The following is a 144179-nucleotide window of genomic DNA, read 5'->3' as shown; positions in this document are numbered from 1 at the left end:
ACTCCTAAAATTTTCCATGATTAAAGGGTAGCCACTCAATGACTAGTCGCTTAATATGGTCCCTTTGTTATGAAAAATAAACAGGAAATAATTAAAGATATTGAAAACTATCAGTGTTCCAAAAATAGATTTGAAAGAGCTCTTAGCTGATGTGTTAATCTTGTTGATATTCCGCATTGAAAAATTAATCATAAGAAGGTTAAATAATAATTATGGCAATCTTTATAATAAATTATATAAATAATTTTTATATTTAATAAATTTGTTTTAAAATGTAATTTTCAGAAAGTTTGTTGTAAAAATTTAAGATTCTTGAAAATTTTATGGAATGATAATAATAACCATCTTATAATAAATTATATAGATAATTTTTATATTTAATAAAATTGTTTAAAAATGTAATTTTTAAAAAGTTAATTGTAAATTTTTTTATAAAATGATAATGGTTGAATTAAAAAATACTAAGATTGTAATTTATATTTAATTAATGCAAAAATTTAATTACAATATTAATATTAATTTAATTTCAAAATTATAACTAAGTTAAATATCAAGTTAATATATAAGACCTTCCAACAAAAAGCCTATTTCAACATGATTATGTAAATATTTAAATTTACGAGGCCTATTTCAACATGATTATGTAAATATTTAAATATTTAAATTTACGAATCTTTATGTTTTATTAAATAATATTAAATTTGAATTTATTTTAATCATTAAAATAAAATATTATTCCAATAATTATTATAATTTAATTTTAAATTTTATGTCATTTTAACTAAATAAACTAAATATTATATGCATATAGTTTATGTATAAAAATAAAACAGTGACATGCTACCAAGTGGCTCTTGTTGTTATTATTATTGTTATTTATATTTCTATAATCCTTAATCATGTTTAATATTATTTCTAAAACTTTTGGTGTGGCTTCACCATTTATCATGAGGGACACATAACTGATAAGAAAATAGTATTCAAGCGGTTATAAAGGGAAGAAACAATTATTTGAATGTTGATATGAAAGTTAATCACTAAATAGAGAAAAAAATTGGATTTCACAAATATTGATAATGTGATTAAAAAAAATTAAGATGACCAAATATCTAGAAAGGGAATTCAGCTCAAATAAAATGAGGATGATTAAACAAGCAGTCGAAATTATTATTGTTGTCGTTTTTTTTTAAACCAATTAAAATTGATGATAATAATAATAATAATAAGCCTATGTAAATAATAACATTATTATTATGTATACAAAATATTATAATTATTATGGATAAAGATAAGGGACGTTAGTGACTGACCAAGAGTGGGGAACTAAATTAAAAGTGGGGGGCGGAAAAATCTAGGAATAAGGAAGAATATTCAAAATAAAGTAAAGTATATTCTAATTTATTAATGATATATTAATAAGACATGATAAAGGCAGGGAAATCAATGAGCACAGGTAAAAAAAAAAAAAAATTAAGATCAAAGAGGGATGACAAAGTTTGAGAAATCAATAAGCCACATGAAAGGGAAAGTCGAAAAAGATAATATCAAGGAAGGGGAAGGGAGGTAGGGGAGCTTGTACAAGAGGTTCAATCAAACAGAGGGAAGAGGAAAAGATCATATAAAGGGAAAAGTAGAGGGGTTTGAATACTGGAGGAAGGAAGAAACAAGATGATTATCAAAGAACGATCAATTAAGTGAAAAGACAGTGGATAAAGGGTTTCCAAGAGTCAATGAGTATATAGCCATCTTACCTATTGAAGTTGTCAGGGTCTTTTTCAATCTCTAGGGCTTCCAGAATAAGACAGGTTGACTAGAGAGGAGTCAGGGCCAAGATTTTTGTTTGGTCAAAGTTGATGAGGTGTTTGGTTTTGAAGGAGTGATCAATTAGGGATGAATTCAAGACCCGGTTATGGTTCATGTCAAAAATGTGCTCCTTCAACTAAGCTTTAAGGGACCTACCAATTTGGCCAATATAAGACTTGCCACAAGAACGAGTTTTCTACACTCCAGGACCAAGCATTAGATCCAGTTTATCTTTAGGAGATCTAAATAATTGTTTTAGGGTTTTGCAAGGTTTAAATAAGGTTTTAATGTTATTTTCTGCTAAGAATATTAAGATGTTATTAATGGTACCTTTTATGTAAGGAATGGAAATGAGGGCCCTAATAGGGAGCAGAGGGCCTTTGGGGTGGTGAGAGTAGGTAGCACTAAAGTATTTGTTGATTTGAGATGAGGAGTAGTCATTCTTGAAAAAGGTGTTAGTTAGGTGAGCTCTTTCTTTGGTTAGAAATTGTGGAGCAAAATTTTTGATCAATCTATCTAATAGGGTTTCAAGGACGACAAACTTCTAAGTAGGGTGATGATGAGAGTTGGCATGGAGATAACAGTCGACGTGAGTTTTCTTTTGATACACTTTCAAGGAGAGGAACAAAAAAAAAGACGAGTAACTATCGTCAACAAATTGATACCAACACCTTGGAGATTAATTCTAAGGCTTCAAGAACAAGGATTTTAGTGAAGAGTGAGACAAATTCAAATCTTACCAAGATGTCATTAGGTTCAAGACGAATGGTGTTGGCCTTTTTAATGAATTGGGAGGAATATTTATTGAAATAATCAGTGGTGGGAGAGAGAGAGAGAGAGAATTATTAAAAAAAACTAATTTAACATATTTAAAAAGTTTTCAAAATATTTTTAAATATATATGTATGATAACAATGATGATTATTTTTTATTAAAATCAAAATTGTAAAGTCCCAGGGGGGTAGCTCAATTGGAGATGACCGTGAAAATGAAGTGTTAGGTGTGAGGAGCTTTGAGATTCAAATCCCCCCAATAACTTGTGCTTGCAGAATGGGCATATGTAGGCACCTAAAAGTTATAGTCGTAGCAGTTGAAATTGACCTCGTGTCACACGATTACAAGATCAACCCAGTTGTCGATTCCTCTAGATACAAAAAAAAATAGAAATGGTAAGACAATACTCATAATTATTTAGCGTTTTATTTATACACTCGAAAAACATTAAGAGAAGTGTTCCAATATCATCATAGTTTTTATCAAAGGTCAAGAATGTTCATAGTGTGACAAATATTTTGAATGTTGAATTTAACGTGAGTATACATTGGACAATCTAAGCAAAATTGTTTTTGTTCTTCAACCCTCTTAGTGTCATGAAGGTGATAGACTCTTTCATCCTATGCTGTTTTGGAAATTGTCCAGTGCCTAGTCTCACTATAAATCTCATGAGAATTTGTTCTTATTTTAACTATGTTTATTTTCTTCTTTACATTAGTCGAGGCAAAGAGATATTTTTTATTTTTGAGACCTGGGTTGATCACCTCCTTATAATATCTTGGTTTCGTTTTTCCCTCGAACTCTTTATCGCCACACAATTTCTCCTTGAATTTTGATGTAATATATTTTTTATATTATCCTTATTCTGCCAAATGATCTCCTAATTTATCCCTCAATTATATAGCCAAGACTCAACAGCATTAGGGTCATCCTCGCTTTAGTCGAAAGTAATGGTTTTGGCTAGAGATAGAAGAAATTTTACAAAGCCTCTTATATTCCATGTTGTTTAACATCATCTTGTACATAAGATGCCTAGTCATAACCATGCTTTGGATTGGAGAAAGACTTTCTTCAACTAGGAGGATAAGATAGAGTGTATTTTGTTTAATCTTGAAATTGTAAGATATAATTTCTTTTGGATCAATTCTATCTTCCTCTGCGACTCTCTAAAAATACTACAACCCTAAACCTCACATCCATATAAAATAATGGATGAGACAGAATGCTCAAAGAGGAGTTTTTGTTTATCCCATATCTAAATATATGTTGAATTACAATTATTTTAAAGCCCATGATAAGTTTTCCATCCTACATTTATCCCTTTCTCAATCCTTTAATTCTATTTGAGCATGTGATGGATATCAATTCCAAGATATCTGTATGAAGGAACTTCCTCCAAGCTATTTTTGTCATATAAGAAAGCCTCATATGTGATCATTTAGAATTTAATTATTAGGACTTCTATATTGTCAGTATTAACACTCATACCCATCTTAGAACAAAACTCTTAAAGGATTCCTAGTTGCTTTCCAAGATCATAATGAATCCTTCGCAGTTGAACAATATCATAAACATAAGGGAAAAGAATTATGACTATACTAGTGAGTGTGAGTCTAGCACAACCTACATCTTCCAAACATTCTTCTAGCTTATCAATGGATATGCCAAAAGGGGTAGGGGACAAGGGAAACCCTTGCTTGTCTCTAATATTGCAATTAATTCTTTTTGATCAACCCTTAGTTTCCCTAAACTTGGAAATAACATTCTCAAACAACCTTGTTAAAGCCACCCTCAATTTGAGAGGAGCCATTATCTCTTCCAACCTCTTCCATAGTTTTGTCTTAAGAACGATATCAAAAGCTTTTCCAATGTCAACAAAACAACATAAGGGATTAGTTATATTACTGCAACACTTCCATTAGGGGAATTTTGAGGTCTAAAATGGGCCTCCTAAGAAAAATTCACAACCAAAATAAACTTTATAAGAACCAGTAGGATTCAAGATGATGATGTCAACCATTGGGGATGATTCACCATTTTTGGAGTAAAAAAGTAAAAAGATTAAAAAATAATAAAATAAAAAAACTACTTTTTCAACTCGTATTTTCAATTTATCTCCCTAATTTTTTACTCAAATTTCGAGCAGAAGTACTCATTGGATGTAAAATTTAATTCCTCATCCAAAGAGTTCCCATGTTGCATACTTTTGATGGACCCTACTACACGACGTCTTTTTATGTATTTCTCATTTTTCATGTAGCAAGGTCCCTCGAAACTATGCAACATGGATATTCCTTGGATGAGGAATCAATTTATGCATCCCACTCGAAATTTGAGTAAACCCATAGGGAGATAAGATGAAAATATGAGTTGAAAAACTATTTTTTCCTTTTTTCCCTATAAAATTTGAGGATGTAATATAATCTTATTTTATTATTTCCACTATTATTTTACAATTTCCTTAGGAGGCCCATTCTAGACCTCAAAACTCCCCTAATGACAATGAATCTGTTGACGGTGCTGGCCCCACCAACATTCAGGGGATCTCCCCGGTATGAAGTCCCAACTACACCTCACATCGTTTGGTATAGGAGTCCCATCCAGTATAAAGGCCTAGTTGCCATATACTTAGAGATATGCCTTGGCTCTAGTTGTCAACACATGAGAGCGTTGTGCTGGTATCTTCAAAAAGCAAGGTAAGTGTGCTTGGTGAGTGCGTAATGTAACTTGTGTCTCGTTTCTCTTACTGCAAAAGGGGGTAATAAAGTGAGCCTCTAAGTGAGAGGTAATAGTACCACCCATGAAGATACACACGCGAACCGGAAAGGTCTGTCCGACATCTAGTGAAATACTCCACAGTGGATGCGGCAGTCATTAAAACCAAAGTGCAAGGGGCAATATGTACACCACCCAGCAAAGTAGTCCACATGGATGTGACGGTTGTTAAAACCAAAGTGAAGGGAACAACACGTACACCACCCAGTAGAGTAGTCCACATGGATGTGATGGTTATTATAACCAGAAAACAAAGATGGTCTGTCGAGTATCCCGTGGAGTAGTCCATAAGGATGTGACAACAGTGATAACCAATACACAAAGGTGGTATGTCTAGTATCCCGCGGAGTAGTCCACAGGGATGAGACAACGGTGATAACCAATACAACACATTCCCAACAATGTAAGTACTAAAACAACCGAAGTAGTTCAACTATCTTAGTACAGGTGAAACAAACATGCATTACAAATGCCAAAATAATAGTCTTACAAACATCTACAAAACATGCATGAAAATATGTTGGCCTTAACAGGCTTTTGAATTAAGCAAAAGTCCCAAGACACATTTGTACACCATACATCACTAGTCCCAGTAGTGGGACATTAGAGCCACTCCTTGCTCCTTAAAGAACTGATTATTTACTCTCAAGGCTATGTGGGAGGAGCCAAGGTGAAAAGTCCTTACTCATACAATGGGAGGGGTATATATAGCCAAGGGTGATGCTTGACCCTTGTGACTCTTGGACTACCCTCATGACCGTTGAACTTCCTATGACTTTTCAACTGACATGACTCTTCAACTTCTTTTGTGCGTCTGTTGGACTTTCACATTACATTACATTCAATTGCAATAGTTATGGCCCATAGTGGTGATGTGGCCTTGACAACTCATGAAACAACTTGACACAACACTGCTAACATGTATTGGCCGGTTGTGGTGTCCATGTCAAGTTTTTGTGCTACTAAGTAATGGATGTACTCTCGGGTGTGCTTTGTCTTCTCCTCTACATGACTTGATGTTGCAGGGTCTTCAATGGTCTTGGTCTTGCAAGACGATTGTATGCATGTGTTCTCTTTGCTTGCTCTTGGATGTGCTTCTCTCGACCGTCCGATTGTAAGTAAGTATTCCAACGTGTGCACTCCTTCTTCATCCTGTTCATTGTCTCACCATGGTCCATCAGTGTAAATGTTCCTGCAATTCACTCATGGCAGGACGAAATCAAATCCAAAACCTCCTAGTCTAAGATCCATGCATTGTCTTCCGTTTTCTAAGCCCAGGACATATGACAGGCCGGGAAGAGGGCCCAGTAACTACGCAATGCGCAGTTCCAAGTGACAGGGAGGTGGACTCGTCACTGAGACTGCAAAAAGCTCAGCTCATGCTTGGTTGAGGAACTTCAGGGCACAGTCTTCACTGTCAGGGAAAATTGTGCAAAGGTCACTGGGAGACAGGATTGTGCAATTTAGGACACCAGTGACAGCTGCAAGGTGGGACCCTGAGGGACACCTCCACATAGTTTCCAGAGGGAAGACAAGGAAATACAACAGAGAGACCAGAGAACAGTTCTACACAATTTGTGACAGTGACGAGACCCGGCTGAGGGAGGTCAATAGGAGGACACCTCTGCGCAGTTTCTGGGAGCAGTGTAGGCTTAGGTCTCTATGCAATGTGGGGTTCCAGCAATCAAGAAGGAGAGTTGCTGACTGATCTTGTGAAGTGCGCAATCTAGGTCGGCCCTTGAGGCAGTTTCTGCGCAGTTCTGGGAAGGAAGACAAGCTACTCACTTCTGGGATTGCATAGTGAAACTGACCTGGAGGACAACCTAAAGAACTACACAGTTCCAAGCAGCATATCAACACCACTGAGGGATGAGACTGCGCAGTACAGCTCAGTCGAGGTTTGATGGAGTAGGGTTGTTTAGTCAGAGAGATTTTCAAGAAAATGGCTAAGTGTGAGAGGCAAGTGAACTTGTGAGAACTTCAACATTGTGATCACACACTCAACATACTTCGACAACATGACAACAATGACCACTAGGACAACATATCAAATCATGACCCTCTATGACACTGCCTAGTGTTGAAGCGACAAGTGCGACACTTTGGATAGATCTTTGGATATCCATGACGACACTTGCGCGACAATGCTTACAACTTTGTGTATGAGAGTGATGGGTGTTCACATGGTTAGGACAACTTGTATACACAAAGACCAACCTTCATGGTCACCAAAACGGTTCACAAACATGACATATCAACCAGACATGTCAAAAGATGGCAATTGATCCAATAGGCAAAAGGGGGAAAGAAACGTAGAGGAAACATATGGAATAACTTTCAGTGCTTGCAACCATGCATGTGATTCCTTCAAGCTATACTAAGAGGGGTATTTCAAAAGATGTGCTTCGTTTTCCATACCTACCCTCCAAAAGGTTGTGCATCAAACAGAGTCTTCATGTGGTCTCGATCTTCTATCATACCTTAGGTTCCTTGGTCTACTTATCTTCTTCCTCTGCTCCTTGAGAGACCTCTAGCATGACATCCTTCTTGTGATCATTGAGAGACACATTTGCGCAGTTTCAGTGGACAGTGACTGCTGTGGGATGAGGCCCTAGAAGGACACATCTACACATTTTTAGGATGCAAGGCAGACGAAGAAGCTGGGGGACAAACTGCGCAGTTTTAGGATAAAAGGCATTGTTGCGAGATGAGGTCCTGGGAGGAAACCTCCCCGAAGTTTCAGGATGCAAGGAAAACAGGATAGTTGAGGGAAAAAACTGTACAGTTTCTAGAAATAGTGGGTTTCGGCTGAGGGAAGGACACTGGGGGAAACCCACTACGCAATTTTGAATGCTAAGGGAGGTTGCGCTTTCTACGCATTGTGCACTTGGTGTGTGAGATGAGTGTGAAACATGTCTATGCAGTGAGGACAACCCATTCTCATAAAACTTTCCTCTTGAAGCAAAACAAGCATTCCCTTTGCATGGCGAGCAATAATCCCCTGCCCAAAGATGACACATGCTATAGAAAGATAAAAGCATGAATGACTCTTAAGACCAAAGAGGGAATCTTGAGATCATCAGCTTACCAAATAAGTGACTAAGGAACGATCGATCACAAGATCCACAATACGCTCTGAAATTTGAGTACAGGCCAAAATTTTGGAGGGTGTTGCAGTCGCTACAACAGAACCTGAGAGTGGTAAGGTGATCCATTTTTTAATGGTATCTCCCAACCCATCTTGGACTTTAGACTTTATCTCTTTTATCATGGCTTTCTAGCCATAAGATAATCTTGTTTTCCAAAATAATTCGATACAATTTAGCTAAAATGGGGTCCTATAATTAGAGGGAATGCTTTTGTCCCCACTATTAAAGATAAGTACATTAAGGCTCTATGTCCAAGGCTAGGAAAGCCTTACTTCACTACCAAATTGAAGATCTTGTGTATCTGAGGAATGAGGATAGGCCCTCCTAGTTAAACATCTCAGCCTGGTATCCTTTAATGTCATTACCCTTTTCAGTTGTGAACTAATTAACCCCAAAATGAATGTCTTCCAAAGAAAATATTCCATCTTCTATAAGGGCATTCAAAACAGTGTCCATGGCATGAGGGGATTCACAGAGATTTTAAGGTAAGAATTGTTGAACCATTGTTTTGACCCATTTTAATGGTTGATAAGTAACTATTTTGATATCAATATTCCATTATAGTATTCCCATCTAACCCTAATATCCCCCAAACTCATAGCGTTAGACCCTATTCCTTTGACAACATATTCAAGGTAAATAAGTTCTTTATTTGTCAATTTCCTAAGTTTTTTATAAGGTTAATAGGAAGATGATAGGGTGACTTTGCTAATGAAGAAATAATAACTTTTCTTGTATCATTGAAACAATTAAAACCTATGATTAGCACTTATGTGTGGGGCCCAGTCACATGGGGCATAAGGCAAGCCCTCGATCAATTTGGAAAGATTTAGATCATGGTCATCCTGCTTGTGAAGGTTCAGCCCAACTGTTTCGATGCGGCCAAGGATGTTTCACTATTCATGGAGATCAAGATCTAGACTTTAACCACCATAGATGAATATCAAAGCTCTTGATCCAAGTTTTACTTATAAATATGTATGAGTAATTATTTCTAAGAAAACAATGTAGCAATATCGCTCTTTGATCCTTGAGATCAGATAGGTCGACCTTATCTACAACTACAAATTTTCTTTATAACCACTATATTGAATCTTGTAATAGTTAGTTTGAGGATATGTTGTCGTCGTGTTAGATTTTGTAAACAAGATATGTATTGACTCCTTATCATTATCATTAAAACTTTGTTATGGCTTGGATATAAGCATTGTAGCTATTGTAATCTCTTTGTTGGTTAATGGAAACTTCATTTTGATTTTTGGTGCAACTTAATAGCATGTTTGTAACCTAGTAGCTCACCAACCTGAACTTGCAAGGGCCCACCAATCCAGACTGGCAAGAGCTTGTGTATCCTTATTTCATTTCAACTTGGTTTCCTATCATTTTATGACAAGATCTCGCTAGTTCTAGTTCATATTAAGTATTTTCTTGTAACAGGAATTTATCTCTATAGTACTTAATATTTTTAATCATTGCTTGAATATAGTAACCTTGTTTGAATGATTAATGATCTTGTGACTCTAGCATAGAATAAGCATTTCTGCAATAACAACCCTATATATACATTTACACAATACTTAGTAATTGTTATTGAGTTTGGATGATTAATAATCTTGTGATTTGGTTTGAATAATAGAAACCCTCATTGAAGACTATGATTGTTTGCAATATTATTACTCAAGGATTAACATAAAGGGACAGAGGACTATGCCCTCTCTTTCCTTTTTGTTATATTTCAAACATCCTTCTTTACTTCAAATTTAGCATAGTTATCTTAACCATTTACATAGTGTACTTTTATCTCTGATTGATAGCATACTAGAGGTTTTGATATGGCTTTTATCTACCCTGGTTTTTGTTTTATGCATTAGTGTTATTCTACATAGTGCATGCTTATTCACACACACATCTATTTGTGTATCAACCTTATTTTTCAACAGCATGTATTGACCATATTTTGAATGCCTCAACCTTTATCCATAAATGAATTGGAATTCCTCCATGATATCTAATTGTATTTGTTGAAGTATTGAAGGTTTGTTGAAGTATAAAAGGGGTTATTCTTGATTTGAATGGTTGAAGGATTATAGAAAGCACCATTTCATTGTAGCAACCCCCTTGCAAGCATAGTAAACTATATTGTTACATAGTGGTTTCTTGCATGAACACTGAGTCACATTGATATACAAGGATTCATTGCATAAATATATTAATGCACACTGATTGTTCCATACAAAATACAATATATTGCACAATGGGTTTATTGAACAAATATTGAGTTATATTGTGGTCCATTGCATACATAGTGAGTTACATCAGTCCATAGTGAATTCAGTTTGCATATGTGGTGAAGCTATAGTGAATACCTTCAAGATGTGAATGGTTCCTTTATGAAAGATAGTTAGGGATTCACTTTCTTATTGAAGTTTTTGCACATTAGGTTATTGCATCCTTCAACTAATGGAAATCTATATTACACTTTAGCCTTTTATTCACTAGACAAATAAGTTTATGATTTGATTGACTACATTTCTATTGAACATGTTTGGATGCATAAGAATAGGAGTACTTTGAAGTTGGAAAGTGGTTTTACTTTACATTGTTGAGAGCCTTGTCTTCAAAGGAAACAAACCAGTCACAATACAAATAGGGAAAAAACTATTACCAACACCAGTACTAAATATGCTTTGAACATTGTCTCTCAACAACAGTGGTGAGGTTGACCTAGATGAAGAAAGGCCTTAAGCATTATTAGAATTTCTGATGTGATTGAATGTGTAGGCATCTAGAGGCAAAACCTTGGTAGAGACACCTTTGCACGGAGATAGTGTTTCTAGGTGCAACAGTGCAAATCCCCCCATGACTTTGCTCATTGTCTATATATTTACATAGAGTAGACACTTGTTGCTCCTCTAGTGGATCTTCTCTTAGGTCTATTGCATCTATACAGGGTTTTAATAGTCCTATAACAGTAAGATAAAGCCCAGTTTCAGTGGCAACTTGGGTAGTATGTTTCCTTTTAGGATAAATCTCATTTTACTCTTCCTCCATACATTGCCCTTTTTCTTGGAGAGCATGAACACTGATCATACATAGTGAAAGATTGTTCTTAGGGTTTGAAGTGTGAAATCAAAACATAGAGGGATTGCTTCAGAGCAATCCATTTTGCTTGAGTGTTCCAGTTTGATTTACAACAATAGACATTTGGTTTGAGAAGCTTGTAGGGTAGTCTTAGCCTTAGGTTACCAGTTCTAGATTTATATCCTTTACGTGCACTCATCATGTCCAATAGTTCATGAGTTCTATGAACTGGTTTGACAAGGGACACTTTGATTGTTTATTAAATTGTCCAAACATTTTGGTGTCATTGTCGATGAACTATTGCAAGGTAAACAACCAAAAATTATTCTTTTTATTTGTTTGTTTTCTCAATCATTGTTTAGATTGGTTTAGGGAAGACAGTAAGACGAAAATACGCCTACATTTCAGAAATATTGAACAAGGTCTTAGCCTGTTGCATCCACTTTAGTGGGTCATTCCAAACCCTATCTGACATGTGCTTGACTAATGGTAAGACCTAGGGATAGTAAAATTTGGTTCATTAAGATTGAAATTCCATCTAATTTGTTTAGTGATAGCAAAAATCCACCTACTAACCCAACTAAATGGTACGCAGGTAGTAATCAAAGGGAGAAAATCCCTATACCTGAATTGATTGCTAAATTTGAGTGTCCACACTCTGAAACTACTCTTGAAAAGGGAAAAGGAAGGGTTGAAAATAGTAAGGTTGACCTAGTATTGAAACAAGATATCAATCATGAACTTATTAACAAGTTCTTTAAGACACCTCAAAATGTGGTGATATCACACATTGAGAAACCCATTGTGGAGGACATACCATAAATATCTATTAAAGATAATTAAAATGATCCCCTTAACCCAATCACTGAGCCAAAATTCTCACCAAGATTGTTTGAGTTTATATTATTTGGTGACATGGAGGACAAAGAGCATAGAGTTGAAGGTGAAAATAGAGATGAGGAAGAAGCTACTTTTGGGTTTCCCATATTAGATCAGGCACTGAATGTCACTATGAAAAACATACCTCCATAAGTCTTACCCAATTTCATAGGTATGGCTATAGATGATCCAAATGCTTTCCTTTTTGAGTTTGACATTCTATGTTGAAGTTATAATTATGTAGATGATGCTGAAACACTAAAATTGTTCCCTACCATGCTAAAAGACTCTTCCCTTAGATGATTTATGGGACTTGGAAAATCCACTATCAGATCTTAGTATCAAATGAAATCCATTTTCCAAAAAATGTGAAGACTATTGTAGGGCTAGAGATTCTCATAATGACATTTTCAAAAAGTAGCAGTGGCTAGATGACAATCCAAAGGATTTCATTGAGATATTTTTATACATTCTCCAAAAGGCTAGACCTAGAATCGGTAATGAGACTTGTAATATAATTTTTTGAAAGCATTATTAGAAGAATATGTAGATGGTCTTAACCTTATGGGTGCTAGTGATATATCTCAAATGCCATTTGCTAATATTTGTGATTTATGTAGGAAAAATTCAAGGAGCAAAGTTAAGACTGGTAAAGGCATAAGATATGTGTTTTCAAGGACAGTTAAACCTACCCCAAGGGGAATAACCAAAATGGAATCAAGTAACCTGCTAGAAGAATTTTAAATGAAGATCTGTGGGACTCTTAGTTCACGAGTGGATACACTAAAACTTAAGAAAAAATAAGAAGACAAAAATGGCATCATTACTATTTTTTGTCATTGGTGTAGAAAGAAGCATTATCCTAAGGATCTTCCACCAAAATATGTGTGGGTTTGTGGCATATGTGCAAATGATCATGATATCAAAAGTTTCCCCTTATTTCTAGGGCTTCGAGAAATTTATAAAGGAGGAAACTATTAGGTTGCACCATCACAAAGAAGGCCATGGCAACTAAGGATGCAAGATATGTCATAAGAAACTATTTTTCAATATCCTCCATTTTTTAATTCATTTTCTTAACAACCTAATATGAAAATGCCTTGGCAGCCTGCTTGGCCTCAACAACAAATGCAAACTCAACCATGACAGTAAAATTTGAGAGGAGATACCTGTGGGAATCCACCCTCACAACAAACTCCTATGCCGTATCCAACCTAACCCAAATATCCACAATATCCTCCACACTTACCACAACAATATCCACCCATGCAGTCACAAATAAGTGCACCTCAATTAGGGGTTCCTTGCCCGCCACAATTGACTGCGACACAAAATCCCCTGAGATCAACCCAATTTCCAGTTCAAACTATGCCTAACCCCAATAACAAGCCAATTCATCTTGTCCTTAATGCAAATTTTCAGACCTTTCCCACCTATTTGGTCACCCTAGTGCCAGTCCAAGACATCCATCTTAGGTCAAGGAAGGTCTTAAAACCAAAGTATTCTAGCATTGTCATTGAGGAAGAAATCAAGGAGGATCAGAGTCCTGATCAAACAACCAATGACAATCAGCATGACGAAATAATTACCCTTATCACAGATACATCCTCTACTTCACAATCATAGCAGCCTCAGGAAACAAAGCCTCAAAGCTATATTCCACATACAAAACAACCCAATCTTCTCCTTATCTGAAGAGACTAGTTATTGAAAAACATGTTTCCCAACCAGAATTCAATCTAGAAAAAGAGTTGTAAAATGTTTTTGTCAAGATTCCCTTGTTGCAAGCGATAAAATATATTCAAATATATGCCAAAACTATTAGGGAATTATGTATTAAGGAACCAGGAAGAAAACACAAGGAGCCTCTTACCATTCATGTGGTTGGATATTTAGCTGACTTAATGTCTAAAAAACTGTGCTGGAGAAATATGTGGACCTTGGAAATCTTGTGGTTATCATCTTCATCAACAATGTTTCTACGGCTAACACCCTAATCGATTTAGGGGTTTCCATCAATATTATGACCATCCCAACAATGGAAAATTACAGTTGCAAAAACTCCAACCCACTCCCATTATATTAGAACTTGTTGACAAATCTAAGGTTCAGTCCATGGGAGTCCTGGATGACGGCATTGTAACCTTGGATTCATGGGAGTATCCCATGGATTTCCTCGTAATTCGACCCAAGACAACCATGGACAATCACCCAATGATCCATGGGAGACAATGTCTAGCCAAAATTGATGCTTTTATTGGTTGTAGGTCTCGAGAAATGACCATATGGGATGGCCATGAAAAAAATGATTCTCTACCCACCAACCAAGTCCATAGCTAAAGAATTCCCTTGGGAGAGATATCCCTATGAGGAAGAGGAGATAATACACCCTCTATTAACTATTGAACAAACTAGAGAATTTAGAGAGCCCACAGAAGATAACATGTTGAATCAATTTATTTCCATAACCGAATACACTCATCGATTTGAATTTTCTTCTAATTTGATCATAGTTTGAGTGTTGAATTTTAGGAAAATTATAGTCCAACAATTCTTTGACCTACCCCTTATTAGCCATTAGTGAAGAGCTAGACTCTTACAACATCCCTATTGAAATAAGCCCTGGGAAAACTTTGAATATCAACTCCAATATTAATCAAACACAACAAGAACAATTGGTTCGAGTCCTAAAAGTGTAATGTGAGGCCTTTTCATGGGAATACCAAGACATGCATGACATTCCTCCTAGCAAATGTGTACTTCACATGTATTTCCAAGAGAATGTTAGGCCAGTTACATATTCCCAATGTAGAATGAACCCTGCCTTGAAGAATATTGTGAAATAAGAGCTATAAAAACTGCTAGATGCAAACTTCATATACCCCATATCCAAAACAAGTGGGTTTCTCCACTTGTTGTCGCACCCAAGAAATCTGGTAAAAGGAGAATTTGTATTGATTACAAAGAATTGAACAGGGCCACATTAAAATATTAATTCCCACTTCCATTGATCAATCAGGTACTCAACACCTTAGTAGGAAAATAAAACTTCTCTTTCTTAGATGATTTTAGTGGATACAATCAAATCCAAATCACACCAGAGGACCAATAAAAAACCACTTTTGCCTGTCCTTGGGGGACATTCACATATAGGGTTCTACCATTTGGGCTATGTAATGCCCCCACAACGTTCCAACCCGCAGTATTGGGAATCTTTTCTGACATGATCCATGAATGCGTTGAGATATGCATGGATGACTTTTCAGCCTATGGTAACACTTTCAAGGAAGTATTATATATCTTGAAAAAGTGTTAATCCATTGTAGAGAAGCTCATATTTCCATGAGTAATAAAAAATGTCAAATGTTGGTGATAGAAGGAATTGTCCTAGGGCACCATGTTTCTTTTCTAGGTATTAAAGTGGATCATACCAAAATCAAATTCATTTTGGATCTCCCAGTACTGTGATCTCAAAAGGAAGTAAGGAGCTCCCTCGACCATGTAGGCTACTATAGAAGGTTTGTGGAAAAATTTTCAAAGATAGTTGCACCCATGTATAAATTGTTAGCTAAATATATAGACTTGTTATGGGACTCACAATGCAAAAAACATTTTAACACTTTGAAAGTGAAAGTGTCTACAACACCAGTGTCAAGAGGACCAAACTAGTCCCTTCCTTTTCATATTTGTACAGATGCTTTAGACATGGCTCTGGGGGATGTTTTAGGACAAAAAGATAATGAGGCATCCTATGAATTTTATTTTGTTAGTAAGAACCTAGCACTAGTGAAAGTCAACTACATAATCACTGAGAAAAAAAGAAAATTAGTCGCTGTTTATGCTATAGATAAATTCTAGACATTATATCACATAGTATGAAGTTTTTATTCACACAGACCATTCAAACATTAAATTTCCAATGAATAAACCTGTTACTAATGGAAGAAATAAGAGATAGTTGTTGTTATTGCAAGAATTCAACTTTACCGTCGTGGATAGGCCTGGTAAAGAGAACTTAGTTGCAAATTTTCTTTCTCGAATTCACAATAATAATGAAAGTAGTCTTGTTATGATAGCTTCCCTAACAAACACTTGTTTGTTGTCTCTACTTACATTCCTTGGTTTGCAGACAATGCAAATTACTTGGCTATAAGGACATTGCCACAACATTTGTCCTCATGTGAAAAGTAGCAGATTGTGAAACTTAGCACCAATTACTCTTGGATAGATGGAGACATTTTTCACATCAGGCTTGATTTAATCATTAGAAGATGTGTACATGAAGATAAAATGTTCAACATCCTAAAATCATGTCATGATGGGCCATGCAAAGGCCCTTTTTCTTACAATAGAATCACATACAAAGTGCTCCATCAAGGGTACTATTGGACCACATTATTTAAAGATGCAAAGAAATATGTCAATAGTTGTGACAGTTGTCACTGAATGGAAAAGCTAAATTGAGCAGAAAAGATACCCTTGCATCCACAAGTGCTCATCAAATTTTTTGAAAGGCGGGCCTTAGACTTCGTGGGACCTATCTCTCCTGTGTTGCAGAAAAAATGGTACACTTTATTTTGCACAAATTACGCCACTAAATAGGTAGAAGCCAAGTCTTTATATCAAGCTAGTGAAACATCTATTATTGATTTTCTATTCGAGGACATTTCTACTCGTCTCAGAGTGCCTAAAGTAATACTAACAGATCATGGAACTCAATTCACGTTGAAGGCGATGTAGTGCCTCGTTCAACAGTACCAAATCAAGCATAGGAAGTCCTCACCTTATCATCTGTAGGAAAACAGGTAGGTTGAGTCAAAAAACAAAGTGTTGGAAGTTATCCTCACTAAAACTATGCAATGCATCACAAAGACTGGGCAGATAGACTTCTGGGGGCATTATGGGCCTATAGGATTGCTTGGAAAACAACTACAGGGTTTACACCCTATGAGTTGGTACACTTTATTTTGCACAAATTATGCCACTAAATAGGTAGAAGCCAAGTCTTTATATCAAGCTAGTGAAACATCTGTTATTGATTTTCTTTTCGAGGACATTTCTACTCGTTTCAGAGTGCCTAAAGTAATACTAATAGATCATGGAGCTCAATTCATGTTGAAGGCGATGTAGTGCCTCGTTCAACAGTACCAAATCAAGCATAGGAAGTCCTCACCTTATCATCTGTAGGAAAACAGGTAGGTTGAGTCAACAAACAAAGTGTTGGAAGCTATCCTCACTAAAACTGTGCAACGCATCACAAAGACTGGGCAAATAAACTTCTGGGGGCATTATGGGCCTATAGGATTGCTTGGAAAACAACTACAGGGTTTACACCCTATGAGTTGGTTTATGTTAAGCAAGTTATTTTCCTGATTTAGTTTGAAGTTAAGCTTTCAAGGTGGTTGTCCAATTGAGCTTGGACTTAGAAGAAGCTCAGAAATAAAGGATGACACAACTCAATCAACTAGATGACATTCATCAAAATGACATCCAATGCACAATTTTCATATGGGAGCAGCAAGCTAGGTGGAATGATAAGTTTATTAAGAAAAAGCATTTCAAACTTGGCAATTAGGTCCTTCTTTTTGACTCAAGGTTCAAGAATTTCAAGGGCAAGTTTATGACATGCTAGTTAGGGCCCTGTGAGATAGACATAGTTTTTATAATGGCTTGGTAAATATAAAAACAATAGATGAGCAGCAAATACCCTTCGTGGTAAATGGACATAGTCAGAGATTGTATCATAAGCCTCTTTCCAAGGAGAAATTTGTCCAAGAATATATTCAACAAGTTGAAATGGAGGTAGTCAACAAGGAGTCTTCTTCGCCCTCTCTAACCCTTGTCTGAATTTTCTTCCCATTTTCAATGGTTGTACATAAATAAAAATAATATATGTGTGTGTGTGTGTGTGTAATTATGAAAATTAGTATCCTTGGAATAACTATACTTGAGTTGGCTTGAAAAACAGCTTGTTTGTTGGCGAACTCATAATAAATTTGCAAACTTAGTTGTTGGTTTCATGAAGTGTTTTCTTCAAATTATTTGTTTTCATCTCATGTCAGATGATGTAGGATTCCTTAAGGCTTACCTTCTGGCAACGTTTCCTCCATTGACAGCAACACATTATCTGGAGTTTCAAACTTAGAGACCTTCTTGGTACCTAGGGACCTGCATACATCAATGGTATGGATTCTTGCTGGTAGAATTGGTGTTCCCTTAATGCCTCATGCTTATCGAATCCTATTGGACATTCAACATCAACTCATTCATTCATGGCCGACAAGATGTACTAGGGGCGCCTTGGCTCTCATTCACATCAATGATGAATAACCTCGCACTGGTTAACAACAATCACCATTCGCTGGCAATCCAATGATTCCCCAATATGTTCGACTTCAGCATATTTTTGCACACAGTATAGATTGTGCCACATGTTGGTTAGAAAGAAGAATCTTGGTTCATGGTTCTATCATCAACTTTGCATTTTTCAGTGTGAATAAAAGGGGGGAAGGCTACAAGGTAGTGAAAGTAGTTGGTCTATCTAAAAAAGAGGAAGAATCATATGGTATATCAGCGGTAGATATTTCCCTTATTACAGAGCTTGATGAACAAGTTGTTTCAATTGTTTATCCCATGTTTTATCGTCCCCACTTCAACTACTTTTCCATCCACCATTCAGTTTCCTTCATAACAATGGATCTTTTTGAGTAACAATTCAATCATGAACATTGTTATCATTTTCATTTTTGAAGTTTTCTATTATTTCCATGACTTTGAAGCACCATATAGGACAACTACATCATTCCCAAGTAGGTCAAGTGATCAAACAACACTTTTGGGCACATTTCAAGTAAAACTAACAAAATTTTGCATCCTACAACATTTTGGTAACTATACAAGGACCAGAACACTAAAATTGAAAATTTTAAAATCATGATCAAGCAGAGTTCAGATAGTTCCTTTCTTTCTCATCCAGAGCACCTGTATAGTCAAGCTACATCAACAACAAACTCTCAACCTATTTGAAGGCATGCTTAATGCAAGTTAAATTGATCCATGGTAATCTTTCGAGGTGAGGTGCCTTTAATTTACTCTTGATCTATCATGAACAAGGGATATTATTATTAAAAGAACTATACTTTGAGTATGTGATGCTCATACCCATACCATTCCTTCTTATATCCTAAGTTGCAATATTCTCCCCATACCTCTTCTTTATAAATTGTAACTCATACATCAACCTCATATTCATATGTAGTATCATGTTGTGTAAACATTTTGACTAGGTCAAAAAAAAACAGAATTAATAATTAAAATAAAATTGAGGTAAAATAGTTGATAATATAGCCTTGGCTTTAAGTTTTGACAACTCATGATTTTTCTCATGGTATATATATATATATATATATAGGTATTCTATTTGCCTAGATCCATTTTAACTTGAGATCTACCAAAAATTGATAGGGATTTTTTCACACTAAAAATTTACACTTCAAAAGATTTGATCCCTCTTGACTTTTGGTAAATTTGAAATTACAATAAATCTAAATATATATGATATATTTGATTGTATATTACATAATATAATTAATATCCACAAACTATTGAATAACATAAACATAATTAACCCTCACAACAAAACAATATATAATTAAAAAAAAAAAAATCATTAAAAAAAATATAACATAGTACGTGATTTAACATTAAACGAAAACTACATAAAAAATATTTCACATAAATTATTAATTAAAATCAAATTACATGAATTTAAGATATTCTATAGGATTATAAATTAAATTATAATTACATAAGTTAGATAAAACTCTAAAATTATTATTTTAAAAATCATTGTATAAATGCACTTCAAAAAAAATTTATAAATTAATTTTTTTAGATTATTTAAATTATAGTTTTAAAATATAAAAATATTATTTTCAATACACAATAAAATTGATGCTTTAAATAAATCAAACTATGTAATATGAAATATTAATATATAATTTCATCAAATTCCAAATTATTTGTATAATATAATAATATCTATTTTTAAGGTCAGAGCGAACCTAGATACCAAATTGGTGTATGAGAACCCCTTGTTTGTGGGACAAGGGACCCACCTTCGCGCAACGAACGATTTGACTACTAAGTTTACAAAGGCATACATACTCTACCCCCCTCTGGTTTTGACCCTGAGACCTCTTAGAAGGAAACACATGCTCCTTACAAGCACCAAAAATGTAATTTAGATATTTTGTGCGAAAAATAGAAAGTACTTCGAGTTTAATGACACTAGCCACAATCATGCACTTTTAATATCTTTCCCCGTCCTAAAAATTCTAAAAGTGATGTGTGGTTTGTTGGGTGAAATTTGAAGTCAAGGTTTAAATCACATTGAGTATATTGTTTTGCTATGGTGTGTGGTTTAAGGAGTAGACTCTTTCTAGCGTGAGTTTTGACCCTTGCCAAAATAGTAAGAAATTAATATATCTGGCTTGCAGGTTGTTAGATGTACTCTTAGTATTATAATGACAGCTATTAAAATTAATCTGAATCTTACTTAAATTAAGTCTGACAATTACCAGCACATTATTAAAAAAATAAAATATGTTTTTAGTTCCAATAGTTTTTAGAATATGTTCTTAATTCAAAAGATTAAGATTAAGACTTCGGTTTACTATCCCATCTACCCCGATCAAATAGTTGAAGGTATATCCCATTTACCCCGATTCTAAGTATTTGGTGGCATGCCCTAGCCTGTGGCTCAAGGAGTGCGCGACATATCTTGCTTGATGAAAAAAAAAAAGGTGTATAGTGCCACCTGCCACCGCGTTACCGTCCAAAAAATATCAACGAGCGCGCCTACGAAGCGAACATTTCAGAAGAACAGGTGGCATCGTGGAAAATGCCATTTTCAGTGCCGTAGCCTGTAACGAGCAGCTCTTTGTTGCTTACAGCTGGGATGATATCTATGTTAACTTTGCATCTAACCCGATGGGATCAGAGAGATCAGATTTCGATTGGAGACTAGGAACGCCGTGCCTGCCAATTGTGATTTTGTTGCCAGCCCAAATCTACCCCAACAGCCCAAATCTACCCCAATGAAAATAAAAAGGAGTGGTCTAACCAGGCGGAGGAAGAGGATTGCTCAGAGAGTTAAAAGTGATTGGAATCTACGTAAAAAAATTCGAAAAATTTTGTAGAGGCAATGTTTGAATTGTGTTTTTATGGTGGAAATTAATTCCACACTATCAAAAAAGTGTAGGACACCTAAAATTTTGAAGTTTAACAACTATAACTTGGATTTACAAAAATCTTTGTCAGATTTTCTCTAAATATAACTAAAATTTCAATAATTTTCCAGACAACTCTTCCACTTCCATAAACTACCCAAAATAAAAAAACTATTTCGATGGAAGACTCAGAACGCTGTGCCTGCCCATTGTGATTTTCTTACCAGAATCACTCTTGTTAATGTTTGGATAGTAGCTGCTTTGTAACGTCGATTCGCTGTTTAGAAACCCTAGATCGTCATGCCTAGGGTCTGGGAATATCTGGTTTCGCTATTTTGAAACCCTAAAAAAAACATCCAGTTTTGGGTTATGTATGATTTCATTTTCTTGCTGAACTTTCTGGAGTCTTTGCCATTATTGATTTCCTCCCCTTAATGTGGGGCGGCACATCGAAAAAAAAATAAAAAAAAAATTGGCCTTCTTACCTCTTGATCTTTCGGGCTGCTGAATCGTAAGTCTGGGCAGCTTCATCAACCAAATTTAAGGTACCAACCAAAAAACACCCGAAAAAGGCAATAGGTTGCTTTGGCTACGCCAGCATAAAGAAATGACTTCGGTGTAAACATTTCAACACGTTTCTTTTAATTCATTGTACTTTGATCTTTCGATCAGAAACTATACTTTCTGTTAATGCGATTCTTTCAGTATACCAGCGTTATCTTTATCCTGAAGTTTTTGGGAATATACTAAAATTTAATGCAATATAGTTTCTGTTAATGCGATTGTTTCAGTATATCAGGGTTATCTTTATCCTGAAGTTTTTGGGAATATACTAAAATTTAATGCAATATATTGGAGCGAGATCAATCAATTAACTTTAATTCTATTCATCAAATTTCAGAATCCAATTACATTTAATACAACCTACAATTAATTGAGAAGAATAATCAATGAAGCAGACGAAGTGCTTAGCTGTCCCTACTAAAGTTTTGATTATGAGTTGAGGTTTGACCATCATTCTCGAATTCATATTCCGAAGAGTAACCTCATTAGCTGCATTTGTTTTAAATTCTTTTGCCTCATGGTAGTTTCAGAATGGGATAAAGATACACCAAGATACAGGCTTCTCCAGTATTTTGGGATTCCATCGTTAGCAGATAAATAGCTCGGGTGAAGGCTATGTTAAGGGGAAATTACTGAAGATTTGGGGTTTTGGCCAAAGAAAATGAATACACTATGTCAATGCAAATTTCCTCGAAATTTGGGATTTTGGCAAAAGAAAATGAATATAATGGCACCAACTTTCTTTTGAAAAAGAAAATTTAAAAATATGGTCTAATTTTAGATTTGTGTGTCATCCTTGAACAGTGGCCATGTTAGTCTTCTCTGTACATTACAATTCCAATTTGAGAGAGATAATCTTCTCTGTATGTTCCAATGTTATCAGATATCTCTATAGATATATCTTTCGTGTTCACTTGATAAGATTTTAGTTTCTATGCACATTGGAGACGAGGTATTAGTCATTTTATGTCACTACCCTCAGGAAAAGGTATTGCGACCCCTAGAGCGATTTTCCTGGAAGCATTGATACTTCTAAGCCTTGGGCCTTTTTATTATAGTGCTTCTATCAACAATGGTCAGAGGAGTGGAGGAGGGTTAATCTTATATTACAGTTTCAAAGTCAAAATGACGTTGGGATTTGGGCAAATAATCAAACAAAAATTTTGGTTGCAAAAACTTGCTTTTGTTTGCCAAAAAAGGTGTTATATTTAGTTATACATATTTGGGGAATCAATGTTATCTATTAACTAGCTCAATAACACTAATGTTTACGAGAATATCTGAGACCAAGCTTATTAATGATATCTGAGACCAAGCTTATTAACGAAACTACATATTGTTTTCATGCTCACATATTTACGTGGAAAGAATCCTGCAACAGAGAGCTAGTAAAAAGAGGGTCTCCTTTTAGAAAAGAATCTGTGGGTTATAATTAAACAAATTAACGACCAGTCATATGAATACTTTCATCGTCCTCCCAGGGATCCAATACCGGCGCCATATGAAAACTGAGACTGTTTACACGTAGATCAACATATATTTCTTTTATATCTCTTTTGGCTTTGTTTATAGCTCTTGTTTTAGCTACCAGTGTTTAGTGTTTCGCTGACATTTATGGACAGTCCTGTTATTTTGTATGCATATGGACAGCTATGTATTTATCTGATATTTATTCTTATTACTTGCTCTCAACTGTGTAGCAATCAACTGGATTGGGATGGCCATGTATTTCTTTTGTTACTCTGTCAGTCCCCATTTTTTAGCTCAAGCATGGACAGATTAGTTTTTATGCTTTATTTTTTAATTTCACTAACAGTTTTTGGTGGTGGAGTATTTCTTTCTTTAGTAGCTTTTGTAAATGACAAAATATCCCCTCTATTTCATCAGTTTTATCTTCAAGCTAACTCTTAATGTAAAGTTACTTGATTAGAGTAATATATAAATACATTCTTGAAACGTATATGCAATATATAAATACAACATTTTAATATAAATGAAATTGCAATTTTTTTTCCCTTAAAATAAAGAAATAAAAATAAAAATAAAAATCGTGTTCACAGACCATACAATACTCTGAAACATAGCATCTGATCGAGAACCATTATAAAACATAATATTTATAAACAAGTACATGGTAGCTGCTGCTTTCTGTAAAATGGTTAATTGTATCATAAATAGAAAGATTTTCTACTGACATTGGGAACAGAACCATGAGGGTAGATTACTTTTGTGATTAGTCGCAACAGCTTTTCCTTGCCTATTGTAGAGCACATCAATCATCCGGATAAACTTCTGGGGATTGTCAACCATCCATATTCAGAGCTAACATCGCAACTTGCTACCTGTGATGATTTCGCAAAATCCCAAAATTTTATACTCAGAAACTGTACATACAAATATATACATGCTGCGTTACGTTGCTTGAAAACCAAAAAAGGGATTTCACTGATGGCAAGAAAACCAAAAGAGGGCATTCACTGATTGCAACAAATATGTGGTTTGCCATGGATATTAAATGAATTAGGGTTGTATATACTTACTCTGTATAACTGACCTACCAAAATCTAAACATAAATTTATACAACCCCACTCATTTCCCACTCATTTAATGTCCATTAACATTTTATTTTCAGCATCCACTTACCAGTATGGTGTCACGGTTGCGGATCACCCTGATCCTGAGTGCGCGGACTCCCTCCAAGCGCTTCATCCAACTCTGAAAAGAAAGAGCTTTGCTTACATTCAGAGGAAAACAGCTTCTCTGCTCAATCTTTACAAAACCCTTACCAAGATTCATTAATTCATAATCTCGTACCCTAATGAGTCAATAGATTTGGATTTTCCAAAAGAAGAAATAGAAGCCAAGAGTGCATAACATTAATTACCGATTTGGATTTGCTCAGAGTCCCTCGAACTCCCTGTGAAAGTTGCGACTAGGGAGGCCAACATTTTCTCCTTTACACCGCCACGCCTGGGCGGAAGGCTCAAAAAATTATTACTCCCAACCCGTAATTTCCCACACTTAGCAGTCGTTTCTTCTTTCTTCTCCATGTCCGCACCTGGTGAATGCTCAGAGACAAAGAGACCAGAGATCACAAATCGAGATCAAGCGCGACTGCTCTTTTATCAGCCAACGATTGATAATGGGACAGAAATGCAGGTTGACAGTGAAAGGGCCCTGCTGATATATATCTATATACATGTGCATTGTACAATTTTGTCGTGTACATAGAATTTTCATCATTGCAGTAGTGTGCCTTTTCGGTACATGCCTCTGTCGAAATAGCATATGGAAAAACCATTATTAAGTTTGTATAATGTAAATGAACCAAAATATTTTTTTATTTTAAAATTAAAATTATAAAATTATCACATTATCATCGAATCAAATTATTAAAAATTAAGAAAAATGAACTAATATAGGAACAAGTGTAATATATAATATTGCTATTTAGTACTTGTTTCAAATAAAAAAAATTAAAATTAATTTATTTAAATATAATTAAAAATTAATAAAATTTCTTTAACTTATTTTATACTAAAAAAATAATTAAATTAAATTAAATTAATAAAAATATTTACATTAAAAATAATTATATAAACTAAAATTAATATACTTTATATATTTTATATATGATAATAAGAAAAATATATATATATATATATAAGATAGTTAATGATTTACCATATTAAATATTAATTTATATATAAATAATAATATATTACAATAAATAAATTATATCAATGGATATTAAAAAAAATTATTAAATAAAACAAATAATTTTATATAGTATTATTATTATTATTATATAATATAATATAATATGTTATTAATATTTAAATTAATTTTAAATTAAATAATATTAAAACTAAAATATATTTAAAATTACATTTTTGTTGTTATCACTATGTTTGAATAAACACTTTGATTAGATTTATAGTGATATTTTTATTAGAGGTTAGATTTATTGTTTTTGAAACAATAAAGTTGTAATTTACAAAAGATATTTATATACTCAATCAAACACCAAACATCATTTAATAAAGAAAAAAACATTTTGGTTAGATTTCACTTTAAATTATGTTAATTTTCAAATCAAACCATAAGGTTAAATGTTAAAAACTATAATATATATATTATATAAACATGAATAAATATATTTATAATAATAATTATTAATATTATTTAATTTTAAAATTATGAAAATATGTAATCTAATTTAAATGTGAAAAAAATAAAATGATTAGCTCAATAAATATGAAATTAATTCAGAAATATAAATACGAATGTATTAAATTTGAGGTAAAGAAAAATGATTACCATGCATTGAAGGTTGAGGAAAGGGAGCTTTGAGAAAAGTAGAGAATTTAATGGAAAATGCTAAATATCATAAGTTAATATCAACATTAAATACTAAAATTTAAGTACTCAGAAATACTAAAAATACATCAAATTTAGAGCTAAAAAATAGAGATTACTGCACATTCAAGTTAAGAAAAGGAACCTTTGAGAAAAGTGGAGATTTAATTGGAAAATGTGAAAACTTTAAATAAATCAAATTTAATGCTTTCTTTATATAGAAGAATACAGAGTTTCTAAAATACAGTGGGCACCACGTCAAATATGAATCACTAGGTTGTCAATATAGAGCACATTCTTCCCTCTAGAGATCTGTTTGTTTATGTGGCATGAATGGAGGACATAATGGTACATATTATGGTATACTCCATTAATCCACGGTATAATTTAATAAGGGCTCTTGTATTAACTTATGGTATTGTCTAATAATAGTTTTAGCTAAATAAATATATTAGGCAAACAGAGAGTTTTTTAATTTTTAATTTTTTAATATATTTTTCCTCAATTCAATTTCCAAAGAAATACATCTTACAAAATGACCATTTTTTCTTTAATTTTTAAATATATATTTTTATTTAACAATTCCATTTAAAAAGCCAAAAAAATATGAGCCAATTAAAATTATAAAATTTACAAAAATAAAATAAAAATTGACGAAATCAAAGAACCATATAAACTGCCTTCCCCAAATATAATAATAAAAACTATATCCCCGATTAAAATACATCCATAATAGCAACTATCAACGTAATAATTATTTAAATAACAACTACCAGCGTAATAATTATTTAAATGAATAATCAAGAAGGAAAATTACCTCACAAATAACACCACGTAGATCAAAATTCACGTATGATCCTTTTCTAGGACCTAGAAGTCGGAAGTGCACATACAGTGGACGAATCTCTGAATCCATGTCATGTTGAAAATTTGTAGGGTGAATTTATACGTCAAATAAGATTCGTCAAATTAGATTATTGGTGGTGGTTATAAATTTAAATTATTTAGAAGTTATTGATATTTTTATGAAAAAAATACATAAATTATTAAATTATTAAAAAAATTGATTTAATATAATTAAAAAGTTTTTAAAATATTTATATGTATGGTTATGATGATTATTTTTATTCATAATTTTTAACATTTTATTTATATACTGGAAAAGTATGAAGAGAAGTATTACAATATTATTATAGTTTTGTTCAAATATTAAGAGAAAAATATTTTGACTTTTAAATTGATGTGAGTATAAGTTGGACAATCTAATGGAGTGCTTTTTTTCTTAAACTCATTTAGTTTCAGGTGATAGACTTTTTCATTCTATGGTGTTTTTGAAATTGGCCAAGAACAATGTAAACTTTGAAAGGTGAACTATAAACTCAAAATGGGAACTCTGGCCAAAAAACATGAAAAACAGTGCTAAAAACAAAAAGTGTGTATATTGGGACCATGGTATTTTTTTAGAGTCAATTTTCAACATTTTTAAAAAACGCCAATAAAACGGAATTTTTATATGCAAAAAAACCATTTGAAGAAAAAAACACAGACTAATGTTTTTGCTAAAATAACATTTTTCTTTCCTAAGTATAATTTTAACATGTTTTAGTAATGATGATAAAGATAAAATAATGGGATCGGAAACATATTAACATTCTATTAGTTTTCATCCATGTTGTCAAACATATAATAATATGACACTAAAGATCGCTAAAATTCTAATTGTTTTCAACCATAACATTAAAGATACAGAAAAAAATGAAAAAATTTCAACCATAAAATTAAAAAACCATGACATTATGAACAAATTACATGACTAAATTAATCAAAATGTCATTATTTGTAGATTGAATGAAACATACATTATATCTCTAATTTATTGTTGCATTGTAGATATTCTAAACAATAAAAATCATCATAATTAAAACATATAATCCAACAACATAGAAATGACTCATAACTTATGATTTAACACCATATGGAAATCAAAAAATTTATTTCAAGATACGATGCAAACATCAGTTATATAAACTATCTTAGACAATTATTCAAAACCACTCATATTTTCTTGCATACCATCAGAATTCACATCTTCATACGAATGACTGGATGCAAACGAAGATGTTCCATATTCTTCTCTTTCATCATCTAGTGCCCCATCTCAGTCCACATGCATGCCCCTCATTTCAAGTTTCCAAATTCTTTTGGATCTACCACTGGTTTCAGCAGACTCTCATCTCAACATTGTTCCTTCTGGTAACAACTTTTTTAGAATCTCTATCATCTTGAAGCGAAGAGTTCCTCTCTTTGTTAAATTGAAGTCATAAGCAAGTATGTCAACATCCTCCAATTTTAAAAGGTCTGAGCGGTGACAATTTATATTTGTACCCTTTATTTTCCTCTTTCCGCCAATCTTTTTATCAACTACGATCTCTGGCTTAAACACACCTTTCAATGGGTGTGTATTTGTGGCATACCAATGTACTTCAACACTTGTAACATCTTCATTTTCTGTAATGAGCTTTATAACCTTAGCAACCCATAATGGATAGCCATTGGGATCTCCATCTGCTAGCACTGCAATCATGCAACCTTCCTTAATATCTTGTACTGAACCCATGTAAAGGTCTTCCATGATTTCACGTTGTGCATGAGATCTTCTGGAACCAATATACATCTCTCTTTCCTCTGCCTATGAATAATTAATAATACCTTGAGATTGTTGTTGTTCAACAATGTTTCTTTCTTCATGTTCATTTGACACATTTTGTGGCCAAATAAATGGATTTTTCAAAGGTATATCTTCATTTGTTGTTTTTGAAATGACATCACTTTGATTATTGAAAAAGTACTCCCACCAAACTGAATCAACGATGTCAAAGTACTCATATGTATATCTAATAAATTTTTTAATTTCTTCTAAACAATCAAAATAATTTATATCTCTATTATGTCTACGTGCATTATGAACTTCAACAACTAATTGTAATAACAATATATTTGATGCAAATATTGGATGATCTAGAATGAACTTCAAAAATTCCAAACCTGGTGATGGTGCCCATTCTGCAGTAGTTGAATACTTCTTGCCCCATATTAGTATTTTCCCATCAATTTTTTTGATACAAAATTGATGTTGGAAGCTAATGTCATTAAGTTGTTCAATGCATTTCTCCTCACTATGAGATCCTAGAATAAACCTTAACATGTCAACAGTGTCTTCCAACACATCAAAAGTAGGCTCTAGCATGTATGATTTCTTAGTACATTCAATTAATGATGGTAAGCTCCCAACTTCCTTCCTCCTCAATGTGACTGACAAACCACTGAACATCTGATCAATATGGGCATGAGTGTGCCCAACAAGAAGGAAACCAACCTTTACCTTCTGAAAAATTCTCAATTCAACATGCATGTTTAGATATCCAACAACAATCTGATTTTTGTTTTCACGATAAGTGTTGTGCAATTGTAGATACAAAACTTCAGGAAGATTACCAGACCAATGAGAAAGAAAATCACGAGTTATGGTTATCGTCAGATTTGCATCATTATGAATATTTGGAGCTGTGAAGTACACCTTTGGCACCATTTTCCCATTGAAGACCATACAATCGACCAAGCGATACTGAATAAAAATTTCCTCCTGTAAATTTTGGGTGTGCGAACAAAATGTGGTAAAAGTGTTTTCTTATGGTTATCAAACCCAAATATTTATTTGGATTATCATAACACTTCTTTCTATGTTTGTGCAACTTTTTCCTTTCACTTGTTTGTTGTTCGTGATGCTCCTGAAGTTCTTTAACAATGGAATCTACACAACACAAAAGAAAGATTAAGAAATATGTTTTTTGACCCTTCACATTTATCCCTTTTTTATTTAATAGAAGCACATGTACTGCAAATCCCCATCCTTGTCTTCTTAGGAATATAGACATTTTTGAATTCTTTCTTTCATACCCTCACAAAATATTGATATGTAATAAATCGACCATGTCCCTCAGCGCTTTCTGCATATTTGTATAAGTTGTAGATTTCTCGTCTTGCGAAATTGTCTGAAATATGTATTGTCTCTCTATTTGGAATACATTCTCCATGCTTTGAAATTCATCCATGACATTGCAGTATTTGATAATGGCCCAAACTTTCGTTTATGACGTACTTTTGAATAAAATGTGGGATCATTTTCAAATTTTTCTTGGATTCTTGAGAGACGAAAATTACCCTTTGAATAAAACATTTTGAAAGCCTTTCTACAAATAAATAAAGACCCAATATGATAATCATAACCTGACAATGTAGATTGCATGCACCCCACTAAATATGAATTTTGCATGCTTTTATTCATTGACAAATATCTCTTCCTTTTCTCTAATGCAAACTTGAAATTCATATGTTTCAAGCAATCGTTTTGACAAAATTCACTTGAAATGAGAGCGCTGATAGAACTTATTCTCGCCAGATATTCTTCTATACCCCTTGTATAACTAGAATATCTTGCATTGATACGAAAAGGTCTGCTCCTACTCCTCGATACAATATTTCCTAGCAACATCTCCATCATTGGATCATCATTTGTATAAGCATTTTCATCATCATTCTGAGGAATGTTATCCTCACTATGATCATTTGTGCTTTTGAAATATTGACTTGGAGGATATTCTTCATATTCCCCTTCTTCAGTGCTACTATCATAGTCCTTAGAATTAGGACTAAATGGAAAATATGACTCTATGTTTATTGGATATTCTTCCTCATGTGCATTGTTAGTGTTGCTCTCATAGTCCATAGGATTAGGACTACGTCGAAAATGTGACTATTTACTTACTGAAAGTTTTACATCCCACCCTTTGTCACTGCTACTCTCATAGTCCTTAGGATTAGGACTAAGTGCTTCATCATGTCCTTCGTTACTACTGCTCTCATAGTCCTTAGGATTAGGACTAAGCGGAAACTGCGACTCTTTATTTATTTGAGAATATTCATCATGTTCTTTATTTATTTGAAAATATTCATAGGATTAGGACTAAGTGGACAGCGTGACACTCTATTCATTTGAAATTTTTCATCACTGCTGCTTTCATAGTCCATAGGATTAGGACTAAGTGGACACTAGGATACTCTATTCATTTGAAATTCTTCATCATGCCCTTTATCATTGTTGCTCTCATAGTCCATAGGATTATGACTAAATGGACATCGTGACACTTCATTCTTTTGAAATTCTTCATCATGTTCTTCATCATTATTGCTTTCATAATCCATAGGATTAGGACTAAGTGGACACTATGACACTCTATTCATTTGAAATTCTTCATCATGCTCTTCATCACTGTTGTTCTCATAGTCCATAGGATTAGGACTAAGTGGACACCGTGACACTCCATTCTTTTGAAATTCTTCATCATGCTCTTCATCACTGCTACTCTCATAGTCCATAGGATTAGGACTAAGTGGACACTGTGACACTCCATTCTTTTGAAATTCTTCATCATGCTCTTCATCACTGCTACTCTCATAGTCCATAGGATTAGGACTAAGTGGACATCGTGATACTCCATTCTTTTGAAATCTGTCATCATGATCTTCATCACTATTGCTCTCATAGTCCATAAGATTAGGACTAAGTGGACATCGTGACACTTCATTCTTTTGAAATTCTTCATCATGCTCTTCATCAGTGCTACTCTCATAGTCCTTAGGATTAGGACTAAGTGGAAGAATTGACTCTCTATTCACAGTGGAATAATTTCCGTTATATTCATCAATATGAATAGAGTTGTTATGCGACAAAAATGTTGATGCTTTACAAAGTGAAACTTCACTATCAGAAGAATCCATGCCTTTCAAACAGAGGAGGTTAAATGATATAAATGCAGACTCTCCTAATGATAATATATACCTTAAAGAATGAAAATTTCCCTCCAAAAATTTTCGCTAAAATTTTTCCCTTCAAAAACTTTGTTTCATGTATTTCCCTCCATAATTTTCTTCTACAATTTATCGAAACATTTTAACTAAATTTTTCTTATGAAATAAATCTTTTAAACTAAAATTGTAAACCAAATCTTTTACCTAAATTAATTTATTACTTAAACTATATAATATTTACTAGACAATTGAATGTTTTTTTTAATTTTTAGTATACTTTCTAAAACAAATTGATCTCACATTCACCGTGCTGTAAAACAATTCCATAATGTTCGCTTTATCATAGTTCCTTGTTTCGCTATAACAAAATTTACATCTTAAAATTTATAAAAACAATGTAATCCCACATTAACTGTACGGTAAAACAATTCTATAATTTCCGCTATATAATATATCTCATTATCACTATTCTTCACATCACATCAAGGTTTTTCGGTGTTCATTAAAAGACTTCGAGCGAATTTGTGGAGCGGCGACATTGCTATCAACAACATATTCAACGGAGGATTATCGCATTTGAAAGGTTAGTTGCTTTTTTTCCTGTGTTCAAATTTTAAAATTAAATAAGTCTAACGATATTTTTTATTTTTTTGTTACTTTACAAATTAAAAATTTCAATGATACAAATTTACCCACTACGTCTGAAGTGTGCGTGGTGGGCCCGTTCATTCTCCCGACGGCCAAACGAGCTCCTGGGGGAGGGGCGGGGGTTGGCTGCGCAGCACCCACCTCACCCCAGTGACCCAATGGCCTACTGCCACGGCCGGTCGTTGGGCCGCCAAGGGGGGCCCGCCCCTCGCCCCACCTTGGCGACCCAACAACCCGTCGTCGGGGTCGGGCGTGGGAGTTGGGTGCCAGGCCCCTCTCTCCACCCCAGCGATGCAATGGGCCACCGCCCCATGCCACCTGAGCGACCCAACGAATCGACTGACCGTTGGGTCGCCAAGGTGGGGCTAGGGGGATGGGGATGCGGAGAAGGGGCGGTCGTTGGGCCGCCAGAGTGGGGTAGGGGGTTGGCACCCTGCCCCTCGTGCCACCCCGGTAGGCCGATTTCCGGGGTAGAGTAGCAAAGGGCTGTATTTTTTTAATTTCTTATTTATTTTTAAATTTTTTTTAAATTGTTATGTTTTAAAAAATTAATTATCATTTATTGTTTTGTTTGTTAATTTAACCTATTGTTTTTTTTTAATTTATTGATTTATATATGTGTTTTTTTTGCAGGAAAATGGCATCAAAAAATATTTATGTGAATGTTTCTGGACCAAAGACGGTTAAAGGTGGATCCTCAAAAAACATTGTTGAACGAACCAAACCTGAGCTAATACCTACAAATCTTTCAAGTGTCTCAAACGATAAGAAGACGATTTCATACTGAAAGAAATCAAAAGAAATGAAACTTCCAGGAAATGTATGGTATGTGAAAGAAAGAGAAAGCGAAGATCTACAGATATATCTATATGTTGATATACCTAATGATAGTGGAATTTATGAGGTGTTGGGAAAGGTCATAAACATGTGTTCGGTACCAGACAATGAACTTGTTTATATACTTACAAAACCGGCCAAGTCACATGAAAGGATAAAATATCAATTTTTATATTCATTGTATGACACGGGAGAGGTATCTACAAAGTTGTGTAAATAAATTGTAAATAAGATGACACAAAATATCGTAAGTATTGTTATTTATATTTGTGTTTTGTGTTATTATAATTGTCTCATTATATTTTGATAACTTAGTTTTTATTGACATGTGATATTTTACTAGACAATTTTGTTGAAAGTGTTTCAATTATGTTGGGAGGCATTCATTTCATGAAGCATGATATTATGAATGTTGTTAGCAGTTTCTACTTAGTGTCAGAAGAAGATATGGCAAACAAGAAAAAGGTAGTAGTTCATGATGCTACAAAACTACATCCAAGGGATCAGAAAAAAATGCCTTTAGTGGATAAATCTAGCAAAGGTAGACAGGTTACTTTTGAAGATGAGGAAGTTGAAATTGACACTGAAGAATATGTTTTCGTTACTGAAGATGACATTAGAACTGATGTTAGAAAGGAGAATAGTTGTAAAAGACCAAAAGTAACAATGCCCAAGAATAAATCTATTCTAGTTAATGATGAGAATGTTATGAGGAAGAAAGGAAAGTTGAACATTCTCAAGTAGCCATTACCAACAATTAAGATCCTAGTGAAACTTCAAAAGAAATCAGAGAAATCATTACACCAGGAGCTGATTTAGGGGATGGAATTATTAAAACAAAACAAAATGCCATTCGACAGATCTTGACAAAGACCGACTTAATTGAGGGTGGTCGTACATTTCAACTTAATGTGAGACAAATTTATAAGGAAAGTGAATCTATAAGGCAAGTGAAGGACAATGTAAATATCAAATCAGAAAGCCACACCAACTGCATGTTCACAACTTGAAGGCATTTATGAGGTACAATCTATATGCTCATGTGGTTAATTATGTGCTTCTTGTTGATCCAGTTCAAGTTCCCAACAAAGAAGCATTTGATAAGTCAAAATGTTTTGAATTCAATTATTATGTGCTTGCGGGGAACCATTTTGTAGAAGCTCAAAGACAATTGATGGAGGAATATCCCAAATAACCCACGTTTTGAAACAATAAAATGTATCATTTTTGTTGGTTTATCAGATACAGAAGAAAAATTAGTGGCATGAGATCACAATTCCGATAATGAATATAGGATGTCTATGACTTTAATCCAAAGGGTTAGAGCTATTCATAGTGAGTTTGAAGAAAAATGTGGTGGGGATAAGTTAAATGTTACTGTAGATTTCCGAAAGGAATGTTGTATGGAAATAGGCTATCAAATTGAGGAGAAAATCAAATCAAAAGGCGACAGAGTAAATACGGATTTATTCAGAGGTATTGATAACATTTTCTAGTTGGAAGTTAGAACTAGAGAGATATGGGAATTGATTAATGATATTTTTATCATGTGGGAGAACATTGGCATTAAAAAACTAGAAGACCAAAAGGTCTAAACCATTGATATGTAGCAACAGTGAATCAGGTCCTGAAATGACGCAGCTTCCAGAAGATATGATTATCACACCTTAGAGAGCATTGCAATGAGTGAAGGATGAAAAACTTGTCAAAGCAATATTATCTCGTGTGAGGTCAGGGGAATTATCATTGGAGAAAATGTCTGAGTAATTTCAAAAGTAAGTTTGTTGAATTGTTTTTACTTATTTCTAGATTATAATTTTTGTTTAAATATAACATATTGTTCTTGGTAGTATTTGTTATACATATCATTAAATTAACTTTTTTTACTTTATCTATGTAATCACAAAGTTTACATGAAAATACAAGAACAATTGGTTAAATTGTTGAATGACGATAGTTGGGATGATGTTGTATGCAACTATCTAGATTCAATTTCTACATCAACACTAAAAAAAATTATCTTGTATTTAGAAAGGTATGTTGATTTATACATTCATTTTTATTCATCTGTATACTATTTTTAATTTATAACTTATACATATATTTGTTTATTTTATTAAAGATGAGGAAGGATGCAAATGGAGCACCATATAGTTTCAAAACCTTTATTGAAAAAATTAAGATCGAAAGACTGAAGAAGCAACGTCTTAGGAATGTTGAACTTGATCCAACTCTTACTCATTTCATTTGGAATGGGCTTGACACTATTCAATATCAAGTAATACAAGGCGACTGTGAAGACATTGCTAAACTCATACCTAAAAGGGATTATGCCCTAGTTATTGCAGATATTCCCCATGGTTTCAATATCCCAAACATTGACTATGATAGTGACCCTTATACTTATCAAGCTCTTAGTAAAGTGGTTGCGGGATTTCTAGAAGTCACATCATTTGTGACATTTCATTCACACACACAATTGACAATGTTATTGTCAAGCTTCAAGGGGAAAACAATCTCAAGGATGCAGCTTACATGGTAAGACGTTGAAAATGTATATTTCATTAATGTTAAAAAAATCATTTATGTCAAGTTAATTGAGCTTTTACTATTTCATGTTACAGGCATGTTGTACCTCTAAGATAATAGTGGTCAGCTATCAATGCCAGAGCATCTAACGTAATTGTTTTGGGGTTTTTGTTTTAGTTTGGAAGACCAATGAATAAAACAAATGTAACATTGTAATGATAAACCTCTTGAATAATATTAATCCCAAAGTAGAGGGATGCTATAAAACTTCACACAGTGATAAAAATTGAATAGTGGTGAGTAGAAAGAAAAAATTATATGATTATTATAATTTTCAGACAAAAAATTAAACAATCATAAGTATGAAAACCTCTGACCGATGTTCATAAAGTTCAAGAGAATATGCTTATGCTTACAACAAGATGCTAATGATTTATTGGTTCAGAGGGAATTAATTAAACAGACAGTTCATTAATCCATTCACTTTAATGATTATCACTTCAAAAGCTTATAGGAATAGATTGAGACACAATTATTCCTACCTAGGTATCTTTGTAAGACATAAGAATATGAAGAAAAGCATAATGTGTAACACTGGAAAAACTTACATCAAACACAAACTATGTAAAACTGAATTCAGAATCTTTTGCTTTGTATTAAGGGTCCAAAAAATCTAGTACATCAAATGTTTGCAAATACTTCTTCAAGAGTGAACTCTCTTTCAATGGTCAACCTGGTTCAGTGGTGAACAATGAACCCTTAATAAATTGAAAATATAGTTATTTATACAATAGTAGAACTAAGAAAATATCCTAAATTGTTTAAGGATTTATTCTAAGAAAAGGAAATATCTTCATGCAAGAAGATAGAGACAACTATTGAACTGTTGCTTGTTGTCCCTGTTATTTAGGTTATGTTGGCTTTGGTCTTTGATATTTTTCCCTTTAAGTTGCTTGTCTATTTGATCTTCACGTTGGAAGTCATATTCACTTATGACATTTTATCTGATAAACTTTAATCTAATACTCTTTGACCTTATTGACCTATCAATATCCTTTACTGTACCTTTTTACTTTTACTGTACATTTCAACTTTTTACTATGTATTTCAACAGAAAATCATTTAGTTCTTTTTATGTCTCAGCATCATGTATTTGGATATTGATCATCTTTCTATCTTTTAACTATATGTTTAATCTGCCTCCTTTGTTTAGTCATTTAACTATGTAAATTGTTTGCTTTAACATTTACTGTGTAAATGATTTCTTCTACTTTGTCTTTAGTTTAGACTTTATTTCTGTTTGTACAGGAAAATCATTTGAATTCATTTCTCGAGAATATGGAACAAACAGGTTTTTAACTGCTATAAAAATCGTTTATCCAGTCTCCAGGTCTTCTGCTAATCATCTGCAAAATACAACAATTGTTAATAAAAAAACAGGTTGACAGGGAGGGCCACAATGGCTTCATTGAGTTGAAAGGTCTCTGGATGGATTCCGGAGCGTTTTAAGGAGGTAAACAATGGTTAAATCGGTTGCAGAGGCTTAGGGTGGCACATGAGGGTTATACAGGTTTTACTGTGTAAACGAACGAAAAGAGCGAAAGTGAGGGTTTTCGTGTTTAAACGTGTAAACGGTTAACTTTTTAAAATTTGGTGCAAAGTGAATAGTAGATGGTTTTGTCGTATGCGGGGAACAATTTCGGAGGCTCGTTGCACCGCTTTTGGCAGTGGGGTGGTTTTCCTCTAAGGGCACGCGAGTTAACGTGGCAATGACACGTAACCATAAGGGGCCTGAACAAAACCACGAATCTCGCGTGCTCTCGGGCCTTTAAAGATCGAAGATAGGGAGCGCGCGATATAGTTGTGGGTCATTAGATCTGAAAGCAGGTGATCAGATGGCTATCGCGCAGTCGAGATGCACGGAGGGAGCAAGCGCAGAGATTAGCGGGCCCGGGGAATAATTACAAGTGATTTGTAATTATTTTAATGAATAAAGTGCGGGTTAACCATATCGCGATGGGTTAATGGAGTAGGATAGGAGTTTAACTGTGGCGGGGTTTATTTAACCACACCAAGGGGGTGGGTTAAATAGTTTTTTCGGGAAAATGGTGAATTACGCAGTTAAATTAATAAAGCGGAGGGAACATAAAACTTTAGGATAAGGAGGGTTTTATGGTTTTTTAAGGGAAATTACAAGGGAAATTAATTCTTTCAAGGGGAAAGGAAAGGGTGAAAATGAAGGGAAAAGGGGATTTTCATAAGAAATGATGGGATGATGAGGAAATTAGTAAGGATGTAGGCGAGAATGAAATGAATGAGGGGAAGTTAACCAAATCAACTTGTGAACATCTTTTCACTTTCATAACTTCTCCTACACATTGAAACACGTGATCAAGAATGGTAAATGTATTTCTGCAACTTTTATTCTACTTACCCTAACATTTTCTCTTCACTTAATTGAGTGCATTTAGGTTAGCAGACCATTTTCTTTCATTTTTCTTTTGAAAAGCAAACTATCTAATTCTAACCTTATAACATCCAAGGGCTCAAATTAAACTGATGAGCTCCTTATTATTCTCTACCTAACTACTGATCTGCCAAGATTAAACAGTTTGGCTAGATCTTCATTCTCTAACTATAAACATGAAAGTTAAAGTATGAAATAATCAAGATTAAACTATTTGACTGTCATGGTCTGTGGCATTTAGGACAAGCTGCACACAACCATTATTTTGCATAATAAAGTAAAAAGTAGTGTCACATGGACTTGCACACTTTCAGAGTTTATTGCTTTTTTCTTTTCTCTCTAACCTAACATTTTATTTTTGCCTTCATTTTTTAGGGCATCTATCCTAAAATTTTCTTTGATATGGACATGTCTATCAACATATTTCCTAACATTTTTTATTCAATATTCTTTTTTCCATATCCTAGCTTAACATTTTTTGAAAAATATTTTGATTTTTTGGACTAATTTATTCTAACTTATCAAAACCAAAAAAATGCTACAACATTGGCTCCAACTGGGGACTGTTTTGTCCTGTATAATTCAGAGAACCTGCAGATCCATGTGCCTTCTCCTCGGGTTATGGAGTCTTCTGTTGTAAAAAAAAATCACACCGATAGCTTGAAAAAGTAAAAGAAACCGGAGTTTTTACAATGGTAGAAATGAAATCTGCTTCAACTTCTCAGTACTAAATGTAATGTTTGAGAAACCTTCCATTTATAGGATAAGTGGAATATAGCCCCTCAATATTTTGTAGCACAAAAGTTTTATTTCCCTTCACTTCAACAATTGCTAAAGGTCCAAACCACAGGTTGTCAAACTTTCCATGTTTTCGCTTTTCTTCTCTCCTGGAATCCCATCTTAGAACTAGATCACCTTCCTTGAAGTCCCTTTCCCTTTCTCTTCTATCAAATAGGCTCTTCATCTTACTCTGGTACTTTTTCAATTTGTATTGAACTTCATTTATGTTTTCATACAGTTTAATAATCTGATTTATTCTCCTTGAAAAATTATCAGGTTCATCTGTTGAATCTTGCAGGAATTTTAAAATAGGGAAGGCCAAATTCGTAGGGAAGATTGCATCTTTCCCATAAACTAACTGGAAAGGCAACTTACTAGTATATCTCTTTGGAGTAATTCTTTTTTTCCCATACTACATAGATTAAATGAGAGTCCCAGCTATTTTTATGATCTACTAGAGTCTTTTTTATTACCTTTACCAAACTTTTATTGGAAGATTCAACAAGGCCATTGCCTTGTGGGTAATATGGAGTTGGATGATGTAATAGAATTTGATATTTCTAACAAAACTCAATCATGTTAACACTAGAAAAAGTTGTTGCATTATCAGTGACAATTTGAGTTGGGCAACCAAATCTAGATAAGATGTTCTCTTCAATAAATTTGATTACTACTGAATCGGTATCATTTCTCACTAGAATTTCTTCCACCCATTTAGTGAAGTAGTCTGTTGTAGTGAGGATCCATCTATGCTGATTGCTTGAAGTGGGATGAATCTCTCCAATAAAATCTAATCCCCTTCGGCTAAAAGGTTCTGAGACTATTGATGGAACCAGTGGAAGAGCTGCTATTTTTTTCTTACCAGCAAACATTTGACAAGGAACACAACTTCTAACCTTTGCTCCTACTTGTAAGTACAATGTTGGCCAATAAAATCCTCCCCTTAATATCTTATATGATGTTTCTCTCCAAGCATAATGTCCTCCACAAAATCATGTATGAAACTGATCAATGATTCCTTTAGTTTCTGAGTCTGTTAAACATAATAACAAAATATTTAGTGGGTCTTTCCAATACAAATTTGCATTTATGATACAATGCTTGACTAATTTTATTTTGAGAGTTTTACACTGGCTTTTGGAGAATGATGCTGGACATTCAAAATGGATCAATAAATTTACAATGTCTTGGTACCAATTTGAAAACAGAAATTTGTCATCAATGTGTAAAGGGTTGATCTGATCTGAAGGTAAATGTTCTTATGGATTCTTTTCTTCAAGATGAAGGGAAGTTTCTTGTGGATTATCCTCTTCTGCAAGGACAGAAGGTTCTTGTGTATTCTTCTTACCTAAAGTTTGATAAGGTTCTTGTGGATTCTCCCCATGTATCTCTAAAACATAATTGATTCTAAGCCCTTTACAGTTGGATTCAAGTAGAAGCTTAGCCAATCCTTGGCCTTTTACTAGCTTTGTAGTTTTGATAGTTAGATCAAACTCCAGTATTTGAGTGATCCATCTACCTCTCTTTCCATCAGTGTCCGTTGAGTTAAAACAATTTTCACAAAATCGTTGGGAACATAAGCAATAATAGGAGAATGTAGGACATACATCCTGAAAGATTTCGGGGCTTGAATAAGGGCATAGGCTTGCTTCTGAATTATGTCATACTTAATCTCGACATCTCTCATAACCTTACTGAAAAAGGCTATGGGTTGGTCATGGGAATCTTCATTCTTTTGTAATAGAACAACAACAAGGGTTGTTTCTGAGGCAAAAGAAAAGATATTGAATGGTTTACTATAATCAGGGCTGGCCAAGGTGGAAAATTCAAATATGGCTTTCTTGATCTGATCAAAGGCATGCCTAGAAGAGACAATCCATTTAACTTCATGATCCTTTTTGAGCATGTCAAATATATCTTTTACAATCTCAGCATAATTTGGGATGAATCTCCTTAAAAAGTTAATCTTGCCTAGAAAAGCTTGAATCTCCTTGTTTCTAGGTAAGGTCAATGTTTCAATGGCAGACAGACGCTTGGGATCAACCACTACTCCTTTTTCTGAAATTATATGGCCTAACAATTTTCCTTCTTTGATAGCAAACAGAGACTTTCTAGGATTCAGTGATATTCTGAATTTTCTACACCTGTCAAAAACCTTCATCAAGTGCTTTAGATGTTTATGATCAGATTTAGAAAAAATAGTTATGTCATCAAGATAAATAACCACAAATTTATTTACCTGACCCACAAAATCTACATTCATAGCTCTCTGAAATGTTGCTCCAGCATTGGTTAAGCCAAATGACATTCTGACATACATGAATGTACCCCAAGGTGTAGTAAAGGTTGTCTTTTCTCTGCCTGTTGAATCAACATTTACCTGATTATACCCTGAAAAACCATCAAGCATAGAAAATCTTTGTGCTCCTGAAACCATTTGAAGTAACTGATCCATTTTGGGTAAAGGATAGTTATCCTTTAATGATGCTTTGTTCAAATTTCTAAAGTCCACACAAAGTCTAATTTATCCATTCTTCTTTCTAACAGGAACTAAATTTGCAACCCAATTAGAATATCTAAGAGGGAGAATGATCTGGGCATCTATCATTTTCTTAATTTCCTTCTCTACAGTTGGTAGAAGAGTTGGATTGATCCTCCTAAGTTTCTATTGATAAGGGGTTGCTTCTGGCTTTAAGGAATCTTATGTTGTATTAATGAAGTGTCATAGGTTTTTAGATCAGCATAGGTCCATGAAAAAACATCCTTATAATTTTGAGGTAACTTAAGATATTGAGCTTTGATCTCAGGATCTAGAGATGCACAGATTTTGATTTTTTTAATATCATCATTTGTTCCAATATTAATTTCTTCTATGTCATCTTATGAAGAAATGGACTGAGGGTTTCTAAGGACATCATTTTGATCAAACAATTTTTCTAAAGGAATGAGGCCTTTGGGAATAAAATTGTTAGACAATTGAATAATGTCATGATAAACAATTTTTGAATGGAAATTTGAAGTATCGTTTCCATCTATATTTTCATCTATTTCAGTTCTATCTTCATCAATTTGTAGAACTGAAAAATCATCTATAACCTGCAGAAAATACTTCAAATGTTCATCATCTTCAACTATCTGTCAATGTTTTAGATTGTCTAGGATGGATGGTCTATACTTGACTTGTATTTGATAGAGTACATTGGTCTGATCAGGAATTTTAAATGAACTAGCAGAAACAACTAAGGCATCTGCATGAATATTCTGATCTCTCGAAATGTAAGTCAAATTAAAAGCATCAAAGAAGTTTTCAACTGAATCCCAAACTTCATTTCGTTAAGACCTAAGTCTAGGGTGCTTAGTCTAGCAAATATTTCTCACTTGTTTGACAATAAGTTCTAAACCAGTAAAAACACTTAAGTTTTGAACTTTTAAGCTTTTGGTTGATTCCAGTCCTAAAAGGAAAGCTTCATATTCAGCGACATTATTTGTAACTTTGAAGTCGAGTTTGCGTGGCTGGGTGATATTTTCTTTTTTTGGTGAAATTAAAAGTACCCCAGCTCCGGCTCCATCTTTTGTACAAGAACCATCAAAAAATAGTTTCCATACATTTGTTTGTTTTGGTTCAGGACTTTCAATTACATCTTCTATTCTAACTTGAGTTTCATGTATTTGGTTTGAAGAGAGTTGAAAGCAACCAAAATCCTAATCAATTGCATAAATGGGATGGTTCCTTGGCTGCTCTTTTTTGCAAACAATGTGCACAAATCTCACCTCTCTATATAACCTTAATTGTTCACCCCCAAAAACTGGAATAATGGCATAAGACATATCCATCTGAAGAGTTCCCCCTAATTTGGCACAGCAAGACCTAGAAATGAGCATTCCAAATTTGGGAGGGATATCTGTGACAACTATATCAAGCACTACACTTTTCACTAGAATTTAGACAAGGGTGACTACTAAATCCTTAATCAATCCTAAGCAAGGCATCCTTTTAGAATCAAAGGTGTACAAGTCATGATAGGATCTAGTTATGTCAAGTTTCAAATTGTCCATGATAGTTTTTGGCATGAGGTTATGTGATGCTCTAGAATCAAGCATACAATTATATAACATGGAATCATTTGTATTAAGAGTTACATAGAAAGGAGGCACTATGTCATCTATCATATTTGAGTTAGGACTAAAGACAACTGCTGGTTTTTCATCTTGCAAACTAATGATATCACTTTCAGCATCAACTGAGGTGTTTTGTATCCATTTGGAGACTTGATTTTTATACCTAGGGTTTTTGGAAAGTTATGAAAGTGGAATTGGAATTTTAACTCTTTCTAACTCTTTTTCAACATTAAATGTAGTCAAAGCATTTTTATCATTTTGAGCAGTATCGATTGACTGATTTAATGGTCGAATAATAGTTGTTTGAGTTTCAACATCTTTGGTACAAGGTTCAATTATTGGAGTCTCCTTAGGAAGTCTTCCAAGGCCAGGTTTAGGCCTAAGATCATATCTCTTGTTCAACTCTGCAATTAAAAATTCAGTGAAGGCATCATGGTATTTAGAAACCTGTGAGGATTCTTGATCTTCTTGAACCTAATTCTGTTGTGAGAGAGAAATCATAACTGTTTGATTAGAAGAAGTATCCATTTTATTTATATCTTCAATAATAGTCATAGTATTTTCATCAAGTTACTGGTCATCTATCAGTAAAAGAGTGGGAACATGTTCATCATTACTAGGTCTCTGAAAAATTTGTAATTGTGGATTCCTTCTATACTGACCTTGATTTTGATTTTGGGGTCTAGTCACTGTTTGTTGAACTGTCCTAGGTTGAGTCTCAATCTTGGAAATTCTATTAGCTAGATTTCTAAGAAGATAAGTTATTTCATCTATTTTAGAATATTCAGTTTTAGTCTTAGAAGAACTAGAGGAACTAGAAGCTTCTTGAATAGATTTGAGTTTTCTTTGGGCCTTTTCCTCTTTAAATTTTAAGGAAGTCGAAGCAGCCCTATTTTCTTCTACCTCTATAGCATTTATTTGCATATCTTCAAGAGTTCTTAAAGCTCTCTCTATTAGCATTACAACAAAATCATCGTCAAAGGCTTTAGAAAACCTAGACTTAGCTGCTGCTACAGGGGGTTTACAATTAGAGGGTATCTTATGATAAAGTTTGTTGAACCTTTTGATGAAATCTAATACAGGTTCACCAAAGTTTCTTTTAAGTTCTTCGAATTCAAAAAGAAAGTAAAGAGGATCTTTCTTTACACCCCATTGGTTTTTAAATATGTTTGTAAGCTCTTCCCAATTTCTAATGGAATTTACAAGTAACTGCCTAAACCAGATTCTTACATTTCCTTCAAGTGATTGTACAAACAATCTCATGTAAACATTTTCTTGTTCAATATTCATGTTGTCTACAAAGTCTAGAAAATCTTGAAGATGGTCCTCAGTTGTGGGATCAGTTCCTCCATTATACTTGGGAAGGTATTTCAAGTATCCAGCTGGGAATGCATCGAGGTTAGCAGGTAAGACTAAAGTTTCATATCTAGCCTGTACAATAGGTTGGAATGCCATAGTATAAGGTGGTGTGTGAGGTTTTTGTGTGGATGAAGAAGAAGAAGATGAAGAAGGTGATTGAGGGGGTGCAAGACTATGTGGAGGTGAAGAAGGAGGGGATATCCTGAATAAGCTTAAAGGAGTCTTAAGAACTAACTTTGGGACCTCTGAATGAATACCCTCTTTTGTTTCAAAGAGTGGATTTGTGTATACAGGGATGGTCTCTTCAGATTTTTTAGAAGTGGAAGGGAATGGATAAGTGGTAGGGGATATGAAATCTATGGGATTGTATTCAGGTAAATGAACACCCAAGTCAAACTTAGTTTTAGGTGATCCTGGTGGTAGAGGGGGTTCTTGATGTGTTTCAAAATAATGAATGAGGAAAACTGAACCTAAATCAACTCCCCTATCTAACAGTTCAGAAACCCTAAGAGGTATTTGTGTCCTATCAGGATTAGATGGAATATTACTAAAAGGATCAAATGATGCTAACTCTTCAGACTACACAGCTGAAGAGGAAGAAGAAGATGGTTGATGTCTCCTTTTAGTACTTTCTTTTCTCATAACTTTTTCAGGATCTGACAAAGGATTAACTAAGTCAGATTCTGAATGAGATCTGGTGTGCTTAAAAGGTGCCAGTTTGGGCTAGTAGAGTTGCCTTTTGGGAAAGTTATGCATTCCTCAAACAGAAAGAGTAAAGATAATTTGAGAAGCACATACTTCTCTAATATCAGGTCACTGTGGTGTAAGTAAAATAGTTGCACAGCTGCAAAGATTTTTTTATTGGCCAAAAATGAATGAGACCATTTCTAGGTATGTAAGAGGATGTACCATGTGTGCTAAAAGCAAGCCCAACAATAGAAAACTAGGCTTGTACACTCCACTACCAGTTCCTTCTCATCCTTGGGAAAGTGTTTCCATGGACTTTGTTGGAGGACTGCTTAAATATAGGAAAGGTCATGACTATTTATATGTTGTTGTGGATAGGTTCAGCAAAATGTGTATTTTAATACCTTGTAACAAACAGATTACAGATGAGCAAACTGCAAAGTTGTTCTTTCAGCATGTATGGGTTCATTTTGGATTACCGACTTCCATTATATCTGATCAAGATACCCAATTTGTTGGGAAATTTTGGTCAAGTTTGTGGGAATTGATGGACACCAGATTGAAGAAGAGCACAACTTTTCATCTGCAAATAGATGGCCAAACAGAATTAGTCAACAAGACAGTGATCCAGTTGCTAAGAGGCTATTGCAACAAGCATCCCAAGCTTTGGGATGAACATTTATGTTATGTGCAACATGCTTACAATCGAGCTAAACATTCTTCTACACAGAGATCTCCTTTTGAGACCTGTTTTGGTTTCACACCAAGGTCTCCCTTGGATTTTGTCTTTGGTAAAGACATAGCAGTTGATGGACACAGTGATGTGGACAAGGCAACCAAGTTCATCGAACAAATTTAAGAGATTCACCAAGCAGTACAGGAACAAATGGAAAAGAGCCAAGCCAATTACAAGGAAAGCCATGACAAGCATTGGATGGAGCATAGTTTCTAAGTTGGTGATCAAGTCTGGCTGTATATCAGCAAAGACCGAATGCAAGGTGAAGATAAGAAGCTGAAGCCAATAAGGTATGGACTTTTCAAGATACTTGAGAAGATTGGTGAGAATGCTTTTTGCCTTGATTTACCAGCTTACATGCACATCTACTCAGTTGTTAATGCAGACAGCTTGAGATTATTTGAACCTTCATTAATTGAAGATCCTGAATAGTAGAGTTAATTGCCTTCTATTGATGATCTATTGCCTGAATATCTTAATGAATTGCAGGAAGATACAGTTCTGGACAAGAAGGTGAGAACTACGTGCAGAGGGGATGTTGAATACCTCAGGATTGGACTCAAAGGTTCAAAGCCAAGCAGTGTGAAATGGATAGAAATTGGGAAAGTGAGGAATCAGTACCCTCACTTGATTGATGCTTAAAAAAAAACTTTTGATGGTCCAAAAGCTTTTTCAGTGGGAAAGCCGTGATCCGAATTGGATCCTAAACACTCTCTAAGTTTTCATAAACTCGTTCAAATTATGTCAAACAGATTCAAGTCTCAGAAATATCAAGCTATCAGAAGGAATCCTTGTGACAGTTGCAATTGTGATTAGCGCGGAGCAACGAGGAGCCTCGGTCGAGTGCGCAGACCGTTGGCCCACGTTAACACGCGCTAGGGCAAATTGGAAAAACCAGAGGCTAATTCAAGAAATGGGGGTGGTTTCTGATACGCGATTGGCGCTAATCACATATCGCATGGTGTCCCCCTCAATGAAGGAAAGCCCCGAAGTGCCCGGACCCAGAATGGCTAAGAAATCTGGAAAAGTAATAAATCTGGCTCCATGGTTCCATAAAACCAGCAGGATATCAGAAGGCCTCAAGGCGGTAAGCAGTTTTGACCGAATCTCACCCGATGCCACACACTTAGTGACATGCGTCCGACAGAAGAGAGAGAAAACCGCTCACATGAGACGGGTAAACGTCATGCTATTTACCCACCTGATATGAATGCCAACCGTAGGATCTGGGGGGCCCAAATCAACGGCGAAGGCGCCTCTCGATAAATGACCAGATTTGACAAGGTTGTAAAGCAAGATTACATGGGATTTGAAGTCCGACGTGGACGATGAGTTGGCAGAAGATTCGTGTTTCGCGGGCATCTTGGAGCAAACAGAAATAACGGTCGTTCAAATGTGTCCAAGGAACCTGACACACTCACCCGTTGCAGAATAGGTGGCCACCTCCCTGTGGAGCGTTACACAGTGATGATGACGCAGAACAGGGGAGTTCGAACAGACAGAGGAAGGAAAACCAGAACACCAGGAAGCGGAAACGAACCGACAGAAAGCAGATTGGCTTTAAAGCCACGAACTGACAAAGATAGAGCAAGCAGAAAAGAAGGAAAGAGAGTTAGTTAAGAGTAGAGAGAAGAAGCCGAGCTGCCTTGAGGGCAGCATCGAGCCAGACAAAACCAGAAAGAGTCAGAGAGTCAGTGCACTCCAGAGAAAGCTTGAGAGGTTCAAGCGAGCTCCTCGGCATAGGCCTGTAATGTATGAGTTTCAGATTGGGCTCATACTACTATGACCAGTAGAGGTCAAGTAATAGTAAGAAGAGTCTGTCTACTCAAATCCTACTGATTCATATCTATTGAGTGAGACTCAAATTGAGCTCACTGTTGTAAAGAAACTCTGCTTTGAAAACATAATAGAGAGGCCACCACTGAAGGCTGGACCGGGAGACATAGCCCAGGGGTAGTGGGTGAACCCCTTATTAAACTTGTTATGTTTACATGTTTGCCTATTATGTTTTCTCTAAAATACTTCAGTTTCTGTGTATTTTGCAATCTTATCGATCCGTTGCATAAAATAACATAGGCACATCCATGCACATGAGTCTGTAATACCTTTAATTCTTTGTCCTGGATAAATTCTAGATCAATGACTTTGCTCATTGTCTATATATTTACATAGAGTAGATACTTGTTGCTCCTCTAGTGGATCTTCTCTTAGGTCTGTTGCATCTATACATGCTTTGAATAGTCTTATAACAGTCAGATAAAGCCCGGTTTCAGGGGCAACTTGAGTAGTATGTTTCCTTTTAGGATAAATCTTATTTTACTCTTCCTCCATACATTGTATTTAACCCTTTTTCTTGGAGAGAATGAACACTGATCATACATAGTGAAAGATTTTTCTTATGGTTTGAAGTGTGAAATCAAAACATAGAGGGATTGCTTCAGAGCAATCCATTTTGCTTGAGTATTCTAGTTTGATTGACAACGATAGAAATTTGGTTTGAGAAGCCTGTAGGCTAGTCTTAGCCTTAGGTTACCAGTTTTACATTTAGATCCTTTACCTGCACTCATCATGCCCAATAGTTCATGAGTTCTACGAACTGGGTTGACACGGGACACCTTGATTGTTTATTAAATTGTCCAAACATTTTTGTGTCATTGTCGATGAACTATTGCAAGGTAAACAACCAAAACTTATTCTTTTGATTTTTTTGTTTTCTCAATCATTGTTTAGATTAGTTTAGGGAAGACAGTAAGAGGAAAATACGCCTACATTTCAGAAATATTGAACAAGGTCTTATCCTGTTGCATCCACTTTAGTGGGTGATTCCAAACCCTATCTGGCATGTGCTTGACTAATGGTAAGACCTAGGGATAGTAAAGGTAGGTTCGTTAAGTTTGAAATTCCATCTAATTTGTTTGGTGATAGCAAAACTCCACCTACTAGCCCAACTAAACTGTACGCAGGTAGTAATCAAAGGGAGAAAATCCCTATACTTGAATTGATTGCTAAAATTGAGAGTCCACACACTGAAATTACTCTTGAAAAGGGAAAAGGAAGCATCTAAAAACAATCAAGTTGACCCAGTATTGAAACAAGATATCAATCATGAACTTATTAACAAGTTCCTTAAGACACCTCAAAATGTGGCGATATCACACATTGAGACACTCGTTGTGGAGGACATACCATAAATATCTATTAAAGATAATTAAAATGATATTTTTAACCCAATCACTGAACCAAAATTCTCACCAAGATTGTTTTAGTTTATGTTATTTGGTGACATGGAGAACAAAGAGTATAGAGTTGAAGGTGAAAATAGAGATGAGGAAGAAACTACTTTTGGGTTTCCCATATTAGATCAAGCACTGAATGTCACTATGAAAAACATACCTCCATAAGTCTTGCCCAATTTCAAAGGTATGGCTATAGATGATCCAAATTCTTTCCTTTTTGAGTTTGACATTCTATGTTGAAGTTATAATTATGTAGATGATGCTGAAAAACTAAAATTGTCCCCTACCATGCTAAAAGACTCTTCCCTTAGATGGTTTATGGGACTTGGAAAATACACTATCAGATCTTAGTATCAAATGAAATCCATTTTCCCTAAAAAAATATCAAGACTATTGTAGGGTGAGAGATTCTCATAATGACATTTTCAAAATGTAGCAGTGGCTTGATGAGAATCTAGAGGATTTCATTGAGAGATTTTTATACATTCTCCAAAAGGCTAGACCTAGAATCGATAATGAGACTTGCAAGATAATTTTTTTGAAAGCATTATTAGAAGAATATGTATATGTTCTTAACCTTATGGGTGCTAGTGATATATCTCAAATGCCATTTGCTAATATTTGTGATTTATGTAGGAAAAATTCAAAGGAGCAAAGTTAAGACTAGTAAAAGCATAAGATATGTGTTTTCAAGGATAGTTAAAGCTACCCCAGGGGGAATAACCAAAATGGAATTAGGTAACCTTCTAGAAGAATTTTAAATGGAGATCCTTGGGACTCTTAGTTCACGAATGGATACACTGAAACAAGAAAAAAAAAGAAGAGAAAAATTCCATCATTACTATTTTTTGCCATCGGTGTAGAAAGAAGCATTATCCTAAGGATTTTCCACTAAAATATGTGCGGGTTTGTGGCATATGTGCAAATGATCATGATATCGAAATTTTCCCCTTATTTCTAGTGATTCGAGAAATTTATAAAGGAGGAAACTAATAGGTTGCACCATCAAAAATAAGGCCATGGCAGCTAAGGATGCAAGATATGTCACAAGAAACTCTTTTTCAATATCCTACATTTTCTAATTCATTTTCTTAACAACCTAATATGAAAATGCCTTGGCAGCCTGCTTGGCCTCAACAAAAAATGTAAACTCAACCATGACAGTAAAATTTGAGAGTAAATACCTATGGGAATCCACCCTCACAACAAACTCCTATACCTTATCCAACCTAACCCCAATATCCACAATATCCTCCACACTTACCACAGCAATATCCACCCATGAAATCACAAATAAGTGCACCTCAACTAGGGGTTCCTCGCTTGCCACAATCGACTGTGGCACAAAATCCCCTGAGATCAACTCAATTGCTTGTTCAAACTATGCCTAACCCCAATAACAAGCCAATTTAGCTTGTCCTTAATGCAAATTTACAGACCTTTCCCACCTATTTGGTCACCCTAGTGCCAATCCAAGGCATCCGTCTTAGGTCAAGGAAGGTCTTAAAACCAAAGTATTCCAGCATTGTCATTGAGGAAGAAATCGAGGAGGATTAGACTCCTAATCAAACAACCAATGACAATCAACATGATGAAATAATTACCCTTATTATAGATACATCCTCTACTTCAGAATCGTAGCAGCCCCAGGCAACAAAGCCTCAAAGCTCTATTCCACATACACAACAACCCAAACTTCTCCTTATCTGAAGAGACTAGTTATAGAAAAACATGTTTCCCAACCAGAATTCAATCTAGAAGAAGAGTTGTAAAATGTTTTTGTCAAGATTCCCTTGTTGCAAGCGATAAAATATATTCCAATATATGCCAAAACTATTAGGGAATTATGTATTAAGGAACCAGGAAGAAATCATAAGGAACCTCTTACCATTCATGTGGTGGGATAGTTAGCTGACTTAATGACTAAAAAACTGTGCGGGAAAAATATGTGGACCTTGGGAATCTTGTGGTTATCGTTTTCATCAACAATGCTTCTACGACTAACACCCTTATCAATTTAGGGTTTTCCATCAATATTATGGCTATCCCAACAATGTAAAATTACAGTTCCAAAAAATCCAACCCACTCCCATTATATTAGAACTTGTTGACAAATATAAGGTTCAGTCCATGCGAGTCCTGGATGACGTCATTGTAACCTTGGATTCATGGGATTATCTCGTGGATTTCCTGGTAATTCGACCCAAGACCGCCATGGAAAATCACCCAATGATCCATGGGAGAGAATGTCTAGCCAAAATTGATGCTTTTATTGGTTGTAGGTCTCGATAAATGACCATATGGGATGGCCATGAAAAAATTGATTCTCTACCCACCAGCCAAGCCCAAAGCTAAAGAATGCCCTTAGGAGAGATATCCCTATGAGGAAGAGGAGACAATACACCCTCTCTTAAATATTGAACAATCTAGAGAATTTAGAGAGCCCACAAAAGATTACCTGGTGAATCAATTTATTTCCATAACCGAATACACTCACCAATTAGAATTTTCTTCTAATTTGATCATAGTTTGAGTGTTGAATTTTAGGAAAATTATAGTCCAACAATTCTTTGACCTACCCCTTATCAGCCATTAGTGAAGAGCTAGATTCTTACAACATCCCTATTGAAATAAGCCTTGGGAAAACTTTGAATATCAAATCCAATCTTAGTCAAACTCAACAAGAACAATTGATTCGAGTCCTAAAAGAGTAATTTGAGGCATTTTCATGGGAATACCAAGGCATACATGGCATTCCTCCTAGAACATGTGTACTTCACATATATTTCCAAGAGAATGTTAGGCCAGTTACATAGCCCCAGCACATAAGGAACCCTGCCTTGAAGAATATTGTCAAAGAAGAGCTATAAAAACTGCTAGATGCAAACTTCATATACCCCATATCCAATAACAAGTGGGTTTCCCCACTTGTTTTCACACCCAAGAAATCTGGTAAAAGGAGAATTTGTATTGATTACAAAGAATTGAACAAGGCCACATTAAAAGGTTAATTCCCGCTTCCATTGATCGATCAAGTACTCGACACCTTAGTAGGCAAATAATACTTCTCCTTCTTGGACGATTTTAGTGGATACAATCAAATCCAAATCACACCAGAGGACCAATAAAAAACCACTTTTACATGTCCTTGGGGGACATTCACATATAGGGTTCTACCATTTGGGCTATGTAATGCCCCCACAACGTTCCAACCCGCAGTATTGGGAATCATTTCTGACATGATCCATGAATGTGTTGAGATATGCATGGATGACTTTTTAGCCTATGGTAACACTTTCAAGGAAGCATTATACAATCTTCAAAAAGTGTTAATCCATTGTAGAGAAGCTCATAATTACTTAAGTAATATAAAATGTCAAATGTTGGTGATAGAAGGAATTGTCCTAGGGAACCATATTTCTTTTGTAGGTATTAAAGTGGATCATACCAAAATCAAATTCATTTTGGATCTCCTAGTACTGTGATCTCAAAAGGAAGTAAGGAGATTCCTCGGCCATGTAGGCTACTATAGAAGGTTTTGGAAAAAAATTCAAAGATAGTTGCACCCATGTATAAATTCTTAGCTAAAGATATAGACCTGTTATGGGACTCACAATGCAAAAAATATTTTAAGACTTTGAAAGTGAAAATGTCTACACCACCAGTGTCAAGAGGACCAAATTAGTCCCTTCCTTATTCGTATTTTTACAGATGCTTTAGACACGTCTCTGGGGGATGTTTTAGGACAGAAAGATAATGAAGCATCCTATGCACTTTATCTTGTTAATAAGAACCTAAACTAGCGAAAGTCAACTACATAGTCATCAAGAAAAAAAAATTAGTCGTTGTTTATGCTATAAATAAATTCTAGACATTATATCACATAGTATGAAGTTTTTATACACACAGACCATTCAAACATTAAATTTCCAATGAATAAACATGTTACTAATGGAAGAATTAGGAGATAGTTGTTGTTAATGCAAGAATTCAACTTTGCCATCATGGATAGGCCTGGTAAAGAGAACTTAGTTGCAAATTTTCTTTCTCAAATTCACAATAATAATGAAAGTAGTCTTGTTATGATAGCTTCCCTAACAAACACTTGTTTGTTGTCTCTACTTACACTCCTTGGTTTGCAGACAATGCAAATTACTTGGCTATAAGGAAGTTGCCACAACATTTGTCCTCATGTGAAAAGTAGCAGATTGTGAAACTTAGCACAAATTACTCTTGGATAGATGGAGACCTTTTTCACATCAGGCTTGATTTAATCATTAGAATATGTGTACATGAAGATAAAATGTTGAACATCCTAAAATCATGTCATGATGGGCCATGCACAGGCCATTTTTCTTACAAGAGAATCACATACAAAGTGCTCCATCAAGGGTACTATTGGACCACATTATTTAAAGATGCAAAGAAATATGTCAATAGTTGTGACAGTTGTCACTGAATGGAAAAGCTAAATTGAGCAGACAAGATACCCTTGCATCCACAAGTGCTCATCGAATTTTTTTAAAGGTGGGCCTTAGACTTCGTGGGACCTATCTCTCCTGTATTGCAAAAAAATGGTACACTTTATTTTGCACAAATTACGCCACTAAATAGGTAGAAGCCAAGTCTTTATATCAAGCTAGTGAAACATTTGTTATTGATTTTATTTTCTAGGACATTTCTACTCGTTTCAGAGTGCCTAAAGAAATACTAATAGATCATGGAGCTCAATTCACATCGAAGGCGATGCAGTGCCTTATTCAACAGTACCAAATCAAGCATAGGAAGTCCTCACCTTATCATCTGTAGGAAAACGGGTAGGTTGAGTCAACAAACAAAGTGTTGGAAGTTATCGTCACTAAAATTGTGCAATTGCATCACAAAGACTGGGCAGATAGACTTCCGGGGGCATTATGGGCCTATAGTATTGCTTGGAAAACAACTACAGGGTTTACACCCTATGAGTTGGTTTATGGTAAGAAAGTCCTTTTCTTGATTGAGTCTGAAGTTAAACTTTTAAGGTGGTTGTCCAATTGTGCTCGGACTTATAAGAAGCTAAGAAATAGAGGGTGGCACAACTAAATCAACTAGATGACATTCATCAAAATGACATGCAACACACAATTCTCATATGGGAGCAACAAGCTAGGTGGCATGGATAATTTTATTAAGAAAAAGCATTTCAACGTTGGCGATTGGGTCCTTCTTTTTGACTTAAGGTTCAAGAATTTCAAGGGCAAGTTTATGACATGCTAGTTGGGGCCCTATGAGATAGACATAGTTTTTATAATGGCTTGGTAAATATAAAAACAATAGATGAGCAGCAAATACCTTTTGTGGTAAATGGACATAGTCAGAGATTATATCATAAGCCTCTGTCCAAGGAGAAATTTTTCCAAGAATATATTCAACAAGTTGAAATGGAGGTAGTCAACAAGGAGTCTTCTTCTCCCTCTCTAACACTTGTCTGAATTTTCTTCCTATTTTCAATGGTTGTACATAAATAAAAATAATATATGTGTGTGTGTGTGTGTGTGTGTGTAATTATAAAAATTAGTATCCTTGGCATAACTATACTTGAATTGGCTTGAAAACCAGCTTGTTCGTTGGCCAACTCATAATAAATTTGCAAACTTAGTTGCTGGTTCCATGAAGTGTTTTCTTCAAATTATTTGTTTTCATCTCATGTCAGATGATGTAAGATTCCTTAAGGCTTACCTTCTGGCAACGTTTCCTCCATTGACAACAACACATTATCTGGAGGTTCAAAGTTAGAGACCTTCTTGGTACCTAGGGACTTGCACACATCAATGGTAGAGATTCTTGTTGGTAGAATTGGTGTTCCCTTTATGCCTCGTGCTTATCGAATCATATTGGACACTCAACATCAACTCATTCATTCATGGCCGACAAGATGTACCAGGGGCACCTTGGCTCTCATTCACATCAATGATGAATAACCTCGCACTAGTTAATAACAACCGCCATTAGCTGGTAATCCAATGATTCCCCAATATGTTCAACTTCAACATATTTTTTCACACAGTATGGATTGTGCCACATGTTGGTTGGAAAGAAGAATCTTGGTTCATGGTTCTATCATCAACTTTGCATTTTTCAGTGTGAATAAAAGGGGGGAAGGCTAAGGGGTAGTGAAAGTAGCTGGTCTATCTCAAAAAGAGGAAGAATCATATGGTATATCAACAGTAGATATTTCCCTTATTACAGAGCTTGAAGAACAAGTTGTTTCGATTGTCTATCCCATGTTTTATCATCCCCACTGCAACTATTTTTCCATCCACCATTCGGTTTCCTTCATAACAATGGATCTTTTTGAGTAACAATTCAATCATGAGCATTGTTATCATTTTCATTTTTTAAGTTTTCTATTATTTCCATGACTTTGAAGTACCATATAGGACAACTACATCATTCCCAAGTAGGTCAAGTGATCAAACAACACTCTTAGGCACATTTCAAGTAAAACTGTCAAAATTTTGCATCCTACAACATTTTGGTAACTATATAGGGACCAGAACACTGAAAATGAAAATTTTAAAATCATGGTCAAGCAGAGTTCAGATAGTTCCTTTCTTTCTCATCAGAGCACCTGTATAGTCAAGCTACATCAACAACAAACTCTCAACCTATTTCAATGCATGCTTAATGCAACTTAAATTGATCCATGGTAATCTTTCGAGGTGAAGTTCCTTTAATTTACTGTTAATCTAGATATTATTATTAAAAGAACCATACTTTGAGTATGTGATGCTCATATCCATACCATTCCTTCTTATATCCTAGGTTGCAATATTCTCCCCATACCTTTTCTTTATAAATCTTAACTCATACCTCAATCTCATATTCATATGTAGTATTATGTCGTGTAAACATTTTGACTGGGTCAAAAAAAATAGAATTAATAATTAAAAGAAAATTGAGGTAAAATAGTTGATAACATAGTCTTGGCTTCATGGTTTTTCCCATGGTATATATATATATATATATATATATATATATATATATATATATATATATATATATATTCTATTTGCCTAGATCCATTATAAATTGAGATCTACCAAAAATTGATAGATATTTTTTCACACTAAAAATTTACACTTCAAAAGATTTGATCCCTCTTAACCTTTGGTAAATTTGAAATTAAAATAAATCTAAATTAATATGATATATTTGATTATGCGTTAAATAATATAATTAATATCCACAAACTATTAAATAACATAAACATAATTAACATTCACAACAAAATAATATATAATAATAAAAAAATATAACATATATAATACATAGATTTATCATTAAAAGAAAATTACATAATTTAATTTAACTTTAAAATATTTCACATAAATTATTAATTAAAATCAAATTACATGAATTTAATATATTCTATATGATTATATAGTAAATTATACTTACATACGTTGATAAAACTCTAAAATTATTATTTTAAAAATCATTATATAAATGCACTTCCGGGAATTTTTATAAATTAATTTTTTTAGATTATTTGAATTATAGTTTTAAAATATAAAAATATTATTTTCAATACACAATAAACTAGATGCTTTTAGATAAATCAACCTATGTCATATGGAATATTAACATATAATTTCATCAAATTCCAAATTATTTCTACAATACTTTGCACCAAAAATGTCAATTAAAATTATGTAATATTAAATATTAAAATATAATTCCATCAAATTCAAAAATAGTTTTTACATATTTTGAGCCGAAAATAGAAAGTACCTCGAGTTTAATGACAGTAGTCACAATCATGCATTTTTAATATCTTTACCATCTTAAAATTTCGAACGGTATGGTTTTAAAGTGATGTGTGATTTGTTGGGTGAAATTTGAGGTTAAGGTTTAAATCACATTGAGTATATTATTTTATTATGATGTGTGGTTGAAGAAACAGAGTCTTTCTAGTCTGAATCTGGATTCTTACCACAATTATAAGAAATTAATATATCTGACTTACAAGTTATTGGATGTACTTTTAGTATTATAATAAAAGCTACAAAAATTAATCTGAATCTTCTTTAAATTAAATCTGACAATCACCACCATTATTAAAAAAATAAAATATATTCTCATTTCCAATGGTTTTAAAGATGTGTTCTTAATTCAAATGATCAGGACTTTGGTTTACGATCCCATTTACCCAGATTCAAATATTTGGAAGTATATCCCATTTACCCCGATTCAAGTATTTGGTGGCATGCCCTAGCCTGTGGCTCAAGGAGTGCGGGACATATCTTGCTTAATCATTAAATCTCTACTATGAAAACAGAAAAGGTGTATAGTGCCACCTGCCACCGCGTTCCCGTCCAAAAAATATCCACGAGCGCACCGACGAAGCGAACATTTCAGAAGAACAGGTGGCATTGTGGAAAATGCCATTTTCAGTGCCGTAGCCTGTAACGAGCAGCTCTTTGTTGCTCACTACTGGGATGATATCTATGTTAACTTTGCATCTAACCCCCTGGGGTCAGAGAGATCAGATTTCGATTGGAGACTAGCAACGCCGTGCCTGCCAATTGTGATTTTGTGGCCAGCCCCAATCTACCCAAATGAAAATAAAAACCCTATTTCGATGGAAGACTCGGAACGGTGTGCCTCCCAATTGTGATTTTGTTACCAGAATCACTCTTGTCAATGTTTGGATAGTAGCTGCTTTGTAACGTCGATTCGCTGTTTAGAAACCCTAGATCGTCATGCCTAGGGTCTGGGAATATCTGGTTTCGCTATTTTGAAACCCTAAAAAAAACATCCAGTTCTGGGTTATCTATGATTTCATTTTCTTGCTGAACTTTCTGGAGTCCTTGCCATTATTAATTTCCTCCTCTTAATGTGGGGCGGCACTTCAAAAATAAATAAAAAAATTGGCCTTCTTACCTCTTGATCTTTCGGGCCGCTGAATCGTAAGTCTGGGCAGCTTCATCAACCAAATTTAAGGTACCAACCAAAAAGCACCCGAAAAAGGCGATAGGTTGCTTTGGCTACGCCCAGCATAAGGAAATGACTTCGGTGTAATCATTTGAACACGTTTCTTTTACTTCATTGTACTTTGATCTTTCGATCAGAAACTATACTTTCTGTTAATGCGATTCTTTCAGTATATCAGCGTTATCTTTATCCTGAAGTTTTTGGGAATATACTAAAATTTAATGCAATATAGTTTCTATTAATGCGATTCTTTCAGTATATCAGGGTTATCTTTATCGTGAAGTTTTCGAGAATATACTAAAATTGATCAATTAATTAACTTTAATTTTATTCATCAAATTTCAGAATCCAATTACATTTAATACAACCTACAATTAATCGAGAAGAATAACCAATGAAGCAGACGAAGTGCTTAGCTGTCCCTACTAACGATTTGATTATGAGTTGAGGTTTGACCATCATTCTCGAATTCATATTCCGAAGAGTAACCTCATTAGTTGCATTTGTTTTAAATTCTTTTGCCTCAGGGTAGTTTCAGAATGGGATAAAGATACACCGAGATACAGGCTTCTCCAGTATTATGGGATTCCATCGTTAGCAGATAAATAGCTCGAGTGAAGGCTATGTTAAGGGGAAATTACTGAAGATTTGGGGTTTTGGCCAAAGAAAATGAATACACTATGTCAATGCGAATTTCCTCGAGATTTGGGATTTTGGCAAAAGAAAATGAGATTTGGGATTTCGGCAAAAGAAAATGAATATAATGGCACCAACTTTCTTTGAAAAGAAAATTTAAAAATATGTCTATTTCTAGATTTGTGTGTCATCCTTGAACAGTGGCCATGTTAGTCTTCTCTGTATATTCCAATTCCAATTTTAGAGAGATAATCTTCTCTGTATGTTCCAATTTTATCAGATATCTCTATAGATATACATTTCGTGTTCACTTGATAGGATTTTAGTTTCTATGCACATTGGAGACGAGGTATTAGTCATTTTATGTCACTACCCTCAGGAAAAGGTATTGCGACCCCTAGTGCGATTTTTCCTGAAAGCATTGATACTCTAAGCCTTGGGCTTTTTTTGATAGTGCTTCTATCAACAATGGTGGTCAGAGTGGAGGAGCGTTATAGTGCTTCTATCAACAATGGTCAGAGGAGTGGAGGAAGGTTAATCTTATTTCTTTCTGCTTATTACAGTTTCAAAGTCAAAATGAGGTTGAGATTTGGGCAAATACTCAAACAAAAATTTTGGCTGCAAAAACTTGCTTTTGTTTGCCAAAAAAGGTGTTATACTTAGTTATACATATTTGGGGAGTCAATGTTATCTATTAACTAGCTCAATAACACTAATGTTTACAAGAATATCTGAGACCAAGCTTATTAATGATACCTCATATTGTTTTCATGCTCACATATTTACGTGGAAAGAATAATGCAACAGAGAGCTAGTAAAAAAGGGTCTCCTTTTAGAAAAGAATCTCTGGGTTATAATTAAACAAATTAACGACCAGTCATATGAATACTTTCATCGTCCTTCCAGGGACCAATACCGGCGCCATGTGCAAACTGAGACTGTTTACACGTAGATTAACATATATTTCTTTTATATCTCTTTTGGCTTTGTTTATAGCTCTTGTTTTAGCTACCAGTGTTTAGTGTTTCGCTGACATTTATGGACAGTCCTGTTATTTTGTATGCATATGGACAGCTATGTATTTATCTGATATTTATTGTTATTACTTGCTCTCAACTGTGTAGCAATCAACTGGATTGGGATGGCCGTGTATTTTTTTTTGTTACTCTGTCAGACCCCTTTTTTTAGCTCAAGCATGGACAGATTAGTTTTTATGCTTTATTTTTTAATTTCACTAACAGTTTTTGGTGGTGGAGTATTTCTTTCTTTAGTAGCTTTTGTAAATGACAAAATATCCCCTCTATTTCATCAGTTTTATCCTCAAGCTAACTCTTAATGTAAAGTTACTTGATTAGAGTAATATATACATACATTCTTGAAACGTATATGCAATATATAAATACAACATTTTAATATAAATGAAATTACAATTTTTTTCCTTAAAAATAAAGAAATTAAAATAAAAATAAAAATCGTGTTCACAGACCATACAATACTCTGAAACATAGCATCTGATCGAGAACCATTATAAAACATAATATTTATAAACAAGAACATGGTAGACGCTGCTTTCTGTAAAATGGTTAATTGTATCATAAATAGAAAGATTTTCTACTGACATTGGGAACAGAACCATGAGGGTAGATTACTTTTGTGATTAGTCGCAACAGCTTTTCCTTGCCTATTGTAGAGCACATCAATCATCCGGATAAACTTCTACAGTAATAAACAGAGCTAAGTAGCTCACGTTTCCTCTAAAAGCCGGAAGCAGAGCATAAAGCAGAAGACTGAAAATAGGCCATTTCTGGGGATTGTCAACTATCCATATTCAGAGCTAACATCGCAACTTGCTACCTGTGATGATTTCGCAAAACCCCAAAATTTTATACTCAGAAACTGTACATACAAATATATACATGCTGCGTTACGTTGCTTGAAAACCAAAAAAGGGATTTCACTGACGGCAAGAAAACCAAAAGAGGGCATTCACTGATTGCAACAAATATATGGTTTGCTGTGGATATTAAATGAATTAGGCTGTATATATTTACTCTATATAACTGACTTGCCAAAATCTAAGAATAAATTTATACAACCCCACTCATTTAATCTCATTTAACATTTTATTTTCAGCATCCACTTACCAATATGGTGTCACGGTTGCGGAGCACCCTGACCCTGAGTGCGCGCACTCCCTCCAAGCTCTTCATCCAAGCCTGAAAAGAAAGAGCTTTGCTTACATTCAGAGGAAAACAGCTTCTCCGCTCAATCTTTACAAAACCCTTACGAAGATTCATTAATTCATAATCTCATACCCTAATGAGTCAATAGATTTGGATTTTCCAAAAGAAGAAATAGAAGCCAAGAGTGCATAACATTAATTACCGATTTGGCTTTGCTCAGAGTCCCTCGAACTCCCTGTCCAAGGTGCGAATAGGGAGGCCAACATCTTCTCCTTTGCACCGCCACGCTTGGGCGGAAGGCTCAAAAAATTATCACTCCGAACCCGTAATTTCCCACCCTTAGCAGTCGTTTCTCCTTGCTTCTCCATGTCCGCACCTAGTGAATGCTCAGAAACAAAGAGACCAGAGATCACAGATCGAGATCAAGCACGACTGAGGGTTTATCAGCCAACGATTGATAATGGAACAGAAATGCAGGTTAACAGTGAAAGGGCCCTGCTGATATATATCTATGTACATCTGCATTGTACAATTTTGTGGTGTACATCGAATTTTCAAAATCATTGCAGTAGTGTGACTTTTTCGTACATGTCTTTGTCGAAATATTAAAAATTTGGGCATATGGAAAACCCATTATTATGTTTGTATAATTTAAATTAACCAAAAGATTTTTTTATTTAAAAATTAAAATTATAAAATTATTATATTATTCAAGATAATCAAATTATTAAAAATTAAGAAAAATGCATTGAGATACTTATCTCAACGAGTGTAATATATAGCATTGCTACTTAGTACTAGTTTTAAATACAAAAATAATTAATAACTAAATTAAAACAAAAAACAAAACATTTTACATTAAAAAAATATTTACATTAAAAAGATTAATATAAACTAAAATTAATATACTTTATATAAAAAACCAAATTTCATGTATGATAATATTTAATGAAATTTATAAGCGAAAAAAAATTCCACAAGCAATATATGATTGGTGATTTACCATATTAAATATTAATTTATATATAAATAATAATATATTACAATAAATAAATTATATCAATTGATGTTAATATATATATCAAGGAGAACATGTTTTTTTCTTATTTCTTCTGATCTCTTCTGATCTCGCTGATCTCTTCTCTTTTGCGGCTGATCTTGCTGATCTCTTCTGCGGCGTATCCATAGGTTGCGACTGCGGTTGATCTTGCGGCTCATATATTATCTTCTGCAGCCTATCGATCTCTTCTACGGCTGATCTCTTCTGCGGCGTATCCATAGGTTGCGGCTGCGGTTTGATCTTGCGGCTCCATCATTTGTTCTGCGGCTCGCTGATATTTTTAAGAACTGATCTGGGGCTACGGTTGATCTGCCGCCGATCTACGGCTCCCTTGTTTGTTTTGCGGCTCTTCTGCCGCTGATCTGCGGCGGCAAGGTTTTGATGATCTACTCTTATCTTCTACTTTATCTCTCTGCGGCTGGGTTCTAAGGGCAAGTAAAATATGGCTCCCAGCTTCGCGAAAATAGCTACTGGCTCATCTCTGTCCGCTTCTGGAGGGCAAGCTCCTGCCCATATCGTTAGTGAAGCCCCGGCTCCCACTGTCCAGGTGGTCCAGGCCTCACTTGATGAGGCTTTGAAGTTTTCCGAAAGTGCCCTAATTTGCCGGTTCAATGGTTTTTGGCCGCGGCTGACAGCTCTCCACAATTGGATCTCAGAGGTATGGAAACCTGTCATTTCTGATGAAATTAATATCTACCCCTGTGCTAGGGGTTTCTTTATAGTAGATTTTGAAAATCCTGAAAGCAGACAATGTATTCTAGATTCCGGCCCTTGGTTTTGGGAAAAATCAGGCCTATTCATGAAGCCATGGAACCCATCATTCGATCCATCAACAGCAGTCATAACTTCAGCACCAATTTGGGTGAGATTGCCATGTCTACCCTTGCATCTCTGGAATCTCTCCTCGCTAAAAGCCATTGGAAATGCAATTGGGGAATTTTACTGTAGGTCCCCAGAAACAGAGGAATATGCCAGAACCACCTATGCACGCATCTGTGTGGAAATGGACTTCAGTGCCGGATTCCCAGCTGAAATAAACCTAACAAGTAAAGACTATGTGTGGAACCAGAAACTCGATTATGAAAGTGTCCTCTTCAGATGTCGATCCTGCTTTGAGACAGGCCACCTAGCCAAAAATTGCCCAAAAGCCTCCGAGAAAAACTCTGCTAGAAAAAACCACCACAGATCTACATGGTGGGAAGGAGCACAAAAAGAACATTACACTGTCATCAAAGAAGAATGCTTTAGAGAAAATTCTGAATCACAAGAAATCGGGCAAGAAATAAGCAACTCTCAAGACAAGCAGGGAGAAAGCCCCGCCCAACAACCAAAATGTGAACTCGGCAACCTCTCAAGCATCAACAATTATGAGGATTCGAATACTGCACAAAATAAATCTTCATTTAACAACGAAGCAAATCTCCTAGACCAAACTTCTTCTCCGACTACCTTCAAAAGGACGAACACAATGGATCGCGAAGTTAAGACACCAATGTCCCAAGTACCAGAAGAGATGAAGGAGATGCAAGATAAAGGAAGTTGGAAGACCGTAGACAAAAAAAAGAAAGCTACAGCACTAATCTCGCCAAGAAAGACGAGGAGCCAGATAATTAAAAACTAAATTATAGGTCCGATAGACCAATTTGGTCTCAGTGGACGTTAACCATCATCATCATCATCATATATATATATATATATATATATATATTAATTAAATAAAGCAAATGATTTTATATATTATTTATATAAATATGTTATTAATATTTAAACTAAATAATATTAAAAGTTAAAAAAAAAATATTTAAAATTATATTTTTGTTGATGATGATAATGATGGTTAGCGTCTACTAAGACCCAAATTTTGGTCTATCGGACCTAATGAAACGAATTATTTAGTTTGATTTAAGATTTTATTCCTATGCTCAAAAAACTGGGAGAGAAGCCTCCCGAGCTCACCGTAAAAGGCTAGGAAGGTCCGTATTGCAACAAAGATTATGAAACTGAGATCTAATGTGGTTGTACGTGGGGCACTCTAAGAGGAAGTGATTTTCATCCTCGATGTTCATATTCTTCCAAAGATGGCAGATCCTTTCCATCCATGGTGTTTTGGGAATTGCCCAAAGACCCGTCACTATGGAGCTCATGAGAATTCGTTCTAATCTTGGCTATATTAATTTTCTTCTTTGAGCTAGTTAAAACAGAGAGATACTTTTGATCTTCTAGGGTGGGGTTGATGACCTCCTGATAATATCTTAATTTTCTTTTAACTGCTAAATCTTTCTCACACCACATTTTTTCTTTGAACTTAGAAGTAACAATATTTTTAATGTTATTAGTGTTTTGCAATGCAACATTCTCATCAATCTCCCAATGGTTTAACCTGGCCCTGTTGTCTTTATATCAACCTCGTTTGAGCCTTAGGTGGTTTTGGCTGGAATTTAAAGCTAGCATAGACCTCTATGGTCTCCTATGTTATTGAGTTTGTGTTTGTACAACAGAAGCCTAGTCATAAATAGGCTCTCGATAAGGGAAAGACCCACTTCTATAAGGAGAATAGGATAGGGTGTATCGCTTTTAATCTTGAGGTTATGCATTATAAAACGCTTTTGGATTTGCTCAATCTTTCTTCGGGATTATCTAGAGACGCTGCAACCCCAAACCTCACATCCATATAAGATAACAAAAGTGACTAAAGTTTCAAAGAGGAACTTCTTTCTATCTCACATTACAAGGTTTGTCGTTTTACAATTATTTTCAAGACCAAAATAAGCTTTCCACCCCCCATTAATCTTTTTCTCAATGCTATAGTTCCAGTTGAGCTTGTGATGAATATCAATTCCTAGGCACTTGTAAGAAGACACTTCCTCCAAGTTACTATTGTCATACATAAAATTAGCTTAAGTGTCCTTCTTGGATTTGATAATCATAACTTTTGTTTTGTCAGTGTTAACAGTCATACCCATGGTAGAGCAAAAATCCTTAAGGAGTCTAAGTTTCTTATGAAGATCAGATGGGCACCTTGCTAGAAGAACAATATCGTCAGCATAGAGAAGAAGGATGATGACTATCCCAGCTAAGATTGTGCCAGCACAGCCTGCTTCCTCTAAACAACCTTCTAGCTTGTCGATGTAAATGCCAAATAGGGTAGGGGAGAGGGGGCAACCTTGTTTAACTCCGATATTACACTTAATATCTTTCGACCACCCCTCATTGCTCTTTAACTTGGCAATTACATTCTCGTATAACCTTATAGCAACAACTTTCAACTCGAAAGGAACCTTTAGCTCTTCTAATCTATTCCATAGGTTGTTTCTAGGAACTGTATCGAAATCCTTTCTAAAGTCCACAAAGCAACAAAAGAGATTGGATTTATCATTGCAGCATTCCTCCACAATGATCCTAAGCGTAACGAGGTGGTCCGTTGTTGAGTGATGCCTTCTAAAACCCACTTGGCCTTTAGCCCACTTACCTTCACTTTCAAGTCATATGCTCAACTTCTTTTCCAAAATAATACCATATAACTTGGCTAAGAGAGGGTTGATCATAATTGTCCGATAATTAGAGGGGTTATTTGTATTCCCACTTTTAAAAATAGGGATAATGAGGCTCTGAGTCCATGGTTTAGGGAACCCTTGCTTGACTGCTTGATTGAAAAGCTTGTGGATGTGGGGGATGGGGACGGGACCTCCAATTTTTAAGATTTATTCCCTGGTAACCTTCAATGTCCTTAGCTTTCCCATTTGCCAGGCGTTTAACCCCAAAATCAATGTCTTCTAATGAGAAAACTTCTTTCGTGGTGAGCTGGGTTTCAAAGTTATCCATGAAATTTGGAGATTCATAAAGCTTTTTAAGATAGGAATTTCAGTCGTGTAAAGAAATTTTATTATTATCTTTCGTTTTCCTAGTTAGATCTACCTCCAGAATTTCTTAGGAGCTACCTTAGAGACGTGTAAGAGACTCTCTTGTCTTTTATGAATATACTGCCTTTTTTTCCTTTTAGTTAGGGCTTTATATATTTTTGTCTTGCTAATTTTAAGAGATTCATCAACAGCTTCCTTAATTGCTCTCCTCGCACTTTTACAATCTTTGTCATACCATGGGTTGGTTTTGTTATTTCCTTTATTACTTGAAACTTCAATTGATAACTTGTTAATAGAATATGAGAGGGTTGTAATAAAATTATGATAGAGGTATTCTATGTTGTCTATACTAGATAAAGGAAGCAAATTAGTTTTTAATTCATTTAGAAAGAGATTTTTTTTATTTCTATCAAAGATTAAGTTCTTTTGGCTATAAGGATTATCTTCTATGGGATCTCTATGCATGACAAAATTGAGAGTTATAAGTAAAGGCCTATGATCAGAGTCAGGCTCGTGGTCGTTTAAGATGTCAAAATTTATTATTTCATTGTATGAAAGGAGATCGGAAATAACATAGTATACCACGTTGCTATCAAGCCCATAGATGCAGGTCATCTGGCTAGAATTGGGCCACTTCTTTAAACTGTTGCAAATTATGAGATCCTGAGCACTACAGAGCTTGACTAGCTCCGACCCAAACAAATTCTCCTTGAGGTCTTCAGAGCTCCTTTTGTACCGGCTAGCCAGAGTAAGGTCTTCGTCTAACCAAAGAGGATTAGGGTTGGAATGATTGCTTAGAAGAATAGCTTGGTTGCTTGAAGTTCGAGCATTAAAGTCACCCATTAAAAGGATATTACCTTCATTCCTTAGGATAAAAATATCAGTCTCTAAACCATTGTAAGGACTATTTTTATCTAGATTCTTTTTCTTATAGAAGTTAGAATTGATGGGGGGAAATAACATATTTCTATGTAGGTCCTTTTATCATTGATGTCAGTAATCTCTATCCAACTATATTGGTTGTAAGGGTCGTTTTTATAAATCCTAGCATGGGGGGAGATGTTTTTCTTAATGTAGCAAGCTATACCCCCAATACCTCTATAGGAGGATCGCTTGTTCCAGGTAGACCATAGTGCAAAGCCATCTATGTTAGGGACCTTAGATTCTTCGTGCTCCCAAGTTTCAACAAGCAATATAATATCAACATCATTCGAGATCCAACTTAGCTTGGGGCCTTTGTTCCATGGAAAGCCCCGATAGTTCCAAGAAAGAATCTGGAGCATGTTGAATTGCTATTTATTACTATCTTTTTGGTTTCTATCTCGAATAACGGCTTTTCTATTTCTGATTATTGCCCATTTTCCTTCCTTCCTAGCTTATTTTACCTTTTGAATCTCCTTTCTTAATTTTGCTTGATCTTCTGGAATGAGATCTTCATTTATAAATATTCCCGTTCCTTTTAGACGTGACGTTTTACTAAGTATGTCATACTTATGGTCAATAGAGCTCACCTTTATTCGGATCAACCTTCCTTTATTCTCATTTAATTTCCCCAACCTAGTTGCTTCTGTGAGACACGTTATTTCAATTTGTAATCTATTATGTAATTTTGTCTGAGCTAAGGCTAAAGTATCCTCGTATACCTCCTCTTTCAAACCGAAGATTATAAGGTTCAAGGCCCTTTTGTTACGCTCATGGTCTAATTCTATCAATTTTTTCATTTCATCTTTAATTGGTTTGATATCTAATTTACCTGCCACACTATTTAGGGTGAGGCAGCTATTAACTTTTTCTTCTAGTTCTTTAATCATGTCATTCATTTTAAGACTCTCTAAAGTATCAACGTCTCCTTGCTGGGATGTTTGGTTCGTATCTTGGTTTTGTTTTTCTATAACCTGCAACCTAATCTCCATTGCCTCCATTTGATTCTCCAATAGTTCTATTTTATTTTCTATTTGTTTTGGATCTTGTCTTCAAGAGATGTGAATTTATTATCCAACATGGCTTCTAAATCTATTTGTAACTTGACTTCTCTTTCTTCTCTACGTTTCTCTAAAGACTCTATATACTCATAAAGGCTCTGTAGAGTAACTGTGCTAAGTATTCCTTTAGTAATATTTGGTAGCTGTGGTGAATTATTCATACTTGAAAATGTATGAGCATATGTGTATTAGAAAAAGATAAGGAATTTGTGCACCTAATAACAGCAAACCGGATGGCAGACTGCACGTACCTTGAATTGGATCGAACCACAGCCCGCAAACCAAAATGGATCTGGAAAGATGAATGGATTTGCAAATCCAGATTGAAGCAGCTCCAGCCAAACTTACATTTGTAGATCCAGATCAATATGTTTGAATAAACACTTTGATTAGATTTACCGTGATATTTTTATTGGAGGTTAGATTCATTGCTTTTGAAACAATAAAGTTGCAATTTAAAAAAAAGATATTTATATACTCAACCAAACACCAAACATCATTTAGTAGAGATAGAAACATTTTGATTAGGTTTCACTTTAAATTTTATTAATTTTCAAATCAAACCATAAAGTTAAATGTTAAAAACTAAAACATATATATATGTTATATAAACTAGCATATACGACATATTTAGTTAATGGATAAATATATTTATAATAATTATTATTAGTATTATTTAATTTTAAAATTATGACTAAATTAAATATTAAATTAATATCTAAATTAAATATTAAATTAATGTATAAAAATATATAATCTAATTTAAATGTGAAAAAATTAAAGTAATTAGGTCAACAAATATAAAATTAATTTAGAAATATAAATACCAATGTATCAAATTGGGAGAAGAAAAGTGATTACTATGCATTCAAGGTTGAGGAAAGGGAGCTTTGAGCTAGAGAATTTAATGAAAAATGTTAAATATCTTAAGTTAGCATCAACATAAAATACTAAAGACTCAGAAATACTAAAAATACATCAAATTTAGAGTTAAAAAATATAGATTATTACACATTCAAGTTAAGAAAAAGAACCTCTGAAAAAATGGAGATTTAATTGGAAAATGCAAAAACTTTAAATAAATCAAATTTAATGTCTTCTTTATACACAAGAATACAAAGTTTCTAAAATACAATTGGAACCATGTCAAATATGAAGCACATTCTTCCGTCTAGAGATCTGTTTGTTTGTGGCATGAATGGAGGAAAGAATGGTACATAGTATGATATACTCCATTAATCCATAGTATGGTATACTCTAGTAATCCATGATACAATTTAATAAGAGCTCCTGTATTAACTTATAGTATTGTCTAATAATGGTTTTAGCCAAATAAATACACTAGGTAAATAAACATTTTTTCCTTTAAATATTTTTTTTATTTCTAACAATTCAATTTCCAAATAAGTATATTGAGTAAATAGACAAATATTTTTAATATTTTTTATGTGACAATTCCATTTACAAAACCATAAAAATAACCATATATTGTATATGAGCTAATTAAAATTAAAAAATGACTAAATAAAAAACAATATAAACTGCCTTCTACAAATAGAATAATAAAAACTATATCCCCAATTAAAATACATCCTAATAGCCACTATCAGCATAATAATTATTTAAATAAATAAAATAATAACAACTATATCCCCGATTAAAATACATCCATAACAGCAACTATCAACGTAATAATTATTTAAATAAATAATCAAGAAGGAAAATTACCTCACAAATAACACTACGTAGATCAAAATTCAAGTATGATTCTTTTCGAGGACCTGTGGAGAAGTCGGAAGTGCACATACAGTGGACGAGTCTCTGAACCTACGTCATGTCGAAAATTTGACGGGTGAATTTATACGTCAAATAAGATTCGTGAAATTAAAAGCGGGTGCGAGTGGGGCTGGAAAATTATAAAAAAATATACAAATAATTTAATTATTGAAAAAATTGATTTAATATAATTAAAAAGTTTTTAAAATATTTATATATATTGTTATGATGATTACTTTTATTAATTTACAATGGTAAAAGGTTATTGGTAATTTTTAACATTTTATTTATATATTAGAAAAGTATTCCAATGTCATTATAGTTTTGTTTAAAGGTCAAGAAGATTATCACTATAAAAAACATTTTGATTTTTAAATTTCATGTGAGTATAAGTTGGAAAATCTAATGGAATGTTTTTTTCATCAAGCTATTTAGCCTCAGGTGATAGACTCTTTCATCCTATGGTGTTTTTGAAATTGGCCAAATTATGCCTAGTTTCATTATAAAGTTCATGAGAATTTGTTCTTATTTTCGTTATGTTTTTTTTCTTCTTTACACTATTCAAGGAAAAGAGATATTTCTTATTTTCAAGATTTGGGTTGATCACCTCCTTATTATATCTTAGTTTCCTTTTTCCCTCCATGTATATATCGTTACACAATTTCTCCTTAAATATCGCTGTAATATATTTTTAATATTATCCATTTTGCCAAATGATCTCCTCCTTTATCCCCAACGATCTCGCCAAGACTCGACATCTTTATGCCTTCCTCGTTTTAGCTAAAAGTAGTGGTTTTGGCTAGAGTTGGAAGCAATTTTACGAAATCTCTTGTCTTTCATGTTCTTTAACTTCATTTTTTGTACATAAGAAACTGTTGTAGTGGCTACAACCACCCTCCAAAATTTTGCTTATGCTTTGTTTTGGAGCCTCCCTTCTAAATCACAGCAGCTCATCTTGCACTAATCCAAGTACTTGTGCTTTGATTGAGCCTCATCCTTTGCATCTTGGCTTGTGTTTGCTTACTTGGTTTACTGTCTAACCCACAAGCCGATCTCTTGACTTGGTTTTCATCCAGTTCCGGGCTTGCCTTAGAGAACTGCGCAATCCTTGAGGGCAATCAACCTTGCTCTCGAAAATTGCGCAGTCCAACATGACAGTGAGCCTTGAACTCAAGAATTGTGCAGTGCTAGTTGATAGCTAGCCTTGAGCTAGGAAATTGCGCAAAGCATCAGAGGCGGCCAGAGCCACTCAACCCAAAAATTGCGCAGAAGCCTTTCTCCTCAAAAGTTGCTCAATGTATGAGCTGAAGAGTTGCCCAACCCTTCCCAGAACTGCGCAATATCTCTAGGCAATGCATGGAAATTTTTCCTAGAAAAAGAAAAAAAGGAAAAAAGCGAAAAAAGCCTCCCTAAAAATAAGGATCTGTTTTTAGCAACATGAAGGAGGCACTTGAGTTATTTTAAAAATTGTCGTCAAGTATCGCTTTTTCCTTGATTTTTTACCTTCGCGTCATAAACCCTAAATTAACCAAATCTATTTAATCGACGCTACCAGAGCTCATTTTCACATTCGATCTTGGATCTCTAGCATTCCTGAGGAGATCAAGGAACCTTCAGTGCGATCATCGTCGCTTTTACGGGTGCGTCTTGATTTTCTAGTCTTTTGCTGCTTTTTTTGTCGTTTTTTGTTGTTTAGCTTGTGAGAGTGTTGTTTCAATTGTTTCTTGGAATGAATGCTGGCATTTTAACTTGTTTTAGCCTATCGAAGTGTTGTTTCAAGTTTTATATTGCCTTTCCCAATTATCACATGCATTACCCTGTTTTTGCACTAACAGTGGTCATTGTGGCGACTCTCTTCACATGCTTCGTTTTCCTTCAAATTGATTGATTCCTACACTTGTTTCACTTACATGCATCTTCACTTAGTCAAATATGCACTCAACATCACACCATCCTTTATATCTGCTCGATTTCACCCTCCCCTTGGGCAGATTTGAGCTCCCCTTGCCCGGATCTCGCTATTCACTACATGCACTGCGCATTCTGGAAGCTCAAGGCCTCTGCCTTGGCTTCTGGAATTGCACATAGGTTTCCTTGGCTTGGCTCCAACTACGTGCTGCGCAGTTCTAGGAATCAGCCTCCCAGCGTCGCCACTAAGATTGCGTAATGTGCAGTCTCTCTTGGCCTTGGCCCCTGACTGAACTGCGCATTGCGTAGTTCCAGTTAGAAAGCTTCCCGACTACTATTGGGAATGCGCAATGTGCAATTCCCACAATCAGCCAGTGACCCCTGCCAACCAGAATTGTGTAGTCCTTCCCATCTTGAGCTGGGTTTGTTGCTTGATGTTGTGTTGAAGTTGCTTTGGTTTCTGAGCTGACATTTTCTTGCCATGAGTGTCCTCTTTGTCCCACAAGTACAGCAGTTGTTGAGCATCTCTCACGCAGTTACAATTAACATGGCATCCAAGAGAGTTGCATCAAAGAAAACCGCCGAGAGCATTATTGGGGAAGAAATTGAGCAAATATCCATTGATCTACCAGTCTATGCAGACACTCAGTTGTTCATTGAGAAGGGCACAAAGTTGACATGGCAACAAATCAAAGATACTTTTGCAGAGGACTTCAAGGAAGACTTAGAGGACCGACAGGTATATATCAGTATCCAACGGTCAGGCTTATACAAGGTTGCATGCAGGTACCCTGCCTTCCCATGTGCGGACATTATCAACTAGATTGTCTCACACACAGATCCAGAGACTATGACATTGAGCAGTGCCAGCGGGATAGAGCTTGCCACCTTCAGGGCGGAGAACTTTTAGCAGATGTATCATTTACCTCAGCCAGTAAAGCACATGGACACACTTTTCTATGCCACCCATAACTTTGTGAACACTAGAGATATCATCAAGCGCTAGGTGAAAGAGCCGTCAAAGTTCAAACAGACACCCAATCATGTTTACAAGAAAAAGTCTCTCAGGAAGGCTTATCAGTTCTTGATCATCTTTGCATGCCGAATATATGGTCAAGAGAGCACAAAAACCTTTCTTGAAGGTTGGGTAGTTGTACTGGACCAGTTGGTGAGTGATGGGAAGCCATTCAACTAGTCAGATTTGTTGGCTCATCAGTTGAAGATCCATGTGACTAACGTCAGGAATCCGCCCAAGAATGAGCAAGCGATATTATACATGTTCACATACTTACTCAATGTAATCTGTGCCTGGCAACATTTTCCTGGCATGAGCTGGACATGGACACCAAAGGATATTATCGTCAACATTTATTGCAAGTTGATTTCTGATTGCAGTTACCAAGGAGTAATGGCAAGGCTCACTAACCATTTCATAATCACATTTTACAAGCTTATATTTGAGCGGGATCTACCTTGCATGTCCTGAGAAGCAATGGAGGTGATACTAAACATTGCATATTCGTATGCCTCACTCGGTGGCACCTTCATCAGAGTGTTTGGCGGAGAGAAGCCTCTGCCTGTTCTACCAAGGTATGCCATGGAAAAACTAGTCATGCAAGAGGTCTCATATCACCTCTCCACAGGGTTATCAAAAGGACTACATAGGAAGAAGAAAGCGCCATGGGCTGCTCTTCCTTTGCGGATCAGATTGCATGAGATTAAGAGCTTGAAAGATGTAGATGTCGAAGCTAAGGAGATATTGAGATTAGAGTTTGGCACCAAAGAATTTAATCTGTATGATCCTCACGGAATTTGAAAGGACCACTGTATGAGAGTGTACTTTCCATGGATCCATGAGACATTTCATTAGGTGGAGGAACACCCTTGGAGGTACTGTTATAATTCCTCCAGACTCAATGAACCGATCAGTATAGTAACAACTTGGAAAGCTGCTCTACATGCAACAACAGCGCAGGAAGCAACAACAACAAAAGCAATAAGTAGTAACCCAGTGCAGGACAAGGGAAAGAGGAAGGTTGTTGAGGATACAGAGGCAGAGAAAAGCTGTAATATGAAGGTAGATCCTCTCTTGGAGAAAGAAGCTTTGGTAGTGGAAGAAAAGAGGGAGCAGCAAATAAAGAGAGCAAAGCGAAGGAAGAGAGAAAAGAAAAGGCTGCAGGAAGCAGAACTAAAGTTGTAGGAAACGGAGAATAATTTGAAGGAAGAGCAAGCGCTGAGGAGGAGAGAAAGAGAAGAGAAGTATAAAAAGGAGGAAGAGGAAACGAAAGGCACGATAATAGAGAAAAAACTGCCCATACAGGTTGAGGAGTTGGAGCAACCAGCAGCTGAGGAATACAGTGAAAAGATGCAGGATTGAGAACTTGCCCAGCAATTGAGCAACTGATTGAAGTGACAGACATGGAGCTGGAACAGGAGCCACAGATTGAAGACATTGACCTTATGCTGAGAGTGTTGGAGGTCATCTCTCAGTCTCCACCACCTCCAGTGTTAGAACCAATCCTGAGCGAGCAAGGAGAGGTTGTTCTCCTTGATGATGATTCGGTCATGGATGTGTACAATCTATCATTTGACGAATTGCAGAAGAATATTGTATAGGCGCATAGGAATCACTTTCCAAATGATCATGCATCACATGCATTCATGAAGGAACAAGTAATAGTGTCAGACACAAGGAAGCATCTAGCTGCCCTTGCCGATGCCAGCTTGGCCTATGCAGGAGCAACAAGCTCAAATGTTAAGTTCATGTTGGCCGAGAATGAACAACTGACAAAGAACTTGTAGGCTACCAGGAAAGAGGCAGAACAACTCAAACAGCAAAGTGTAGTTTCCGCAATGGGGGAGATGAGGAAAGTGATACTAGATTAAGTATCAACACTTGAGACTGCCATGTGGAAGCTCTATGACGGATTGTCCACCATGCATAAAGCAGTGGTTCGTGTGCATGGACTGCAGTAGCAGAGCAAAGATTTTGTTCAAACTCTCAAGAACATACATGTTTGCATTTCCCATGTGCAAGAGTGGACAATGCGTAAAAGGGGGGCCGACTTCAGTTAGCCAAGAAGATGAAGCCACAGGCGGAGCTAGAGAAAGAAAAAGTTTGGATGTTGATCGAGAACTATGAGCAGATCGCCCCATTCATCAGTAGCATACAAGATTGATATGCACGATTGTACAATAGTTTGGATGTCATGGTGAAAACGCACAGGATCCCATCAATAGGTTCCCTCATCGAGGCTAAACCAAAGAACCAAGTCCCGCTAGAGATCGATGAGTACATGGAGGAACTAAGAAGAGTGGTCACCGGGGAAGACTTGGAGCTAAGTGCACATAACATGCATAAGTACATAGGTGGTCCCGTCATGGTCAACACCATGTTGCACATGCTTTAGAACGAGTTGGACACAGGTTCCAAGACCATATACCCGAATGCTATGGAGGCAAGAGTCCACTATCAGAAAGACACCATCAAGCAGTTTGGGGACATCATCATGCAGTACCAAGCTTGGCATCAATATGTGACCGAGAAGCACCAAGTGGAGGTTGTCGAGTTGGTCTTTCCCAAAACTTCGGAGTCATAGTGTTTTTTCCTATTAGGATGTCTTTACCCTATTTTTTCTCACATGGCTACATGTGGAAAATGTAATATTGTTTGTAAATATGTGTTATGCTCTTGACCTGCGAGAAATTCCAGAATGCCAAATATTCGAAGAAATACAACCCATAACATAGAATAAAATAAGAAAAATAGCAAGTATTTTATTATTCAGAGATAAAATCAATGTTCACTTGCCTCTTCGAGGGGGCAACCTCCAGCGGAGCAAAGCTCGATTTCAAAATAAGACTCGATGATCTTTCCCTTCTATCTACGACTATTTATAGCTAAATGACCTTCAACAACCTAACGATTAGTGGTCCTTTGCATAACATGGGTTAACCACTTTATTTATTAATTATGCCCTATTGCAATTACTGTGGTCCCTCTCTTAAATGTGGGTCAACCACTTACAATTATTGATACAGGGCTTTATTGACTCTTTAAATAACTATAACTATGACTCGACCCTATTACATAAATAAAGGGGTTAGGGTTCGACCCTAACATGCCCTCCCCCATGAAAAGAAGCCTTGTCCTCAAGGCTAACGCTGCGGAAATTGCTGAAGAATAGTGGTTGGTTCCCAGGTCGCATCTTCTGGAGAGGTGTCTTTCCACTTGACGAGGACTTCCTTGATCGCGCGGCCACGCAAATGTCATTCTCGTGTATTGAGGACCTGTTCAGGTTGGATCCAGAGTGAACCTTCTTCATCCAATTCAGGTAGACCGGTTTAAATTCTGCAATTGTTCCCCACCACTTTCTTGAGGCATGATACATGGAAGACTGGATGGATTTTTGAAGTTGGTGGCGAGGCCAACTTGTAGGCTCTGCTCTAATGCGCTGAAGTATTTGATAAGGTCTATAGAATTTTGGAGCTAATTTATGGCAACCCTTTTCTTTGAGTGATGTTTGCTTATATGGTTGCAGCCGCAGGAATACTTGATCCCCTTCTTGAAATGTGCTCTCTGAACGATGTTGGTATACTTGTTGCTTCATTCAATTCTGAGCTTGATGGAGATTATCTTTGAGACGAGTTAGCATGGTTGCACAGTTATGTAGGAGTTGATCAATTGCTTGCACCTTAGAGCATCCAGGGATATAATAAATAAGTGAAGGTGGGAGTTGGCTATACATTGCTTCATATGGAGTCATCACGATGGCTTCATGATAGTTAGTATTATACAACCATCCAGCTAAAGGTAGCCACTGCACCCATTGATGTTGCTTTTTTGAAGTGAAGAACCTTAGGTATGTCTCCAAACATTTATTGACTACTTCAATTTGACCATCAGTTTGGGGATGATAGGAAGTACTTAGTTGGAGTTGGGTGCCTTGTATCTTGAAAATCTATTGCCAAAAGTTACTGGTGAAAGTCGGGTCACAATCAAACACAATGGAAGTGGGCATGCCATGCATTTTGAAGATCTTGTCCATGAAAGATTGAGCCACCAAAGTGGGGGTAAACGGGTGGGGTAGAGCGCAAAAATGAGCATATTTAGAAAGTATATCCATGACCACCATGATCAATGATTTGTTGCCTGACTTTGGGAGACCAATGATGAAATCCATAGAAACATCTGTCCAGATAGAGGCAGGGATTGGCAATGGTTGTAAGGTGCCTGGTAACTTGATTGTTTCTCCTTTGTGGCGTTGACACACATCACATTCAGCCATAAAAGTAAGAATGTCATTCTTCATGCCTGTCCAAAAGAAAGAACGACAAGTGCGAGCATAAGTCTTCTGAAAGCTTGCATGGCCTACAGTGGGAGATGAGTGCAACTCTACCAAAATGCACGTTTTGAGGGTGGATGTCGGTGATATAAATACTCTAACCTTATAGTGAAGAACCTCATCCTTCCAAGAGTAGCCAATTGAGGAATTAGGATCTAATCTCAAGTTATTAATGAGTTGGGAGAGAGGGGTGTGAAAACCATTCCTTGCAGGCTTCTTCAATCCAATCTGGTATGGGAAGAGAGATTGATAGTAGGGCGCTGCCATCCTCAAATTGGCATGATAAAGCATCCGCTACTACATTGTCATGCCCTTTCTTGTAAATTATCTCATAATCATATCCCAACATTTTGGCTAGCCACTTATTTTGCTGTGGTGAGGATAGACATTGCTCCAAAAAATATTTGAGGCTTTGATGGTCTGTGCAGATTTGGAAACGTCACCCCAATAAGTATGGTCGCCAGGTATCCACTTCATGTAAGATGGCCATCATCTCTTTCTCATAGGTAGATTGTCCCAGATGTTTCCCACTCAGTCGTTGGTTGGTGAAAGCCAAGGGTCGACCTTCCTGCATTAAGACAACACCAATACCAGTACCTGAAGCATCACATTCAATCACAAAAGATTTGGTGAAGTCGGGTAGTGCCAATACTAGAGTGGAACACATGGCCTATTTGAGAGCCATAAATGCCTGTTGTGTTGCATCAGTCTAGAGGAATGATTTTTTCTTGAGAAGGTTAGTGAGGGGTCTAGCAATGCGACCATAATTGCGGACAAATTTTTGATAGTAGCCAGTGAGACCCAAGAATCCCCTCAAACTCTTCAAGGTTTTTGGTTGGGGCCAATCTTGCATTGCCTATATCTTTTTGGGATCAACCCTGACACCTTCACGACCCACAATGTGTCCCAAATACTCGACTTCTTCCATGCCAAAAGAGCACTTGGACAATTTGAAAAATAATTTGCGATTCCAGAGTAGTTGCAAGCGTAGGTCTACATGCTGAAGATGTTTTTCCCAAGTTAGGTTGTAGATGAGAATGTCATCAAAGAAAACAAGGAAAAATTTTCAGAGATATGGTTTCAGCTAGTGATTCATGAGGCCTTGAAAATTGGATGGGGAATTATAGAGACCAAATGGCATGACCAAGAATTCATAATGGCCTTCAAGATTTCAGAAAGCAGTCTTGGGAATGTCTACTTCTTTCATGTGTATTTGGTGATAGCCAGAGCGAAGATCTAGCTTAGTAAAGAATTTAGCACCATGTAGTTCATCAAGCAAATCATCAACAACCGGGATAAGGAATTTTTCTTTGATAGTGAGCTTGTTGAGGGCCCGAAAATCTGGACACATGCGCCATTATCCATCTTTATTGAGCACCATGACCACTGGTGATGAATAAGGACTGATGCTAGGATGAATAACACCGGCTTCAAGGAGTTCCTTGATGATTTTTTCAATTTCATTCTTTTGGGCAAAAGGATATCGATATGGGCGCACATTCGGCGGTTGTGCCCCTGGGACCAAAGTGATGCTATGATCATGTTCCCCTCTAGAGGGTGGAAGCTCTTTAGGTTTTTCAAATACCTGTTGGTGGTAGTTTAAGACCTATTGCATCTCAGAATGAATATGAAGAGTAGTGGGTTCTATGGTCTGGATGGCATTAAACTGGGCGATAACTCCATGATGGCCCTTTTTCAACAACTTTTCCATTCGATACGAGCTGATTATAGAAGGAGCACCTGCCTGGAGTCCATGGAGTGTATGCATGTGGTCATTCTGCATAAAGCTCATATATAATTCCGGGAAATCCATTGTGATTGTCCTAGTGTGCGAAGCCATTTAGCACCCAAGACAATGTCACAACCACCCACGTTAATCGCAGACATGTGGGTCTTTAGGTGGTAGTATCCCATCTGAAGTTTAATATTTTCGTAGCGGCCTTCACATTTCATTGTCCCCCCATCAGCAATAAGGACCTGGAAATAAGAGACTGCCCTTACAAAACAATGAATAGCTTCGGCAACTCGCTAATGGATAAAGTTATGTGTGATGCCACTATCAATCATTACTACTACTAGGCGATGTTTAATAAAGCCTCTGATTTTGAGATTTTGGGGCACAGAAATTCCCACCAAAGAATGTAGTGAGATAATTGGTTCCTCTGGCATCGCTGTGAGCTCATTGGCCTATTGGGTTTCCTAAACTTCATCCTCTGGTCCCCCAAGGGGTGGGGCTTCCTCCGATGAGTTATGATCAGTAAAATCAATTTGAAAGAATTTTGGTTCCTTGCATTTATGCCCCGGGGAGTATTTGTCATCATAGTAGTAGCACAATCCTTGTTTTCTTCTTTCAGCCATTTCTGCTGGGGACACCTTTTGAACCTTAAGTGTTTGGGTAGGGCCCTAAGCCTGGGTGGGGCGTCCCTTGGCTATGAAATTTGGACGAGTAGACTGGGCAGCTAAAGCACATTCCACTTCGACAGCCTTTGTGCAAGCGTCTATCCATGTAGGTGGGTGGTGCATCCGGACATGTGCTTGGATAACTTCTTTGAGACCACTTATAAAACATTCTAAGTAGAATTCATCTCCTAGACCTTCTGTTCGGATGGCCAATGTCTCAAAGGCTGCAATGTAGTCTTTTACTGTGCCTGTCTATCGAAGCTTAGTAAGACGACCCAAAAAATTAGATTCTCTGTCAAAGTGGTCACAAAGGGATTTTGAGAACACCTGCCAAGTTATGTTCCCGGGATAACATTTTTGATGCCACTGCCACCATTGTCATCTCTCTTGGTCCAAGTAAAGGGCTCCCACACGTAGTTTAGTTTGATCATCGTAGATATCATTCAGAATGAAGTATTGTTCCATTTGTGCTACCCACACTACTAGATTAGAGCCATCAAATTTATACATGTCCAGCTTGGGTGGCCAAGGGTGGGAATGTTGGCGATTTCCATGGAAGTGAATATGATGGCTAGATTCTCCTTCAAGGTCTTCATTAATACCATGTTCCTCCGGATGCAACCTCAACGTGCTCATATTGAATTGTGCCATGAATTTCTGCATCTGTTCTTGGAAAGAATCCAACTTTTGTTCAAGGCGCTTGATCTTCTCGTTGGCCATGACTTGAGCTCTCGTTTCTACCATACACAGATCTCGGTCACTAGACGTCACTTTGAAAAAAATTGGGAATGCCCGAATATTGAAGCTTACAAGTGAATGATGCCACTACAATAATATCGTCGCCCTGAATCTTATGGGCTAAGTCTCTTGTAAGTCCCCACTGATTAATACTGTAGTGGTCAAATTCCAGAAAACTTGATCCTGCCCAATGTCCTGCGAAAATCGGGCCTAGACTATAGGAGCCACAAGCCTCACTGCGCAGATGGTCAGATCTTCCTACAAAACCCCAACGGCTGAATGTGAGTTGGATTGCAGTGGTGACAAAACCCCAACTGCTAGATCTAAATGGTATTGTGGTAGTATAACCTCAACTGGTGGATCTGATTGTTGCGGCAGCGATAGAACCCCAACTGCTAGATTTGAATCGTACTGCAGCGGTAGAACCCCAACTGGTGGATCTGATCTGGAAAATAAGATAATGGGTGATCTTCATAGAGTCCAGGGAACTATGGTTTCAAAAGAGTACCAGGTGCTACAGATCGCAATATACATAAGGGTCCAACAATAGTACTCGGCCCAATCTTTCAGGGAACTAACTAAGGAGGATCAACCGTACCCTTAGTCGTACTACCCAACTACCCTATTGTACGCGCGAGTAATATCCCCGAGTGTTGTTCTCAGTGTACTGTAGCAGCAAGACGGCCGACGGCTTATCTAAGGCGAGGTTTTAGGTTAGCCTAGGGGACTTCCGATATACCCATAGGGTATGTGGAAGGCAGTCCGTGTGTGGTTCTGTCTAATGCACTACTACTCGAAGGGGTACCCACAGGGGTTACAAGGGATTCCAGCAAGCGTGACCACCTCTTGTATTTCCTGCGTGCATGCCTCCACAAATCCGCAGCTTTATGCTCTCAACAACAGATCCCGTGGTTTAAAGACGTCGGAACACGTCTCTAGCCTTAAAAATATTCTGCCAAAAATGGAAGTACCACCGGCCTTGGAAATTGCTCTGATACCACTTGTTATGCTCTTGACCTGCGAGAAATTCCAGAATGCCAAATATGTGAAGAAATACAGCCCAAAACACAGAATAAAATGAGAAAAACAACAAGTACTTTATTATTAAGAGATAAAAGCAATGTTCACTTGCCTCTTCAAGGGGGCAACCTCCAGTAGAGCAGAGCTCGATTACAAAATAAGACTCAATGATCTTTCTCTTCTATCTACGACTATTTATAGTTAAATGACCTTCAACAACCTAACGACTAGTGGTCATTTGCATAACATGGGTTAACCACTTTATTTATTAATTATGGCCCGTTGCAACTAACTGTGGTCCCTTTCTTAAATGCGGGTCAACCACTTACAATTATTAATACAAGCTTTATTGACTCTTTAACTAACTATAACTATGACTCGACCTTATTACATAAATAAAAGGGTTAGGGTTGGACCCTAACAATATGTTGTAAGTGAAATTTCAAGTGTCATTAGCGAAATGTGAAAGGTCATCATATTATGTAATGAGTTATTTGTAAGGAAGTTGAAGAGTCATGAGGAAAGTCAAAGAGTCACAAAGGGGGGATGTCAAGGGTCACACCACCCTTTGTTATAAATAGAACCTCATAACTCATAGAAGAGGATTTTGGGAGCCAAGCTTTTGGCTAGGCTTAGGCTTAGAAAAGGCTTGGGAGTATTGTGATGAGCCTTGGCTTCTCCACAACGTAGAGTGAGTATACTTCTTTGGAGGAGTAGGTGTTCTTGACTATAATGTTCCACTATTGGGGTTAGTGGTCATCAATGGTGTATGTAAAGATGGAACTTTCACTTATAATAATAATAACAAAGTCAAAACACTTTGAGGCATATGTTGTTATTGTAGTTGGACTATTCTGGTTGCTTTAGTAATGTATGTTGTTTAACTTACGCATTTTCCTATGACTACTTGGTATGAAATTGTACGAATCATGTTGCGCGCATGTTGTTGGATTACCCTGTCACTTTAATTTGTGGACTATTCCACATTTTAGTTTGTGATGTCATCCCACTCGTGTGTTCCTTTCAAGTTGTGTACTATTACAGGTTTCTAAGGGGTGCACTTTATTTTCCCCTCCATGTGTTAGAACCTTCATGCATCGCACTTGACTCTCTATAGGGTCACACACTTGCTCTCACCCAAATTTATCTTACTTACCTCTGCGCGCTACCGCGGTCAAGGCATTACACTACCACCCACTGCTGGGACTCCTACTCCAAATAGTTTGAGGTTTAGTTGGGACTTCATATCAGGGAGATCCCCTTAACGTTGACAGGTCCATCACCATCAACATTTCTAGCGCTAGAAGGAGGGCCAGATGACAAGTTGATCCCTTGAAGTCTGTTTTGAATTTCTGCACATATTTCATGACTTCTATTGAAATCATAACCCTCACATGTTTCTCTAACTTTGTTGATTTCGATGTGCCGACGATCAATATAGATGACTTGTCCAGATATAATTTCAATCGTGACAATGGAACACCCCTGTTTAGGCACACAGTGGCATTTGTTGGCTTCTGTGACAAGCATGATGTCCCCTCAGATGACATTGCATGTGGGTTGTTCGCTTTCACATTCGAAGGGCGCGCAAAGAAATGGTGTCACACATTGCCCGCGACCTCTATACACTATTTTGATCACAGGTTCAGAGAATAATGTCGTGTTTTCGTTCTTTATGATTGTAAAGCACTTAATAAAAAAAATTTATAATTGCGAAATCACTGGACGAATCTCTTCAAGATTTTCACAATCATTTTCTTCATTACTGTTACGAATTTCCTAAAGATGAAGTTGACTGGAAATTTCTGGAGGAAAGATTTCAATATCTTGTTCATGTTTCTCAGAATCCACATGAATTAGTATCTTTCGAACCTCTCCAGCCATACCTCGGTTTTAGATCTTATAAATCTGAGACAGACAAGGTTGTTGTCCCAAGTGACCCTTCGTCCCCATCACATCAAACAACTCTAGCTCCACAGTTCGAGGTGGGATAAATTGAGAACCTACCTATTGTTCTGTCACCATCTCATCCTGCCCCACCTTCTTATAATATCTGTGCAGAATTGGACTATAACTACGATGGTTGTCATGTGGTCTCTTGATCCTCCGGATTTTGGTGTGTTGTGCTCATCCATCTCTAATCTCACATATGATGTTCACAAGGATCAAGTATTGGACGGAGTTAATGTTGAACAACCAACGTACACTATAATTTTTTATGAGTATGTGTGGGAGTCTAAACAAGAATCTTCGGTGAAGGATGACCTCCTTTTGTCCGCACCTCGTCTGCTTTATCCCGACATCTTCCACGATTCTGCTATTTATGTTCCATCTTGTGAAAATTCATTCCTGAATATTTCTATTTTTGATCATTCGAAAAACACGTGGGATGCCAAACTTTCATTTGATTACGGAGAGGACAAATCTATCTTCCCGGATCCACCCAATCTCTCATCTTACATTTTCGGAAACATAGAGGGTGAAATTTTCCATTTTTCATCATCCCCTCTTTATGATTCGTCAGATCATGAGCATTTCGTTGTCCATCATCTTGATTTTTCTAATTGTGGTGGTAGTAATCTTTTCATTCATTCATCTAATCACGATTCTAATTTGTCTATTGTTGATCTTTCTAAGCCACTGGTCTTTGATGATCCATCTTTTAAACTGGAAACTACTCATGTTGTTGAGGCACTTCAGCCCGAGCTGATGGTTATGTCAGGTTCTCGTAGCCTTGAGGTTAGTTCCACTTCCGATCAGAAATCTGTTGAACTTTTCTAGACTCCTCATCACTATGTTGTTTACACTAAAAATCAATCTATTTTATAGTTTTCACATCCTCCACCGGAATCACGCGATCTTATTGCTCATGCATTGGAGGAGTCATACGTAGCAAGCACTATGGTGAAACATAATTTTGCTTCTTTCTTTATGTTTCTCGTTTGTCAAGTTCGAAGGTGTATACATTCTTGTCTGCCACTCGCAGTGTGACAAAACACCATGATACATCCACAAAGTGACTTTCATGTGATTTCAATTTTTTCTTTTATGTGGATGCATTCAAGCTTCGAACGTTTTGGTTTAAATTGTTGTGTCTTTCTTGTCTGTTCGTTTTCTTTCATATCTTTCTTGTCAATGATGCTCTCGCCTACATGGGCACACCAATGCGTCGATGGCTGGATTGGAAGAATCACTTCACGTGAGTTGGCCTATGCTCTGCTTAGTTTAGGAGTAGGAGTAGTGTTTGCTTTCTTGTTTGTTTCTTGATTTTCTTACTTTGTTTTTCTTTCCCTTGCTTCTTTCCTTTGTCGTTTTCTTTCAGACCCGTAGGTTAGTTTTCCGCATGAAACCGTGTTTGGCTTCTTGAGAAAAGCAGGGTGAAATCCAAGAGGAACTTGTACAGCTATCAACACCTAGTTATTTGTCTATTCCCTCTCTTTATGTGAATCTTGCATTTCCTCTAGTGAATGATACCTTGATGGAATATATGTTCCTTTCAAAGAGAGCCATGGTGAAATCACAATGTTTTCACTCTTAACTAGTACCGCCTACTCTAATCCGTTTTCTATTTTCAGTTAACCCTTGTCAACTCAGTCAAGTAGAGTAAGGAGAGGGGGGGGGGAACTTAAAAATTATGGCAGAGGTATAAATAAACATCCTTCTCTAAAGGGACAACCTCTTTTGCTATCAATGAGTCAAGATTACTCTTCCACCTCATGAAATAAATAAGTGCCTATGCATAGTTCTTTGAAATATGAAAATATGAAAAAATGAAAAAAATAAAAATAAAGGGCAAAATAAGAGAAAGGCTTCCAATGAAGAGAGGTGAAGCAAGTAACTCTGTGGGGATACTGTCCAGGCCTACTAGCAGTGAAGTAACACCAGAGATTAAACTAAAACTGTGACAGTCTATATTACTTGTGCATTTATATACCCCTCATCCCCAATCAAAACAACTCTGTTTGACTTGGCTTGGGTATGTGTGATGTTGATAAATAAAATGGTAGGGAATACATCCTTAACTCAAGCTAAGTGAAGAAGTTATAATAATCGAAGAACTGAACAATACTTCCAGAAGGGTTAGACTCGCTTTTCACGGGACAAGGTCCATACAGAGAGTTGTAGTTCTACCAATGTGTCTTCAATGTTGTAGCAACTACAACCACCCTCCAAAATTTTGCTTATGCTTCGTTTTGGAGCCTCCCTTCTAAATCTCAACAGCTCATCTTGCACTAATCCAGGTACTTGTGCTTTGATTGAGCCTCATCCTTTGCATCTTGTCTTGTGTTTTCTTACTTGGTTTACTATCTAACCCATAAGTCAATCTATTGACTTGGTTTTCATCCAGTTTTGGGCTTGTCTTAGAGAATTGCGCAATCCTTTAGGGCAACTAGCCTTACTCTCGAGAATTTCACAGTTCAAGATTACAGTGAACCTTGATCTCAAGAAATGTTCAGTGTTAGTTGACAGTCAACCTTGAGCTGGGAAATTGCGCAGAGCATGAGAGATAGCCCAGAGCCAGTTAGCCCAGAAATTGCACAGAAGCCTTCCTCCTCAGAAGCTACTTAGTGCATGAGCCAAAGAGTTGCCCAACCCTTCCCAGAACTGCACAATCTCTCCAGGAAATGCATGGAATTTTTTCCTAAAAAAGAAGAAGAAAAAAGCGAAAAAGAATCCCTAAAAAATAGGGATATATTTTTAGCAATCTGAAAGAAGCCCTTGAGTTATTTTGGAAACTGTCGCCAAGTGTCACTTTTTCCTTGATTTTTTGCCTTCGCATCATAAATACTAAATTGACCAAATATATTTAATCGATTGTGCCATAGCTCATTTGCACATTCAATCTTGGAGCTCTGACATTCCCAAGGAGATCAACAAATCTTCATTATGATCTTCATCGCTTTTGTGGGTGAGTCTTGCTTTTCTAGTCTTTTACTATTTTTCAGTCGCTTTTTGTTGTTTAGTTTGTGAGCGTGTTGTTTCACTTGTTTCTTTGAATCACTACTAGTGTTTTAACTTGTTTTAGCCTGTAGAAGTATTGTTTAAAGTTTTACATTGCCTTTCCCAAGTGTTGCAAGCATTACCCTGTTTTTGCACTAATGGTCGTCGTTGCGGAGACTATCTTCACATGCTTCATTTTCCTTTAGTTTGATTGATTCATGCGCTTGTTTCACTTGCATGCATCTTCACTTAGTAAGATTTGCACTCAGCATCACACCATCCTTCAGATATTCTCAATTTCACACTCCCCTTGGGCAGATCTAGGCTCCCCTTACACGGATCTTGCTTTTCACTACATGCAATGTGCATTATGGGAGCTCAAGGCCTCTACCTTTGGTTTCTAGAATTGCATAGAGGCTTCACTGTCCTGGATCCAATTATGGACAGTGCAGTTCCAAGAGCCAGCCTCCCAGCTTGGCCACTGAGATTGTGCAATGTGCAGTCTCTCCTGGCCTTGGCCCCTGACTGAACTGTGCATTGCGTAGTTCCAGTCAACATGCTTCCCGACTGACTGCGCAATGGGCACTTCCCACAGTCAGCCAATGACCCCTGCCAACCAGAATTGCACAGTCCTTCCCATCTTGAGCCCAGTTTGTTTCTTGATCTTGTCTTGAAGTTTCTTTGGTTTCTGAGCTGACATTTTCTTGCCATGAGTTTCCTCTTTGTCCCATAGGTACAACAGTTGTTGAGCATCTCTCAAGCAGTTACAGTTAACATGGCATCCAAGAGAGTTGCATCAAAGGAAACCATTGAGAGAAGTACTGGGGAAGCAGTTGAGCAGATATTTGTTGATATATCAGTCTATGCAGACACTCAGTTGTTCATTGAGAAGGGCACAAAGTTGACATGGCAGCGAATCAAAGATACTTTTGCAGAGGACTTCAAGGAAGACTTAGAGGACCGACATGTATATATTAATATCCAATGGTTAGGATACAAGGTTGAGTGCAGGTACCCTACCTTCCCATGTGCGAACATTATCAGATCAATTATGTCACACATAGATCCAGAGACTATGACATTGAACAGTGCCAGCGGGATAGAGCTTGCCACCTTTAGGGCAGAGAAATTTCAGCAGATGTATCATTTACCTCAATCGGTGAAGTGCATGGACACACTTTTCTATGCCACTTTTTAGGGTCCTATAGTATAGGTAATTATAGTCTGTCTGTCCAATTATTTATTTTGGGAATATGCTTGTGATGTTTAGCCTATAAATTCACCATGTATTATAGTCTAAATTATCTTTGTACTAAGGTCTAAAATTTCTCAAGTCCTTGAAAATATGTGTGTCAAAAGGGGTCCATTAGTCTTGATTTGAACTATAAGATCCCTAGGGGATCATCAATCAGTTATCATAAGTTTCTTGTCATGAGTGAAGGTTGGCACCGATGTCAACCAGACTGGCAAGAATGTGTGCTGCGGTGCACGGTTAAGAAGGATTCCTATGGTAGCTGCAAGTTTCATGTAAAAGATCATCATGGTGGGTGTGTTTTCAGTTATCCGAAGCGAAAATGAGAAAATAAGTTTGAAGTCATTTTCCAAGAATCAGAAGGAATCAAATTCTTCATCGGACCCTCTCCATTGGAAAGTTCCCTGAATCATCTTTCCAGCAGTATATCCAGTTCTTCAAACTGACTTCTGGATAAAAAGTTAGAGCAAGTTCAAATTCACTCTTCAAAACCCAGAAAACACGTGAAAATGCCTAAGTGTGGGTTCCAAAATCTTGCATCCTGCAATTCGAAGGTACATGGCCATAACGGCAGTGGGGGCAATCAGCAAATTAGTGATCAGTGATTCGCCATGGAGGTAAGGTGGTCACGTTTTGAAATCGCCAATATTGCGGGAAAAATCCTTCAGTGTTAAAATGTCGAGGAAGGCCAAAACAAATTTACAAAGGAATTGCTCCCAAAACCAGCCCAGGTCGGGCCTTTTCTCTCTCCTTCCAAAGGGACGTGTGGTAGTCAACGATTGGTTTTGATAAATCCCACGTGTTGGCCAACATCACCATGACGTGGTCATACAGTGGACACGTGGCAAGCAGAAATAACATTTTCAAGGGTCGGAGGAGGCCGAAACAGGGTGACATGTGTCACCACTCACAAGATGACACGTGGCAGTGACGTGGCATTGATGACGTCATGTGTTGGAAATCAACGATTGGAGGTTTAGGTGTGTTGTTCAATATAATGGAATCACCGATTTGAAATCACCGGGAAAAGAGGATCCGATATGAGGGTTGGCTTATGGTCACGTGAAGAAGCAAAGGACCAGGTGCTAAATAGAAAAGGTGACCGGCGTTCGGAGATCAATGGAGTTGTGCTGTCCACCAATCTAAAACTGTCGATTAGAAAACGTCGGGAGAGGAGCTCTGACATAAGGGCTAATTCACGGTCATAAAGAAGGAAATGTGTAGGGCTTAGAACCAAAGGTGATCTTGCATATTAGCGATCGCAAGTTTCGAAGAATGAAACTAAGTGCAACTTTATGAAAATCCCCGATTGCCAAAGATTGATAAAGTAAAGGGCCCAAGTGCATATAAGTGTGGTTCCATGTCTTATGCGGGAAACATTTATAATAATGCAACATTTCAAAGAATCAGCCCCCTTTTAACCAAGTCCCAAAGTCTTATTTCAAAGGACCAAACAACATTATGATGGTGTTAGAGTCGGTTTGGTCAGCCCTCCATCAGAGATCAAAACTCTTTGTGCATTTCAATTTTAGGTGTCCCGCTCCATTCACTCAGCTACATTTCACTAGGGACATGCCATGATCTGACGGAGAAAGTCATGCTAGTCATTTTCCCTCATGTCTGGCCCCTGCTGGCTCAGGTCTTGGTCCATAATCACCGAAGCTCATGACAGTCCAGGTCTAGTCCTTTACAGGACAAAGTCATTTTTTATGATTGGGTCTAGGAATTCATCAATTTGGTCTTTGAAAACATGTCCAGAACAAGCCATGCAGGCCAGAGGGAGGCCTTACACAGCTATGGTTCAGAAAGCTTCATCATCACCTGAAGAGACTTCGACTCTTCTTCAAAACTCTGTTTTGAAGAAAAGTCAAACAAGCTCAATTATGACAAAATTTTTTCAAAAAATCACCAGTTGAATTTTCATATGCAGTTATGATTTACATGGCCCAATGCTCTGTCATACAGTCCCTGCAAAGAGGTGCCGAAAATTTCATCATTTGAGCCAAAATGTCAAAGGGAAAGTGAAAATCAGTGTGTCTAAAGGTTAATGAAAAAGTGAAAAACTCAACATTAGAAAAGGGGTTTTCAAAGAGACAAAAATCAAACCCATCTCCTCCAAGGCTATAAATACATGTTTTGACCCAAACCAAAAGCATTGTGCTCTTGCAAGCTTTGGAGAGACATTGCAAAAGTGAGAAAGTGAAATTGTGAGCGTTTGAGTGAGTGAGAGTTGGATTTCGAGGGCGCGGCGCATACACCAAGGAGCGTGGCGCACACGCAGCCAGCCCGCAGTGGGAAATTTACAAGGGCGCGACGCACACCCAGCGCACAGCGCACTGGGCTTGGCGCGCGACGCACACAGCCAGGGGCATAAAAAATTGCCAAACCGCTTCAAGTCTTGGTGAAGGCTAGCAAAACAAGAGGTAGGCCCTGTGGACACCTCTTCTCCATCAATTTTGTCATTGATATGGTGTTTATGAGATGTTTAAATGTCACCCAAAATCATAAGGTCAACCATGAAAAAAATCACCAAGAAAACGATGGCTAGGGTTGCAAAAATGTGATGATAGCACCAAGGTTTCACTCCACTCCCCTTGTCCCCTCACCCATCATCTTTCTCATCTCCCCTTGACCATTTTTCCTAAGAACCCCACCCTAAAACCACTACATAACCCTTTCCCTATCCCTGCAAGCAATTCATGGTGAAATTCTGAGCACGCGGTGCACACACAAGGAGGCGCGGCGCACTGGGAGCCGGTTCACAGTGTAAAAATGCCACTGGCGCGGCGCACTCAGAGCGTGCGATGCACTGGGCAGTGCGCGTAGCGCACAGAGATATAAGCCCAGAAAACCACCAATTTGCCTAAAAATTTTGTGAATGCCTATCAAACTTGAGAGGTAGACCAACTACCTTCACTCTTGGCATTAAACTTGAGAAGAATACCATGATTTTGATGAGTATAAATCTAATGCCAAAATTGTTTTTTAGTAAACAAAAGAAGACACAAAGAAATCAAGCTCCCAGGGTTTTTGCTACAGTAACAGTGTTGTCAAAGTGTTCTCCAACCCTACCCCATCAATATTATTCCCAAAACACTCCCAAATCCCTGATAAATCTCTCCCTTTAGCCCCTACTCCCATTTCATCATTCCTCTCCTAATACTCCCTATTTTATTGTCCCCTTGGTGACAGATTTTCAGAGAATCTACCAGTTCCATTGGATTTAGAGGGCAGCACAAAACTTAGGGTACACACAACAGTAATGGCATCAGAAGTTTCATCAGAGTATGAGGAGGGGACCCACAGTGACACATCTTCAGGAGAGAGGGTCCATAGGAGACATCACCGGAGTGGAAAACATCTTAGAGATGAGCCAAACACCCTCACTGAGCTGCATGCATGCCCTCTTGCCATGTCTTGTTTCCAGCACTTGGCATGTTATGAATTTTGTCAAAGGGTGGCAAATGTCAGAGTCCATCATGAGTTGGCCCATCTTTTTGCACTTCATCTACAGGGAGGTCAATCTGTCCTGGCTGGGGTCACTTTCACATTGACACCGGAAACCATATCAGTGGCAACAGGAATACCGAACATTGGGGAACAGTGGCATAAGAAAAAGAAGGTGGAGAGGCATCATTATGAGCCTTACATCAAGGACAGTTGTTTGAGCCAGCTCACCAGAGTTTTTCCATTCATATTTTTGAGGGATGAGTATGCCCCACTCATGAGATTGATCATGAAGTATTTCAGTTGCGAGGGGAGGTTTTCTCGCCTTTATGCCTATCACATCAGGTTGCTCATGCACTTCACCAGGGTGCGGATGATGAGCCTCCCATTTTTCATCTGCGGGAACATAGAGAGGATGAAGAATTTCATGCAGCACAAGACCCCTCAATAGCAGCTCAACAACGTTTATCACTTTGCTCTTATCCGGATTTTGGTGGACCATCAGTTGGGATTGCAGGGTATTGCTTGGGAGGAATTCATCTCTTGTGACTTCTTCAGTGCTCCACAAGTGGTTTCAGAGGCAGAGCATGAGGTAGGGGGCCCATCTCATCAGTATGAGCGACATGAGACTGCCACTATGCCAATATACATCACCTATCAGAAAGGCAATAGACCCTTATTTGCAGCAGCAAAGTGAGTGTTATCTCCACCCGTGGTGGAAGGAGCCTCGCTTCCGACATCAGCATCACAGGAGTAAGGCAAGGGTAAGGAGCCAGTGCAGGAGGAAGGGCCATCAGGTGAGCGAGAGACCAAGTTTGTTCTCCTCCAGGATGATGAGACAGGTGCAGAACCAACAAATGCAGAGCTTATAGAGATCATCCGGGAGCAGCAATCAGAGATTGAAGACTTTTCCATTGATTTAGAAAGGGCCAAGTGGAACATGAAGTACCTGGAGCAGAGAAACAAGCAGCTGGAGGACTAGTAGATGATTATGGAGCTTCAAAACATTCGTGAGCATCGCCAAGCTGCTCAAAGGAGAAGAGTTCAGCCCACATCACTGGAGCAGGCGATCAATGAGGATCGGGAGGCCTATCTCGAGATCAGGAACATGCAGTTGGAGAGGATGCTGGACAAAGTCGATCAGAACCTTGCTCTACTGAGACACATGACTTTTCGTTACAGGGTGTGGAACATGAGTGCACAAGCTCGGATAAGGAACTTGAAAGCAAAATTGAGGAAAGCAACAAGAAGAGCAAAACGGGCAAAAGAACAATATCGGCTTAGAATCTTGGCTGAGGCTTCCTTGACTCAGCATGGCACCCCACAGAGAACTTCCAGCCCAAATTTCAAAAAATTTGGGCAAATTTTGGTCACATGGTGATTTTTTGGACAAAAACCAGGAAATTCCTCCCTGTGCGTCGCGCCACTGGCGCGACGCTAAAATTATAGAGCTCCAATCGAGGAATGGTTTGCATTTTTGGATTCAGCATGGAATCCAAAAAACACCCAAAAATGGCCTCGCGCGACGCTAAAATTATAGAGCTCCAATCGAGGAATGGTTTGCATTTTTGGATTCAGCATGGAATCCAAAAAACACCCAAAAATGGCCTCTCTGCCACTTTTTTGACACACAGAAAGCAGTCTTGGGAGAATGAAGATTTGGAGGGGCAAATGAGCACCAAATTTGGAAATTCCATTGGGGTTAGAAAGTATACAGGACAAGCTTCCCAACAAGCCCACTTGGGCACATTTTGGACACCTGCAAGTGCCCCAAAACAGGCCCCAAAGTAGCACGACGCACAAAGAAAATGGGCAGCGCACAGAGGAAAAATTGGCAATTTTCTTCCGTTTCGTGAAATTTCGGTTTGCGACTTCTCCAAGTGGGCCCGGTCATCTACACTTCGGTTTTTTGGCACCAAAGGCGGCATTTAAATAGTTTTTTCTCCAGATTGGCTTCTATCCAAGTGGCAAAGGAAGGCAAACGGTCACCCCAATGCCAAATGTCATGTTTGCAGCGCTGCACCTGTAGCTGATGGTTGGCTCTCCATCTCCATTTTGTAATGATTCGAGTAACTTCCCAACCCCTGGGCGTTCTATCTCTTCCTCACACATTCTATATATTGTATGCAATTTATTTGCAAAGGGTTGGTTGGCTTGTAACTTCTGGGAGACTGTGGGAAAGAAACTTTGTTTCTTCACTGTGTATTTTTGACAGAGAATTAATGAAAGGCAGCGGCTCTGTTTCATGAGATTCTTGTGGTTGTGACTGTAGCAAATGTATTTCTTATGTGTTCATATGTATTTAGTTATGTTTGATAATTCATTTCATGCTCATTTCTAGTGAAATTTTCTGAGTGAGATTAGGTAGAATCCAATTTTTATTGCTCTGCCTGTGGGGAAATTTCATGTTCAGTGTTATTCTTCTGTTGAAAAGGATTCATGTCACTATGCCCTTTTCACTTTCTTCAGCGATCTATTCATGCCGTGGTACCTCAAACTAAATTGTTACATTTTCCGCCTACCTTGCCTCACGGAATAATCTGTGCCTTTGTATTAAATTCTCTGTTCTTCGCTGAGCGCCAGTCCCATAACATCCCAGAAGCTCGGTCATTCATGAAAATTGTTTCCAGAATCCCTATTCACTTACTAGCCTAAGGTAAATTTTTCATTGTAAGTCATCTCAGACCGTTTTCGATTATCCATTCACTGAGGGTGACACAAAGAGAGCCCTCTCCTGTTCTGGTAGGGCTAGCTACCAGACTGAGCGTGGTTTGTGGTTACCCTAATTTTTGCCTTCCTTCAGCCTAGGGCAAATTTAGGTGCTAACAGATGGAATTTCAAAGAATCGGCCCCTGCTTATGACTTAAAGGGATGAGCCCCAGGGGCTAGGCGCATCGGAGATTTCACAGCCTGCACCTCCGATTGAAAGTTTCGATATTAAAAAGGGCCCAAGCACATATATGTTGTGGTCTCATGTATTACACATAGGAACCCTTATATTGCGTCAATGTTACAAAGAATCGGCCCCTTGTCCCAAGCTAAAGGGCTTAGCCCCAGAAGATCAAGCTAATGGTATCGATCTTTGTTTTTACGACTTAACACCCTTTCCACAGTCATGATTTCACATGTTTCCATGTTTTATGGTTTCGTCTGATTCAGTAGGACTAGATAAGGCATCAAGAGGATTTTTAGCAGGATTTTTGGCATCACAGCAGGCAGTTCAGGATTTTCCAAAGGATTACGGGAAGATGAGGATGAAGGTGTTTTTCTGAGTTAATTCTCTCCTATAATTAACCTAAATCTTGTTATTTATGTTATAAACAATCAAACACACCTTTTGATCCACTTAGCTAGACGAAATGCATTGTATCTGGCCCTTGGCCGACGTAGTATAAAAGTCTAAGCATATGGTGTAATAGAGGTTGGAATTTGAGGGGTTAAGTTGGAACTTGTATGAAGAAAGGTTGTACATTGATGTAAGTTGTGCATTGTACTGAAAGGGATCAATTTACAGTAATACAGAGAGCTTTGTTCCAGGATTCCTGTGTCAAGCAATTGGTGATGTACTTTCTCTTGTGAAATTGTTTATTCTCTCAGTTTTCCATATGTTTTCTATCTTTATTGTTTCAAGAAGATTAAGGGCCGAATTTTCTTAATTGTACTCTGCTCTGGCTTGTAAACAATATCAATGTTTTTTGTTTGATGTTAGATATAGAATTCATCTCAGTATGCTCTATATTTAATTGAATCTGAATCATATTCATCCTCTTCACTCCACAGACACTCTATAAGATCCAAAATCTTGCCTATCCTACCTTGTTACAGTTGCGTTGTTATTTTTTGATTGATTACCTATAGTTTCATGAATCCATGCCAAATGGATTTTTCCTACATATTTCAGTCAAACCTTTGAATAATCTCATCTCGTACTCTCATAACTAGCCTAATATCGTAAACAAAAATCTAAATCAGATAGAGAGATCCCTCTCTGAGGCTGAAGGGCTAGATCCTAGCTTTGCAAGTGTTTTTTTGGTTACCTATGGGTTTCTCTCCTCAGCCTAGGGAAATTACAAAGTGATAACATTATGGCAACCATACTGGGGAACGAAAGGTTTCTTCTTCCCCAGAAAAGACTATAAAATTTCAAATCTGATTGCTGATGGTGGACAGTCATTAGACACAAGAAGGTTGAACCATTCACCTGGCGACTCCAATCAAGTTTCAACTTTATCCAAAGACACCTTTGTCAAAGAATCCAGATTACAAAACACTCATGTCAACTCCACTACACGGTGATCGAGTTGCTTGATAAACATGATGACAGGGTATGTGGCAGACCCTATTTCTATTGAAGGTTTCAAATAATACTGGGATAGTTTTGATGATGATCAAATTGATGAGGCTTTCTCATATTTTTTTTCTATTTATCTAAATAAATGCAAATGTAGCTTTGAAGCCAAGACCAATTTTTTAGCAGAGTTTGTTAAAAAAATTGAGAAAGATCTTCAGGCCTTAGAGGTTCAAATTCAGGGCCACAATTTCCAATGTCAAAATCATTTCTTTGAGAACCTTTGTCAACCGAAACAAGAAGTGGTAGTGTTGTATTTTGATATTGAGGTTGAGGATTGTTTTGATAATAGGTCTGATGACTCACAGCTGAAACTGTACGATGGTAAAGAAATCATACATGAACTACCCAAGCATGACGATAAATTTGCAGAATACTTTGAAAATCAAACAATAAGTCCTGTATCTTATTATCCCATAGATATCTATATGGAGGAAGTGTTCACTACAGAGTTTCAATTATGTTTCTTCTGTGAAAATCAAGCCTACAATTAGTTTCCAATGCCCTTACAAGTTCTAGTTTTGATTATGCTTAAACATAGTCAAAGAGCCCAGGTATTGGATCAACTTTTTGAATGGTTATATTGGAGGTTTTACATTGCTTGAATCAAGCATTTGGTTCTCAGCTGTTAGGGTAGATTGGTATGTACATAAATAATCTCAATGGTTTGAGCATCTTTTTCAGCATTGTGCCAACTTCCAGTTGTTTATTTGGGCATTTCAGTATTATTGTTCAGATTTGTAAGTATGGGTGGCCACCATTGGAATTTGAAGCTCGAAGTGAAGGCCCTAAGGTTCCAGTGATTTGTTTCTCTATGTAAGTCAGTCAGTGTGTTAAATTTTCAGTTTTTATGATGACTCCATTTCCCAAGGGAGAAGGCCATTGATATATGTTGTTCTTAACACCTCACAAGGAGGAAATCGTCCCCATTAGAGCCAATGTTAGGTTCCTATAATATAAGTAATTATAGTTTGTTTGTCCAGTTATTTATTTTTGGAATCTACTTATGAATTTTAGCTTATAAATTCACCATGTATTATAATCTAAATTATCTTTATACTAAGGTCTCAAATATCTCAAGTCATTGAAAATATATGTGTCATTGAAAATACTGTAAGGTCCCTAGGGGGTCATCAATGAGTTATCATGAGTGTCTTGTCATGAGTGAAGGTTGGCACTGATGTCAACCAGACTAGCAAGAATGTGTGATGCAGTGCATGGTTAAGAAGGATTCCAATGGTAGTTGCAAGTTTCATGTAAAAGATCATCAAGGTGGGTGTGTTTTCAGCTATCTGAAGAAAAAATGAGCAGAGAAGTTTGAAGTCATTTTCCAAGCATCAGAAGGAATCAAAGTCTTCATCAAACCTTCTCCATTAGAAAGTGGTATGAATCACCTTTCTAATGGTATATCCAATTCTTCAAACTGGCTTCTGGATCAAAAGTTAGAGAAAATTCAAATTCACTCTTCAAAACCTAGAAAAAAAGTGAAAATGCCTAAGTATGGGTCCCAAAATCTTGCATCCCACAGTTCAGAGGTACATGGCCATATCGGTAGTCGGGGCAATCGAAAAATCAGTGAGCAACGATTCGCAATGGAGGAAGGGTGGTCTCGTTTTGAAATCATTGGGATTACAAGAAAAATCCTTTAGTGTTAAAATGTCAGGGAAGGCTAAAACAAATTTACAAAGGTATTTCTTGCAAAACCAAGCCAAGACGATCATTTTCTCTCTCCTCCCAAAGGTACGCATGGAAGTTAATTATTGGTTCCGATAAATCCCACGCGTCGGCTAACGTAGCCATACGGTGGACACGTGGCAAGCAGATTCAACATTTTCAAGGGTCAGAGGAGGCCGAAAAAGGGTGACAAGTGTCACCACTCACAGGATGACACATGGCAGTGACGTGGCATTGATGACATCACGTGTTAGAAATCAGCAAGGACAGAAGGTTCTTGTGTATTCTTCTTACCTAAAGTTTGAGAAGGTTCTTGTGGATTCTCCCCATGTATCTCTAAAACATAATTGATTCTAAGCCCTTTACAGTTGGATTCAAGTAGAAGCTTAGCTAATCCTTGGCCTTTTACTAGCTTCGTAGTTTTGATAGTTAGATCAAACTCCAGTATTTGAGTGATCCATCTACCTCTCTTTCCATCAGTGTCCGGTTGGGTTAAAACAATTTTCACAACATTGTTAGGAACATAAGCAGTAATAGGAGAATGTAGGACATACATCCTGAAAGATTTCGGGGCTTGAATAAGGGATAGGCTTGCTTCTGAATTATGTCATACTTAATCTCGACATCTCTCATAACCTTACTGAAAAAGGCTATGGGTTGGTCATGGGAATCTTCATTCTTTTGTAATAGAACAACAACAAGGGTTGTTTCTGAGGAAAAAGAAAAGATATTGAATGGTTTACTATAATCAGGGCTGGCCAAGGTGGGAAATTCAAAGATGGCTTTCTTGATTTGATCAAAGGCATGCCTGGAAGAGACAATCCATTTAACTTCATGATCCTTTCGGAGCATGTCAAATATATCTTTTACAATCTCAGCATAATTTGGGATGAATCTCCTTAAAAAGTTAATCTTGCCTAGAAAAGCTTGAATCTCCTTGTTTCTAGGTAAGGTCAATGTTTCAATGGCAGACACACGCTTGGGATCAATCACTACTCCTTTTTCTGAAATTATATGGCCCAACAGTTTTCCTTCTTTGATGGCAAACAGAGACTTTCTAGGATTCAGTGATATTCCGAATTTTCTACACCTGTCAAAAACCTTCATCAAGTGCTTTAGATGTTTCTGATCAGATTTAGAAAAAATAGTTATGTCATCAAGATAAATAACCACAAATTTATTTACCTGACCCACAAAATCTACATTCATAGCTCTCTGAAATGTTGCTCCAGCATTGGTTAAGCCAAATGGCATTTTGGCATACATGAATGTACCCCAAGGTGTAGTAAAGGTTGTATTCTCTCTGCCTCCTGAATCAACATTTACCTGATCATAGCCTGAAAAACCATCAAGCATAGAAAATCTTCGTGCTCCTGAAACCATTTGAAGTAACTGATCCATTTTGGGTAAAGGATAGTTATCCTTTAATGATGCTTTGTTCAAATTTCTAAAGTCCACAAAAAGTCTAATTTCTCCATACTTCTTTCTAACAGGAACTAAATTTGCAACCCAATTAGAATATCTAAGAGGGAGAATGAGCTGGGCATCTATCATTTTCTTAATTTCCTTCTCTACAGTTGGTAGAAGAGTTGGATTGATCCTCCTAAGTTTCTATTGATAAGGGGTTGCTTCTGGCTTTAAGGAATCTTATGTTGTATTAATGAAGTGTCATAGGTTTTTAGATTAGCATAGGTCCATGAAAAAACATCCTTATAATTTTGAAGTAACTTAAGATATTGAGCTTTGATCTCAGGATCTAGAGATGCACAGATTTTGATGTTTTTAATATCATCATTTGTTCCAATATTAATTTCTTCTATGTCATCTTATGAAGAAGTGGACTGAGGGTTTCTAAGAACATCATTTTGATCAAACAATTTTTCTAAAGGAATGAGGTCTTTGGGAATAAAATTGTTAGACAATTGAATAATGTCATGATCAACAATTTTTGAATGGAAATTTGAAGTATCATTTCCATCTATATTTTCATCTATTTCAGTTCTATCTTCATCAAATTGTAGAACTGAAAAATCATCTATAACCTGTAGAAAATACTTCAAATGTTCATCATCTTCAACTATCTGCCAATGTTTTAGATTGTGTAGGACGGATGGTCTATACTTGACTTGTATTTGATAGAGTACATTGGTCTAATCAGGAATTTCAAATGAACTAGCAGAAACAACTAAGGCATCTGCATGAATATTCTGATCTCTTGGAATGTAAGTCAAATTAAAAGCATCAAAGAAGTTTTCAACTGAATCCCAAACTTCATTTCGTTAAGACCTAAGTCTAGGATGCTTAGTCTAGCAAATATTTCTCACTTGTTTGACAATAAGTTCTAAATCAGTAAAAACACTTAAGTTTTGAACTTTTAAGCTTTTGGCTGATTGCAGTCCTAAAAGGAAAGCTTCATATTCAGCGACATTTGTAACTTCGAAGGCGAGTTTGCGTGTTTGGGTGATATTTTCCTTTTCTGGTGAAATTAAAAGTACCCCAGCTCCGGCTCCATCTTTTGTACAAGAACCATCAAAAAATAGTTTCCATACATCTGTTTGTTTTGGTTCAGGACTTTCAATTACATCTTCTATTCTAACGTGAGTTTCATGTATTTGGTTTGAAGAGAGTTGAAAGCAACCAAAATCCTGATCAATTGCATAAATGGGATGGTTCCTTGGCTGCTCTTTTTTGCAAACAGTGTGCACAAATCTCACCTGTCTATATAACCTTAATTTTTCACCCCCAGAAACTGGAATAGTGGCATAAAACATATCCATCTGAAGAGTTCCACCTAATTTGGCACAGCAAGACCTAGAAAGGAGCATTCCAAATTTGGGAGGGATATCTGTGACAACTATATCAAGCACTACACTTTTCACTAGAATTTAGACAAGGGTGACTACTAAATCCTTAATCAATCCTAAGCAAGGCATCCTTTTAGAATCAAAGGTGTATAAGTCATGATAGGATCTAGTTATGTCAAGTTTCAAATGGTCCATGATAGTTTTTGGCATGAGGTTATGTGATACTCTAGAATCAAGCATACAATTATATAACATGGAATCATTTGTATTGAGAGTTACATAGAAAGGAGGCACTATGTCATCTATCATATTTGAGCTAGGACTAAAGACAACTGCGGGTTTTTCATCTTGCAAACTAATGATATCACTTTCAGCATCAACCGAGGTGTTTTGTTGATTTTTATACCTAGGGTTTTTGGAAAGTTTTGAAAGCGGAATTGGAATTTTAACTCTTTCTAACTCTTTTTCAACATTAAATGTAGTCAAAGCATTTTTATCATTTTGAGCAGTATCGATTGATTGATTTAATGGTCAAATAATAGTTGTTTGAGTTTCAATAGCTTTGGTACAAGGTTCAATTATTGGAGTCTCCTTAGGAAGTCTTCCAGGGCCAGGTTTAGGCCTAAGATCATATCTCTTGTTCAACTCTGCAATTAAAAATTCAGAGAAGGCATGGTATTTAGAAACCTGTGAGGATTCTTGATCTTATTGAACCTAATTTTGTTGTGAGAGAGAAATCATAACTGTTTGATTAGAAGAAGTATCCATGTTATTTATATCTTCAATAATAGTCATAGTATTTTCATCAGGTTACTGGTCATCTATCAGTGAAAGAGTGGGAACATGTTCATCATTACTAGGTCTCTGAAAAATTTGTAATTGTGGATTCCTTCTATATTGACCTTGATTTTGATTTTGGGGTCTAATCACTGTTTGTTGAACTGTCCTAGGTTGAGTCTCAATCTTGGAAATTCTATTAGCTAGATTTCTAAGAAGATAAGTTATTTCATGTATTTTATAATATTTAGTTTTAGTCTTAGAAGAACTAGAGGAACTAGAGGCTTCTTGAATAGATTTGAGTTTTCTTTGGGCCTTTTCCTCTTTAGATTTTAAGGAAGTCGAAGCAGCCCTATTTTCTTCCACCTCTATAGCATTTGTTTTCATATCTTCAAGAGTTTTTAAAGCTCTCTCTCTTAGAATTACAACAAAATCATCGTCAAAGGCTTTAGAAAACGTAGACTTAGCTTTTTCTACAGGGGGTGTTGGGCGTCAAAATAGTCCCTATTTTCACTCCATTATTCACCAATATCTTCACATTTTACCTTCATGTCACCTCCATTCCTCCTCCATATCATTACATTTACCTCATTATTGGGTTATAACAATGCTTTTCCAAAGTTTATTAATTCTTAACATTTTTAAGTGGATTTATGGCTAAACTTTAAAAAATAATATGCTTATACTTATACCTAACAATTAGAATGAGTTTGTTGACATGTGTAGGTACAAAGGAAGCTTCCAAGGCATCTTTATGTGGACTTGAATGATCAAATTCGAATTTGATAAGATAAGCCTCATGGAAAAGATCATGATCTCATGGACAAGATCATGGACCTCATGGAGGAAATCATGGAGGATAGGGTTATGTGTCTAGATGGTTGATAAATGTATGGAACTAAAGAGAGATTAGTGGATCATCATTATGAGTTTGTTATCTCATCTCATTGTATAAATAGGAGTACCTCCTCCATTCCAAAGGGAGGACTCTTGGAGCGTTGTATCCAACTTATGATGGAATAGAATAAAGCTTAATTTTCATATATTTCCATTATGTAGCTATAGATATAAGTTGTACATATATTTTCATTATGTAGTTTTAGATATAAGTTGCCTTAATATAGTATATGGAATAGCTTGTCACTTTGTTCTTAGGAGAATTGAGCTCACTCTAGAAGGATCAAAGGAACATGTTATTTCATGTTAGATCTTATTTCATTTAATTGCTTAGATGTTTGAGGATTTGTTTGTGATTGATGAATGAGTTTTAAATTAGAATCTTATCAACATATGAGAGGATATCCAAGGGTCTAAGTTAGGCTCTCTCTCTCCATTTGATTTGCATGATAATTGAAATTCATTCTTTTGCTTTTATGTTTCAAGTATCATATGAGGAGATAAACAAGAGTCTAAGTTAGGCTCTCTCTCCATTTGATTCATATGATAATTGAAATTCATTCTTTTGCTTTTATGTTTCAAGTCATTTAATTTCTTATGCTTATGAATGAATCTTAGTTTAGTTTGGATTAGTACATGAGAGGACAATCAAGAGACTAAGTTAGTCTTTCTCTCTCTTTGAATCTGAACAACAATTAAAGTTCATTCTCTTGTCTTCATTTCAAGTTTCTAGTTTTATATAATCAATGATTTCTCTATGATACTGTATGGAAGGACAACCAGGACCTCTTTAGTTAGGAGCTTCTTCCCTTGCATATTATATTGAATCATAAATAATTTAGCTAGACATAGAGTTAGTTGCCTACTCCTGCACATATTTTGCTGGCATCATCGCAAGCTTACGAGTTTCCCTGGTTGATAATTTAATGCAGCAATTTAAGCCCAATAAATTGCCCAACGGGGGGTTTACAATTAGTGGGTATCTTATGATAAAGTTTGTTGAACCTTTTGATGAAATCTGATACAGGTTCACCAAAGTTTCTTTTAAGTTCTTTGAATTCAGGCAGAAAGTAAAGAGGATCTTTCTTTACGCCCCATTGGTTTTTAAATATGTTTGTAAGCTCTTCCCAATTTCTAATGGAATTTACAAGTAACTGCCTAAACCAGATTCTTACATTTCCTTCAAGTGACTGTACAAACAATCTCATGTAAACATTTTCTTGTTCAATATTCATGTTGTCTACAAAGTCTAGAAAATCTTGAAGATGGTCCTCAGTTGTGGGATTAGTTCCTCCATTATACTTGGGAAGGTATTTCAAGTATCCAGCTGGGAATGCATCGAGGTTAGCAGGTAATACTAAAGTTTCGTATCTAGCCTGTACAATAGGTTGGAATGCCATAGTATAAGGTGGTGTGTGAGGTTTTTGTGTGGATGAAGAAAAAGAAGATGAAGAAGGTGATTGAGGGGGTGCATGACTATGTGGAGGTGAAGAAGGAGGGGATATCCTGAATAAGTTTAAAGGAGTCTTAAGAACTAACTTTGGGACCTCTGAATGAATACCCTCTTTTGTTTCAAAGAATGGATTTGTGTATACAGGGATGGTCTCTTCAGGTTTTTCAGAAGTGGAAGGGAATGAATAAGTGGTAGGGGATATGAAATCTGTGGGATTGTATTCAGGTAAATGAACACCCAAGTCAAACTTAGTTTTAGGTGATCCTGGTGGTAGAGGGGGTTCTTGATGTGTTTCAAAATAATGAATAAGGAAAACTGAACCTAAATCAACTCCCCTATCTAATAGTTCAGAAACCCTAGGAGGTATTTGTGTCCTATCAGGATCAGATGGAATATTACTAAAAGGATCAAATGATGCTAACTCTTCAGACTACACAGCTAAAGAGGAAGAAGAAGATGGTTGATGTCTCCTTTTAGTACTTTATTTTCTCAGAAGTTTTTCAGGATCTGACAAAGGATTAACTAAGTCAAATTCTGAATGAGATCTAGTGTGCTTAAAAGGTGCCAGTTTGGGCTAGTGGAGTTGCCATTTGGGAAAGTTATGCATTCCTCAAACATAAAGAGTAAAGATAATTTGAGAAGCACATACTTCTCTAAGATCAGGTCACTGTGGTGTAAGTAAAATAGTTGCACAGCTACAAAGATTTTGTTATTGGCCAAAAATGAATGAGACCGTTTCTAGGTATGTAAGAGGATGTACCATGTGTGCTAAAAGCAAGCCCAACAATAGAAAACTAGGCTTGTACACTCCACTACTAGTTCCTTCTCATCCTTGGGAAAGTGTTTCCATGGACTTTGTTGGAGGACTGCTTAAATATAGGAAAGGTCATGACTATTTATATGTTGTTGTGGATAGGTTCAGCAAAATGTGTATTTTAATACCTTGTAACAAACAGACTACAGCTGAACAAACTGCAAAGTTGTTCTTTCAGCATGTCTGGGTTCATTTTGGATTACCGACTTCCATTATATCTGATCAAGATACCCAATTTGTTGGGAAATTTTGTTCAATTCTGTGGGAATTGATGGACACCGGGTTGAAGAAGAGCACAACTTTTCATCTACAAGCAGATGGCCAAATAGAAGTAGTCAACAAGACAGTGATCCAGTTGCTCAGAGGCTATTGCAACAAGCATCCCAAGCTTTGGGATGAACATTTATGTTATGTGCAACATGCTTACAACTGAGCTAAACATTCTTCTACACAGAGATCTCCTTTTGAGACCTGTTTTGGTTTCACACCAAGGTCTCTCTTGGATTTTGTCTTTGGTAAAGACATAGCGGTTGATGGACACAGTGATGTGGACAAGGCAACCAAGTTCATCGAACAAATCTAAGAGATTCACCAAGCAATACAGGAACAACTGGAAAAGAGCCAAGCCAATTACAAGGAAAGCCATGAAAAGCATTGGATGGAGCATAGTTTCCAAGTTGGTGATCAAGTCTGGTTGTATATCAGCAAAGCTCGAATGCAAGGTGAAGATAAGAAGCTAAAGCCAATAAGGTATGGACTTTTCAAGATACTTGAGAAGATTGGTGAGAATGCTTTTCGCCTTGATTTACCAGCTTACATGCACATCTACTCAGTTGTTAATGCAGACAGCTTGAGATTATTTGAACCTTCATTAATTGAAGATCCCGAATAGTAGAGTTAATTGCCTTCTATTGATGATCTGTTGCCTGAATATCTTAATGAATTGCAGGAAGATACAGTTCTGGACAAGAAGGTGAGAACTACGTGCAGATGGGATGTTGAATACCTCAGGATTGGACTCAAAGGTTCAAAGCCAAGCAGTGCGAAATGGATAGAAATTGGGAAAGCGAGGAATCGGTACCCTCACTTGATTAATGCTTAAAAATAAACTTTTGATGGTCCAAAAGCTTTTTCAATGGGAAAGCCATGATCCGAATTGGATCCTAAACACTCTCTAAGTTTTCATAAACTCATTCAAATTATGTCAAACAGATTCAAGTCTCAGAAAGATCAAGCTATCAAAAGGAATCCTTGTGACAGTTGCAATTGTGATCAGCGCGGAGCAACGAGGAGCCTCGATCGAGCGCGTAGACCGTTGGCCCACGTTAACAAGTGCTAGCGCAAATTGGCAAAACCAGAGGCTAAGTCAAGAAATGGGGGTGGTTTCTGATACGCGATAAGCGCTAATCGCATATCGCATGGCATCCCCCTCAATGAAGGAAAGCCCCGAAGTGCTTGGACCCGGAATGGCTAAGAAATCCGGAAAAGTAATAAATCTGGCTCCATGGATTCCAAAAAACCAGCAAGATATCGGAAGGCCTCGAGGCGGTAAGCAGTTTTGACCGAGTCTCACCTGATGCCACACACTTAGTGACACGCGTCCAGCAGAAGAGAGAGAAAACCGCTCACATGAGACGGGTAAACGTCATGCTATTTACCCACCTAATATGAACGACAACTGTAGGATCTAGGGGGCCAAAATCAATGGCAAAGGCGCCTCTCGATAAATGACCGAATTTGACAAGGTTGTAAAGCAAGATTACATGGGATTTGAAGTCCGACGTGGATGATTAGTTGGTAGAAGATTCGTGTTTCGCGGGCATCTTGGAGCAAACAGAAATAACGGCCGTTCAAATGTGTCCAAGGAACCTGACACACTCACCCGTTTCAGAATAGATGGCCACCTCCCTGTGGAGCGTTACACAGTGATGATGACGCAGAACAGGGGAGTTCAAACGGACAGAGGAAGGAAAACCAGAACACCAGGAAGCGGAAACGAACCGACAAAAAGCAGATTGGCTTTAAAGCCACGAACTGACAAAGACAGAGCAAGCAGAAAAGCAGGAAAGAGAGTTAGTTAAGAGCAGAGAGAAGAAGCCAAGCTGACCTGAGGGCAGCATCGAGCCAGACAAAGCCAGAGAGAGTCAAAGAGTCTGTGCACTCCAAAGAAAGCTTGAGAGGTTCAAGTGAGCTCCTTGGCATAGGCTTGTCATGTATGAGTTTCAGATTGGGCTCATACTACTATGACCAGTAGAGGTCAAGTACTAGTAAGAAGAGTCTGTGTACTCAAATCCTACTCATTCATATCTATTGAGTGAGATGCAAATTGAGCTCACTGTTGTAAAGAAACTCTGCTTTGAAAACATAATAGAGAGGCCACCACTGAAGGCTGGACCGGGAGACGTAGCCCAGGGATATTGGGTGAACCCCTTATTAAACTTGTTATGTTTACATGTTTGCCTATTATGTTTTCTCTAAAATACTTCAGTGTCTATGTATTTCGCAATCTTATCGATCCGTTGCATAAAATAACATAGGCACATCCATGCACATGAGTCTGTAATACCTTTAATTCTTTGTCCTGGATAAATTCCAGATCAATAACTTTGCTCATTGTCTATATATTTACGTAGAGTAGATACTTGTTGCTCCTCTAGTGGATCTTCTCTTAGGTCTGTTTCATCTATACATGCTTTGAATAGTCTTATAGCAGTCAGATAAAGCCCGGTTTTAGTGGCACCTTGAGTAGTATGTTTCCTTTTAGGAGAAATCTTATTTTACTCTTCCTCCATACATTGTATTTAACCCTTTTTCTTGGAGAGCATGAACACTGATCATACATAGTGAAATATTGTTCTTATGGTTTGGAGTGTGAAATCAAAACATAGAGGGATTGCTTCACAGCAATCCATTTTGCTTGAGTGTTCCAGTTTGATTGACAACAATAGAAATTTGGTTTGAGAAGCCTGTAGGGTGGTCTTAGCCTTAGGTTACCAGTTTTACATTTAGATCCTTTACCTGCACTCATCATGCCCAATAGTTCATGAGTTCTACGAACTGGGTTGACACGGGACACCTTGATTGTTTATTAAATTGTCCAAACATTTTAGTGTCATTATCGATGAACTATTGCAAGGTAAACAACCAAAACTGATTCTTTTGATTTGTTTGTTTTCTCAATCATTGTTTAGATTAGTTTAGGGAAGACAGTAAGACGAAAATACGCCTACATTTCAGAAATATTGAACAAGGTCTTATCCTGTTGCATCCACTTTAGTGGGTCATTCCAAACCCTATCTGGCATGTGCTTAACTAATGGTAAGACCTAGGGATAGTAAAGGTAGGTTCGTTAAGTTTGAAATTCCATCTAATTTGTTTGGTGATAGCAAAACTCCACCTACTAACCCAACTAAATTGTACGCAGGTAGTAATCAAAGGGAGAAAATCCCTATACTTGAATTGATTGCTAAAATTGAGAGTCCACACACTGAAATTACTCTTGAAAAGGGAAAAGGAAGCATCTAAAAACAATCAAGTTGACCCAGTATTGAAACAAGATATCAATCATGAACTTATTAACAAGTTCCTTAAGACACCTCAAAATGTGGCGATATCACACATTGAGACACTCGTTGTGGAGGACATACCATAAATATCTATTAAAGATAATTAAAATGATCATTTTAACCCAATCACTTAACCAAAATTCTCATCAAGATTGTTTGAGTTTATGTTATTTGGTGACATGGAGAACAAAGAGTATAGAGTTGAAGGTGAAAATAGAGATGAGGAAGAAACTACTTTTGGGTTTCCCATATTATATCAGGCACTGAATGTCACTATGAAAAACATACCTCCATAAGTCTTGCCCAATTTCAGAGGTATGGCTATAGGTGATCCAAATTATTTCCCTTTTGAGTTTGACATTCTATTTTGAAGTTATAATTATGTAGATGATGCTGAAAAACTAAAATTGTCCCCTACCATGCTAAAAGACTCTTCCCTTAGATGGTTTATGGGACTTGGAAAATCCACTATCAGATCTTAGTATCAAATGAAATCCATTTTCCCTAAAAAAATATCAAGACTATTGTAGGGCGAGAGATTCTCATAATGACATTTTCAAAATGTAGCAGTGGCTAGATGAGAATCTAGAGGATTTCATTGAGAGATTTTTATACATTCTCCAAAAGGCTAGACCTAGAATCGATAATGAGACTTGCAAGATAGTTTTTTTGAAAGCATTATTAGAAGAATATGTATATGTTCTTAACCTTATGGGTGCTAGTGATATATCCCAAATGCCATTTGCTAATATTTGTGATTTATGTAGGAAAAATTCAAAGGAGCAAAGTTAAGACTGGTAAAGGCATAAGATATGTGTTTTCAAGGATAGTTAAAGCTACCCAGGGGGGAATAACCAAAATGGAATTAGGTAACCTTCTAGAAGAATTTTAAATGGAGATCCTTGGGACTCTTAGTTCACGAATGGATACACTAAAACTTAAGAAAAAACAACAAGAGAAAAATTCCATCATTACTATTTTTTGTCATCGGTGTAGAAAGAATCATTATCCTAAGGATTTTCCACTAAAATATGTGCGGGTTTGTGGCATATGTGCAAATGATCAAGATATCGAAAGTTTCCCCTTATTTCTAGTGCTTCAAGAAATTTATAAAGGAGGAAACTAATAGGTTGCACCATCACAAAGAATGCCATGGCAGCTAAGGATGCAAGATATGTCACAAGAAACTCTTTTTCAATATCCTACATTTTCTAATTCATTTTCCTAACAACCTAATATGAAAATGCCTTGGCAGCCTGCTTGGCCTCAACAAAAAATGTAAACTCAACCATGACAATAAAATTTGAGAGTAAATACCTATGGGAATCCACCCTCACAACAAACTCCTGTGCCTTATCCAACCTAACCCCAATATCCACAATATCCTCCACACTTACCACAACAATATCCACCCATGCAATCACAAATAAGTGCACCTCAACTAGGGGTTCCTCACTTGCCACAACCGACTGTGGCACAAAATCCCCTGAGATCAACTCAATTGCCTGTTCAAACTATGCCTAACCCTAATAACAAGACAATTTAGCTTGTCCTTAATGAAAATTTACAGACCTTTCCCACCTATTTGGTCACCCTAGTGCCAGTCCAAGACATCCGTCTTAGGTCAAGGAAGGTCTTCAAACCAAAGTATTCCAGCATTGTCATTGAGGAAGAAATCGAGGACGATCAGACTCCTAATCAAACAACCAATGACAATCAACATGATGAACTAATTACCATGATTATACATACATCCTCTACTTCACAATCGTAGCAGCCCCAGGCAACAAAGCCTCAAAGCTCTATTCCACATACACAACAACCCAAACTTCTCCTTATCTGAAGAGACTAGTTATAGAAAAACATGTTTCCCAACCAGAATTCAATCTAGAAGAAGAGTTGTAAAAATGTTTTTGTCAAGATTCCCTTGTTGCAAGCGATAAAATATATTCCAATATATGCCAAAACTATTAGGGAATTATGTATTAAGGAACCAGGAATAAATCACAAGGAACCTCTTACCATTCATGTGGTGGGATAGTTAGCTGACTTAATGACTAAAAAACTGTGCGGGAGAAATATGTGGACCTTGGGAATCCTGTGGTTATCATTTTCATCAACAATGTTTCTACGGCTAACACCCTTATTGATTTAGGGGTTTGCATCAATATTATGGCTATCCCAACAATGTAAAATTACAGTTCCAAAAACTCCAACCCACTCCCATTATATTAGAACTTGTTGACAAATATAAGGTTCAGTCCATGCGAGTCCTGGATGACGTCATTGTAACCTTGGATTCATGGGAGTATCCCGTGGATTTCCTGGTAATCGACCCAAGACCGCCATGGAAAATCACCCAATGATCCATGGGAGAGAATGTCTAGCCAAAATTGATGCTTTTATTCGTTGTAGGTCTCGATAAATGACCATATGGGATGGCCATGAAAAAATTGATTCTCTACCCACCAGCCAAGCCCAAAGCTAAAGAATTCCCTTAGGAGAGATATCCCTATGAGGAAGAGGAGATAATACACCCTCTCTTAAATATTGAACAGTCTAGAGAACTTAGAGAGCCCACAGAAGATAACCTGGTGAATCAATTTATTTCCATAACCGAATACACTCACCAATTAGAATTTTCTTCTAATTTGATCATAGTTTGAGTGTTGAATTTTAGGAAATTATAGTCCAACAATTCTTTGACCTACCCCTTATCAGCCATTAGTGAAGAGCTAGATTCTTACAACATCCCTATTGAAATAAGCCTTGGGAAAACTTTGAATATCAAATCTAATCTTAGTCAAACTCAACAAGAACAATTGAATCGAGTCCTAAAAGAGTAATTTGAGGCATTTTCATGGGAATACCAAGACATGCATGGCATTCCTCCTAGCACATGTGTACTTCATAGATTTCCAAGAGAATGTTAGGCCAGTTACATAGCCCCAGCACATAAGGAACCCTGCCTTGAAGAATATTGTGAAAGAAGAGCTATAAAAACTGCTAGATGCAAACTTCATATACCCCATATCCAATAACAAGTGGGTTTCCCCACTTGTTGTCACACCCAAGAAATCTGGTAAAAGGAGAATTTGTATTGATTACAAAGAATTGAACAAGGCCACATTAAAAGGTTAATTCCCGCTTCTATTGATCGATCAAGTACTCAACACCTTAGTAGGCAAATAATACTTCTCCTTCTTGGACGATTTTAGTGGACACAATCAAATCCAAATCACACCAGAGGTCCAATAAAAAACCACTTTTACATGTCCTTGGGGGACATTCACATATAGGGTTCTACCATTTGGGCTATGTAATGCCCCCACAACGTTCCAACCCGCAGTATTGGGAATCATTTCTGACATGATCCATGAATGCGTTGAGATATGCATGGATGACTTTTTAGCCTATGGTAACACTTTCAAGGAAGCATTATACAATCTTCAAAAAGTGTTAATCCATTGTAGAGAAGCTCATAATTCCTTAAGTAATATAAAATGTCAAATGTTGGTGATAGAAGGAATTGTCCTAGGGAACCATATTTCTTTTGTAGGTATTCAAGTGGATCATACCAAAATCAAATTCATTTTGGATCTCCTAGTACTGTGATCTCAAAAGAAAGTAAGGAGATTCCTCGGCCATGTAGGCTACTATAGAAGGTTTTTGGAAAAAATTTCAAAGATAGTTGCACCCATGTATAAATTCTTAGCTAAAGATATAGACTTGTTATGGGACTCACAATGCAAAAAAGATTTTAAGACTTTGAAAGTGAAAGTGTCTACACCACCAGTGTCAAGAGGACCAAATTAGTCCCTTCCTTATTCGTACTTTTACAAATGCTTTAGACACGTCTCTGGGGGATGTTTTAGGACAGAAAGATAATGAAGCATGCTATGCACTTTATTTTGTTAGTAAGAACCTAGAACTAGCGAAAGTCAACTACATAGTCATCAAGAAAAAAAAAATTAGTTGTTGTTTATGCTATAAATAGATTCTAGACATTATATCACATAGTATGAAGTTTTTATACACACAGACCATTCAAACATTAAATTTCCAATGAATAAACATGTTACTAATGGAAGAATTAGGAGATAGTTGTTGTTAATGCAAGAATTCAACTTTGCCATCATGGATAGGCCTGGTAAAGAGAACTTAGTTGCAAATTTTCTTTCTCGAATTCACAATAATAATGAAAGTAGTCTTGTTATGATAGCTTCCCTAACAAACACTTGTTTGTTGTCTCTACTTATATTCCTTGGTTTGCAGACAACGCAAATTACTTGGCTATAAGGACGCTGCCACAACATTTGTCCTCATGTGAAAAGTAGCAAATTGTGAAACTTAGCACCAATTACTCTTGGATAGATGGAGACCTTTTTCACATCAGGCCAGATTTAATCATTAGAAGATGTGTACATGAAGATAAAATGTTCAACATCCTAAAAGCCTGTCATGATGGTCCAAGCACATGCCATTTTTCTTATAGGGGAATCACATACAAAGTGCTCCATCAAGGGTACTATTGGACCACATTATTTAAAGATGCAAAGAAATATGTCAATAGTTGTGACAATTGTCAGTGAATGGAAAAGCTAAATTGAGTAGACAAGATACCCTTGCATCCACAAGTGCTCATCGAATTGTTTGAAAGGCGGGCCTTAGACTTCATGGGACATATCTCTCCTACATTACAGAAAGAATGGTACATTTTATTTTGCACAAATTATGCCACTAAATAGGTAGAAGTCAAGTCTTTATATCAAGCTAGTGAAACATTTGTTATTGATTTTATTTTCGAGGACATTTCTACTTGTTTCAGAGTGCCTAAAGAAATACTCATAGATCATGGAGCTCAATTCACGTCGAAGGCGATGCAGTGCCTCGTTCAACAGTACCAAATAAAGCATAGGAAGTCCTCACCTTATCATCTGTAGGAAAACAGGTAGGTTGAGTCAACAAACAAAGTGTTGGAAGTTATCGTCACTAAAAATGTGCAATTGCATCACAAAGACTGGGCAGATAGACTTCCGGGGGCATTATGGGCCTATAGGAATGCTTGGAAAACAACTACAGGGTTTACACCCTATGAGTTGGTTTATGGTAAGCAAGTCCTTTTCTTGATTGAGTCTGAAGTTAAACTTTTAAGGTGGTTGCCCAATTGTGCTTGGACTTAGAAGAAGCTAAGAAATAGAGGGTGGCACAACTAAATCAACTAGATGACATTCATCAAAATGACATGTAACACACAATTCTCATATGGAAGCAACAAGCTAGGTGGCATGGATAAGTTTATTAAGAAAAAGCATTTCAAAGTTGGCAACTGGGTCCTTCTTTTTGACTCAAGGTTCAAGAATTTCAAGGGAAAGTTTATGACATGCTAGTTGGGGCCCTATGAGATAGACATAGTTTTTGTAATGGCTTGGTAAATATAAAAACAATAGATGAGCAGCAAATACCCTTTGTGGTAAATGGACATAGTCAGAGATTGTATCATAAGCCTCTGTCCAGGGAGAAATTTTTCCAAGAATATATTCAACAACTTGAAATGGAGGTAGTCAACAAGGAGTCTTCTTCTCCCTCTCTAACACTTGTCTGAATTTTCTTCCTATTTTTAATGGTTGTACATAAATAGAAATAATATATATGTGTGTGTGTGTGTGTGTGCAATTACAAAAATTAGTATCCTTGGCATAACTATACTTGAATTGGCTTGAAAACCAGCTTGTTCATTGGCCAACTCATAATAAATTTGCAAACTTAGTTGTTGGTTCCATGAAGTGTTTTCTTCAAATTATTTGTTTTCATCTCATGTCAAATGATGTAGGATTCCTTAAGGCTTACCTTCTAGCAACGTTTCCTCCATTGACAACAACACATTATTTGGAGGTTCAAAGTTAGAGACCTTCTTGGTACCTAGGGACTTGCACACATCAATGGTAGAGATTCTTGTTGGTAGAATTGGTGTTCCCTTGATGCCTCATGCTTATCGAATCATATTGGACACTCAACATCAACTCATTCATTCATGGCCGACAAGATGTACCAGGGGTACCTTGGCTCTCATTCACATCAATGATGAATAACCTCGCACTAGTTAATAACAATCGCCATTAGCTGGCAATCCAATGATTCCCCAATATGTTCGACTTCAACATATTTTTTCACACAGTATGGATTGTGCCACATGTTGGTTGGAAAGAAGAATCTCGATTCATGGTTCTATCATCAACTTTGCATTTTTCAGTGTGAATAAAAGGGGGGAAGGCTAAGGGGTAGTGAAAGTAGCTGGTCTATCTCAAAAAGAGGAAGAATCATATGGTATATCAACAATAGATATTTCCCTTATTACAGAGCTTGAAGAACAAGTTGTTTTGATTGTCTATCCCATGTTTTATCGTCCCCACTGCAACTATTTTTCCATCCACCATTCGGTTTCCTTCATAACAATGGATCTTTTTGAGTAACAATTCAATCATGAGCATTGTTATCATTTTCATTTTTTAAGTTTTCTATTATTTTCATGACTTTGAAGTACCATATAGGACAACTACATCATTCCCAAGTAGGTCAAGTGATCAAACAACACTCTTAGGCACATTTCAAGTAAAACTGCCAAAATTTTGCATCCTACAACATTTTGGTAACTATATAGGGACCAGAACACTGAAAATGAAAATTTTAAAATCATGGTCAAGCAGAGTTTAGATAGTTCCTTTCTTTCTCATTAGAGCACCTGTATAGTCAAGCTACATCAACAACAAACTCTCAACCTATTTCAATGCATGCTTAATGCAAGTTAAATTGATCCATGGTAATCTTTCGAGGTGAAGTGCCTTTAATTTACTGTTAATCTAGATATTATTATTAAAAGAACCATACTTTGAGTATGTGATGCTCAAATCCATACCATTCCTTCTTATATCCTAGGTTGCAATATTCTCCCCATACCTTTTCTTTATAAATCCTAACTCATACCTCAATCTCATATTCATATGTAGTATTATGTCGTGTAAACATTTTGACTGGGTAAAAAAAAATAGAATTAATAATTAAAATAAAATTGAGGTAAAATAGTTGATAACATAGTCTTGGATTCATGGTTTTTCCCATGGTATATATATATATATATATATATATATATATATTATTTGCCTAGTTCCATTATAAATCCAAATCTACCAAAAATTGATAGAGATTTTTTCACATCAAAGAGATTTAGAAGAGTTGGTGAAGGAGCGCGTTGTTAAGGCGTTCCACAAGCAAAGGTCATTGGTTCTAGTCTCGCTGATACCAAAAAATCCAGCATGGTTTCCGCTAGTGCGGCTCAAGCCGGGTGCGATCCCCGGGTGATTTTGACGGCTTAGATGCCCCTGAGTCGTGGCCTCTCAGCCACAGGGTAAGAGTGATTTTCAGGATTCACCCACTTATCAACAAAAAAAAAAAAGATAGAGATTTTTTCACACTAAAAATTTACATTTCAAAAGATTTGATCCCTCTTGACCTTTGGTAAATTTGAAATTAAAATAAATCTAAATTAATATGAGATATTTGATTATGTGTTAAATAATATAATTAATATCCACAAACTATTAAATAACATAAACATAATTAACATTTACAACAAAATAATATATAATCATAAAAAAATATAACATATATAATACATAGATTTATCATTAAATGAAAATTACATAATTTAATTTAACTTTAAAATATTTCACATAAATTATTAATTAAAATCAAATTACATGAATTTAATATATTCTATATGATTATATATTAAATTATAATTACATAAGTTGATAAAACTCTAAAATTATTATTTTAAAAATCATTATATAAATGCACTTCCGGGAATTTTTATAAATTAATTTTTTTAGATTATTTGAATTATAGTTTTAAAATATAAAAATATTATTTTCAATACACAATAAACTTGATGCTTTTAAATAAATCAAACTATGTCATATGGAACATTAACATATAATTTCATCAAATTCCAAATTATTTCTACAATACTTTGCACCAAAAAAGTCAATTAAAATTATGTAATATAAAATATTAAAATATAATTCCATCAAATTCCAAACAATTTTTACATATTTTGAGCTAAAAATAGAAAGTACCTCGAGTTTAATGACAGTAGCCACAATTATGCATTTCTAATATCTTTCACCATGTTAAAAATTTTCACCATGTTAAAAATTTTGAATGGTATGGTTTTAAAGTGATGTGTGATTTGTTGGGTGAAATTTGAGGTTAAGGTTTAAATCACATTGAATATATTATTTTGTTATGATGTGTGGTTTAAGAAGTAGATTTTTTCTAGTCTGAGTCTCTATTCTTGCCATAATTATAAAAAATTAGTATATCTAACTTACAAATTGTTGAATGTACTTTTAGTGTTATAATAAAAACTACAAAAATTAATCTGCAATTACCACCATTATTAAAAATAAATAAAATATATTATTATTTCCCATGGTTTTAAATATGTGTTCTTAATTCAAATGATTAGGACTTTGGTTTACGATCCCATCTACCCAGATTCAAAATATTTGGAAGTATATCCCATTTACCCCGATTCAAGTATTTGGTGGCATGCCCTAGCCTGTGGCTCAAGGAGTGCGGGACATATCTTGCTTAATCATTAAATCTTTAATGTGAAAAAAAAAAGTGTATAGTGCCACCTGCCACCGCGTTCCCGTCCAAAAAATATCCACGAGCGCACCGACGAAGCGAACATTTCAGAAGAACAGGGGGCATTGTGGAAACTGCCATTTTCAGTGCCGTAGCCTGTAACGAGCAGGTCTTTGTTGCTCACAACTGGGATGATATCTCTGTTAACTTTGCATCTAACCCCCTGGGGTCAGAGAGATCAGATTTCGATTGGAGACTAGGAATGCCGTGCCTGCCAATTGTGATTTTGTGGCCAGCCCCAATCTACCCAAATGAAAATAAAAAACCTATTTCGATGGAAGACTCGGAACGGTGTGCCTGCAAATTGTGATTTTGTTACCAGAATCACTCTTGTCAATGTTTGGATAGTCGCTGCTTTGTAACGTCGATTCGCTGTTTAGAAACCCTAGATCGTCATGCCTAGTGTCTGGGAATATCTGGTTTCGCTATTTTGAAACCCTAAAAAAAACCATCCAGTTTTGGGTTATTTATGATTTCATTTTCTTGCTGAACTTTCTGGAGTCCTTGCCATTATTGATTTCCTCCTCTCAATGTGGGGCGGCACATCAAAAAAAAAAAAAAAAAAAATTGGCCTTCGTACCTCTTGATCTTTCGGGCCGCTGAATCGTAAGTTTGGGCAGTTTCATCAACCAAATTCCAACCAAAAAGCACCTGAAAAGGCAATAGGTTGCTTTGGCTACGCCCAGCATAAGGAAATGACTTCGGTATAATCATTTCAACATGTTTCTTTTAATTCTTTGTACTTTGATCTTTCGATCAGAAACTATACTTTCTGTTAATGCGATTCTTTCAGTATATCATGTTGGAATGTAATTTCAACTGCAGCAACAGTTGAACAGAAATCGCACCTTCACCTACAAATAATCCCAGCAGTCCATCTGTCTTTATTCCAACGGGTATTATTTGTTTCGGCTTATTCACGCCACCGCCATAAGTGTCTTTTCGCCCTTTACCTGTTTGTATTCCCAAAGGAGGAGGAAGATCAGATCTGGGCTCTGCGCAATAACTGCTCACCTACAGCATTAAAGAAGAAGCATGGCCGAGAAGGAAAGTACCAGCCTCGAGCCAGCCGCAGCATTTATCAGTCTTGGGTTTCAGCACAACCGACTCAAGAAATACAACAAAAGATCAGATTTGTTCATTATGTGCAGCAGAGACTCTGTCAGAGAGTTGAGGCGGTTGATGGATAAGTTATGACCGCTTCCTGCACTATATATGTGTAGACACAGCAGTGTAGAAAACAGAGAGATAGAGAGCAAAGGGGAGCACGCAGCAGCGTGAAGTTTTGCAGGGCAATACGCTGCAGCGCGTATGTGCTAAATGAATGCAGACACAGATTGAAGTGCCTCTGAAGAAGGCATGTTGGTGAATCCCTCTGTTAGAAGGAGGATGTTATTTGTGTGGAACTGAAGTGTTCTTGATGTAATCCCTCTGTCAAGAGGAAGATGATTTTCAGCATAGTTTGGTGAATCCCTCTGTCAAGAGGAAGATGCTCTTCAGCATAGATCGGTGAATCCCTCTGTTGAGAGGAAGATGCTCTTCAGCATAGATTGGTGAATCCCTCTGTTGAGAGGAAGATGCTCTTCAGCATAGATTGGTGAATCCCTCTGTTGAGAGGAAAATGCTCTTTAGCATAGATTGGTGAATCCCTCTGTTAAGAGGAAGATGTTTTGTAACAGCAGTTGAGAAATCTCTCTGTGTGAGAGGAAGACAAATTTGTATCAGTTGATTTACTGTTTATAAATAGAAGTTCCTTTTTGTGCGTTGCTGTTACACCGTAAGTCGAAAAATACTTGACGTCAAAAATCTCCGTTGTTGTTACACCGTAACTCAAAAAATACTTGACGTCAAAAGGTTACGTTGCTGCAACACCACGAACAGCAACTGAAAAAAACTGCGTTGCTGCAACACCAGTTACAGCAAAGCGATTTTTTTTTTCTGTTTTCGCTATACTAAAAGAGAGTATTATTTTGATCAGTTTTTGATCCTATGGCAAAGTAGAGTATTATTTTATGCTCTGTTCTTGTGTTTTTGAATTATCAGAAATCCCGAAAACAGAGTATTACTCTCTGTTCATATTTTTTCTGTTGTTTCGGAATTTATCAGAAAATTCCCAACAGTGGTAACAGAGGATTTTTCCACTGTATTTTGTTTGAAATAACCAGAAATCCCCGACATGGTATCAGAGCTTGTCCAGGCTCTTTGAAGTGTCAAATAAGCTGAAGGAAAGATTTCTTATAGCAGCAACTTCTCCAGCAGCGTGAAGACTCAGCCAAGAAAGAATCTAAGGTATTTCTCAAGAATTTTTTTTTCTGTGTTACTGTTGAAGATAGACAGTGATTTTCAAATACAGTCAAGTATTTGAAACATAATTTAAAAGTGTAAGGAATGGCCAACGTTAGCACTAGCGTGGGTATTTTTAATACCCAGCTCCCACTACTTAATGAGAAAAATTATGACTATTGGGCAATAGTTATGAGAGCTTTTCTTTTCTCAGAAGATTTATGGGAATTTGTTGAAGATGGTTTTGAAGAACCAGCAAATGATGATGAGTTTAATAGCTTAGCTCAGGCAGAGAAAAAGTTGTTGAAGAACTATAAGAAGAAGGATGCTTTGGCGCTCTACTTCTTGTATCGAGCAGTGGATGAGAGTGTGTTTCCAAGGATAGCAGCAGCTAAGACATCCAAAGAAGCATGGGATATTCTCAAAACTACCTATCAAGGCATGGAGAAAGTGAAGACAGTAAAACCTCAGTTCATTGAGGAGGAAGCCTGTGATAAAAGCTTAGAGAAAACAGTGAATGATAAACACTGTTTGTCTCGTGGTGAAGGTGATGAGGAGATGGCTGAAGTACATCCCCAAATAGCGGTGCCAACACAAGGGCAGCAAGTCGCACCCTTGAGGAGAAATGAATGTGCTTTTCCAAGCACACCACAAGAAGCAACAAATGAAGGTACAAATTCTTTGTTTGCTTTATCTAGTCATGTTAATAACCCTGTTTATTTAGAAGATGGAGTTCAAGATAGGAAATGGACAGAACCCATGAATGGGAGAAAGGGATTAAAGTTCCTTGAAGATCTGTTTAAAGAATATGGAGTTCGATGTGTAACTCTTGCCAAGGTGGCTGAGATGGGCTTCACTGCCAAAACCCTTGTCAATATGATAAAGGACGAGATTGAAGATTTGATGAAGACCCTGGTAGAACTCTATCATATGAATCTTCTTATAGGGGAGATATATGGAATTAAATCTGTCATAAGAGTAGAGAAGGAGCAGGTCACTGATATTCTGACCAAACCATTGGATCAGAAAAGTTTCGAATTTTTGATGAAGTGTCTGGGTATGACTGATAACCCAGCAGTTGAAATTAAAGGGGAGTGTTGGAATGTAATTTCAACTGCAGCAACAGTTGAACAGAAATCGCACCTTCACCTGCAAACAATCCCAGCAGTCCATCTGTCTTTATTCCAACGGGTATTATTTGTTTCGGCTTATTCACGCCACCGCCATAAGTGTCTTTTCGCCCTTTACCTGTTTGTATTCCCAAAGGAGGAGGAAGATCAGATCTGGGCTCTGCGCAATAACTGCTCACCTACAACATTAAAGAAGAAGCATGGCCGAGAAGGAAAGTACCAGCCTCGAGCCAACCGCAGCATTTATCAGTCTTGGGTTTCAGCACAACCGACTCAAGAAATACAACAAAAAATCAGATTTGCTCATTATGTGCAGCAGAGACTCTGTCAGAGAGTTGAGGCGGTTGATGGATAAGTTATGACCGCTTCCTGCACTATATATGTGTAGACGCAGCAGTGTAGAAAACAGAGAGATAGAGAGCAAAAGGGAGCACACAACAGCGTGAAGTTTTGCAGGGCAATACGCTGCAGCGCGTATGTGCTAAATGAATGCAGACACAGATTGAAGTGCCTCTGAAGAAGGCATGTTGGTGAATCCCTCTGTTAGAAGGATGATGCTATTTGTGTGGAACTGAAGTGTTCCTGATGTAATCCCTCTGTCAAGAGGAAAATGATTTTCAGCATAGTTTGGTGAATCCTTCTGTCAAGAAGAAGATGCTCTTCAGCATAGATCGGTGAATCCCTCTGTTGAGAGGAAGATGCTCTTCAGCATAGATCGGTGAATCCCTCTGTTGAGAGGAAGATGCTCTTTAGCATAGATTGGTGAATCCCTCTGTTAAGAGGAAGATGTTTTGTAACAGCAGTTGAGAAATCTCTCTGTGTGAGAGGAAGACAAATTTGTATCAGTTGATTTACTGTTTATAAATAGAAGTTCCTTTTTGTGCGTTGCTGTTACACCGTAAGTCGAAAAATACTTGACGTCAAAAATCTCCGTTGCTGTTACACCGTAACTCAAAAAATACTTGACGTCAAAAGGTTACGTTGCTGCAACACCAAAAATTTACGTTGCTGCAACACCACGAACAGCAACTGAAAAAAACTGCGTTGCTGCAACACCAGTTACAGCAAAGCGATTTTTTTTTCTGTTTTCGCTATATTAAAACAGAGTATTATTTTGATCAGTTTTTGATCCTGTGGCAAAGTAGAGTATTATTTTATGCTCTGTTCTTGTGTTTTTGAATTATCAGAAATCCTGAAAACAGAGTATTACTCTCTGTTCATATTTTTTCTGTTGTTTCGGAATTTATCAGAAAATTCCCAACAGTGGTAACAGAGGATTTTTCCACTGTATTTTGTTTGGAATAACTAGAAATCCCCGACAGCGTTATCTTTATCCTGAAGTTTTTGGGAATATATTAAAATTTAATGCAATATAGTTTCTGTTAATGCGATTCTTCCAGTGAATCAGAGTTATCTTTATCCTGAAGTTTTTTGGAATATACTAAAATTTAATGCAATATATTGGAGCGAGATCAATTAATCAACTTTAATTTTATTCATCAAATTTCAGAATCCAATTACATTTAATACAACCTACAATTAATTGTGAAGAATAATCAATGAAGCAGACGAAGTGCTTAGCTGTCCCTACTAAAGATTTGATTATGAGTTGAGGTTTGACCATCGAATTCATATTCCGAAGAGTAACCTCATTAGTTGCATTTGTTTTAAATTCTTTTGCCTCATGGTAGTTTCAGAATGGGATAAAGATACACCAAGATACAGGCTTCTCCAGTATTATGGGATTCCATCGTTAGCAGATAAATAGGTCGGGTGAAGGCTATGTTAAGGGGAAATTACTGAAGATTTGAGGTTTTGGCCAAAGAAAATGAATACACTATGTCAATGCGAATTTCCTCGAAATTTGGGATTTTGGCAAAAGAAAATGAATATAATGGCACCAACTTTTTTTTGAAAAAGAAAATTTAAAAATATGGTCTATTTCTAGATTTGTGTGTCATCCTTGAACAGTGGCCATGTTAGTCTTCTTTGTATATTATAATTCCAATTTTAGAGAGATAATCTTCTCTGTATGTTCCAACTTTATCAGATATCTCTATAGATATATATTGATTTTAGTTTCTATGCACATTGGAGACGAGGTATTAGTCATTTTATGTCACTACCCTCAGGAAAAGGTATTGCGACCCCTAGAGCGATTTTCCTGAAAGCATTGATACTTCTAAGCCTTGGGCCTTTTTATTATAGTGCTTCTATCAACAATGGTCAGAGGAGTGGAGGAGGGTTAATCTTATTTCTTTCTGTTTGTTACAGTTTCAAAGTCAAAATGACGTTGGGATTTGGGCAAATAATCAAACAAAAATTTTGGTTGCAAAAACTTGCTTGTGTTTGCCAAAAAAGGTGTTATATTTAGTTATACATATTTGGGGAATCAATGTTATCTATTAACTAGCTCAATAACACTAATGTTTACGAGAATATCTTAGACCAAGCTTATTAATGATATCTGAGACCAAGCTTATTAACGATACTTCATATTGTTTTCATGCTCACATATTTACGTGGAAAGAATCCTGCAACAGAGAGCTAGTCAAAAAAGGGTCCTTTTAGAAAAGAATCTCTGGGTTATAATTAAACAAATTAACGACCAGTCATATGAATACTTTCATCGTCCTCCCAGGGATCCAATACCGGCGCCATATGCAAACTGAGACTGTTTACACGTAGATTAACATATATTTCTTTTATATCTCTTTTGGCTCTTGTTTTAGCTACCAGTGTTTAGTGTTTCGCTGACATTTATGGACAGTCCTGTTATTTTGTATGCATATGGACAGCTATGTATTTATCTGATATTTATTGTTATTACTTGCTCTCAACTGTGTAGCAATCAACTGGATTGGGATGGCCATGTATTTTTTTTGTTACTCTGTCAGTCCCCTTTTTTAGCTCAAGCATGGACAGATTAGTTTTTATGCTTTATTTTTTAATTTCACTAACAGTTTTTGGTGGTGGAGTATTTCTTTCTTTAGTAGCTTTTGTAAATGACAAAATATCCCGTCTATTTCATCAGTTTTATCCTCAAGCTAACTCTTAATGTAAAGTTACTTGATTAGAGTAATATATAAATACATTCTTGAAACGTATATGCAATATATAAATACAACATTTTAATATAAATGAAATTACAGTTTTTTTCCTTAAAAATAAAGAAATTAAAATTAAAATAAAAATCGTGTTCACAGACCATACAATACTCTGAAACATAGCATCTGATCGAGAACCATTATAAAACATAGTATTTATAAACAAGTACATGGTAGATGCTGCTTTCTGTAAAATGGTTAATTGTATCATAAATAGAAAGATTTTCTACTGACATTGGGAACAGAACCATGAGGGTAGATTACTTTTGTGATTAGTCGCAACAGCTTTTCCTTGCCTATTGCAGAGCACATCAATCATCCGGATAAACTTCCACAGTAATAAACAGAGCTAAGTATATCAAATTTCCTCTAAAAGCCGGAAGCAGAGCATAAAGCAGAGGACTGGAAACAGGCCATTTCTGGGGATTGTCAACTATCCATATTCAGAGTTAACATCGCAACTTGCTACCTGTGATGATTTCGCAAAATCCCAAAATTTTATACTCAGACAGTGTACATACAAATATATACATGCTGTGTTATGTTGCTTGAAAACCAAAAAAGGGATTTCACTGATGGCAAGAAAACCAAAAGAGGGCATTCACTGATTGCAACAAATATGTGGTTTGCCATGGATATTAAATATAGGGTTGTATATACTTACTCTGTATAACTGGCCTGCCAAAATCTAAAAATAAATTTATACAACCCCACTCATTTCCCACTCATTTAATGTCCATTAACATTTTATTTTCAGCATCCAATTACCAATATGGTGTCACGGTTGCGGATCACCCTGATCCTGAGTGCGCGGACTCCCTCCAAGCTCTTCATCCAACTCTGAAAAGAAAGAGCTTTGCTTACATTCAGAGGAAAACAGCTTCTCTGCTCAATCTTTACAAAACCCTTACCAAGATTCATTAATTCATAATCTCATACCCTAATGAGTCAATAGATTTGGATTTTCCAAAAGAAGAAATAGAAGTTAAGAGTGCATAACATTGATTACCGATTTGGCTTTGCTCAGAGTCCCTCGAACTCCCTGTCCAAGGTGCGAATAGGGAGGCCAACATTTTCTCCTTTACACCGCCACGCTGGGGCGGAAGGCTCAAAAAATTATTACTCCCAACCCGTAATTTCCCACCCTTAGCAGTCGTTTCTCCTTTCTTCTCCATGTCCGCAGGTAGTGAATGCTCAGAGACAAAGAGACCAGAGATCACAGATCGAGATCAAGCGCGACTGAGGGTTTATCGGCCAACGATTGATAATGGCACAGAAATGCAGGTTGACAGTGAAAGGGCCCTGCTGATATATATCTATATACATCTGCAGCGTACAATTTTGTCGTGTACATAGAATTTTCATCATTGCAGTAGTGTGCCTTTTCGGTACATGTCTCTGTCGAAATAGTATATGGAAAAACCATTATTAAGTTTGTATAATGTAAATGAACCAAAATATTTTTTATTTAAAAATTAATTATAAAATTATCACATTATCATCGAATCAAATTATTAAAAATTAAGAAAAATGAACTAATATATGAACAAGTGTAATATATAATATTGCTATTTAGTACTCGTTTCAAATACAAAAAAAAATTAATAATTAAATTAAAATAAAAACCAAAAAAATTAATTTATATAAAATTTCTTTAACTTATTTTATACTAAAAATAAATAATTAAATTAAATTAAATTAATAAAAATATTTACATTAAAAATAATTATATAAACTAAAATTAATATACTTTATATAAAAAAAACAAATTTTATATATGATAATATTTAATGAATTTTATATTTGATTGAATAGGCTCCGAAGATGAACCCTAACAGCTCTCTTGCCGCCTCCCTTCCTTCGGCCGCCGTTTGGTCTCTGCTTGGCCCTGCTGAGGATGGTGACGCGCGATTCAGTCACGGAATGTTGGTCTTTTCCCTCTCTGCTGGTCTGCATGTTTTCCATTCGCATCTGAAAGCTCCCCTCACTCTCTTTTGCTCCGCTCGGGACTTTGGGGCTGCCAGATTTCAGCGCTCTGTTGCTGCAACTCGTTATCGCCGCCCCCTTCAGGATGTAGACGCAGTGGCTAAGGATGAACATGCAGAATTCTTTACTGCTTCTCCTCTGGCGGTGGCTCTTGGGAAGAAATCGTATGTTCTGGAAGGCTGCTCGCCACCATTGGTACCTCCTCTGTCCCCCCAGAATAGCCGATCCTCTGCACTCAATCTTCAGAATCCCTTCAGCTCCCTGGATCTGCCTAGATGGAGCATCTGGAAGCTATATTGGGCGGAATACATTGACAGATTCACTGACCTTTGGTCTCTCTCTTCATCTCCTCTTAAGCCCCTGCGGCAAGTTCAGGAAACGAAGACCATTCAAAGCACATGCCTCCTCACATCTCAGATCTGCAGGGGAAAGCGGAACTCTGACTTCTCTGCCTCGTTCCAGATACAAATCAGGCTCACCACTGGCAAAACTTTGCTACAATGGGTGAGCTCGTCGGATCTAGTGCAGGATCTCAAGCATGTTCTGGAAATCAAGCTGGGGATTCCCTCTGCAGCTCAACGGCTTCTCCACGAAGGTAAACAAATTGAGGATCTTTATCCCCTTTCTTTTTACAACATTAAGAGAGATGCCTCCATTATTTTAACCCTTCGTTTGAGAGGGGGAGCTGTTGGACAGTCATCCTCAGCTAAGGCGTTTTCATACAAAGATGCAGTCCATGCTCAGAGGCCTGAGAAGACAGCTCCACCAGTTCAGGCTCCCAAACCTTTTTTGGTGGACAAACTGGAGGAAACCCCCTCCATTGAAATAAAGCATCCAACGTTGGATGAGCAAGCCCAAAAGTTTGCAGAGCATGCCATTATTTGCAGGTTCAATGGGCTATGGCCACGCACAACAGACCTCTACCAATGGATTCACTCTAACTGGACCAACAATTGCAAGGTTTTGTTATGCTCAAAGGGCTTCTTCATTGTAGTGTTCGCCTTCGGTGAGGACTACCAAAAAGCTCTAACTGCAGGTCCATGGTTTTGGGGCTCAGCAGGTTTATTCCTTACCCCCTGGTTCCTAGATTTCGATCCAGCTACAGCAATCATCACCAAGCTCCCCATCTGGGTCAGACTTCCTAACCTCCCGGCGCATCTATGGCATTTTGCTGTTTTCCAAGGGATCGGCAATTCTCTAGGCCGCTTCCTAGACACAGACATCTCTAGAGGGGAAAAGGGCCTATACACCTTCGCCAGAATCTGTGCAGAAATAGACATGAGCAAAGGTCTCCCTGACCAGATCAATCTCAAAATTGGAGACTTCCATTGGACTCAGGCCCTGGATTACGAGAACACAGCCTTTCGCTGCCGAAACTGCCATCACACAGGGCACCTTCAGAGCTCCTGTCCCACGATGCCTGTCCACAAGAAGAAAGCCAATCCTAAGCAGAAATCCAAGAGCTGGAAGCCTCATGACCCTCCCCCCATGGATGATTTTGATTTTAGCTCGGATGAAGAGGAGGAGAATGAGGAAGAAATGGAAGCAAAACTGGCACAGGATCCGCCCTCGGCTGAGCCTGTGGACTTGTCTATCCAGCCAATCTCACAGAAAAGGAATCATGAATCCTCTCCCTCGGATTCAGATAAGGAAACCTCTCCGTCTGCCCAGCTCAGTTTGCAAATCTTGCCAGATCAGCAGTGCCCTCCTGAATGGGTCAAAGTTGGTAAAAAGAAAGGGAAAAAATGCCGAATAGTTGATTCCACCCATGTTGGGTAGAATCCTCTGCTCTGCTCTTGCTCCTCTGTTCTTCTTGTTTCTTCATGCTCAGCACTCCTCTCTTCTTTTTTCTTCTAGGGGCCGAGGTGGATAGACTATCCTTTCCGGCTGCCCTTGTTCCTGCTTCTCTTGGCTGTAATGTCTTATTGTACTATATTTCCCCTTAATAGAATTAGCTTTTACTGAGAAAAAAAAAAAATTTAATGAAATTTATAAGAAAAAAAATATATCACACGGAATAGATGGTTAGTGATTTACCATATTAAATATTAATTTATATATAAATAATAATATATTACAATAAATAAATTATATTAATGGATATTAAAAAAATTGTTAAATAAAACAAATGATTTTATATATTATTATTATTATATATAAATATGTTATTAATATTTAAATTAATTTTAAATTAAATAATATTAAAACTAAAATATATTTTAAATTATATTTTTGTTATCAATATGTTTGAATAAACACTTTGATTAGATTTATAGTGATATTTTTATTAGAAGTTAGATTTAGGGTTTTTGAAACAATAAAGGTGCAATTTAGAAAAGATATTTCTATACTCAATCAAACACCAAACATCATTTAATAAGGAAAAAAACATTTTGGTTAGATTTCACTTTAAATTGTGTTAATTTTCAAATCAAACCATAAGGTTAAATGTTAAAAACTATAACATATATGTTATATAAATTAGTATATATAGCATATTTATTTAATGAATAAATATATTTATAATAATAATTATTAATATTATTTAATTTTAAAATTATGAAAATATGTAATCTAATTTAAATGTGAAAAAAAATAAAATGATTAGCTCAATAAATATGAAATTAATTCAGAAATATAAATACGAATGTATTAAATTCGAGCTAAAGAAAAATGATTACCATGCATTGAAGGTTGAGGAAAGGGAGCTTTGAGAAGGGTAGAATTTAATGAAAAATGTTAAATATCCTAAGTTAACATCAACAATAAACACTAGAACTTAAGGACTCGGAAATACTAAAAATACATCGAATTTAGAGCTAAAAAATAGAGTTACTACACATTCAAGTTAAGAAAAGGAACCTCTGAGAAAAGTGGAGATTTAATTGGAAAATGCGAAAACTTTAAATAAATCAAATTTAATGCTTTCTTTATATACAAGAATACAGAGTATACAGTGGGCACCACGTCAAATATGAATCACGAGGTTGTCAATATAGAGCACATTCTTTTCTCTGGAGATCTCTTTGTTTATGTGACATGAATGGAGGACAGAATGGTAAATAGTATGGTATACTCCATTAATCCATGGTATAATTTAATAAGGGTTTTTGTATTAACTTATGGTATTGTTTAATAATGGTTTTAGCTAAATAATTAGGCCGATAGGCCTTCCTTTGGAACAGACTTTCGTCGTCCTTTTCATTCTAACGTTGACACCTGTCATTAACAGCCAAATTGACATTTGGGTATTTTGCATCTTGCAGTTGGTGCGGTGAACGTGCCTTTCTCCGTGGCGGTCTCGAATCTTCACCCATGAAGCCGGCAGAAATATCTGCAAATTTGTTACAGACACTCTTCTCTACGCCATTTTCCCGGACTTCGCATTACCAGACTCGATGTCAGCCGAAGAAACCGAGTCCCGATTGAAAGAACTCCAGGTACAATGTCTAGACACATTTTCAGATTTCGATAAGGATTATATATGGCAACACTAATCATTCAACCCGCTGTAACCTCATCGTGTCCCTGTACTCTCAATTCCAATCTCCGGGACTCGAACCCGCGGGCTTCCGTTCCATTTGCCGGTGAAACCCTCAGTATGGGACTCCTTGCGGGCTCTCACGGGTGGTTTTGTGCAAACCAGAGCTAGCGATGTTGTTCAGAACGCTCTAAACAGTCGTATTAAAGGTCATCCCGATAAAGCTAGGGTTAACATGCATAGGGTCAGGGTTCGAGTTTCTCTGAGCATGGCTCAGGTTTTGAAGCACGATGAGCACTTGATTTCTAAGGCGGTGGAGGCCTTTTATGAACGGGACGTGGATTCCATGAGGGCGGCGTCTCGGATGGAGAAGTTTAGTCATCTGCCAGAGGTCCATGATAATAATGACTGGAACTGCAATACTCCTGGGCATCCTCTACTATTTTTGCAGATCCAGTATTGATTGCCATAGGGCAGAGTAAAGAAATCTCTGCTGCAGGAGGTATTTTTGCCAAAGGTCTTATTCCTCAGTTGTTTGCTTTTGCCCTCAATTGCCCCATGCAGAGGTTTTTGCAGGCTCAGAACATAGTGGCCCCTATTGCCTATATTGCTGTTGGGACATGTCTATTCCATACATTGATCACCTGGGTGGCAGTAGACAAGCTAGGATTTGGCCTGCTAGGGATAGCCCTAATAGTGAGTTTGACTTGGTGGGTTCTGGTCATTACTACTGCCTTGTATATATTCTATAGCCCATACTGCAGGCATACATGGACGGGCTTCACCTTGAAGGCCTTCACAGGACTCTGGTCATACTTCAAGTTAACTCTGGCATCGGCTGTTATGCTAACGTATGCCTTAATACTCTTTGGAAGATACACAAACTATCTAAATTATATCTGGGTGTTTACATAATAGCTTAGCCTGTTTTGACAAGTTTTGTTTTGTTCCACACCTGATTTTGCAGTTTGGAAATATGGTACATTGAAGTATTGGTGCTTGTATCGGGTTGGCTGCCAAATGCAGAGGTCGCGCTGGATTCCATTTCTGTTTGGTATGAGACTTTCCCATTTAAAGCTAACTAATTTAAAGCCAAATACAAGCTCCATGCCTATGCATTGTCCCAACTTTGTTAGATAGCTATGCCAGTTAATATATCTCTAACGTGCCAGGTTTTGAACATATATGCAGCATGAATTATTACAACTAGGAGTTGATGGCAATGTTGGGTCTCAGTACAGCTGCAAGGTATACATTTATGATTTATAGTAATATATTGTTTTATTGGGGCATTTTATGGCTATTGCAGATTTTGGGAATATCTTTAAATCTGACCATCGCCAGAGGGGTCAAACAATTGACCCCTCTCCTGAAGGTAGGATTCTCCAATATTGGGCAAAATTGCAATTCACATAAATTCAGCGGTTTTATATAGCATGGTATACCTTTTTTTTCCCATTTGCTGTATCTAGAAATTGGTTTTCTTTATTGTGGTATTTATATTATTTGCAGTATAAGAGTGGGTAATGAGCTGGGAGCCAGGAGACCTAAAACTGCAAGATTTTCAGTTATAGTTGTGGTGGTCACTTGCTTCATAATAAGTGTCATACTTGCCATTGGGATTCTGATACTGAAGAAAGAACTCGCCATGGCATTCACAAGCACCACTGTGGTTATACGCGCAGTCTATGCATTGATACCTCTACTTGCAATATCTGTTCTCTTGAATGGCACCCAACCTATTCTCTCAGGTTGGAATTTTCAGTATCAACAATTTATTTGCAGCAGAAAGCTGGTAGTTGATGTTTGCTATATTTAGGTTATATTTTCGTTGACATCATAAAGGTATTGTGATTGCAGGGGTGGCAATTGGATGTGGATGGCAAGCTGTGGTGGCATATGTGAATTTAGTGACATACTATCTTGTTGGCTTACCAGTTGGAATTGCTTTAGGATTGAAGACCAGTCTTGGAATCGATGTAATTATTTGAAATACATAGCTAACTTTTTCTACTTTTATTTGTTTTTTTCAATATAATTAGATTGTCCATGCTCAAAGATGCAAAATTAAAAGATAACAGAGGAATAACCTTATCCTGTTTCTGAGTATATTGTAGTATGTTTCTTTCTGACATTGGCAATGGCAGGGAATCTGGTGGGGATTAATCCTGGGAGTGGCACTGCAGACGTTAGTACTCATTATTCTTACAGCACGTACTAATTGGAACAAAGAGGTTTGTTGCATTTTCACTTCCTGAACATTTATAGAAAATAGATAAGAAAATGAATGAGCTAACGAGGTTTAGTTGCAGGTCCAATCGGCGTCGGAGAGAGTTGAGCGTTCCCAATACGGGGAGTCTGCAGATAACTCAAACGGAGTGGTGGTTCCATAAGTTGCATTATTGAAATTAAGAGTGAATCGCATTGCAAAGAAAAGGGCATGCCCAATTTGATGGCAAATCGTTTTGTATGATGCGAGGTACATCGATTGGGACAACGGAAATTGAAGAAGTTACTCAATTCAATTCTTCTACCACAGGCTGCTTCTTTTCTTCTTTATAGCGGATTCAAACGAAAGTAGTTCAGGCCACGCGTGCTCGGCTTTGCGTGACATTACATGTTCCCATCCGAACTCCACTGTGGTGAGCTCCACTGTGGTGAGGGAGGGCAGAATATCCATGGATTAGTACCAGGTGGGGTGACCCCTGAGAAGTTCCTTCTGCCTTCTGCTCGCTCGCGCTTCAACATTATCATACATGTTTTGTTGCAATCACAGGTTGGTTAATTCTATTCTGTCATTTATTTGCTATTCATCTGCACAATTGGTCAAAATGATATTTTTTAAACATTTCCCAAACGTTTTATTAAAAGTGGTGTATCATGTGTGTGATCTGTGATCATATTGTTGTAGGATGAAATCCCCGACATTTAATAAGCCACATTGGTAGTTACTAAGCTTGGAAATAATAAGGCTTCACAATGACAACAATCAAAATGGGATTAACAAACATTTCCCTACCAATTTATTAAAACTGATGTATATGTGTGTGAGTGATCATATTATTAATGGCTGAAATTCTCAGCAAATTTCCAATGTTAATATTTATCAAGTTTGTAATTGCTTTTTTTAATATTGCAGAGAACTTTTGTTTGCCCAGTAGATGGTTGCTCTTGCAGTTACAAGAGGAAGGACCATTTAAATCGTCACATGATAAAGCATGAAGGAAAGTTATTTGTGTGCCCCAAAGAGGACTACACACTGCAATTATCAACTGTCTAATTTGAAATGCCATATGAAGCGGCATAGAGAGAGAGGTGAGTAATGGAAGAGTCTGAATCTACCATCTAGAGAGGTGAAGAAATATCCTTGCCCAATGCCATGTTGTAAGAGATGAAGAAGTATCCTTGCCCAAAGCCATGTTGTGGGAAGGTTTTTAAAAGTCCGCATTGTAAGTATTCCCCCCCCCCCCACTGCAGGCTTGAAAGAAAAATATGACAAAGCAATGAGGAGAAATGATGTGAAGGCCATTGTTGTCACTGGTATGCAACTTTGCAGAAGCGATGGAAACTGTACTAAATGTTCAATGGTGTTATAAATCTTTATATATATTCATATATATAGAGAGAGATGTAAATGCTTCTGTTAAAAAATCGAGATGATTTCATGTCTATGTCTCTGTTTTGGCATTGTTAGGTAATGGAAGCATATTCTCAGGTGGTTTTGACATCAACGTTCTCCAGGAAGTACAACAGACTGGTATGCCAAACTAAGTTTTCATACAAAATTCAAATTCTGTTGCAGATTGTTTCAAAGGTTTCCATGTTTGCTCATATTCAATTCTCTGTAACTGTGTATCTAGCAGGGAACTTGTCACATTCGGGTAGAGTTTCTGTTGATCTTATGATCAATACTATTGAAGGTAGGCGTTTGTTATATATGTTGCTTTTTTTTTGTTTTCACTAAAGTTGCAAGTTGTTGGTGATATGTAAGGCTGAAGTGGGGGTACTGTATCTCGGGAATGTTAGCTATTATCAAATCCACAAATAATGTATAAGATAGAGGAATGTTGCTTTTACTTTGACTTGTCATTTCAAAAAACATTATCAATTCTTGTAAAAGACATTTTGTTGGATCGTTATTTTCCATATGTTATTTGAATACTATAAAGTGAAATTATCATACCCTTGACATTTTGAGCTTTTCTAGGAATGTGCCAAAATATGGATACCTAGGCTTATTGTAGAGTATAGTTGGATTTGATGGTACAGTTAAAAGTAGCATTCTTATAGCATAGTTAGGAACTCATCAATGTATTGGTAAAGGATTCTACATGTTTTCCTGTATTGTAATACGTAGCTGGATATGTTGATATTGTTAACATAAAAAAATTAAGATTCTGATGGATGTTTAGGCACCCCTGAAAGTTTGGAAAAGGATTCTATGTGTTTTTAGGATGGAACTTTTTTTCTGGCTCTGACCTTTTTGGCCTTTTGGTGTTGTTATAGAGGCTAAGAAACCTTCCGTAGCTGCTATTCAAGGGCTTGCGCTTGGTGGTGGATTAGAATTAGCAATGGTATGTGGCAATGATTGTCCATCTCTTGTAATTTTATGTTTTGGAAGGGGAATTTTGGGAACTTACATGTTTTGAGTTATCATGGATATATTTAATTTACACAGTCTTGTCATGCTCGTATTTCAACCCCAAAAACACAGCTTGGGTTTCCAGAACTTTAATTTGGGATTATTCCAGGATTTGGAGGTAAGATTTCTCAATGTACATTTATCTGTCTCAGCGGGGTTGACTTCATACTGTGGTATAGCCAATTTTAATCTTACTATGAATTATCTGGAAAATAGGTAATGATTTGTTTCCAGCGCTGAAGACTCTTAAATGAAGAAGGCGGCATGCAGGCTTTTATATTTTATATTTTATTGCGAAGTTATTTGTGGCTTCTTGAGGGTTGATTTTCCCATGCTTTAAACCTGTCAGATCATTGGACTATCATAGCTCCTAGCGTGCACGTTAAAGTGATGAACAGGAGCTATGCTGCTTCTAAGTCTGTGTAAAGTTATGAATTGATTTTGACACCAGATGCTAACTCTGTCACTTAATTCTTATTTTGTTCAAGTGGACGGTCAGTATTGACATTTTATATAACTATTGACAGTTTATAATGGAGAAATTCGAGGAAATGGAGAGGCTTTTGAATGGTATGCATATTTTTGTCGTGAAAATTCAGAAGAGATGCATTTGATGGCGATCTGGTAGATTGAGTAGCATGCTATTACTAGCTATAAAAGCTGAAGTTCATGGTCACATGGGAGGGAGCTATATTTTATTCTATTGATTTTTTTCTGCTTCTTAACCGAAGCCTCCATTCTGCCCGATTTTATAAGAAAATAAGCTTGAGTGGAAGATTTCATTGCTGTGATCGACTCATTTTTATTGAACAGTTTGTTTATACGCAATTTATCCTATTAATATATTCATTGTTTTTAAGGTTTTATGTTTTAATTCTAAGAGTTTGGTTATGTAATTTTTTATTTCATATTTGTTTGTGTAATTTTTTACTCCATATTTGTTTGTATAGGTCTAAGAAATGTGTATGCCAAAAATTCTTAGAGATGCATTTAATTATTTATGATCTGTTTCTAGTGCTTGTTTTGTCACTGCAGAATGATGATATATATGTGGTAAAAACACATATGATTCATGTATAATGATAGTTTTAAATATAATATTAATAAATTTATATGTTATGAGTAATTGTTTAATTATAATATTAAAATTTTAGAGGTAGGATTGCTATTTTATTTAATAGAATTGACAGGTTTTTTTGGTTGGTTTATTTGTTCTTTAATTATTTTCTGTTGATGATCATTATCACTTTATTATTGTTATTATTACATATTATTATTGCGTCGAGAGACGTTCTATAGTTTAGTATGGGGTAGATTTCAACCAGCTCAAAATGCTCATCCGTTAGGTTTGAACTAACATTTCTTCTAGAGAAATTCAACAATTCTAATTTAATAATCCTATCGGTCTCTCTTTGTACCTTTTGGGACAATTGCTAGTTATACTAGGCAAATAGAGGGTTTTTTTTTTAATTTTTAATTTTTAATATATTTTTTCTCAATTCAATTTCCAAATAAATACATTTGGCAAAATGACAATTTTTTTTTTTTAATTTTTTAAATATATACTTTTATTTAACAATTCCATTTAAAAGGCCATAAAATATGAGGCAATTAAATTATAAAATTTACAAAAATAAAAAATAAAATAAATTGACTAAATCAAAGAACCATATAAACTGCCTTCCCCAAATATAATAATAAAAACTATATCCCCGATTAAAATACATCCATAATAGCAACTATCAACGTAATAATTATTTAAATAACAACTATCAGCGTAATAATTATTTAAATGAATAATCAAGAAGGAAAATTACCTCACAGACAACACCACGTAGATCAAAATTCACGTATGATTCTTTTCTAGGACCTAGAAGTCGGAAGTGCACGTATAGTGGACGAATCTCTGAATCTATGTCATGTTGAAAATTTGTAGGGTGAATTTATACGTCAAATAAGATTCGTCAAATTAGATTATTGGTGGTGGTTATAAATTTAAATTATTTATAAGTTATTGATACTTTAATGAAAAAATATATATAAATAATGGAATTATTAAAAAAATTGATTTAATATAATTAAAAAGTTTTTAAAATATTTTAAAATTTTACTTGGTTTTTATCTTTCAAAAGTTTTTTGGATTTTTTATGATTGTTGGCCTTCATGTAAGGCTTTTCACCTTCCACTCAAGTGAATGAGCCAAATTTACATAACTCCAAAAGTCTTATATGTCCAACAAAGTAATATAACTTACTTTCTTTCTCTCATATATATATATATATATAGTGTAGATGCACATTTTACAAACCAATATGAGTATGACGAGAGATGTGTAATTTGTTTTATGTTTTATGTAAACTTACATGTAAATTAAAATAAATATTAATAACAAAAAAATTGACTCTAAATAAAAATATTTCTATACCTAACTTAAGTGAAATAATTATATATAACTTTACATATAGAAAAAGTAATTAAAAGTGAGAAAAAAAATCTTGTTATATCTATATTATGTTTATTGGTGTCTTCTACTTTGGTATGAGAGAGTTGTGTAATTCATTCAATTCTTAATATGGAGTTGGCACATCAAATTTGAAAAATTATTAATAACCCAAAATTATTTCAATGTTAGTTAAGTAAAAGGAAACAAAAATTAAAAAAAAAAACAAAAAAATGTTAAAACATATGAATTTTGTGTTGCTTACTATAAGGGAGATGTATAAAACTTAAAAACTAGTGTAGATCCATCTTAACTCCACATCTTTCATGCTCTCACAAGGACTAAATTGGAGGAAAAGTCAAAACATTTCAATGTTGGGTTTCTAAGTATGAGGGAGATGTCTAATCTCTTTCATAATCAACATAGAGTTGACATATTAATCTTAATGACAGATCTATCAAACCCTTAGAGGAATCAAATCTCACAAGGTGCAAACTCTTCTCAAGTTTTACACTTTAAAGGAAATTTGCAATTCAATAAATTTAATCTCCCTGACTAACTTGATAAATATGGGTAAAGAGGTAACTCAAATATATTATGAATTGAGTTTTTTTTCACTATTTAAATTTCAAAAGGATGGAAGAGAGATTAAGATTTTTAATTTAAAACTTAATTAAAATTATAAACATTAACATTGATATTGCATAATTTTATTTGACATAGTTTAAATATTTTAATTTTTAATTGTTTTTTTGTTATATTTTTAGGCTAATTTTGTTTTAAATTTGGTTAGAAATTATTAGAATGGTTACCCAACTTAAGTGATTTAATTTTTTTTAAGGTATTAAAAATATTTATGCAATCAAAAATATTATTTAAAAAATGAAAATTTATGATTTCACCCACGATTATATAGTTAGATTTTTGTGATAATTGATAAGAATAATAAAAAGACACAATGTTTACATTACACCATTTGATAGATTGAGAGTTACGCTAGCTCGTGGTAGTAAAAAGATTTTTTTTTCAATCACAAATATAGGAATTTGACAAAGCCTATAAAGTATAAATTAGTTAGTTTGTGTGGAATTTAGTTCCATTCAATTTTAGATTCAAATTCATGAAGATAAATTAAGAGTGAAAACCAACTCTCAAAGTTACAAATTTAATTGATGAATATTTGCTTTCTATATTCTAAAAATTTAATAACAAAAAGAAATTTATTATAATATTATATAATTATTTATTCTTTATTGCTTTCAACTTTTTAATTCTCCAATCCACGAGAAATATTGTAATTTAATGTTTAACATTTAAACTAAGTCAAATTACATAAAATAAAAATTAAAAAACTAATCTTAATTTATCTATATAGAAATGAAAAGTAATTTTTTCCTTTTCGACATTAAAAAAATAATTTTTTTTATGCTTTCAATGAATTAAAATTAAAAGTAAGGTGACTCAAATTGTGGAAGGCACACATCACCTCTAGAGGATTCAAACCGAAGAGAGAGGACTAGAGAATTCAAACCGAAGACATGGCTATCCACCAGAGCGTAGGCTCATTATCCCACCTCTATCTCTCACCGTGTTGGCCCATTCCAATTTCCGAAGCGCGTACATCTTACCATGTGCCAATCACTCTCAGCCAACTTGCTTCTGAAAAAGCAGAAAATGATCAAAATTGATAACCAGCGAACCTTTTAAAGAGCTCTCTCCCCTTCCCATTACAATTCATCGAAAGCAAACTGAATCAATTGCTGCCTCTACGGGTTTTCATATTTTTCTATTTTGTCTTTCCGTTTAAAACTGAAAAAGGAAGAAGGGAGGGAATTTTAGGATTCAGGTTTGTTATAAATTCTGGCCCACTGTCATTCGTATTATGCCCTGTTGCTGTTTCTTCTTCTTTATCAGAAATGTGGTGTTTTTTGCTTTTCTGGGAGTGGAAGCACAATTAAACAACCAAACTGTGAGTCACATAATTTGAAATAAGCAATCGGTAGATAATTATTGTGTGCGCATGGCAGGACCGGCTACGGCCACTACCACTGGCAAAGTCCATAGAATGAGGGGGAGGCTTCCGCCGAAGAGAGGGAACATAAAAAGGGAGATATTTGCTTCCATGGCCGCATCATTACTCAAAACCTTGAAAAAATTGGGAACAACTTTGCGCAAAATCATTCAGCATATCATGGCGGCCTCCCCTTGCAATATCTGCTGCGATGGAAAGGCTATTTCAACGGCCTCTGCGCTGGAGATTTTGGTGGGCTTTGAAGGCATGGATTACAGCCAACATTGTAAGGGCTTTAAAAGAGTTCCTGGCTTTGAAAATAGTTGAGGTAAAATAGTTGATAACATTGAGTTAAAATATTTAACTATGAAAATAGTTGAGGTAAAATAGTTGATAACATTGAGGTAAAATATTTAACTATGAAAATAGTTGAGGTAAAATAGTTCTTGATTTATTTCATAGTTGGTAACAACTATTTTACTTCAACTATTTCATAGTTAAATAAAATTGAGGTAAAATAGTTGATAATATAGTGTTGGTTTTAAGTTTTGACAATTCATGGTTTTTTTCATGGTATGTATATATATATATATATATATATATACTATTTGCCTAGATCCATTTTAAATCTAGATCTACCAAAAATTGATAGAGATTTTTTCACACTAAAAATTTACACTTCAAAAAATTTGATCCTTTTGACCTTTGATAAATTTGAAATTAAAATAGATCTAAATTAATATAATATATTTGATTATATGTTAAATAATATAATTAATATCCACAAACTATTAAATAACATAAACATAATTAACATTCACAACAAAATAATATATAATAATAAAAAAATATAACATATATAATACATGATTTATCATTAAAGGAAAATTACATAGTTTAATTTAACTTTAAAATATTTCACATAAATTATTAATTAAAATCATGAATTTGAGATATTCTATATAATTATAAATTAAATTATAATTACATAAGTTGATGAAACTCTAAAATTATTATTTTAAAAATCATTATTTAAATGCTCTTCAGGAATTTTTATAAATTATTTTTTTAGATTATTTAAATTATAGTTTTAAAATATAAAAATATTATTTTCAATACACAATAAACTTGATTCTTTTAAATAAATCAAACTATGTCATATGGAATATTAACATATAATTTCATCAAATTCCAAATTATTTCTACAATACTTTGCCCCAAAAATGTCAATTAAAATTATGTAATATAAAATATTAAAATATAATTCCATCAAATTCCAAATAATTTTTACATATTTTGAGCCAAAAATAGAAAGTACCTCGAGTTTAATGACAGTAGCCACAATTATGCATTTCTAATATCTTTCACCATCTTAAAAATTTCGAACAGTATGGTTTTAAAGTGATGTGTGATTTGTTGGGTGAAACTTGAGGTTAAGGTTTAAATCACATTGAGTATATTATCTTGTTATGATGTGATGTGTAGTTCAAGAACCTTTTTTAGCTTGAATCTCGGTTCTTGCCACAATCATAAGAAATTAATATATCTGACTTGCAAATTGTTGAATGTACTTTTAGTGTTATAATAAAAGTTACAAAAATTAATCTGAATCTTCTTTAAATTAAGTCTGACCATTACCACCATTATTAAAAAAATAAAGTAGATTCTTATTTCCAATGGTTATAAAGATGTGTTCTTAATTCAAATGATTAGGACTTTGGTTTACGATCCCATCTACCCAGATTCAAATATTTGGAAGTATATCCCATTTACCCCGATTCAAGTATTTGGTGGCATGCCCTAGCCTGTGGCTCAAGGAGTGCGGAACATATCTTGCTTAATCATTAAAAAAGTGTATAGTGCCACCTGCCACCGCGTTCCCGTCCAAAAAATATCCACGAGCGCACCAACGAAGCGAACATTTCAGAAGAACAGGTGCATTGTGGAAAATGCCATTTTCAGTGCCGTAGCCTGTAACGAGCAGCTCTTTGTTGCTCACAACTGGGATGATATCTATGTTAACTTTGCATCTAACCCCCTGGGGTCAGAGAGATCAGATTTCGATTGGAGACTAGGAACGCCGTGCCTGCCAATTGTGATTTTGTGGCCAGCCCCAATCTACCCAGATGAAAACAAAAAACCTATTTCAATGGAATACTCGGAACGGTGTGCCTGCCAATTGTGATTTTGTGGCCAGCCCCAATCTACCCAGATGAAAATAAAAAACCTATTTCGATGGAATACTCGGAACGGTGTGCCTGCCAATTGTGATTTTGTTACCAGAATCACTCTTGTCAATGTTTGGATAGTAGCTGCTTTGTAACGTCGATTCGCTGTTTAGAAACCCTAGATCGTCATGCCTAGGGTCTGGGAATATCTGGTTTCGCTATTTTGAAACCCTAAAAAAACCATCCAGTTTTGGGTTATGTATGATTTCATTTTCTTGCTGAACTTTCTGGAGTCCTTGCCATTATTGATTTCATCCTCTTAATGTGGGGCGGCACATCAAAAAAAAAAAATTGGCCTTCGTACCTCTTGATCTTTCGGGCCGCTGAATCGTAAGTCTGGGCAGCTTCATCAACCAAATTCCAACCAAAAAGCACCCGAAAAGGTGATAGGTTGCTTTGGCTACGCCCAGCATAAGGAAATGACTTCGGTGTAATCATTTCAACACGTCTCTTTTAATTCATTGCACTTTGATCTTTCGATCAGAAACTATACTTTCTGTTAATGCGATTCTTTCAGTATATCAGCGTTATCTTTATCCTGAAGTTTTTGGGAATATACTAAAATTTAATGCAATATAGTTTCTGTTAATGCGATTCTTTCAGTGTATCAGAGTTATCTTTATCCTGAAGTTTTTGGGAATATACTAAAATTTAATGCAATATATTGGAGCGAGATCAATTAATTAACTTTAATTTTATTCATCAAATTTCAGAATCCAATTACATTTAATACAACCTACAATTAATTGAGTAGAATAATCAATGAAGCAGACGAAGTTGAGGTTTGACTGTCATTCTCGAATTCATATTCCGAAGAGTGACCTCGTTAGTTGCATTTGTTTTAAATTCTTTTGCCTCATGGTAGTTTCAGAATGGATAAAGATACACCGAGATACAGGCTTCTCCAGTATTATGGGATTCCATCGTTAGCAGATAAATAGCTCGGGTGAAGGCTATGTTAAGGGGAAATTACTGAAGATTTGGGGTTTTGGCCAAAGAAAATGAATACACTATGTCAATGCGAATTTCCTCGAGATTTGGGATTTTGGCAAAAGAAAATGAGATTTGGGATTTCGGCAAAAGAAAATGAATATAATGGCACCAACTTTCTTTGAAAAGAAAATTTAAAAATATGTCTATTGCTAGATTTGTGTGTCATCCTTGAACAGTGGCCATGTTAGTCTTCTCTGTATATTCCAATTCCAATGTTAGAGAGATAATCTTCTCTGTATGTTCCAATTTTATCAGATATCTCTATAGATATACATTTCGTGTTCACTTGATAGGATTTTAGTTTCTATGCACATTGGAGACGAGGTATTAGTCATTTTATGTCACTACCCTCAGGAAAAGGTATTGCGACCCCTAGTGCGATTTTTACTGAAAGCATTGATACTCTAAGCCTTGGGCTTTTTTTGATAGTGCTTCTATCAACAATGGTCAGAGGAGTGGAGGAGGGTTATAGTGCTTCTATCAACAATGGTCAGAGGAGTGGAGGAAGGTTAATCTTATTTCTTTCTGCTTATTACAGTTTCAAAGTCAAAATGAGGTTGAGATTTGGGCAAATACTCAAACAAAAATTTTGGCTGCAAAAACTTGCTTTTGTTTGCCAAAAAAGGTGTTATACTTAGTTATACATATTTGGGGAATCAATGTTATCTATTAACTAGCTCAATAACACTAATGTTTACAAGAATATCTGAGACCAAGCTTATTAATGATACTTCATATTGTTTTCATGCTCACATATTTACGTGGAAAGAATAATGCAGCAGAGAGCTAGTAAAAAAGGGTCTCCTTTTAGAAAAGAATCTCTGGTTATAATTAAACAAATTAACGACCAGTCATATGAATACTTTCATCGTCCTCCCAGGGACCAATACCGGCGCCATGTGCAAACTGAGACTGTTTGCACGTAGATTAACATATATTTCTTTTATATCTCTTTTGGCTTTGTTTATAGCTCTTGTTTTAGCTACCAGTGTTTAGTGTTTCGCTGACATTTATGGACAGTCCTGTTATTTTGTATGCATATGGACAGCTATGTATTTATCTGATATTTATTGTTATTACTTGCTCTCAACTGTGTAGCAATCAACTGGATTGGGATGGCCATGTATTTTTTTTTGTTACTCTGTCAGTCCCTTTTTTTAGCTCAAGCATGGACAGATTAGTTTTTATGCTTTATTTTTTAATTTCACTAACAGTTTTTGGTGGTGGAGTATTTCTTTCTTTAGTAGCTTTTGTAAATGACAAAATATCCCGTCTATTTCATCAGTTTTATCCTAAAGCTAACTCGTAATGTAAAGTTACTTGATTAGAGTAATATATAAATACATTCTTGAAACGTATATGCAATATATAAATACATCATTTTAATATAAATGAGATTACAATTTTTTTTTCCTTAAAATAAAAGAAATTAAAGTAAAAATAAAAATCGTGTTCACAGACCATACAATACTCTGAAACATAGCATCTGATCGAGAACCATTATAAAACATAATATTTATAAACAAGTACATGGTAGATGCTGCTTTCTGTAAAATGGTTAATTGTATCACAAATAGAAAGATTTTCTACTGACATTGGGAACAGAACCATGAGGGTATATTACTTTTGTGATTAGTCGCAACAGCTTTTCCTTGCCTATTGTAGAGCACATCAATCATCCGGATAAACTTCTACAGTAATAAACAGAGCTAAGTAGATCACATTTCCTCTAAAAGCCGGAAGCAGAGCATAAAGCAGAAGACTGAAAAACAGGCCATTTCTGGGGATTGTCAACCATCCATATTCAGAGCTAACATCGCAACTTGCTACCTGTGATGATGTCGCAAAATCCCAGAATTTTATACTCAGAAACTGTACATACAAATATATACATGCTGCGTTACGTTGCTTGAAAACCAAAAAAGGGATTTCACTGATGGCAAGAAAACCAAAAGAGGGCATTCACTGATTGCAACAAATATGTGGTTTGCCATGGATATTAAATGAATTAGGGTTGTATATACTAACTCTGTATAACTGATTTGCCAAAATCTAAAAATAAATTTATACAACCCCACTCATTTAATGTCCATTAACATTTTATTTTCAGCATCCACTTACCAATATGGTGTCACGGTTACGGAGCACCCTGACCCTGACTGCGCGCACTCCCTCCAAGCTCTTCATCCAAGCCTGAAAAGAAAGAGCTTTGCTTACATTCAGAGGAAAGCAGCTTCTCTGCTCAATCCTTACAAAACCCTTACGAAGATTCATTAATTCATAATCTCATACCCTAATGAGTCAATAGATTTGGATTTTCCAAAAGAAGAAATAGAAGCCAAGAGTGCATAACATTAATTACCCATTTGGCTTTGCCCAGAGTCCCTCGAACTCCCTGTCCAAGGTGCGAATAGGGAGGCCAACATTTTCTCCTTTACACCGCCACGCTTGGGCGGAAGGCTCAAAAAATTATCACTCCGAACCCGTAATTTCCCACCCTTAGCAGTCGTTTCTCCTTTCTTCTCCATGTCCGCAGCTAGTGAATGCTCAGAGACAAAGAGACCAGAGATCACAGATCGAGATCAAGCGCGACTGAGGGTTTATCAGCCAACGATTGATAAAGGAACAGAAATGCAGGTTAACAGTGAAAGGGCCCTGTTGATATATATCTATATACATCTGCGTTGTACAATTTTGTGGTGTACATCGAATTTTCAAAATCATTGCAGTAGTGTGACTTTTTCGTACATGTCTTTGTCGAAATATTTAAAATTTTGGCATATGGAAAAACCATTATGAAGTTTGTATAATTTAAATGAACCAAAATATTTTTTTATTTAAAAATTGAAATTATAAAATTATTATATTATCCAACCAATCAAATTATTAAAAATTAAGAAAAAAGCATTGATATATCAACAAGTGTAATATGCAACATTGCTACTTAGTACTTGTTTCAAATACAAAAAGTAATTAATAATTAAATTAAAAAAAAAAAAACACCTTTGAATTTAAAAATTAATAAAATTACTTTAACTTATTTTTATATTAAAAATAAATAAATAAATCAAATTAAAATAATATGAATATAAATAAAAATATTTACATTAAAAAAAATTATATAAACTAAAATTAATATACTTTATATAAAAAACCAAATTTCATATATCATAATATTTAATGAAATTTATAAGGGGAAAAAAATTCCACAAGTAATATATGATTGGTGATTTACCATATTAAATATTATTTTATATATAAATAATAATATATTACAATAAATCAATTAAATCAATTTATATATATATAAAATATAAAGCAAATAATTTTATATATTATTTATATAAATATGTTATTAATATTTAAATTAAATAATATTAAAAGTAAAAAAAATATATTTAAAATTATAGTTTTGTTGATGATAATAATGA

General features: G+C 36.1%; 3 long non-coding RNA genes, 4 other non-coding genes and 2 pseudogenes across 15 annotated transcripts; 3 read left to right on the top strand and 6 right to left on the bottom strand.

The window, feature by feature from the left end:
- LOC149188655 (pirin-like protein) overlaps positions 1 to 150 on the top strand; it is an 8306-nt pseudogene extending 8156 nt beyond the window's left edge.
- A 22865-nt stretch (positions 151 to 23015) lies between these two features.
- Positions 23016 to 23117, bottom strand: LOC149188654 (U6 spliceosomal RNA). The gene has a single exon (XR_016256595.1). It is a non-coding gene; the product is annotated as a U6 spliceosomal RNA (small nuclear RNA).
- Positions 23118 to 24302: 1185 nt separating this feature from the next.
- Positions 24303 to 124372, bottom strand: LOC149188651 (uncharacterized). 7 transcript variants are annotated; one of them, XR_016255828.1, is made up of 3 exons: positions 61879 to 62237; positions 24900 to 24971; positions 24303 to 24639 (listed from the first exon to the last, which is right to left on the bottom strand). It is a non-coding gene; the product is annotated as an uncharacterized LOC149188651 (long non-coding RNA). The 7 variants fall into 7 exon arrangements; XR_016255827.1 differs by having other exon boundaries at positions 24303 to 24597; positions 61879 to 62235; XR_016255825.1 differs by lacking the exon at positions 24900 to 24971 and adding an exon at positions 61638 to 61709 and having other exon boundaries at positions 24303 to 24597; positions 61879 to 62211.
- On the bottom strand, positions 59651 to 59752 carry LOC149188653 (U6 spliceosomal RNA). The gene has a single exon (XR_016256594.1). It is a non-coding gene; the product is annotated as a U6 spliceosomal RNA (small nuclear RNA).
- Positions 121788 to 121890, bottom strand: LOC149188652 (U6 spliceosomal RNA). Its single transcript, XR_016256596.1, has one exon. It is a non-coding gene; the product is annotated as a U6 spliceosomal RNA (small nuclear RNA).
- Positions 124373 to 128437: 4065 nt separating the features above from the next.
- Positions 128438 to 131204, top strand: LOC149188650 (protein DETOXIFICATION 41-like; annotated as a pseudogene). The gene is made up of 8 exons (XR_016255593.1): positions 128438 to 128552; positions 128786 to 129285; positions 129402 to 129488; positions 129626 to 129682; positions 129947 to 130185; positions 130295 to 130413; positions 130582 to 130668; positions 130747 to 131204. The product of XR_016255593.1 is annotated as a protein DETOXIFICATION 41-like (transcript).
- Positions 131205 to 132313: 1109 nt separating this feature from the next.
- On the top strand, positions 132314 to 133156 carry LOC149188649 (uncharacterized). The gene is made up of 3 exons (XR_016256303.1): positions 132314 to 132354; positions 132941 to 133008; positions 133113 to 133156. It is a non-coding gene; the product is annotated as an uncharacterized LOC149188649 (long non-coding RNA).
- Positions 133157 to 140881: 7725 nt separating this feature from the next.
- Positions 140882 to 140982, bottom strand: LOC149188648 (U6 spliceosomal RNA). The gene has a single exon (XR_016256598.1). It is a non-coding gene; the product is annotated as a U6 spliceosomal RNA (small nuclear RNA).
- Positions 140983 to 142235: 1253 nt separating this feature from the next.
- LOC149188647 (uncharacterized) lies at positions 142236 to 143425 on the bottom strand. Of its 2 annotated transcripts, none has more exons than XR_016256302.1 (3): positions 143111 to 143425; positions 142870 to 142941; positions 142236 to 142620 (listed from the first exon to the last, which is right to left on the bottom strand). It is a non-coding gene; the product is annotated as an uncharacterized LOC149188647 (long non-coding RNA). The 2 variants fall into 2 exon arrangements; XR_016256301.1 differs by having other exon boundaries at positions 142236 to 142578; positions 143111 to 143423.
- Positions 143426 to 144179: the final 754 nt, after the last annotated feature.

This window comes from Pinus tabuliformis, chromosome 3_1 (assembly GCF_031772625.1).
Source record: "Pinus tabuliformis cultivar Carrire ecotype Pingquan chromosome 3_1, CPIR1, whole genome shotgun sequence".
Lineage (NCBI taxonomy): Eukaryota > Viridiplantae > Streptophyta > Pinopsida > Pinales > Pinaceae > Pinus > Pinus tabuliformis.
The sequence above is the reverse complement of the archived record's forward strand: the minus strand, read 5'-3'. Positions and strand labels throughout refer to the sequence as shown.